At 39.1% G+C, this 132,191-nt stretch overlaps 2 protein-coding genes across 7 annotated transcripts; one reads left to right on the top strand and one right to left on the bottom strand.

The window, feature by feature from the left end:
- The first annotated feature begins 17,121 nt into the window (after positions 1-17,121).
- FOCAD (focadhesin) lies at positions 17,122-110,083 on the top strand. Of its 3 annotated transcripts, XM_062512830.1 has the most exons (44): positions 17,122-17,274; positions 21,183-21,271; positions 24,158-24,232; positions 26,152-26,306; positions 30,901-31,005; positions 36,594-36,695; positions 39,437-39,641; positions 41,791-41,997; positions 42,422-42,509; positions 43,166-43,368; positions 48,486-48,743; positions 56,535-56,639; positions 57,175-57,276; positions 59,103-59,233; positions 60,802-60,928; positions 66,072-66,206; positions 66,596-66,646; positions 68,257-68,340; positions 69,823-69,952; positions 72,643-72,831; positions 73,057-73,178; positions 80,664-80,756; positions 82,688-82,776; positions 84,857-84,898; positions 86,211-86,319; positions 86,818-86,934; positions 87,286-87,524; positions 88,950-89,039; positions 91,798-91,945; positions 93,810-93,929; positions 94,786-94,908; positions 95,757-95,834; positions 96,209-96,280; positions 96,437-96,539; positions 97,656-97,736; positions 98,821-98,949; positions 99,935-100,050; positions 101,282-101,542; positions 102,165-102,254; positions 103,903-104,080; positions 105,488-105,585; positions 106,493-106,744; positions 107,890-107,965; positions 109,334-110,083. In XM_062512830.1, the coding sequence occupies exons 2-44, from the start codon at positions 21,215-21,217 to the stop codon at positions 109,405-109,407; spliced, it is 5,409 nt and encodes a 1,802-aa protein (XP_062368814.1). In that variant the 5' UTR covers positions 17,122-17,274; positions 21,183-21,214; the 3' UTR covers positions 109,408-110,083. The 3 variants fall into 3 exon arrangements, 2 of the variants coding, with proteins under 2 accessions (XP_062368814.1, XP_062368815.1); XM_062512831.1 differs by lacking the exons at positions 56,535-56,639; positions 57,175-57,276; XR_009934140.1 differs by lacking the exons at positions 103,903-104,080; positions 107,890-107,965; positions 109,334-110,083 and having other exon boundaries at positions 106,493-106,541.
- Positions 110,084-113,953: 3,870 nt separating this feature from the next.
- On the bottom strand, positions 113,954-131,916 carry HACD4 (3-hydroxyacyl-CoA dehydratase 4). 4 transcript variants are annotated; one of them, XM_062513336.1, is made up of 7 exons: positions 131,841-131,916; positions 127,567-127,670; positions 126,546-126,673; positions 120,513-120,625; positions 118,016-118,122; positions 117,164-117,295; positions 113,954-116,439 (listed from the first exon to the last, which is right to left on the bottom strand). In XM_062513336.1, the coding sequence occupies exons 2-7, from the start codon at positions 127,661-127,663 to the stop codon at positions 116,357-116,359; spliced, it is 660 nt and encodes a 219-aa protein (XP_062369320.1). In that variant the 5' UTR covers positions 127,664-127,670; positions 131,841-131,916; the 3' UTR covers positions 113,954-116,356. The 4 variants fall into 4 exon arrangements, with proteins under 4 accessions (XP_062369320.1, XP_062369317.1, XP_062369318.1 ...); XM_062513333.1 differs by lacking the exons at positions 127,567-127,670; positions 131,841-131,916 and having other exon boundaries at positions 126,546-126,880; XM_062513334.1 differs by lacking the exons at positions 127,567-127,670; positions 131,841-131,916 and having other exon boundaries at positions 113,954-114,749; positions 126,546-126,880.
- Positions 131,917-132,191: the final 275 nt, after the last annotated feature.

Raw genomic sequence — 132,191 nt, 5'->3', positions numbered from 1 at the left:
GACTTGCACAGGGATGGCAGGTGATTATGGGCACACATGGCAGGAAATAACAAAGGGGATCCTTCAACACATGCTCGTAGCGCCAGCTACTATTTCTACCTGTAACGGGCTGAGAGTCTCCTAAAACACGGTTAGTACCTCAGATATTTTCCGGTCTCTTCCTTACTATGGGAGACAACGTGGGGATTCCTGCTACGGGATTATGCCACTGAGGAGATGAAGTGATTTACCGTGAGTGTCCAAATCACGGTGCTGACGTTCGTGAGATGACTACTTTCCAGGAGCTATAAAATTGCCCAAAAATCGCCGGTAGTAACTTTTGGCTCGTGGAAAACTCCTGCAGTCCGTTCGATAATTATATTTTTGACAATCTTCGCAATGGCAGTGATAGGGGCAGCGGACCTTTCCGACAGCAGCATTCCTCGCACAGACTAACACCCGTCCTGGCTCTTCCAGCCGCCTCCAAGAGATGGCGCGCCGAGCCCTCCAGCGAATGTCCTCATTTGACCTCTCCCGAAGACCACCATTACTCCCTTCTCTCTTTTCTTTTCGAGAAGGAGCGCACATTGTCCAAAGTTTAGCATAACTTAATAATTCCTTTGAAACCACTGAGCTGTATCTTCCTTTTCTCAAAGATGTCATAAGCCCTAATTGATAAAACCACTACCAAGAATTGAAAGGGATGAATACAATTTGTAAAAATTCCACAAGTTATAACATGACTGGAAATGTGTATGAAAATCCATGTATATGAATATCCATGTTTTAAAATTCTGATGTGCATATATGAAATTTCACATATCTTCTAATAACCGTGCATTAGGCAAGCCAGCAAATATAAGAACTCTTGCTGAGCCCATAAATGCACCAAAGTTGATTCTGGCAAGTTCAAAACTTAGTTCTTGACCGAGGACTATGCGTGTAAGCAAGGGCAGAGAGGCTGGACCACCACCGAGCTTAATGCAGTGTGCTTCCAGCTGTCAGGGTCCATCAGAACACAGCATCGTCTTTCTAGCTTGGGATACTACTGGAAGGAGTGGAGCTGGATCATCCTCTGGAGTCTTTCTGTACTGACTTGTTTCTTATGTATTTGGACAAAATTATTTGTCCTCTTGACTTAAAATGGGACCAAATCACTACAAGCTGTTTTCCTATAACACATACCACGATCACAGTGGAAATGTTTCTATTACCAAACTTCATTCATTCTAAGTGCTTTTTTAGCTACTTGACTAAGACCACTCAGTTGAGTAATCGTTACTCAGAAACATCTGCTGATTCAGGATGAAATTTGGAAAATAAAAGGATGTTATTTACTATTTGTCAGTTATAAGGCAATGTTGATTTTTAAACAACAGGGAAAAAAAACACAAATGCAGCATTTGTATTCAAGCTGAATGGGTTGAGATGCAATTACAGCTGTGATTTTAAAAAATCTAAAAATGTAATTAATTCCAAATATAATCTTTGGCTGATGGGAGTAGAATCAAAGAATGATCTCGAGTGGTTAAGTGACAAGCTGGTGCAACTATTGACTTCATTTTGGATTAACAGTTAAAACAAACATTCTTTGATCTCATTATAGCAGATGGATGTAATTATGTGCATATGAATGTGCAAAGACACTGGCTTAAAGAACTACAGAGTTATAAAGGTGAAGGCAATTTTCTACAAGTGCTATCCCGTACTGCTTAAACAAGGTTTACCAAGGAATAATTACTCGGCCGCTGGAAAATGAGACATTTATGTTCTTTGAGGTGTTAAACAACCAAATGTTCACGTAATCAACTCCTGCAATGCTAAAAATGCTCGCACTTTACGTGTGCTGAAATAATGGATACAACTGTAGGCTTCCTGGAAGGCACCAGTCCCTGTGTTCAGATGTCTTCAGTCATACCTGCATCAAGCTGTAACACATGTTGCATAGATCCCAGATCCCCAACTTCCATGGAACACGAGTCAACACTTCTGCTCAGTATACAGCTAATGGTGTATAGAGTGTAGATGTATTAGTGCAGCATTACATCTGACCTAACAGGAGCTGTATTTCATAGCTATAGTTGGTGATTCCACACACAACTGAAAGGAATTGCTGCCTTTCTGTATTGTTTTCTTACATAAGGCAGATATGTCTTACAATGCAAAAAAAGCTGTTTCACAGCTCATTTGGATACATTGAATTGTCTTCAATATTTCAAGCACAGCTGTTTTAAATTTCTATTTGAAGTTTAGATTTTGTGACCCAAGTCTGATTGACTCTTAAATAGGCCTTGTTTTCAAATATTACAAAAAAGCAATGAACTGAAAAAGCTAATATTGCTGGGTATAAATGAAACCACAGTTCCTTTTAAATGTATCCTCAGTCTGAATTTCTCTATATTTGAGATCTTTTATTATGCAGACAATATAAAAAAAAACATAGCATAAAAAAAATCATAGCAAATCTTGATCCAAGACAGATATTGATTACAATGGCCTGAACCAGAGCCAAAAGTTAAAATAAGCCTACAGCTGATCTTACATATACAACAAGGAATATGTCTAAGTTTCTTTCTAATGCCATTCTGGCTGCCAGGACTTAATGGCAGAATACTATGTCTGGATTGGCTTTCTTTGGTTAGCTACATAGGATGAACAAATGCCAAGCAGCCTGAACCCAAATGTGTGCTGGTTTTGAGGTTCTATTGGCTTTCCAATTTCTAATTGCAAATCAAAAGGAAAATTAGCCCTTTAGATGGAAATATATAAACCAATAGAAATGATCTGCAAGACCAAAGGCTGCATGATTTAGAATACAATATAAAACAGTTTGTAACCCACTACTGGCCACCTCAGAGGGGTGTAGCAATAACAACAGACGATAAATGCAAAAAGGAGTTTTGGCATTGCACAATATTACAGTATAAAACGTTTAAAATAATTTTTTAGTGGCCTCTAGGGACACATAAGGAAATTCATCAAGAGTGTAAAAGTCTTGTTGAAAGACCTACAAGGAAGTATTTAGGGGTTTATTTCCTCAGAATGGTGGCTACTTCTCCTGTTAGTCAAAGAAATGAAGTCAAACTCTGTACTCTGTTTACAGCTGTGTAATGACCAAGTTCAGAGAACTTGTTTTGGATTTCCCCAGCCATAGCTAGGACAGTCTGATCACACATGCAAGGGAGATATCAGGGAATAACTTCACTGAAAACAGTGTTCTCAGTTTCTGGCCTCACAGGAAATCAACCCTGATTGCTGAAATTAGCAATCAGTCAAGTATAAAGCAATTATGTGACCATCTTCACTTTGCATCTGGTTCTTGTGGTGACAGCAACCTCGATTCAAATGCAAGTCATGGCACCAAAAGCACTGTCATGGATTAACCCTGTCTGCCTGCCAGACACCCACCAAAGTCTCTCTCTCATTCTCCCCTGTGAATGGATGGGGACAGAAAATACAAAAAAGAAAATACAACAACAACAAAAAGAAAATTAAAAAAAGAAAAATAAAAGAAAAAAAGAAAATACAAAAAAGAAAATACAACAAAATACAACATGGATTGAGACAGGGATAGAGACTACTCATGAAATACCATCATGGGCAAAACAGACTTGAATTAGAGATATTAACTCAATTTATTACTAACAAAACCAGAGCAGGATAATTAGAAGCAAAATAAGACCCTAAAACACAACTTATCCACTCCTCCCTCCTTCGCAGCTCTATCTCCTTCCCCCTGGCAGCACATGGAGACAGGGAATGGGGGTTATGGTCTGTTCATCACATGTTGTTTCTCTCACTGCTCAGGAAGGGGAGTCCTTCCCCTGCTCCATGGGGTCCCTCCCATGGGAGACAGTTCTCCATGAACTTCTCCAATGTGAGTCCATCATGGGCAGCAGTCCTGCACCAACTGCTGCAATGTGGGTCACTCTTCCACAGGGTGCAGTCCTTCAAGGACAGGCTGCTCCAGCACGGGCCCCCATGGGATCACAAGTCCTACCAGGAAATCTGCTCTGGTGTGGGCTCCTTTCTCTCCAGGTCTGCAGGTCCCTGCCAGGAGCCTGCTCCAGCACAGGCCTCCCAGGGGTTACAGCCTCTGCCAGGCATCCACCTGCTCAGCTGTGGGTCTCCTCCACAGGCTTCAGGTGGATCTCTGCATCCCTGTGATCCTCCATGGGCTGCAGCTGCTTCACCATGGTCTGCACCACAGGCTACAGGGGCATCTCCTGTCCCTCCTTCTGCACTGACCTTGGAGTCTGCAGAGTTGTTCCTCTCACATGTTCTTACTTGGTTCTTCTCTGGTTGTGATTATATCTGCACAACAACTTCTATTTTCCTACTTAAATCTGTTATCGCAGAGATGTTACTCCCATTTCTAATTGGCCCCATCTTGGTCAGTGGCATGTCCATCTTGGAGCTGACTGGCTTTGGCTCTGCCAAACATGGAGGAAGCTTCCAGGAGCTTCTCACAAGAGTAATCCCTGTAGCCCCCACTACCAAAAACCTGGTAATGCAAACCCAATACACCATTATTAATTATGGACATTGACCATTATCCAATTTGGGAATTTATGCATAAGATGACTACCACATCTTGGTCATAGAATACTTATATTATTCTCTAGCTTCATTACAAGAGTATTAGAAAGGTACAAGACTACACTATCCTCACGCTTTCATTGTGAGAGCCATAAACCAGCCAAATTTTCTTTATTTCCAGTATAACTAGAGAATAAGTGAGAATCTTAAATGGCTTAACATTACCTTGGTGAAAAACTCCTGGTGAAAAACAGATTTTTAAATCAGTGATAAGTACTCATATAGCCACTAGGTCTTAACTGTCCTCATATTTAATGAATTCATGATTATGTCTTCACTGATCCAGAATGTAATTTTTTCCAACTTTATAGATGGAAAATTGAAATAAAGAGACTAACTAAATTATTTAACCAGGAAAAAACAGAAAAGGCATGAAGGTTGAAAGCAGTTAAACACAGTGAGAAGAAAATTTGGCCCTGAAAATAAAAATCGAAAAAGTTAAGAAATAGAAAAAAGCATGTGAGCAAAAGTAGTATTGGAGAACAGAGAAACTGAAATACACAGCTAGTTTAACAATCAGTAAGAAATTATTTTATAGATATGCGAAGTTTAAGGAATGTATTACATACATATTTTTAGAAGTCTGGCTTTAGGAGCTTGATACGCACATTTCAGAAATCTAAACAGAAATCATATGAATAAGAAATAGCAACTTTCACATATAACAAAGTTGTAAAGCACGATTGCTCAACATATGAGAGTCAGCCAGTAATCACAGCATAGTGATAAAGGTAGAAGTAGTTTTTTTATGAAGTCATAGAAGGGAACAAAACAGAATTAAGATGGGTTAACATGTTTTGCCAGTTGATGGAAGGGAAGCAGTGAATCTGCAGTTTGTATATTCTGACTTGCCATACAGGGTTGAGATGCCTTTCCATAAAAGCTATGTGTGGTCCACTGAATTAAATAGATTTTAGTAGTAACCAGGTGTAGTTCATTTAGACTTCTCCTAATGGTAGACACCACTCAATGAACAATGAATTTCATAATGTTGAGGGTTAGTTCTTTCTTTTTTTTCCCTCTGTGGAATTTTCCCCATTGTCATGCTAAGATACCTGTTGACTGGGCCCTGGTGACAAGGGGGAGGGGACGGGAGGGAAGAAGCAAGCCCAGCGAGATTCAAACAGCCAGAAGAGGAAGCGGAAGGCTGGGCCTCGGCCCATTTCCCCTGCGGAGTTCGGACGAGAAGGACGATCGCCGCCTGTGCCCCATCCCTGCGTCGGGAAACCACCATCGGACCCTGCCCGGCTGTCTTCTCGCTGTGAACTACCACCATCCAGCACTCTACTGATCACCGGGACCCACACCGTGAGCGGAGAGCTCTCTCCATCTCTCTCTCCCCCTGGGACAGCGCTGCCACCACCCCCAGCCCTCCTGCGGCTCTGCGGGACCCGCCCACCCCCAGCACCGGGAACTGCAGCTCAGGGAAAAGGTGCCTGCAGCCAAAAAACACTGGGACTGAGTTACTGTTCTGTTTGTGGGTAATTTCATAGCTGTTGTTGTTCTTGTTTGTCTTGTTAGATATACTAGTAAAGAACTGTTATTCCTACCCCCATATCTTTGCCTGAGAGCTCTCTTAATTCCAAAATTATAATAATCGGAAGAATCACATTTTCTTTCAGTCCAAGGGGAAGCTTCTGCTTTCCTTGGCAAACACCTGTCCTTCAAACCAGGACAGATTTTGGCGCCCAACGTGGGGCCCGAGGGCATTGAGAGAAAAGGGTGAAAAAGGAATAACAGTTCTTGAGTTACCTCAGCTTTGTGTTAGGTGGCATCATGTTGTCCAGCTTACCGTGGTTTGGGCTCCATGTGGCCACAGCTTTATCTCTCCCATTTGCAATCCCTTACTTGAACATGGGTCCTATAACTCAGGCTGCTGTAACTATTATCCAGTTCCTTTTGTGGGCTGATAACGTGAGAAATTCATGGATTTTTAACTTCCTCTGGAAGGTGGGCACATGGATTCGGAGCTATCACACTCTAACTGTATGTTTTTGGGGCTACTTTAATAATGGTACATACTGTGAGGATATTGCACCAGGGAAAATTTTGTCCCAACCCCTTAGACAGTTTTTTGGGTTTGCTCCACCAGCTTTTGAGGGGTTCAAATCTCTTCTAAGCAGTAATGATATCATACAGTGGCTGACATTGCTAATAGGCCTTGTAAACCTGTTCTATTTAACATTCCGAGATGAGGGGAGATTGACTTGGATGACAACCCTGATACGTCCCCCAAGGAATAGGGATCCTGCCCCAGAGCCTGGCTCTGCCCCAGAGCCTGGCTCTGCCCCAGAGACTAAGGACTCTGCCCCAGAGCCTGACCCTGCCCCAGAGACTAAGGATTCTCCCCCAGAGACTAAGGATTCTGTCCCAGAGCCTGACTCTGCCCCTGCCCCAGAGACTAAGGATTCTGCCCCAGAGGTTAAGGATGTTGCCCCTGAGCCTGATTCTGCCCCAGAGCTCACCTCAGAAAGGAACCATCCAGAGTGGGTGGGGTTTCTAGTGAAGGAGATGGGCCAAATGCTGAAGGAGTACCTTTCCCCAGCTCTTGAGAAACTCTCCCTCTGCCTTAAAGAGGGAGAACCTGATGGTGCAGCAGTGGAACCCACAGATGTTACATCTCTCCAGGCTCCAGCTGAACTGCAAGGGCACTCACAGCCAGCAGCAGTTGCCCCCGTGGAAACTAGAAAGTCTAAGGTGAAAACAAAGCACCTAGATAATAATGATCAGAAAGCAGGGCCCTCACAACCAGCAGGGGAGCCAGAGGTTGAGATCGTCACAGAGTCCCTGTCATACGAGAGTCTCCGTAATCTGCGTAAAGATGTTGTACGAAGGGGCTGTGAGGCTTTTACAACGTGGTTACTGCGGGTCTGGGACCTTATGGGTACAGGTGTGCAGCTGGATGGTACTGAGGCAAGGAATTTGGGACCCCTGACCCAGGACTCAGGTGTGGATCACATATTCGTAAGGGAATTCAGAGAGTTCAAGGAGGAGATAAGAGGGGTGAGGGAGGAGATGAGGAAGGTCAATGCAGCACCAGTGCGAGTCACAGATCCCAGAGTTAGAGCCCAACGTCCCCCAGCTAGGGAGAGAGGATACACCCCACGAGCTGACCTGTGGTTCTTTCTGCGTGACCATGGGGAAGACATGAGGAGGTGGGATCGGAAACCCACTTCTGCCCTGGCAGCGCGGGTGCGTCAACTCAGGGAGGGAAACACTAACCAAAGGAGCTCCACTAAAGTGAAGGTAGCCTCAACTTCCCATAACCAAGATGCAGGGTATTACAAAAGGAAGGATGATTTGTCAGATCCCCTTGAGGGAACCTCCAACATGTATGCCCAGGAAGGAAATAATAACCAGTGCTAGAGGGGCCCTGCCTCTAGCCAGGGAGAGGCACGGGAAAACCGGGTCTTTTGGACGGTGTGGATCCCATGGCCTGGCACATCAGAGCCACAAAAACATAGGGCATTAGTTGACACTGGTTCACAGGTCACCCTAATACCATCAGAACATGTGGGGGAGGAGCCTGTTTCTATTGCTGGGGTGACAGGGGGATCACAGGAATTGACTTTGCTGGAGGCTGAGGTGAGCCTGACTGGGAAAGAGTGGCAGAAGCATCCAATTGTGACTGGCCCAGAGGCACCGTGTATTCTAGGCATAGACTTCCTCAGGAATGGCTATTCCAAAGACCCAAAGGGACTCAGGTGGGCTTTTGGAATAGCTGCTGTAGAGGCGGAAAACATTAAGCAATTGAACACCTTGCTTGGACTGTCAGAGAACCCATCTGTAGTGGGACTCCTGAAGGTGAAGGAGCAGCAAGTGCCAATTGCCACCTCGACAGTGCACCACAGGCAGTACAGGACAAATCGAGATGCCGTGATCCCCATCCACAAGATGATCCGTGAGCTGGAGGGCCAAGGGGTGGTCAGCAAAACCCACTCACCCTTCACCAGCCCCATCTGGCCTGTGCGCAAGTCTGACGGAGAATGGAGATTGACTGTGGACTATGGTGCATTGAATGAAGTGACTCCACCGCTGAGCGCTGCCGTGCCGGACATGCTGGAACTCCAGTACGAGCTGGAGTCCAAGGCAGCAAAGTGGTACGCCACCATTGACATTGCCAATGCATTTTTCTCCATTCCTCTGGCAGCAGAGTGCAGGCCTCAGTTTGCTTTCACCTGGAGGGGCGTGCAGTACACCTGGAACCGACTGCCCCAGGGGTGGAAACACAGCCCCACCATCTGCCATGGACTGATCCAGGCTGCACTGGAAAAGGGTGAAGCTCCAGAACATCTGCAATACATTGATGACATCATTGTGTGGGGGAACACGGCAATGGAAGTATTTGAGAAAGGAGAGAAGATCATCCAGATTCTGCTGGGAGCCGGTTTTGCCATCAAGAGGAGCAAAGTCAAAGGTCCTGCCCGAGAGATCCAGTTCCTGGGAGTAAAGTGGCAAGACGGGCGGCGCCAAATCCCCACTGAGGTCATCAATAAGATCACCGCGATGTCTCCACCAACCAACAAGAAGGAAACACAAGCTTTCCTAGGTGCCATAGGCTTTTGGAGAATGCACATTCCTGAGTACAGCCAGATCATCAGCCCTCTCTACCTGGTCACCCGGAAGAAGAACGAATTCCACTGGGGCCCTGAGCAGCAGCAAGCCTTTGCCCAGATCAAGCAGGAGATCGCTCATGCTGTAGCCCTCGGCCCAGTCAGGACGGGACCAGAGGTGAAGAATGTGCTCTACTCTGCAGCCGGGAACAAGGGCTTGTCCTGGAGCCTTTGGCAGAAGGTACCTGGTGAGACCCGAGGCCGACCTCTGGGATTCTGGAGCCGAAGTTACAGAGGGTCTGAAGCCAACTACACCCCAACAGAGAAGGAGACCTTGGCTGCTTATGAAGGAGTTCAAGCTGCCTCAGAAGTGATTGGCACAGAAGCACAGCTCCTCCTGGCACCCCGACTACCAGTGCTGGGGTGGATGTTTAAAGGGAAGGTCCCCTCTACCCACCACGCCACCGATGCCACATGGAGCAAGTGGATTGCCCTCATCACACAGCGTGCCTGTATCAGAAACCCAAATCGCCCTGGGATTTTGGAAATAATTACAAACTGGCCAGAAGGTGAAAATTTTGGTCTTGCCGATGAAGAGGAGCAAGAACAAGTGACCCGGGCTGATGAAGCCCCGCCATACAACCAACTGCCAGCAGATGAAACTCGTTACGCTCTTTTCACTGACAGTTCCTGTCGCATCGTGGGGATGAACCGGAAGTGGAAAGCAGCCGTATGGAGCCCCACACGACAGGTTGCACAAGCTACTGAAGGAGAAGGTGGATCAAGTCAACTTGCTGAACTCAAAGCCGTTCAGCTGGCCCTGGACATTGCTGAAAGAGAGAAGTGGCCAAAGCTTTACCTTTACACTGATTCATGGATGGTAGCCAATGCTCTGTGGGGTTGGCTGGAAAGATGGATAAAGGCTAACTGGCAACGTAGGGGAAAACCAATCTGGGCTACTGATGAGTGGAAAGACATTGCCATTTGGGTAGGGAAGCTACCTGTAAAAGTCCGTCATGTAGATGTCCATGTTACCAGGAGTCGGGCTAATGAGGAGCACCAACACAATGAGCAAGTAGATCAGGCTGCAAGGATAGAGGTGTCACAGATAGACTTAGTCTGGCAACACAAGGGAGAATTGTTCCTGGCTCGATGGGCCCACGATGCCTCAGGTCACCAAGGCAGAGATGCTACCTATAAGTGGGCACGAGACCGAGGGGTGGATCTCACCATGGACAGTATTTCCCAGGTTATCCATGACTGTGAGACGTGTGCTGCCATCAAGCAAGCCAAGCGAGTGAAGCCCCTCTGGTATGGGGGGCGGTGGTCCAAATATAAGTATGGGGAGGCCTGGCAGATTGACTACATCACACTGCCTCAGACACGCCAAGGCAAGCGCTACGTGCTGACCATGGTGGAAGCCACCACTGGATGGTTGGAGACCTACCCTGTGCCTCATGCCACTGCCCGCAACACCCTCCTGGGCCTGGAAAAGCAAGTCCTTTGGAGACATGGTACCCCTGAGAGAATTGAGTCAAACAATGGGACTCATTTCAAGAACAGCCTCATAAACACCTGGGCCAGAGAACACGGCATCGAGTGGGTGTACCACATTCCTTATCACGCACCAGCGGCTGGGAAAGTGGAACGGTGCAATGGGCTGCTTAAAACCACCTTGAAGGCACTGGGTGGGGGGACTTTCAAAAACTGGGAGATTAATCTACCAAAGGCCACATGGTTAGTGAACACCCGAGGTTCCACTAATCGGGCAGGCCCTGCCCAGTCTGAGCCCTTGAGAACACCAGATGGGGACAAGGTTCCAGTGGTGCATATGAGAGGTATGCTAGGAAAAACTGTTTGGGTGAACCCTGCCTCCAGCAAAGACAATCCAATTCGGGGGGTGGTTTTTGCTCAAGGGCCAGGGTGTACCTGGTGGATCATGCAAAGGGATGGAAAGACCAGATGCATACCCCAAGGAGACCTTGTTTTAGGGTGAACTACCTACAATACTGTGCCTGTATCTGTAACTGTATGGATGTCTATAATTTGAAGATTTTAATTTGATTTGGCATGATGGTAGGGGAAAATTCGGGGTGGATAATGTTGAGGGTTAGTTCTTTCTTTTTTTTCCCTCTGTGGAATTTTCCCCATTGTCATGCTAAGATACCTGTTGCCTGGGCCCTGGTGACAAGGGGGAGGGGACGGGAGGGAAGAGGGGAACCCCGCGAGATTCAAACAGCCAGAAGAGGAAGCGGAAGGCTGGGCCTCGGCCCATTTCCCCTGCGGAGTTCGGACGAGAAGGACGATCGCCGCCTGTGCCCCATCCCTGCGTCGGGAAACCACCATCGGACCCTGCCCGGCTGTCTTCTCGCTGTGAACTACCACCATCCAGCACTCTACTGATCACCGGGACCCACACCGTGAGTGGAGAGCTCTCTCTCCATCTCTCTCTCCCCCTGGGACAGCGCTGCCACCACCCCCAGCCCTCCTGCGGCTCTGCGGGACCCGCCCGCCCCCAGCACCGGGAACTGCAGCTCAGGGAAAAGGTGCCTGCAGCCAAAAAACACTGGGACTGAGTTACTGTTCTGTTTGTGGGTAATTTCATAGCTGTTGTTGTTCTTGTTTGTCTTGTTAGATATACTACTAAAGAACTGTTATTCCTACCCCATATCTTTGCCTGAGAGATCTCTTAATTCCAAAATTATAATAATCGGAAGAATCACATTTTCTTTCAGTCCAAGGGGAAGCTTCTGCTTTCCTTGGCAAACACCTGTCCTTCAAACCAGGACACCTATAACAATGAATTTTCATTACCACGTGACATCAGTTCCAGACACTTCTACATATATGTACAATTTCCAATAAAACTTCCCAGTGCTCCAAAAGATACAAATGCAAAAAGCATGCTTTCTTGATTCATTGCAATTTCCACCTTTCAGTGTTCTGCTGCCTCACCCATTCTCCATTTATCTGTTCCTCAGACAGCATATTTTAAACTGACCAAAACTACACATTTTATCTGCTTCAGACTGCAAATACATACAAATATATGTATGTGTAGCAAATATATATAAACATAGAGCAACAACAATGGTTTCTCATCACATCATTTATCACTGTTCTGCCCTTGCATCCCAGGGGCAAGTAAATCCTTGAGAGACTAGGGTAAAAAGGTACAATGATTCTTAGGAAAATTAATGTCAGGAGTCTTGCAAGTCTTTCAGGGGAGTTGTAGAAAGTGATACATTCTCCCCTTAGGCTCATTTTCTCCAGGCTACACAACCCCAGCTCCCTCAAGTGCTCTTTGTATATTTTGTCCTCCACACCCTCCAGCAGTTTTGTTCCCCTTCTCTGGATAGATGCTCCAGCACAATGTCTGTTCTGTAGTGAAGGAGGGGCCCAAAACTGAACACAGGATTCAAGATGCAGCCTCACCAGTAAGGGGATGATCCCTTCCCTGATCTTGCTAAAGTCACTTGCAAAAACACACTGTGTAAATCTAAACAAATGAATTGTCTTGTTAATATCAATGACGACAATTCAAACAGTCATCTATTTTTAATCACTTCTGAGAAGTCTTCTTGTAGTTTTGTGACTTTAGCTAATATTCATTTAAAGTAAAAAAGTGGAGGCATAAAACAATCTAAATCACATCCTTAACTTCATTCCTTGAATCCTCCTTAGGTTTGCTGTGCTGCATCATGTAAGTGAAAGTAGAATGTAGTTTGTTATTTTGGAGACTAGTGAGGTTCAGCCTCTATTACTCGCCCTTGGCTATTCACAGTATATCTCGTTCATTGCTGCCCATGCACATAGGAAGATGAACCACCTATGAAATTAGATCTGGATTGTGCAAAGGAACATCAATTACATCTGCCCACAGTCTACTTGAAGTGTTCATCAACTGCTCACACTAGTCATGTTCGGCCCCACTGCATCTTTTCTAAGTTACATTATCCAGCACTAAAAGGAACCATTTGTACTTGTGTAACCATTGTGGCAATAAGGCTGGAGTTGTGTTTCAAAAATATTTCGCCTGTGTGTGGAACACAAATTTGTTACAGTGTATTCCAGAACAAAAGGATAACTTCTTCCTAATATTGTAGCTGCTGCTGCCACTGATTAAATAAAATCAGATCTAGTTGTACAGAATAGTAGGAAGCTGGTCTCTGGTGAGGCCCTTATTTCAGTGTTATCACACCGCTAGCTATTCATTTTCATTCATGCACATATAAATTGAAGGGCTTTGTAGGATCCATGAGCCTGAGAGTGAGAACTGATGCCAAAAATTCTTCTATCTCTTTAAAAACGCTCTGCCACTCAATACAATCAAAGGGAAACTGAAACAGTGCAACAGTGCTAGCAATTAGTCTTTACCAGAAATATACCTCAAACTTTCTACATTACCCTTCAGTAGAGAAGTGCTGTATAGGCAGTCAATAAACACCACAGGCCTTGCTTGCTCTAATACAAAGGCAGTTTTTGTCTATGAACTCCTACAGATAAAGTTCAATATGGCATTTCAAGCCTAATCTTGTGAGCTGCAGAGCTCTCCCTGGTGAGAGTTAAGCAATTTCCACTCTCATTCATCTCAAGATCCTGTGAGAATAAAAATCAAGGACTTTTTACTCATTTGTGACCTAACAGTGGATTTGCATTGAAGTCTGTGGAAGCATGGGTATAGTGATGGCTGCTCATAGCTGACAACTGTGTGGAGCAAAAGCAGCTGCATTTGAAAGTGGAATGCATTTTCAATAAGCCTTCTTAATTATAATGGCTAGAGACATAGCTGACTAGGCAGGCCCATTTGCTAAAACTGTATTTCATTATCAGGCTCAAGAGATTTAAAATAAATGTATTTCAATAGTGACAGGCTTTGGTGCTATTGATTTCTGCAATATATTCTTAACTGAAACATTCATTATTCCTCTGCTTCATGATTAAAGCTAGAGTTGCTTTCTGGTTTGGATAAAATTCCATGTAAGAAATGAGATATGCAGATTAGGACATTATCAGTGCTATTACTGTACGATTTTCATTTACATAGTAACCTTCACTGGGAGACCTCATAGCACATTATAAATGCTGTGAAGAGAACCTTTTGGCATTTCTTGGAGGGCATTACCATGAGCATAACCCTTCATGGGATTAAACTGTTCCATAATAAAACAACTTAGAATATTCTAGAAAAAGTGTAACTGGAGACAAGGACTACTGCCCAGTTTTTTCCTGGAAGACAATTCACAAGCCAGAGAACAAGACAGTTTTCACAGATTTGCTGACCTTTTCAAGAACTCTTGTCACACAAACTGGAGGGTGGTAATCCTATTCGGCAGCCCAATAAAAGTTAGCTGAATTCTATTTTTATTATTTTCTGTATTAAAGATAGGCCACATTAAGACCAGCAGTAAAATGTGTTGGAGACACCTCTCAGAGGTGTCAAATTTTTTTCAAAAGGGAAAACTGATTTTAAAATTTTGCAAGAGAAAGCATTTTTTACCATAATCTGTAGTTGATATGAACTGCTGTGAATCAAACCCACTTATGACTTTGACACTGATGCTACCTTCAGACCCCCCCCTCCCCCCCCCAACAAGTATTTCTCCTACTTTACTCCTACTTTAATGGAAGACCTTGAAAGTTGGGGACATCACTTCAGGCCACTACAGAAAAGATATATCTCGGTTTCACCGCCAGGTTCTATAAGCCTTGCAGGTTGAAAACAATCAAAAGCAGTATCTGTAAATTTTAGTATGCCCTTTAAGAGATATCTTCTGCTTTTTTCCTGCTTCTGTAATATCAGCGTAGAAAAATATGTTATTAAAACAGATTGAGACCATAGAAGAGTAAATGGTTCCACAGAGATGAGATGGGTTCCTTTCAAGAGCTCTTTGTGAGAGCATTTGTGTTATGTACACTCAGTGTAGTCATGCCTCAATGTCCTTAGATGACCTGCACGAAAATCAGGGCTTAGGAACAGTGCTAGCAATTACACACCACAGTCAAGTAATCCAGAGAATGGATGTGATATTCCTGATACTCTCACAACAACCATGAAACCTCTGGTGAGCTGCTTGTCAAAGCAAGATGCTTCACAGTCTCAACACGCTCAGAATGGTCTGCACCAAAATAAATTACTATGTGCTCCTTTAATCTCAAGAGATCTCATTGTAGTTTGCATCAAATTGAAAGTCATTTTAGCTAATGCTCATTTGGGCAGTTAGCAGACTTGGCACTGTACTCAGAACTAAGGCTCCCACGTCTAGGGCACAACATGGAGTTAACACACAGATGAAGCTTCTCTGGATTGCATACTATTGATACACTTCACCTGTCAGGCAAGCTCTGTGACCAGGCATTTATAAAAGGAAAAGTGCTGTATAGGCAGTCAATAAACGCCACAGGCCTTGCTTGCTCTAATACAAAGGCAGTTTTTGTCTATGAACTCCTACAGATAAAGTTCAATATGGCATTTCAAGCCTAATCTTGTGAGCTGCAGAGCTCTCCCTGGTGAGAGTTAAGCAATTTCCACTCTTATTCATCTCAGCAGCCTGTGAGGATAAAAATCAAGGACTTTTTTCTCATTTGTGACCTAACAGTGGATTTGCATTGAAGTCTGTAGAAGCTCTGCATCAGTAGAGTGATGGCCCTTCATAGATGACTACTAACCACAAAATGTCAACAAACCAACCTGTCAATAGTGAGATGGCCTTAGATGAAGCATAAAGCATGGAATGAGCAAAGTAGATTAAATACTGCCTTTGGATTCATGTTGTCACTTATGGTCACCTAGAGATGGACTGAAATACATCCTTGTGAAAGTTCCTACAGGTCCTGTTTCCTGTTCTTAGGATACTTCAGCAGCAGACAGACATAGGAGCCCATCTTGGCCAGAGTGCACTAAACCAAAAGCCGTGTCACATATAATTGCATGTGCTGCTAGAAAACAGCTGCTGGAGAGAAGTCATGGATAAAAGAAGCAATGTTCTCTGGGATCTGATTGATCTTCCCTTTGTATTGCACACATATAGGCAGTTCAAGAAAATACAGTGAGTCACTTCTGGGGTTTCAGTGCCTCTTGGAAGTGGCAGTGCATGTGTTTCCACCATTTGATGCAGGCAGTGGCAGGGCTCTTTGAATACTGTAAACTGCCTATGGCTTTAGCTGGTAAAACTAAAAACAATATATCCCTGATCTTTTGAAATGAAAAAACTGAAAAAATACTAGACAGATTTGTCTAGATTTACTTTTGTTCCTTGTTTGTCAGCATTCCACTAGTTACAGCTCAAACCAACCCAGACAAGATAACATTGGGAGAGAACATCCAAACAATTTTCAAACAAATTCCTTTCAAAATATTTCTGAATTTTTCCGAAGATATTTTCACTGAAAGCCATCCTTATGTTACACATGCCCCGCATAGGTTGTGTGTTGCTTTGATGTTAGGGAACAGAAGTGCTGTTTTGTATTAAACTAAGTCTTAATGGAGAATACAGCCTCTGTCCCAGATATGTGGTTACCAGTTAGTAGCGCAGCAGTTACCAAAATACATCAGAACTGGGCTTAAGCAAAGGCTTCTTCTGCCTTTGAGAGAGCTGCACCCTCGATGTTCTCAGGGCTGTTTTCCAACCCAGTTGATTCTATGATTATGCGGCAACATTCAGCAACCAGAGCATCATCTATTCTTCATGTCCAGGGTCTTCCTGACGTCCCCGCAGCTTGCTGATGACTGCCTGCCGAAGCACTGAGGAGGCTGGCGACACTCACCCCGCAGCGGTCGGGGCCCCTGCTCCCGGCGCACCGTTCACCGCCGAGCCCCCCCCCTCCGCCCTTCCCGCCGTGCCGGAGGCAGCACCGCCCTCCCCCCGCCCGGCCCCGCCGCGCCTGCGCCAGGCGCCGCGCATGCGCGGTGCGCGCGGCCGGTTCCGGGCGCAGCGGGAGGGAGGCGGTGCGGCCGAGCCTGAGGCGCAGCGAGCCCGGCCCAGTCCGGCCCGAACGAGGTGAGGGGCAGCGGGCCTGATCCGCGCTGTCAGGACGGCAGCGAAGTGAAGGCAGCTGCCTCAGGGGATGTTGTTTGTTTTACTTTTTTGTTTAAAGCCGGTCGCTCTGAGGCATTTGCGTATGTCGGACGCCAGCGGTGGAGGTGTGTACCTGTTTTCTCACTCGTGGCTTGGTAGGAACACCGCTTGGAATCGAGAGTCCTTAAAAAGGAGCCAAAGGCTCTGAGGCCACAGACGGGAAATGTGGTCTCACTGGTCCCCGCGATCATTTTCTGTTACGTAGCTTAACTTAGCTTGGCCGAGTTTCTTCTGAAGAAGTGGCCCAGACCCGGAGGTGTAGTGCGGTGACAGCCTTTCCCTGGTTCCCTCGAATTAGCAATGCTTGTCCTTCTTAGCATTAAGATGCTTTATTAGATTTGCATGGCAAAGATGTGGTAGCGGAAGGGTTGCAGGGGTGGCCTTTGTGAGAAGCTGCCAGAGTCTGGCAGAGCCAATGCCAGCCGGCTCCAAATGGACCGGCCACTGGCCAGGGCTAAGCCGTCAGTTACTGTGGCAGCACCTCGGGGACACGTTTAAGAAGGTGAAAAACCTACACAACAGCAGCCCAAGAAGAGAAGTGGGGACGCGGGCGAAACAGCCCTGCAGACACCGAGGTGCAGGAGTGAGAGGAGATGCTCCAGTTGCTGGAGCACAGTGCTCTGCAGCCTATGGTGAAGACTGTGATAAAGTAGCATATGTGTGTGTTGCAGCCCATGGAAATCCATGATAGAATGGGTATCCACCTGGAGAACCCCATGCTAGACTAGTTGGAGGCTGTGACTCCATGGAGAGGATCTCATGCTGGAGCAGGCTCCTGAAAGTGGGACCATGGAAACAGGAACCCACGCTGAAATAGGTTTTCTGACAAGACTTAGGACCCACACTTAAGCAGTTCTGTTCCTGAACAACTGTACCCCATAAAAGGGACCCATGCTGGAGCAGTGCATGAAGAACTGCAAACTGTGGTTGGGACCCCATGCTGGAGTGTGACTGAGACATCATTTCATGATCCTCTACTCCATTCAGGGGGAAGAGGAAGAGAATTTGGTAGTGAGTGAAGTTGACCCCAGAAGGAAAGGAAAAGCAGGGGGAATGTGTTTCTAGATTTTTAAAAATTATTATTTCTTCCTGTTCTGCTCTGATTTCACTGGTAAAAATACATTTCCTTGGTTTGAGTCAGTTTTCCCCACGACAGTAATTTCTGAGTGATCTCCCTGTCATTATGTCATAAGCCCTTAATCATATTTTTGCCCCTTTTCCAGTGGAGGGGCAGTGATGGATCAACTTTGTGGCCATCTTGCAGTAAGTCAAGCTCAAGGCTACACAGACGCTTATCGTTTACATTGTCTAAGTTGGGAGAATAAGACAAGGTCACTTTCTAATACCTTGTTTTTTCTTTCTTTATCTTGTGTGCCTGTGTGTGTGTGTGTGTTCAGTGTTTTTTTGGGGTGGATGTTTTTTTATGTGTGTGGTTAATGATGTATCATAGAATGTCCTGAAGTGTAAGGGATCTGCAGTCATAGAATCGTGGAAGTTGGAAAAGGCCTTCAAGATCATCAAGTCCAGCATTTAATTGAAAACCACTATGTCAGCTAAACAGTAGCCCAGAATGCCACATCCAGTAATTTTTTTAACACTTCCAGGGATGGTGATTCCACCACTTCCATCCTTGTGGGTTTTAGGACTTCACTGGATTTGGTAGAGAAGAAGATTCAGATCACTTTTGACGAGATGAGCTCTGGAAATATTTGTTATTAAACTGTCTGATTCTGTGATTCTTACGAGGAATAATACACATGGATATGGATTTACCAAGGGAAAATTATGCCTGACCCACATGATTGCCTTTAATAAATAATAATTTGATTTGCAGTCAAGTGGAGGGGTAGGTGTCATTTACCTCCTCTTGAACAAGGCTTTCAACACTGTCTCCAACCCTGTTCCTATGTCAAAGGTAGGATGTGTGCCTGCTGGCAGGGCTGTGCTCTGCATGGACTAGAGGAACAGGTGATGGGAACCTCAGGAATTTCAGCAATGACAAATGCCCTGGCTTGGCTCACCCCTTACAGGATGAGCTGGGGAGCAGTTCCATGGAGTGGCCGTAGACCCTGGCAGGCATTGCCCTGGGATGTGTGACAGAGGGTGAAATTAGGGTGAGATTTGTCCGGCTCCGCTCAGCACTCCTTAGCTCTCATATTGACATGTCCAGTTCTGGATCCTTGTGTAAGTAGAGATAGTGACCAAAATGACTGAATAGAGCAGACATCACTGAGATAATGGGGCTGGGGCCCTTGCCCTGTGAGGAGAGGCTGTGATTTCTAGGATGGTTCAGCAGGGCAGAGGGACAGCTGAACAGTGGTATCCAGTAGTAGCCCTGGCACTGATGGGAGGGGGATGAAACAAAACACAGGCAGGTGCTTCACAGGAGCTCATGGCCAAAAGAGCTAAAGACTAGTGATGGAGAGAAAGCTTTTTTTGATCAGAACAGTTTGGTAAAGTGGTGCCTTCCCTGATCTTGAGGGGTTTTCAAAGCCAAACTTGGGCAAAGTCTTGAGCAACCTGCTCTGATTACATGTCTGAACTTCCTTTGAACATGAGGTTGAACAAAAAAGCATCTTAGGTGTGTGCCAGTCTTGGTTATCCATGTATCTTGTAAACTTTACAGGCATTCCATATGCATACTCAGTTGCCTTTGCTAAGGGTGACTGTTGAAGATTGAGGAACTGTTTACATGTTATTTAAATTCATTTAATTGCACTGATATGGCTGTTGCATTGTAAGTATCCTGTAGATGTTTAGTTTAGATTGATACAAATTTGGGATTTATACAAGGGCAATGGACTTCCAGTCTGTCTGGAATAAGCTGATTTGTGCTTACATTTAAAGTATGTTCTGTGCTTGCAATGATCCTCTGTAGTAGTTTTTTCTTTTAATGTGGTTAAAAAAAATTACCTGATGAGAGATGCGATATAATTCCAGTGTGTTCATGTCAAAACAGCCCAGGAAGGAACCTTACCTCATTTTGCTGTTTGCTGGATAGAACTGAGGAGTCTTGGGTTTATATATACGAATAGGCTGGTACATCTATATCCACTGGAGTTATTAGTCATGTTCAACAGATCTAGGTGTCTAGAATTTGCTGTGGCGATCTTTTTCTTTTTTTTGGTAAAAATCAAGATTATCAGCTGTAGTTTGCTCTGTGTTGATTTAATGGACATCTGTTGTCCCAAAATACCATTACATCTATTCTAAAACTGTACAAACCCATACCAGCATCAGTGTTGGTGTTTTTTCTCCTGCACTTCCAGACATATAATCCACAAGTGTATGGGAATTATATCATTAATTGCAAGGAATTCGTGTTCACTGATCTATTAATGTAACTATTAATTTTGAGTTTTCCTGCTGCAAATGTTATTTTTTTGTGGCACATGCTGCATTGCTTGTATTGAGGCTTAATTCCATCTTTTTTCAAATCAGTGGCAAGACTGAATGCATCACACTGCTGGTATGTCTTGGAATTTGAGTATTTTGCATGTATGTATTTCCTCAGTGCTTATTGCAAAGGATTACGCTTAGGTTTTCAACAAGTACTTTTTGGTTTTTTAAGGAAGCCATTCCAAGTGACTGGAGGTGCGTTTGTAATAAACTGAAATATTTGAGAATTTGCAGTGGCCATCAGTTTCATTGATGTGTGTGCAACAAACAGATTTCTAATTTCTCTTTAACGTTGGTTTGTGTGTGCTTGTGAGTACCTGCATATTCCAACTTACAGAGAAGATTTTCACTTCAAATGTTCCAGCCCCTAACTACAATTACCATTTGCAGTCTCATAGGTTGGTCTCTTTTTTTCTTTCACATGAAATGATGGAAGAAAATGCTCTAAATGCTTGCATGTCTTGTTAAGTACAGTATAAACCAGTGGGATGGCGGGGGGCAGGGGTGAGAGGTGGCGTAGAAAATAGCATGCTCTTCTTCCTAGTCCTAAGCATATTTTTTGAATCTCTTGCAGAGTGAAATTTAGTGTCATATGAGAGAGCCAAAATGTTGGATGACATCAAGAAACGGTTTGAATTTCCTAATGCAGTTGTTCAGTCACAGGTAATTTTGTAAAAGCACTAAAACAAATCAAGTTGTCTGTGGCAGTGTTTGTTCCAACAGCTGCTACTTATCTGCCTATCTGTTTGTTTTGTGGAATTTTTTTTCAAAGTCAGAAAACCAGAGAAACAGAGTATTCCTATATCACAATCAAATCCTAATTGCCCTCTCTGTATAATCAAAACATAGGACATAATTGCTCATCACTGTAATGTCTCTTCAGGAAAATCAGAAACTTTCCATGACTGGAAGGCTGTAATGTGGCCAAGTGGTTTTTTGTGACTTTATAATCTCAAGAGAAGCCAGTAATTACCAGTAATACCAGTATGAAATACTACTTTGCAGTACTTCATAGAACTGCTCTGTTTGTTTCTCGGTGATGAGAACTGATGAACTACTGCCATCTTTTCTGTCCTCAAGGGATAACTGTATGCAGCTCAGCTCAGCCCCCTTTGTTTTCTGATCCGTGCACTGGCTTCTTGTCATTTGTGCCTGAAATTTTCATGTACGAAAAGCGTTTCTCATAGTATGTTTAATGGATAGGAAGAAGTGGTAATGATACTAATAATCTCTGGTTAAAACATGCACATTCTTTGCTTTTGGCCATTTCTCATTTCAGTATTAAAAATGTATCTCTCCATAAGTTCATTGCTAATTTCCCTGTTTTCTTCCTCATCCTGTTTTGAATCTAGGATTAAATATGTACCCATTTGTTTGGTTAAATAAGTTGATCAGAATGCTGTCTGTGCAATCTGGTGCCTCTCTTGCCTCTTCATTTCAGTCAGTTCGCCTTGGTTTAACAGTAATTAGTTTTGAAAGAGAGATGCACAAGTCCATTTGTCGTCAGCTTGGCATTTGGGAGAGAAAGTCATGTCCCTGAAAGCTGGAGTTCATCTAAGGTCTAGCAAAGTGTCTTGCACTGCAGATGAGTTTATATCATTATTGGCCTTGATGAGTAGGACTCAGCATCTCTGAAGCAGTTAATTTTCCTTAAGTGCAGAGTGTCCCATGGTACACTGTTGTATTGCTTAAATGTCTTAGCTCATTACTACAGCTGCACATCATTAAGGTCTACTAATGTGCTTTGGTTGAGTTTATCCTGTGCTTTGGCTGCTTTGATAGTTTCCACTTGTAATCTGTGATCCCTGGAAAGCATTCTGTGATCTTCAAACTATAACCAGGTCAGGATTCAACTTCATGAGAGTTGTCTTCTCTTTCTGCGACCAACCAAGATATCTGCTCTGCATAATGTGTAGTCTGTACATGATCAGAAATGTGAGGAACTTGAGCATAAAATTGTAGGTCTTAAAGTTTTGTGTCTTAATCAAGTTATAGAAATGCAGGAAGCTAATCTGCATTTTGACTTTTCTGTATAGCTGGATCATTGCAAAATCCAAGTTTCTCTTGATAAGCCCCTTTTCCTGTGTAACAGAAGTGTCTTACGGATGTAGGCATGAATTAATGTCAGAAGGTCCTTTTAAACAGGAAAAAGAAAAGATAATGTGGGCTTCCCTTGGTAAGTGTGCTGAAAGATCCCTCTGGGGAGCACGCTGTTGCTCTTACAATGGGTTAGGTGCAGATAGAGATAAATGGCTGACTTGATCCCAGTTTCTCCTTCTGTTTCCTCAGGAGTAAGATTTCCAAATAACCTTTCCTTTTAAGTAAAATGTGTTAAAGTACATATCCTTACCTGTGAAAAGCACAGTCCTTGTAGTCTAGGAGTGTTTAAGGTGCTGTCTTTCCAAGAAGTGTAAGCTCTTATTTCACTTTGTTGTGACAGGTTAGCAACTAGTACATAAATGAACCTCAAAGCATTGAAAATAGTCTGTTCCTGTCTTTTTATACACAAACTAAAATGAAATGCGAAATGAAATTTTTAGTCTTTGCTGGTCTAGTTTATTTTTTCCAGAAGTAATAATCTGTCATTAGCAGAGAAGAGTAGATGCAGCGGCTGTTCTGGGCAATTGGTGGTCTGAAACATTTTTGCAGTGTTAATATGAAAACATTTCTTTCTGTCTTTCACAAATTGGATGTTCTGTGTAACAGTATCAATGACTGTGAAACAAGACAAATTAGAGATTAGTCAGAAGTCAAAAGCCTGGGTTCAAACAACTTGAGGCCTTTGAATGTGTTTCAGTACAAGTTTAGATTTTGAAAGACAGCTTGAGGAAATCAGACTTCTGCTAAAATAGAATGAGTCTTCACCTCAAAAGAATAAACCTGGGCTGTTGTGGGGAACTGCAGCTTTTTGTTTTGAAGACCTGGACTATTTAAAACTTGTTAATGATTTCTGCCACGTTATAGCTTAATGAGGAATAATGTTAATGTCAAATGCCTTGTTTAAAGTAACTTAAATATTTCTTGAAGAAGCTGTGATAAGGGTATATGCAAATGCTTAAGGCAAAACATGTGATGCAAAAATTTGGGCAAGTTGCTTAGATGTGCTTCCTCTCTTGCTTCTGCTTTCCTATATAGTACAGGATTTAGTGATTTCTAGTGCTTTTAAGAACATGGAGATCTGTCAAGCAGTGAAGGTATAAAGTTTATCATAGTTGTTGCATTAAAATGTCTGCAATTCCTAAATTCCTATGTACTTGTACAAAGAGGCCTTATGTGGAGCCCTGTGAAGGTTTGTTTCTTCTGTGCCTCAGCATAACAGTACAAGTGAGTAGAACTACATTATGGAAATTTTTGACCCTAAAGCACATTTCAGCTTCAATATCTGTAAGCTTTGTGTTCAGTCATAATAAAATGGTCATATGCAATCTAATTTTAAAGACTTTTTAATGGAGAATTTAAAAATCATGCGTTTTTTATTTCTTCTTGTTTATTTTCATTTTATTTATTTTAATGCATCTGTGTGTGTTTTTTGTTTCTTTTTCACTTTAGGCAGTGGGCCATCTGATTGCTGCCATACTGAAAGAAAAAGTTTCTTCAAAGAAGATCAGGCAGGCTTCTGACCAGGTCTGTGGTATTTTTGTCATATTTGTCTCCTCTCTTATCCTTATGTGATTATTCTATGTGCTTTTTCTAGGTTTTCCCATTCTCCACTGTGTAATTTTAATACAATTCTGGAAGTTAAATAAGGTTGTTATTAATATGTATTTGGGCATACAGAAACAGTTAAACTCTGGCTTCAGAAGAGCAGTTTTCCTTAATCCTGAAGAATACTTATATCTAGCTATATTCAGTTTAAGAGAGTAATTTAGTTATATTAATGAGAGTGAAGTACAGCTCTTGAGTTGGAAATTGGTTTACACTGCTATAAAAATTTCAAGAAGTATAACATTTCACATACCTGCACACCCAGGAGGACTGCAGTCACCATTTAATGTGGACTGCTACCAACACCCTGACTGACAGGGTGTCAGGATGTGTTCTGACTTTGTCAGTGTTTTGTTTTTTTGTGTTACTGTATTTTTATTTTAATTTTCCTAATAAAGGACTGTTTTTCCTGTTCCCATATCTTTGCCTGAGAGATCCTTAATTTTGAAATTATAATACTTTGGAGGGACATGTTTTACATTTTCTATTTCAAGAGAGGCTTCTGCCTTCCTTAGCAGACATCTGTCTTTCAAACCAAGACAATGCATTGGTGTTATATTTCATATCAGCTAACTAGAGCTTGTTTTTCTTCAGGAGAGAGCAGGATGTAAAGGCATACTTTGCATTTTAAATGAGTCAAACTCACTTAATTGCATGTCTTGTTAACAGAGAGGTGTATGAAATGTTGGCAATTACAAGTGTCACAGCAAATGGGGGAGGTGTTAGGATTTGCTCCTCTGGTTTTTCTCCCTAGAAGCTGACAGAAACAAACAGAAATTGATCTGTGGATTTTATTCCACAGTCTGGGAATTTTACCCTGACAAACACAAGACCTGGAAATTGCTAAGTTTTGATGTGAGGGAGTACTGGAGGTGTGTAGTTTATCTAACAGAAACTCTTTCACAGTCCTGATCATAATCATGTTCCCAAGTTATGTTCTGTTTTGACCTACAAGCTGATATTTCCACCTTCATACTGCTTATATGAAGATACTAGACTGAAATACAGTAACACCTTCTAAAATGCTAGGAAGCAGAAGATCGTGCTGGTTAAAAGTTGCAGACTCCCTTTATATTCAAGAGCGTTTTGTAATGTTGGTTATTTTACAACCTTCCTTGTTCTCTGATTGGAAGTCACAAAGTCAGCAAACTAATCCGTGAATACTAATTTATTGTGGAAACTAGCTGCAGTTTTGATGGCTACTGCCAAATCTTCATGCTTCCTAGCAAATAGAAGTTCATGTGTTTAGTAAAGACGACTTAGCTTTGGGTAGCTCTTTGTACCCGTGTCTTTAGCTGTCTGTGCTACACCTTGGTGTAGACAGAGCTTTTCATGGTAGTTTCTGAGTTGTCTCCAATTGCATCCTTATTTTTTAAATCAGGAAACTGATGATAAGCTGCCTGTGTGTGCCCTATCCCTGGATGTGTTCAAGGTCAGATTGGATGGGGACCTGAGCAACCTGACAGTGAGCAGCATCTCTGCCCATGTCTCAGAGTTGGAACTAGATGGTCTTTAAAGTCACTTCCAACACAAACTGTTCCATGATTCTATCTGCATGGGCACAGCTGAAAAATTCATCAGCATTACCTTTTTGTCAGAGACAATAAGTGTTATGCCCTACCATGGGCCTAGACAGCAGAGGGCAAGAAAGTGGGAGCTGTCTCTGCAAAGACTTTTCTCAGGAATAGAATCTACCTCAGCTTGTGCTCTGTACCTTTTGTTCTTTCTTAAGGCTTCAGGAGAAGCAGTTGAGCTGTTTTTTATTTAAAAGTGTGTTTGAACAAAGATAAGTCATTGTGGGCCTTCTCATTACTTCCGGTCCATGCTTTTGCCTTCAGACCCCTGCTCTGAACCTGCTTTGGGAGAAGTGCTGCAGTGAGAATGTTGCCTTGCGAACAGCCTGCTGTGAGGGATTGGTGGCGCTTGTGGTGGAGAAACATGCTGAGCTTGACTACGTTCTTCATGGAGCTCTCAACCTAATTCCCTCAGCAAGGTAGTGTTTGTTTGCCTAATTTTTGTCAGCTGGTTGACAGTCATTGCTTTTCCCTTACAAATGTAGAAGAGGAGAAGTTTTGTGTGTTTTCAGATATACCATGGCATTTTGGACTGCTACTGCCCTGCCACTCTGCTGAAGGATGTTGCTTTCATCTTTGCTATGTGACAGTGTGGGTCTGCCATAACAATTCTTGGTGTATTCTATAGATGTAAACTGAAATTATTGTAGTTCAGGCTAGTGCTCTGAACTTTGAACTGTGGAACCTCGAAAGTTAATGAACGGCTTAATTTTGTTGCCTCATCATAGAATGGGAAAAAAAATGGCAGCAACTTCCATTGTGGAGAAGTATGTTGTGGTTTAACCCCAGGTGGCAGCCAAGCCTCACACAGCTTGCTCATTCACTCCCCACCAGTAGGATTAGGGAGAGGATAAAAGGTGGAAAATTTGTGGGTTGAAATTAGGAAAGGTTAAGATGGACAGTGAAAGCTGTGCACACAAGCAAATCAAAACACTGAATTAATTCTCTGCTTCCCACAGGCAGGCAGTTTTTCAGCCATGTCCAAGAGAGCAGGGCCCCATCACACCTAATGGTGACTTGGGAAAACAAGTGCCATCAATCCAAAAACCCCCTTTCCTTTCCCTCAGTTTTATATACTGAGCGTGATGTCGTATGTTCTGGAATGTCTCTTTGGTCATTTGGGATCATCCATCTTGGCTCCGTCTTCTCCCAACCTGCCAAGCACTGCCAACTTCCTCCCCAGTGTGACAACAGAAAGGGCCTTGGCTGTGTATAAGTCCTGCTAAGCAATAACAAAAACATCTCTGTATTATCAACCCTGTGTTCAGCACAAAAATAAAACACAGCCCCATACCAGCTGTTGTGAAGAGAATTAACCCTATCCCAGCCAAAACCAACACAGAGGGAAATTATTTCATCAGTCTGTCAAAAAACTGATTGTTCAAATGAAGTTACCATAAGAATATGTGTTGGGATTAGGAATGCTGCAGTTTGTTTCTTTGTCTGCTGAGGCAGAAATCACTTTAGTTTGAAGCTACTTCTTCCTACACAATTCTGAAAATTGAATGCTTACATCTTGTAGGAGTCATTTGACCTAGACTGCCTGTCCAACATACTGAGAAAATGCAGTGAGGGAAAGAGGCGTTGTGCATGATATTTAGAAACAGTAATGATGCATGACATTTAAAAACAGTAAAATGATGATTAGGGAGAAATTTCAATTCAAATTTACCAACCTTATTAAGTTCCCTTTTGACTGCTAAGTGGATTTTTGCAGCAAGCTGTGTAATGCTCTTGCTGGAGGCTTTTAGCCAGACTAGCTATTTAAACCCATGTATGTGATACATCATGCTGGTAAACTCAGCAGAGAGGTTGCAAGAATCATGCTATTCAAGACTTGTTCTTCATCCCTTCTCACCTTCACATGATCAGTTTTGCACTAAGGTTTCTCATGTGCACTCTGAGCCAAAGGTGAACTTAGGTCTGAGTAAACTAGTGAAATATTTTCACTAATAAACTAGTAAACTAGCTTAATATTTCTTTCTGACCTCATGATTTGCTTGTTTACAGCTAGGATCTTGCTGTGCTGATGCTAATTCTGTGCTGGGTTGGCTATAAATGACTACGGTTTCCTAGAACAGGTTTTGTAAATACATTTTTATAATATGGGTAATCTCTGCAAACCTCTGTCCTCCAAATGATGAAGTTTTGGGGCATTTTGGCGTTAAGGGAAGAGTCTACATAAGTATAATGAATAAGTAAAAGTACCTGTGCTATGATTTGAGAATCTTGAGTCCTGTGGCATAAGGTGGAGTAAAAATTTTATTAGCTGTGATGCCAGCATGATTTTTTGCCTTTTTTTTTTAATAATACCTTTTATGTATTCTCAGTATTCTTAGCATACATGGTTGAAATTCTTCAGTGTGGTATGTTAGGTTAAGTCCTAGTATTCTGCTAGGCCAGAAAACCAAACATGCTAAAGGCCTCACAGTTGGGGGCTGGAAAGCCTTAGGTCATCTTGAAAAACCAAGGCCCTTTCTAGAACATATTTTGTAAACTAGGCTCAAGCCCATCTGGGGGGAATACTTTAGATTAGGGAGATGTCATGCCAGTCGTTTACGTTCCTCATTGGGGAATCTTTGTCAAATATGATAATTTGTAAGGTCTATAAAATGGTATACACGATATACCATGTGTGCATTTCAGCATATTCCACCTTGACAAATTGTTGCACCTAAGGATCCTTATTAAATACTGAGGTAAAAATCCTTTTATCCCCCAAGCGTGTCTGGCTCATAATTCCAGGACCAGGGAAAAGGCAGCAGCTGTGGCTTGCAGACTAAGAAATTTGAATTTCCTGTTTAGCTGAGGGTTTGTTACAGTATCAACAGTTTATAACGTTATGAATATTAATGCAGCTTTGTACTTCAGAAAATAAAAAAAATTAAAATGGCATATTTAGGATTAAGTTAACCTTAAAAACAAATTCAGAGCTACATACTGTAAGGACTGTGATCTCCCCCATTTCTACACTATTTGAAAGTTTAGAAAATCTTTTTCATGTGTGAAACCAAAACAACTGATTGCTATAATAAGTGCTGGCAAATTACGTAGTAACCTTTTATGTATTTTTGGCTTCTTTCCCAGTGCCACCCCCTCCTCCCCCAAGCTGCTGCAATTCAAACCACATGAACTATGGATTGCAAAGCAGGGTTTATGTTGCCTAGCCACAGCAGTCTACGGTTTAAAATGTCTGTAGCCTCAGGAGCTCATTAAACTGACAATTTCAGATTGCCTCTTTTCAGTGCTAGTGCTTTTTTTTTACCTTGCCTTAGAATTGTAGTCTGCCGTCCATCATCCTGCTCCCTGCCAATTTTCGTGTGTGTGGCTTTGCAGTGCTTGGTACACAGTGTTGCTAAAACAAAAATTAGCAGCCAGTGGCAGCTAGCAGAAAGGCATTTGCTACCACTGAGCGCTTTCAATGGTGAATGGAGTTAGGTGTATGTTTTATTGGCAAAGACTACTCACATTGTATTCTTGCTTCTCTTTTGTTGCACTGGCTTTTGAAGGGGCTAAGTGCACCTGCTGGATTATATTTTGTCAGGTCTGTCAAATTATGCACACTAGAAAAGACATTTTGGCAGAGATTAAGATCTCGTGTTTATCTGAGTTAACTTGTGTGGTTCACAATACCTTCTCATTGTATATGTTATTGTACTGTAACTGGCTCTTAAATGTTTCCTTTGATGCCCTGCATGGAATATCATACTTATGTTTGTGTGTTAATACATATATAGGAAATGTGTTAACATATGTAGATACATATGTGTGTATTTTCACATGTTTTTAGGATTGATTTACAGCATTCTGTTAAGATGATGATAGGAAAACACTGCCTGTGTTGAGAAAAGAACAAGGATAAATAATCTACTGAAAAACCTGTGAAACAAATAATTATTGTAATCTTAAAGGAACTGTCAGAAGTATTTCAGTGTATATGCATGTTTTCAGAATGTTTTTATTACTGATCTTCCATGCCTGTAGGAGATAGGAAATGGAATGGAAATTTTTGCAATATGACATGCCTTTGTGTTGCTTGTGTTCAGGAGGTGAATGCAAAGCATAAAGCATCTCTTCTCTCTCCAGTTCCTGTTTGGGAATCAGGACCAGGAATACAGAATTTTCAGAACAGGAAAGACAGTTTTCTTTGATCAAGTGTTTTATGGTTTGTTTTTTTTCCTCCTAGCTGCAGTTACCCAATTGAACCTGGGAAATGCACTTGCAAATTCCCATTTCAGTGGCTTTTTCTAGCAGTGAAGAATCTAAGAGGTTGTTATATCTATCCCTCCCCTACATCCATTCAGAAGTCTCCTTCCTCCTCTGTGTTTTAGGTTGACTATATTGGGATTTAGAAGACTGCAGCACATCTACCTGTTAGTTGCTTTGCAGCAGAGTTCAGTCAAACCTCAATGTCTTCCTGTATTGTCAGATTTCAGTATTTTGAGAGTCAAGTGTCATTACAGCCAGTCATTTTAAGGATTACAAGCTGCCACAGTTCCACATTTCATAAGTGGCCTGTTTTTGAAAGAGAGAGGAATACAAGCATATTCTATCACTTTCGATCTGGGTCAATGCTTTCCATCACAGAAGACAGAATGTAGTGTTTTGCCTGCATCTGAGCTATGAAAGTAAGCATTTAATGGTGAGGAGATCCACTGTGGAACTCTCTAGATGTTCCCTGGCATGTCATACCACCTTATGGAAAAGTCTGTCTGCAGCTGGTGATAAGTTTCAAGTGCTACTTGCCTTGTATTCCCATTCTTGTAACATATGGCAGAAGCAACCTATTGAAAGTTTTAATTGATGCATTAATATTCTCTTTGGTGTTTTGCTCATTATGTGAAAAGGAAAACAAAGACACATAAATGCTTGCCCAGAACTGTGTGGGCATATGTAAGAGGTCTTTAAGTAGAACTCCAGGTCTCAAGTGTCAGTTTTGTGTTCCTTCTCTTATGTACAAATCAATTAACGTAGCTGCATACTTGACAGTAACTCAGTTCTTTTTGTCCACAGGAATGTACATGGTTTAGTAAAAACTGTTTGCAAGTTAATACAAATTCAAGCTATTCAGCTGGGAAAAGATGGAGATGAATCTGTTTGGAGTCTGTATGGAATCAGGTTAGTTTTGCATTCCTTTACTTAAAAACACTAAAAACTTTCTGTCTGATTTCCAGGAAAAAAAAAGAAAAGGAAATTAAGTTTATACTGAATTTTGATGTTACTCTTTTTTATGTGTTTTGCCTTGTTCACAATGTGCAGGTAATCAAATGCTGGCACAGGTTGCCCACAGAGGCTGTGGAATCTCCATCTTTGGAGATAACCTGATTGTATGTAATACTGGTAGCCTTTACTAGCTGACTGCTTGAGCGTGTGAGTTGGACTTGATGATTTGAGTAGGTTCTTTTCAACCTAAATGATGATCTGATTCTCTGGGCGTTTTTTTGTTTTGGTTTGGTTTTTTTTTTGTTTGTTTGTTTTTGTTTTGTTTTTTGTTGAAAGTTTTAAGGAGTTTTTTAATACAAGAATAAGATTGCCATCATAAGCTCAAAAGGAACAATGGCACTGAGCCTTTGGGAGTGGGGTAATGGGAAGCCAGACGGGGAGGAAAGAACTACTAGTACTTGTTCAAATACTGGATGATTTCTAATATTTCTTTTAATAAGTATTTTATTTTAAGGCTATCAATAGCTTCTTTCTCACTTGTTTTTCCTGCCTTATTCTTATTATAAAAGTGAAGTTTCTGAATGTCTTCGTTGTTAAGGTGATTGACATGTGAAAATAAAATACTTAAAGATGCATGTAGAGTTACTTATCTAAAGCTTGTCATGCAATAGCAGACTTTTGAAGAGGGCATCTAGTAGCTTCATCCACCTCTTGCAAAACCATGAGTCAGTACTGACACTAAAAGCCTCTATTGTATCTTTTCTGGAGAAAGGCTTGGTAGATGTCATGAATGCTTTTCAAGTTACTTTTTATGCAGTTAAGAGGTATCACTGTAAGAGGCTGTAGCTATAATGGTTTAAGGATATAAAATGCATTGTTTGAGAGACAGGGATCATGTCTTTAATTGAGCAAAATGAAATAGTGAAGAAAAGCTAAACAGGCTTTGAAGTGCTGGATGTGTTTGCATTCCTGAAATCCTGCATACATGTTTTTGTGGCTACATCAGTTCTCTGTACAAAATCCCTACTTGTATAGAGCAGTTTTAAATGAAAAGGCAGGTAGTGAACTCAGAATTCTTTTGGAACCTTTTTTAAAATCTTCTGGTAGAAGAAGCTAAGTTAAAGTAAAATAATTCTGGCTTTGCATGAAAAAGAGGGTGGTGGGATATGGCTGGAATAAAGAAATAGTTCTCTGCCCAATAGGGCAAAGGAAAGTCATTACACTTATTTTTCCAACTCACTAAAAGAGAAATTACTGATAACATACAATGAAGGTGAAATTTGGTAATTCAGAATGGTATAAAGTAAAGTAATAGAGAACTGAAAATAAGAAGCAGACTTTTATTTAGCCAATATGGGTTTTGTTTTCCCTTTTGGTTACAGTTAACTAATAAAGAGGAATGATTGCTTGGCATAGAGTCAGAGCCCTGAGATTTTGAAACCTGACTTCTTTTTAGGGTACAACCTATCTTTTCATTGTTATGCAACAAATTTTGTAGTTGTTCTGCATGAAATGCCATTAAAACTTGATTTTTTGTAAGAAATGGAAGAATGTATACAGTAGCTCACTAACAGTAATCTCCCATTACAGTGTTCATATATTATGCTGTCAACTGTGCAAAAGTATTCCATATGGAAATCATCAATGTGGAATCAAAATATAACAGTACATTCTCAAGTGGTTTGCTATTGTCACCAGTATTACAGGGTAATGAGTAAATGTGGTTTAGGCTGATGTTAATTCTGGACAATAGAATTAGTTTCATAATACAGCTTCTTGGGATTACATAATATCATGATAACTTCCTGAAAAGAAATGGAAGAAAATTAATGTCTTGCAGATTTGTATATATAATCATATAGTGTTTTTCTGGGATGAAGTTAGCTGCATCCAGAACAGTGTTGATAACACAGCAGTGTTTTGACCTCTGCTGAGCACTGCTATACCTCCAGCCCATTGCCATCCCTCAAAAGGCCAGTAAGGAAGGGGTGGTCAAGACTTTGGGAGGTGTCATACCCTGGGTAGCTTACCCAATCTAACGAAAGGGATATTTCATACTGTACAACACTGTGCTCAGGAGTAAAAGCTAAGAGGAGGGAGCCAGGAGTGGATTCATTATTAAGGTGTTTGTCTTCCAAAACACCTGCTATGCATTCTGAAGCCCTACTGCACAGAAAGCTTTTTTTGGATTTTTTTACTACACATTGCCTGCTGATGGAAAGTGAAAAATATATTCTTTTCTTTTCCTTGATTTCTTTTCTGGCCTTTGCTTTTCTTTAGTAAACTGCCTTTATCTTGACCCAGGAAGGGCTTCTGTTAGCATTCTCAGTGCAGGTGGTTTAAAATACACATGTGCAAAAAATTTGATATTATTTTTTTCTGGAAGCTATTAGCCTTTTTTTGATGAACTAGTATTTTATGATATTCTTAGTGATTCATTGTGCATGATTTTACTGTTTAAAAGTTATAGAGAGCTGCTACTTTTTTGAATTCAAGATTCAGAGCAGGTAGCAAAATGCTTTAAAAATGCATAATTAATGGAGTAAAATGCTGTTCCTGAAAGGACCAGCTTTCTGAAAGAATCAGGGTCACATCTGCATACACGGAAAGGTATGTTGACTGCAGACATTGTTTCCTCATAGAGAAAACAAAGTCTGTCACTGAATTTGTCATTGAAATCAGATTGGAGCTCACTTCTGTTCAGAGATGGAACAGAAAAGTTCAGATGACCTAAAAGTTAAAAATAATGTATGTTTTACTGTTACCCCTCACAAAGATTTATCTTTGTTTGCTTGGACATTTCCATATTGTGAGTGAGTAATGGCTATATTTGTGTGATGTGTGCATTTTGCTTTATCTTGAACCCACTAGCAGTAATTTGGGGTAGTGGTGCTGTAATGTCATTTAAAGATACTTGTTTTATAGTGCTGTTCCAGAAGTTCTTAAGATGGTGTTGACAATAAGTTGCATCTACACACTTCATTTTTCTTACTGCTAATAGCATTATCAAGTGGAACATTTTTGGTTTGCACTTTTTGGTGTTTCATTGTTAATCGCTGTTCATTGTGGAGTTTAGCTGACTTTTGTGTTACCCAGTTCAGTGCAGTTTTACTAGTTTCAGAACATACAGGAGCTGTAATAAAAGGTTTACCTTTTTTTTTTTTTTATATAGCAAACCATTTTAACTTGAAACTTGATGTGTCAGGTGCTGACTTTAGGAAGATTGCTCTGGCTTTGGTGTCATTGCAGCATTTAAATCATGACTGGAGACATATTCTCTTGATTAGGAAAGGTAGTTAATTTTTAAAATATGACAAAGTTATTGAAATAAGAAGCTTCTATAACCCTATATGTCTTTCCAAGGACTGTGTACTTTCAAGATTCTGGCATTGCATGTGGACAGTATTTCTAGCTTACTGCTTTTTAAGGATCCAGTCTTTGATATTGCTGGATTCAGGTGCTAGACAAGCAACCTTTTTTCCTCTTGCATGCTCTCACGTTTGGAAAGCTGCAGTGAAGCAATAATCTTAGCTTTTCTAGTCTTTGTGCACAGTTGTAAAGCACTCTAGTAAAATATTTACATAATCTAGGAAGGTGGACATATGAAGAATATTTATGTAAGTTGACAAATTTTTGAGATATGAATGTGAGAAGTGACAGGCTTCTAGCCCCAAATATGAGGGCCAGACCTGCAATATACATTGTTTGTGTTCTTAGTAGACAGCATGTTTTCTGAACATGTTTCAAGTAGTCCATAGTGTCAGTCAGATTTCTGAAAGAAATTTTGTTTTCAGATTATTTATTTGCCTGAAACGAAGAAAAATTTATATAGAATATTTATTTGTCTTAGGAAGAAAAATTTTTTGAAGAGTGGGGGGGAGCCAGTATAAAGAAACCACCCTGTGTTTTTAGTTGTGTTGTAACCACATAGCAAGGAAAATGAGCGTCATTAGGTATGTAAATACTCTGCAACCAGCTTTCATAATTTGGTGGGTTTTTCATTCAGCTGATGGCTATGTAATTCTTTGTTTATCTTCACAACCAGTAAGTTGCCCAGGACTCAAAAAATACTAACATTGAGAATGCAAAAAAAAAAAACAAACAAACAAACAAACAAAAAAAAAAACATAATGGGGAACAGGGGAACGCTTCTTTTAGTTTAAGGATATGTTTATTAGATGATGCTTTTTCATAAGTAGAGTCTTGCTAGGCATAGTGTAATTCTAAAGATTCCTGGTTATAGCAGGTAAATATTACCTCTTTAGCTTAGCAAAGAGAAGCATTAATGTACCATCACATTACACATTTCAAATTTGCTATGTAACAGGAAAAAATAGATTTTTATTCTTTTATGGTGTTCTTTCAGATCTCTTTTGCTTCACCTGGTGTCGGTTCAGTGCTGCTTAAGATAAAGCACATGTTGTATTGCAGTGTTGATGGATATGAGTGTGTCTCAGTGAATGTTGTCTTCTCTAATAAAAAAACTGTTGGAATTTCTGGCTTTTTGCTTCTCAGAAGTTTTTAGAACGAGGATAATAAGTGAAATACCATTGTGAATCCTTCCTAAAAGGCATATCTGGCTGTCTCTCATGTAGTGTCTGAAACTGAGGCAGTGTCTCTTGAGATACACTGTTTCATTATTGCGTCTGTTTGTTGTTTGGAGTGATAGCAAGTAAGGAAGCAGGAAGGGCCTTTGCAGAGGTTTCACAGAGATGTTTATTTTAGCCATGCGTGTGCACTGTCCATGGTTCAGAGAACAAAGCCCAAGAGGGGTTGAGAGGGTCCGGGTTAAGAAGCCTCAGAGACCAATTACCAGGGGACATGGGGGTGTCACAAAGGTGGGGTTAGGGCAAGGGCCAACAGGGAAACAGGGTGGGAGTGACTGAAAGGCTGACAGACAGGGAGAGGGCACCCTTAATTGGGAATGCCTTTCTGGGTCTCCACAATATACCACTTCAAGGGGTGGCTCTCAAATCATCTACTGCTATGTAAGTAAAACGCCCTGAAGGTCTCTCTGGTGTGCAGCACAGATTTGTTGGACCTGTGAGCTGGAAAGGTGGTTAACCAAACTGAAGGTGGTGGTTTGTAGCAGATTTATGCTGCCTTTTTCTATTTGCTTTTCTACTCATAGCATAGAGTGGTTTGAGTTGGAAGGGTCCCTAAAGATCACCTAGTTGCAGCACTCCAGTCCCCAGGCAGAGACCCTAGACCATATTGCTCAAAAGCTCTTACAGCCTGTCCTTGATCTGTAGAGATGGGACATCCAGAACTCCAGAAGTTACTCTAGTTGAATGACTTCAGTTTTGCTCCTGACAGAACAAGTTATGTACCTCAGGCTTTACTCCTTTCTTTCCTCCACCTGGAGGAAATTTTAAGCTTGTTTCAGAAGTTTTGAGACAATATCCTCTTTTGGCAGTGTAGCAATCTTAGCAAAGCTGGTAAAGGGAGTTGGTAAAAGGAGGATAAGCCAGCTATTGAAGATAATTGTTTTGCATATTTCCTTTCTGTGTTATAGATACAAATATGATTTCTTTGTCTTTCAGGAGCACTCCTCATCCATTAATCACTGTCCTTGAAAACAGACCTGATTGCTGGCCAGTTCTTCTACAGCAGATAACACTATTTTTCCATCAGTGTCCAGAGAGGTAAATGAATGAAAAGTTTTTAAAAGCCTAGCACATGTAGACAGCTGAATTTTATCACTGTTACTGTTTTGTTGAAGACAAACAAGTTGTAAGAATTCTGTCTTTTGTGAAAGATACTTGTAAAATTTAATTATACCATTTAATTATTTAAAATAATAATATAAATAATAATCATTAATTAACTACTGTTATAATCCATCAAAAATCAATTTCATAACTTTTTATCAGCTATGTAGATATATTTTGTATGGGTATAGAATAACTGGTGCAAAATTGATACCATATTTGCATTTTTTTTTTAATAAGCAATTTGGCTTATCAGCTTTGTCAAAATTTTGACTCCTTAGTCATAAAAGGTGAATGCAATACGGCTATAGCTCATCAATACAAAATGATGGGATGATGAAGGAAAAGTGAAGATGATTAAATCTCACAGAAAGGATGAGGTCTTGAAAAACAATGTATGGTTTCTGATAGAAAAAGACAGAAGATAATCAGGGGGACAGTGTTATTATAAAGCATCATTAAAAAGGCCAAATACCTAACAGCCAATAATCTCAGCCTTTTTTTCATGCTTACCACTAAGGATCTTGTCCAATAAAGCTTCAGTGTAAGATAATGAAGCTGGCATTCTCAAAGAGAGCTGTTTTCACTGATTTTATACGTATATGTATGCTTTTCAGATAAAAACATCTTTTTTCTCTTGTTTTCTGAATGACTAATAACAGAGTAGTAATGCAAAGAAATTGGCTTCTCTATTCTGTTGCTCTTTGTAAAGAAACTAATTAATCTCTTAAATTTCTAATGGGTTTAGATTAAACAATCTAACAGTAAGATATTCAAGCAAAAGTATGTTTTGCTCAATTTAATTGATCCGAGTATTTTTCAAATGCTGTTAATTCTTTCACTCAGCTGCTAAATCTGGGACTCACATTGAGTCCTCTCAGATGTATAAATGAGGAAGTGAACTGTGGATTTTTTGCTGGTGGCTTCTTTTGAATTAAAGCAGGAGTTTTTTCTTAGTGAAAAGGTAAATCTATGATGAACCTCATGGGGCTCATTTTTCAAGGTCTCTGTGGATAAAGTGCTAGACTGAGAATATGGAATCATAGAATAATTTAGGTTTGGAAATGCCCTTCAGAAGACGGAGTTCAGCTGTTAACCTGATGCTATCAAGTCCACCACTGAACAATGTCCCTAAGTGGGATGTAAATAAGTTATGTTGATGTAGACCTGTTACTGAATTCTTTCTACAGTTTTCATCAAGACTGGGTCTTGTTTAGAACTGAGTTTTGATTTCCTTTTGATGTGATTGCTGGTAGGAAGGCTCTGCAGAGAGATTTGGACAGGCTGGATCTATGGGCTGAGGCCAGTGGTATGAGGTTCAACAGGGTTCAACTTCAAATGCTGGGTCCTGCACTGTGGTCACAACAATTCCATGGAGTGCTACAGACTGAGGAAAGAGTGACTGGAAAACTGCACAAAGGAAAATGGCCTGAGGGTGCCATTTGACAGCAGCTGAATGTGAGCCAGCGTGCGCCCAGGTGTCCAAGATGGCCAGTGGCATGCATCCTGGTTTGGATCGGAAATAGTGTACGGGTGGAAGGTACAAGACTAGGAAAGTGCCTGTGTCCTTGGCACTGGTGAGACTGTGCCTCAAACCCTTTATCCAGTTCTGGGCCCTTCATGACAAGGACATGGAAGTGCTGGAGCAATTCCAGAGTAGGGTAGTGGAGCTGGCAAAGGATCTGGAGCACAAGTCTGATGAGGAGCAGCTGAGGGAGCTGGGAGCATTTGGCTCAGAGGAAAGGAAACTGAGGGGTGACTTCATCACTCTCTGCCTGAAAGGAGGCTGTTGCCAGGTGGGGGTCATCCTCTTCTCCCAAGTAACAAGTGACAGGATGAGAGTAAATAGGCTCAAGTTGCATCAAGGGAGGTTTAGATTGGCTATTAGGAAAAATTCCATCATGGGCTTGTCAAGCATTTTAACAGTCTGCTCAGGGAAGTGATGGAGTCACCATCCCTGGAAGTATTCAAAATGACCTGTAGATGTGGCATTTGAGGACATGGTTTAGCAGTGGGCATGGCAGTGCTGGTTGGACTTGAGTCTAAACAATTCTAAGATTCTGTATTTGTTACTGTATTGACCATCAGCTTTATTTGACTGTTTTAATAATGTCCAGGACAGCTTGTATTCCTAACATGGTCAAGCCAAAATATATGTTCTGTGATATTATTCTGCTGGGAAGCTGTGTTGGTTAAAGCCATTTCTGTTTCACATAATTGTATTAAGACCAGACCATCCTGCAAAAACTGATAAGTAAAGGATGGTTCCTTTTTACTGAAATTATGTTTAATGTGTTCTAAAAATATATTTCTGAGTAGTCTGGTCCAAATACTTCTTGAGAATGGCTCATTAGTCTGTGATGACATTCAGCAAGGAAAGTTACCTTCTTGAATTGATGAGGAGAAAAAGAATAAAATTACAAGTATTATAACCTGGAGGTCCATATTGAGTCTTTTAAAAATTGCACTTTAAAGTATGGTTACTGTATTGGGTCTCATGACAGTACTTAGTTGTGGTAAGTCCAAATTTTTTTGTGATATTTAATAATGTCCTTCTCATTACCTTTCTGTTAATTGGTCTTGCCAGTGTTGGCAGGTAATGTCACATTACTTGGGTTTCCTTGTTGTACTTTCAGTAGGAAGCATTAATGGCATGCTTACTTCTTGAACTGCAGGGCCGAGGGTTCATGTGTTGGCATAATGGCTTCATTTCTAAGATATCTGTATTGTGAACCATCCCAGTTACGGGAATATGCTGAACTGCGAATGGGTTTACTTAAGATCTTACTGCAGCCTCATGGGCAAAAGCACAAAGAAGCACCCTCCATGCTGGAATGTGAAATTCTTCAGCTTCTGTGTGTTTTGATTCCACACTTGCAGGTACAGTTGTTGCCCGACCCTACCTTTTACAAGCAGATATTATCAAAACAGCAATACTACTATTGCTATTGTCTTTCAAGTGTGCAAATACAGCATTTTTTCCATTTTCTGTAGATCTTATTTGTTGATAATATGTGCATCTAACAAATTCTTCTATCTGTGGTAGAAGATGAAACTTTATTTGTTCAAATCTGATACACCTGGTAAGATGAAAATTGAAATGCGTTTATCATAATTACTTCCATCTAGTTGCCTCAGTAAACATACAGTAAACTTAGAAAAACAGTCATGAGAAAAATTTGTTAAATTGCATGGTATTTGTTAAAAACATACAGTTTTGAACTTGAAATGGATAATATTAAATAAACTATATGAGAAACATTATCAAAGTACTTCTAGATATTCCTTTCTCACTCTTTTTACTGGAATGATTAGTGGATCTCAAGACAAAATTTAGTCCTTCTGGAGTATGCTGAAGGTTCTGAATGACTTTTTAAGTTGCACAGTGATACATGGTGGGGTCTAGGGATTTAATCTTGCAGTCCCCTTTGGTTACAGGCCTATGATGTTGATTAAACTAAAAAGCTGTGCTTTTCCTCATGCTTTACTGTGTTACCAGTTAAGCTTTTTTTGTATCTATCTTTTCCTTCTTCTTATAAGGACAACAGCTTCAGATGTATTCAGCCAAAAAAAGGTGCTTTGTCCTTATTGCTATGGAGAGAGGGTTCATTAATACAAATAATGCAAAGCTTAGTAGGCTTCTTATAAGGATATTTAGTAGCATCTTTATCCTATGGCATTTTACTAGAAAAGTCTTCTTTGTACACGCAGCTACTTTTCACGGTCTTTTGGAAAACATACAGCTTCTGTTATACATACATATTTATCTTGGTTATTCTAGTCACACAGATTTCTGATTTTGTCTCAATTTTACCCAAGCTTCAGTATAACATTGTGTCTTGAATGCATGAATGCTTCAGACTTGAAAACATTTGGCCATAAAAATAGCACTGAATAAATCTTATAAAATTAGTTATGAACCTTTCTTTCCTTCTTACTTGTTGGCACTTTTTTTTTTTAAACAAGAAATAATTTGCATGTTTTCAAATTTATATTAATACTTGAACTTTTTTTTTATTTTGCCTGAGATAGAACTTTCACAATAGAAGGTATTTCCTTCAAGAAGCCTGTTTGATGGACTGTTTTATAACCTGTCAATTCCTTCCTCTTCTTTCCCTGAACCTCAGGTTGTTCTTATCCTTTCATTTTATCATAGCTCAATTTAGTCCTCTGTGTAATATAAATTGCTGGAATGTTTCCCTGTCATTTTGTCTGACAGTGTCAACCAAGCTGTCAGAAGCCTAGCTCTTCACCTGTATATTTTTCTGCTGATCAGTTCAGAGACATGAGATTTCTGATTATAGGAGATTATTTATAGAATGAAAAAGGAATAAAAATCAGGGTGCTATGCTTGATGCTGGCTCCAGAGTTTGGATTGGAACAGTGTGTTTGTCTAGAAGAATTTTCAAGAACAGAAAACACTGTCATCCAACATGTGGGGACTTTGAGACAACCTGCTTCTTGAAACTTCTTTAGCTGGCTTTCAAATATGGAGACACTGCTTTTGGGAATCACACTTCAGCCTTTAGTTTTTCGGTAGTTAGATTGCATGGTGTTACAATTGAGTAACCCCACTGCCTTTCTCTTTTGAGACAAATGTTAAAATCTTGGTTATATTACAAAGGAAATAGTCTAGAGCCAGATGTTTCTGTTATAAGAATATTTACCTGCTTTATGAAATCCCCACACACTTCTTTGTGTTGTTGTGAGAACCCCTAAAGCTGAATTAATTGCTGTTGCTTTTGAGTAAAAAGGGATTTTTCTCATCAACTACCAAGAAATGTTTTAAGTCTTTCACATGTTTCTCATTTTACTTCAAAATATCAAATAGCAGTTCATAAGTTGTTCTTTTTAAGGGATAAGGGATTCCTGGCATTAGTTTATTAGTGTTTCTTCAAAGTTTTAGTACTACATGCAATAGAAACATAGCAGTACTAATAGAGCTAATTCTAAGTTCTGTGTAGATAGGGAAGGGCAACTAAATTGTCATGTATTTTGGCTTTGTTTTGTTTTAACCACTTCTCTGCAGCTTAAGGACTTACTGCAAGTTACAGAAGCCTTGTTCTTCCTGCAAGAGCTGTTCCTCAGCCTACTACGCTATCCTTTGTTTTGGAAAGTTCAGTTATCCCAGCTTAGCCTGCAACTGTTGTGTTTCTGTGAAGTGTGTTTAAATGTAACAGGAGAGTGCTCAACTTTGATCTCCCTAATAGAGGACAGCTTTGAGCTCCTAAAAGAGGTAAGAGTGTATCATAAAAATGTAAAATAGTTCTATTAAATTTAAAGATTGTCATGTTTAAGACAGTAGAGACACTTACATGTGACACACTTGCCTGCAGGTGACCAGGGTTGATGTCAAAAGTTTCTAATTTTTTTTTCCCTGTTTGAATACCATTCCAAAGGTAAAAACTTAATTAATCTCTTAGTATGGAAATTTGTTTAAAGCAAGTTACAACAGTTTGGACAAAATAACAAAATGTTCTAATTACTTAGTTAAAATACTGTTTCCACACAGTTATATTCTTCATTGCTCTGTCGCTGCATGTGCAGTCACTGTGATTCATGAAGCTAATCTTGCAAAGTTTTGGTAGTTTCCTATTTGTTCTGTTTAATGTCACTGAGAAACAAAGGAGACTTGGAACCTTTTTGTTTTTTCCTTGTAGGTATTTCCAGTGGACCAGTTTATAATTGGGCTAGCGCTTCTACTGCTGCAAACACCAGAAAGTCAGCAAAAGCCTGTCTTGAGTCTAGGTAAAGCTCTTCTTGTGAAAGAGAAATCCACACTATAAAAACTGTGTCTTTGTTTCTTCCTATCTATGAAATAAGCACAGCATTCCCCTGGAGCTGGATTGGGTGCTGAAATGGGGTTTCTTTATAATCAGAATTCCTCCTGAATTTTGACAGTAATGGCAGTAAAAAATTTTCCTGCTGCACTGACTTTTTCCATTGATGTTTCTGTATTTTAAGCTCCCTGCTGTCTTGGAGCTTATCAGTTTCATTTTTGAGCCAGTGGGATATTCTTAGCTGATGTTCATGCATCCTGAATTGTTTCTTTTTACAGGTATTGCAAACAGGCATGGTAATCATGGCAATGTTTAGCCATGCTTTTGACTTAGCAGTTTTAATTAGTGTAGTTATTCCAATTAAAAAAAAAATCTGTGCTGCATTAAATTTTTGTATTTTTTTCTGCCATCAGGTACTTTGCTATAAACAAGAGAAATGTGTGTATCTCTAAATGAAAAATGTCAAAAAAAATATTTTACCCTTTATATACACATACAGTAAATATGGGGACCTTTGCTCAAAAAGTGTTTCCTAGAAATGTGTGTGTCATGCTTAAAGGTACCAATGTTCATTCATTCCTTTTTTTCCTCTTTGACCTTTGTTTTTTCTCTTGTCTTAAATAGCCTACAAACTCCTTTCATGTTCAGAAACCCAGGACATTTCAACCACAGCCCTTACTTTGGTGATGCCTGTGCTACAGATCTTATCTTCTACAGCAGTTGGAGACTGCCTATCAGGGGATGTTTCTGAAACTACCAGGCAGCAGCTGGCTGTAAATCTTTTGGGAATATTAAAGGAGAAAGGTGTGAAGGATAAAGAGGAATCGGTAAAGTATTGTAGTTTCTTTCCTCTTTTGGGGGCAGGGAGGGGAAGAATTAAAAAAATTCTTCTGCATGAAGTCTATCTGCTTGGGAAAGACTCTGCATGTGTGAGCTTCCTTGTGCAATATATTCTACGGGAATGCTTGAAAATATGTATATTCTGTAAAACTAAAGCAGTGGTGAAGTGAAAGTTTATTTGTTTGCTGGATACCGGTTTTATTCAGCAAATGAGATTTCTTTTTTTACTTTAGGAGACCATATAGATTGAAGAATTCACCTGTATTATTAAGCAAGTGACAAGACTTAGAAATCAGTATTACATGTATTTATTCTGTTTCTTTCAGACTTGTTTATTCTCTGCACCTCTTTTTCCTTACTGCTATATGTGACTATTATGTACCATTCTTTCTACCTTGGCTGAAGAGAGTTACAGAGCACCTAAGAGTCAATTATCAAATTTTGGCTCATTAACCTGAATTTTTTTTATGTTCTGTTGGGGGTTTTTGGGTCTTAGTTATTTACTTATGTTCCACTTCTTTGCCATGTTTTCATTTATCCCCTCTGTTCCAAGAGCAGGTGACAGCAAATCTCTTTGATCAAGATGTGTCTGGTAGTGGGGTAGCTAAACTTCCTTACTTTACAGCCCTGTTTTGTGTAGAGAGGATATGATGTGGCAAGCTGGAACCAGATATAGTGCAATTTCTGAGTCCTGCCTTGTATCCTTGGCCTAGTATCCCCTATGTACTTCATCTTCTATTTCTCAAAATCTGAAAAGGCAAGCCCATTTGTGCTCCTAATAAAAAAACCCTTTTTTAAGTTCACGAAACCTTACACTGCATAGTCTGCTCTAGACAGTGGGATGGCAGTGGTTACAGCTCACTTCCTTCTAATGGGATTTTCTGGGTGCTGGCCTGTACAGAAGCCAATGGAGGTTTGTTTCAGTGGAACATCTCCAAAACGTGTCAGTCCTCTGTGCTCTGTGCCACTTACCCACCTTTTGTTTTTTGTTGTGTTTTAGAACCTATTTTAATTTCTTGTCATATGACTAATATGTTACTGTACAACAATATTACAGTGCATTGTTTTACACTGGCTTCCTGTATCAGGACTTGGTAGTACTAATTCTGCTATTGTCTTTGCTTCAGAAAAGCATGTGGGAGTTTTTCTGTTAAAGGCTTAAATAATTTTTGATGACTAACTTTTTCTGTTAGCCATGTTACAACTGAAAACAGTTATCTTGGCTGAGAATTCTCTAAGTCTCTTCACTTGTGTCTCGCTCATCCTTACAGAGTTCATAGCAAGTAGCTTGGCAGATCTTTGGTAATTCATGGTTCTCAATGCAAATGGGGAGACAGTAATTTTGCCTGATCGTTGTTTGGAATAATTATGCCAATAACCTCTGGTTCCCAACTAAAAGATTAAAAAATGTGGACTCTATTTAATGGTCCCATAGTTACAGTCAATTTGTGTTGTAGGACCGTATTAATGGTAATAACATCTTAATTGAATTATCCTTGGATTCCCTTCATACTGGGAATAGACAAGAAAAGAAGCAGTAAAATGAAAGCAAATACTACGTCCACAATGAAAAAGCTTTGAGCAAGCATATAGAAGAGCGAAAACAGTTAAGTTATGGTATATTTTCATAGAATCCCAGAATAGCCCAGGCTGCAAGATCATCTAGTCTAGCCTTTCATAGGAAAGGGAGCCTAGATGAGATTATCTAGTATCCTCTCCAATGATATGTTGAAAACATCCAGCGATGGGAACTGTATCATGTCCCTGGAGAGGCTGTTCCAGTGAATGATTGTTTTCACTATCAGAAATGTCTTTCTTGTAATGTCATCCCTGACCTCCTCCCAGGCATCTTGTTTTGCCCTTTGTATTCTCCATTGTGAAGGGAGTGCATCTGTTCTCTTAGTATCTGCCCTTTGAGTACTGGAAAATAATGACATCCCCCTTGAACCTTCATTTCTGCAGAGTGAAAAGACCTGACTCATGGCAGTCCTTTGGTCCTTCTTCAGTCTGTCCACATCTGTTTTGGAACTGTGGGGGCCAGAACTGGATACACAACTCCATGTGCAGTCTGACAAGCGCTGGTGGAGTGGGATGATCACATCTCTCTGTTAGCAGTGCCCCCATGGGTGCAGCTCAGGATCCACTTTGCCTCAGTAGCTGCAGCAGTGCACTGCTGACGTGGTGTCCAGGTGTTCTCTGCTGGGACCCCTGGGCTCCCCTTGTCAAGGCTGTTCCACAGCTCATGGGTCCGAGCCTGGCTGGGCTCATTGGTTTTGTGCTCCCAGGTGCAGGACTCTGCAATTCTCCTGGTTGAACTTTACACAGCTCTTGTGGCTCTGTCTTGCAGCCTGTTCATATCTGTAAAAGGTGGCTCTCCCTGCCAATGTGTCCCTCTCAATACCCAGTTTAGTGACAAAGCAAACGTGGTGAGGGTGCTTTTGGTCCCATCATCCGGATCATTCATGGAGATGTTACAACATGGAGCCCAGTACTGATCCCTGAGGGGGGGGGGGGGCATGATTGTGACAGGCCGCCAGCCTCAGTAAAACAAATTGATCAGGAGCAAAGAAGGTATTGAGAATCTGTATCTTGCCAGCATTATCAGTAACTTTTTCTGTGTCCTCTCTAGTAATGCACCTGTGTCTTCCCCAGGCTTCTGTTTAACTGCTTACGTATCTGATCAGCCATTTATTTTTTCAGTATCTCTGGCCAATTCCAGTTCCAGCTGAATCCTGACTTCCATGTGTGCAGCCCTGTAAACCCTAGCAAGGATTTGTATTCCCCAGTGGCCAGGTATTTGGCCGCCTTTCCATTGAGGGTGTGCTTCTTTTGCTTTTAACAGCACTCGAAAGTTAAATGTCCTTTAATAGAATATTTCTACCTTTCCTGCCATGATTTTGAAAGTTAGAATGGGGCTAGGCCTTCATGTAGGAAGGCTAGACCTTCAAATAGGCCTTTGCCATTGAGGAATTTTATATATGTATATATGTGTGTGTGTATATACACACCACCCCCATATATATATATATATATTTGTGTTGATAGACTGAAATGTTACACTTAACTTGCTTGATTAGAGTGCAGCAATAAAATAAAATTGTGATCATAGCCGCCCAATAAAGGGAGAAGGTAGTGAATACAATTACGTAGCAAAACCTTTTTGGGATGTAATGTGGAATGGGAAATACCAGTAGAATATTTTAGGCTCTACCAATTTTAGCAATTTTTCTTAGGCACTTAAAAACATGAAAACCAAAACAAATGACACCACCACGACCACAAACAAGAAAAACCCCACAAATAAACAACACCCTCCCAAAGAAAACCCCAAACAACAAAAAATCTTTCATAGTCTGATCTTGATTTCCAGACCTGTTACCTTCTACAGGCAGGCAACTACAGAGTGCATCTTATGGATCCTGAAACTCTTATTACACCTCTGTATGTCCTTGGATAAAGTTTAAATACCATTTTCCAATAAAAGGAAGTATCACAGCTGTATCCAGAAGAGATTTTTGGCTCCAAGTGATCTTGCTAGCCAGAGGAGATAGCACATTAGATTGCTGATTTTCCGCAAGCAGTAGTTGTAATGTGTAAGTAATTGGAATAAGCTAATTTTAAGTAATTTTTAAAAAGTAATCTAAAATACAAGGACATTCTGTCTTCCATTAGCCAAAATAAATTTACATGGAATCAAACAGTGTGATTAAAATTAAATTCTGCAATTTTAGTTAGAACAGCTTTTGCCACTCAGAGTCTTTTTTTTCCCCTGGCTCTTTAAAGCTGAGTGGGCCCTAGCCTTTTGGATTCTGAATTCCACTTTTGATGTTCATTTGGTGATCTCTTCTCAAATACTTTCTTCACCTTATCTTTATATAAATGTTCTTCCCCTGATTACTGCCTGCTAACTGCTGTCTTGATAATGTAAAGATATTGTGTAAGGAAGCAGATAATTAGTGGGAAAGAGATGTTATGTCTTGTATTAAACTCTCCTGTTTTAATGAAAAACTTTGAACTTTATTTTACAGGAGCTTTAAAATATATATACCCTTATATGAAAATGCATCTTAAAAGAATCCCTCATTTGTATTTTACAACTTTCATTCTGCTAAATGCTATCTTCCATGACTGCAACTGTTACCGAAAAGGCATAGTAGTATAGGATCCCTATATTCCTGGTTAATGCCTTGTGCTTAGCACATATGCAGGAAGTTAGTGTGGCCTTGTCTTAACTCCCTATGAGTGTGACTAATAAGTCATGTTCTGGCTAATGCTTCCTTATTTATTTGTGTTAGTGATTAATATGTACTAGCTGGTATCTTAGTTTTGAGAACAAGGGTTGTGTGTCAATCCAAAGAATGATAAGAAAAATACATAATGACTTGATGACATATTTGAGGTACTCTCATGGAAAAAAATGTCCATATCCAAAGACTATATCCAAACAAGTCCATGGAAATAGTTAGCATATATAGATGTTTCAGAAATATAACCCAATCTGTTAGGTTACTGAGCATGAATGCTTTGAGGAGAGCTCCCCATGCATCCAGGAATGCTGTTAAAGTAACGTTATCTTTCTAACCTAACAAACCGGATGGAGTTTACTTCCCTGTTTTCAGTGGCACAACTACCACAAATAGAACATTTTGTTCTGAGAAGCAAAGCATTTCTTAAACAAAAAATATGAAGTCAGGTTAATTAAACTATGGTATTAAGTACTATTAAGAGTTAAAACAGTTTTTTAAAAATAATGTAGGTGATAATTAAAATTCTGGGATTATCCTGTCATTGTAAGAAACATAAGTTTTTGATGTGCTCCAGAATTACAATGACCATTCTAGTGGACTAGTAACACTGCAGTTACCATCAAGAACAGAAATGATGGATGTCAAGTAAAATGGGAACTCCTGAGCAGGGAATATGAACCCATTGAAACGTCTGTAGTGGAAGAATTAATATAAAAGATTTTGAAAACATGTATCACAGTTTATTATTAATATTTATTGCATTGGGACCATAAAAAATGTTTTGGATGTTAACAATTGCTTTTTAATGGTATGTTATTTGTTTGATTGAGACTTTCATTTGTTTCACTTATTCTCAGGTGTCCTGCAAACTCCTTTCCCCCATAACCAGCTCTTACAGTTCATTGTATACAACCTGGAAGATCATGGAGCTCATGAAAGAGAAGTCTGCAGTGACTAAGTGGTTGTCTTCAGTGAAGTCACTGCTACCAGTTAGCACTCAAGTACCTGTCCATGTTTTTCTTTTGTTGGCTTATCTACTGATCCAAGAAAATGGAGACAGTCTTTGTGATGTACTGCAGGCTACAACAGAAATAGCCAAGGCTGATTGTTCTCAGGTAAGGATTTATTTTTAGTGGTTTGGGATTTTTTTCAGGAGTTGGGTTGGATTTTTGCAGCCCCTTTGAGAGGGGAAAGTTTGCCACACCTTCATGGTCCTAGGTCTGACAAGTGGCAAGGCTGCATTCCCACTAGGTACAGTATGGATCCCTCCAGCAGCAGTGCATAGATGGTCAGTGTGTTGAGAATGTGCCCTCTGGATCCCAGTCTCACCAGCTGTTGGCACCTGGACACTGCAGTAGCTGATGCAGACTGCCCTTCATTCTGCACAGACATGCACACACATATACTCTCAGCTTGCTCTCTTTTATGTGTCACTTAGAGCAAAATATGTATTATGTCTCTGTTTTGGAGTATTTTGTGGTTGTTTAGACTTAGGAAGGAGCCTGGCTTGCTTGTTGATAATATCCAGGAAGCATGAAAATATAACATAAGCCTGAAAAAGGGCTACTAAATAATTTCTTCTGGTGACCTTAGGAATTATTCTCTATGTTCTTTTATGGTTACTGGAAGACTGCCAAGTCCCTTGAGACATCTTTATTCTTGCTTCTTAGAAACACAGTCTTTGCATAGTCTTTGTCTCCTTTAGTACTAAATTCAAGCTAGAAGGATGCTTAATCTTACCTGTGTAATCTGGAAAGATGAAGGGGATTGTCTGGAAACAGCAATGTAATGCAGAAAGTATTTTACAGAAACAATCATAACTTATTTTTAAAATAGGCAGGAGAGAAGTGTTGATTCATCTTTAATTTATGCCATAAATACAGGCTTTATTTTCCTTGGAGTTTTTAAAATTGCTTTCTTCTCAAAGAGTTGGCCTGTTCTACAGCACAAGAGTTTAAAATGTTATAATTTTGGCTGTATTATTTAAGTACATGCTGGAAAACTGGTAGCATAAAAATCTTACCTCCAAGAAAAACAAAATCCTTTAAGAGGCAGAAAGGTTAGAAGTAAAAGGATTTTGCTGGAAAATAACACTTTTTACCTCCTACAAGCCATTTAGACCTCTTGTTGAGAGAAAGGGTGAGGAGCTAATTAATGAAAAGGGAAAGCATGTAAAATTTAGAAGTAGTGAAAACTGTGATATGACTATGACAATGTGATCCTAAGCCAGAAGTCAGAAATTAGTCTTCCAGATATATTTCCTCTTGCAACTGAGACAGGCTTCTGAGGGAAGACACAAAGCTTAAGAAAATTACAGATACTTTGTTGACCTACTTTTTTTTTTTTCCAAAGTAGCTACTAAAACTTCAGCTTCTCACTTAAGTAGAAAGCACCTGTGTTCAAAAGTCAGGAGGAAGCAAAATGAATTGCACTTCTGTGTAAAAACAAAGCTGAGCTACTTTAGAACCACCTGATAATCTCTTCATTAACTTTGTTTTTTGTTGAAAATATTTCTGTAAGTCAGCTTTCAAAACTATTATGAGTGGTACACCTCAACTATGAGTAGTTTGACATGCCACTATATAGTTTGTAACCAGGCATCCAGGTCTCAGTCCTTGCAAATTAATTATTCTCTAGGAAAAGGGTAGGTAAGACATGTGTCTGCCCTGTTGTGGGAATCCTTCTTGGACTTCTGATCCAAGCTGCTGCAAGTAAGACAGATTTTTGTGCCTTGCTAGCTGTGTGAAAATGACCAAGATAGCTCCAGATGCTCTGAGAGTGTCTTTTTGTTTTTGTGGACTCTCTCTAATCTGTTTTGTTGCATTGAGTCTTCGAGTTGGATGATGAATCAATGGCATATTACATGAAAAGGAAAGGAATAATGCTTTGTTTATTAGCTGTTTGATATACTTGTTCAAAATGTATTTTAACAGTCGTACAAGAAAAGCAATAACTTGCTGAAAAAATACCATTGAAATGATATGGTACCTGAGCAGAGATGCCTGAAGCCTGACTGTAGGGAATGACTGTTATGAATTTCATTGGATTAATCTAAAATAGCTCCAGTAACTTTAAATGAACAGGTTTAGAGACAAATCAAAGAGCAAGTCAGCAGAATTACAGAAGCTTTAAATGGATGCAGTGAGAGTTACTTAACCTGAAGCTGTTCGTGTTTAGCATTATGTGAGTGGGTTTTTCTGCTTTGTTTGTTCTTATTTTAAGCTAAAGGTTTTGTTCACCAATACAATAAGTAAGATTAATAGACATATCCTGTTGAGCTAACTATGGTGGTCAGACTACCTTAGAATTAAGAAATCATCTAAGCTCATGAAAAAGTCCTTCCTGGCACTGGGAAGCATAGCATGTGTCCAAAGGCAATAAGAAGATGAAGTTCAGACTTCATCATATTTTTTGTTTCTCTAGCAATCAGCAGAAGTCCACATGAATTAGAAACAATGGCCAAAATGCAGAACTCAACCTGATTTGATACTTTCTTACTGGCTCACATTTTTTCAGCTGATAAGGAGTGTAGATGGGGAGCTTTTACTTTCTAAAATTACTGTGGGCTTTAAAATACTTTTTTGCAAGAAGTGTATGTATGCAAAATATGTAATGTAATCAGGTATCTTTCTAGTAGTATCGCATAAAGCAATCAGTATAATTGGAAATATAGCAGATATTTTGCTGCGTAACATATGGAAATTTGGCATGGAAAAAATAATGTGCTTTATTGGGATGAAGTTTCTGTTCCTAGTCCTCAGTTAACTGCAACCAATGATACCATATTCTCCAGTTAGCGATATTTAATGCATTGCTATCTTTTAAATGATTAAATCTCAGTTCAAAAAGATTTTAATGCTTTGAAACTTGAACTTACTGTCTGGCTCATTTGAAGATGGCATCAGCTAGCATCTGTCTCTGACAAGTTATTTAGTTCTAAGTCTGCTTAATGGCTCCCCAGAGATTATTACATTTAGCACTGCACTCAAAGATTATCACATTGTTTCTTGTAGGTGCAGTGCTCTCTCTAAGGCAGAAGAATTACCTTAGACTTGTCTCATCTTTCTCTTGAAATAACAGTGCAGCAAGAGAAAGTGCTGAAGCTCCTAGATGGAGGATATAACTGATTACTTTAATAAACTCAGTCAGCAGTGTGATGGCATCTAACACTAACATTTTGATGGCAGAGTTGTACTTCAGGAATTGCTCTATTTGGTTCTGTGTTTTTTTTCAGTTCCACAGAAATAAGTGATGCTTTATAAAAGATGGTGGAAGTATCTGGTTGGAATGTAAATTAAGAAAGTGAAAAACTCATCACAACAAACTTGTTAAGACATTTTGAGTCTTCAGTTCCTTAGGGCATTTTCTGTAGGATGCAGTGGAAGGTGGTGTGCAGCACAGTAGTTAGAAGACTGTCCTGAAGAAGGAGGAAGTCAGAGGACAGATATGGAAAGAAGAAAACAAAAAGTGCCTGTTAAGCCCAATCTTAATTTTAGACTGTCACATCTATAGTAACTTGAATCTGTTGCTTTAGTGTTAGTGATACTTAAACACTCAGTTTAAAGCCAGATATTTGTAACAGGTGTATATATATTCTGAATTTTTTGTGTCTTTGAATCATGTCCAAATTAAAGTAAACTTGGCCTAGGAGTTTACAGCTACTACTTCAGCACTTAATGTTGCAGAAGTTAGGAGTCTAAAGGGCAAAATTAAGAAGTGTCTGCTTTGGAGCCACTCCAACAGAGTATATAGAAATGCTGAGATGTTGATGTGAAGGTCATAGCATAAAAATAATTGTGTGGTGGGTTTTTTTGCTGTTGGTTGTTTTTAAAGTGATATAGACAGTCACGAATTCTGCTGCTAGTGAAATTCTGTTACTTTGTTGTTCACAAAGGGACACAATGATTGTAGCTTTGGAATTGAATGGAAAAGCCACAGGTGATTCCTGTGTAAAATCTAGTTGAAGAGTTGTATTTCAAAACAAAACAGTCAGAAAGAGAGGTTGCTTTCATGTTTATTCCAGTTCTTCACAGAGTTCACTAACAGTAGCTCTCATTTTCACACTGAATGTTGTTTCTGTAAGGTGTCTGTTGTCTAAACTAATGGAGCACTTAAAAAATATCACTAGGTTTAAAAATGATTATCATAATAGATCTTGCAGACATTTTTCTGGTTATACTTTTTCTGTTTGTTTGTTTTTTTCCCTTACCCTGTCCATGAAAGAGGTTACAGAGTGTTTCTCTACATGTATCTCCTCTTTCCCACTGAGTAAAAGCCTTATTTTGATGCAAGATGATGGTTTTAGCTAAAGAATTTTGGAGTAGTGGTTCTGGACTTTCACTATGGAAAAAAGCCCAGAAGTTTTGTAAAGGCTGAGGAATGAAGAGTAATACATGGGTTGTTAGGCTTTCTGAAGTCAAATCTCTGCACAGGCTGCAGAGACACATTAAGGTCTTAATACAGTCTTTCTTATTGGATGAATTGTCTTGTGCAGAAATTGTTATTACACTCTGTGAAACCCCTGATGTACTGCAAGAAGAATTTGAATCATCAGTCTGAGGTGTCACTGGTGGATATAGCACAAGATCTATTACTGTTATTTGAGGATTATGATTCTATAGGGAGCACACATTCTTTATGGTATTTCAACTGCTTGAATGAACTATTTTAGTTGTAAATGATGCCTTCTGGGAAATTCATGTGAAGATGCAGTATTTTCTGTTCTTTGGGGTTTGGAAGTACATGAATACCCAAAAATGTAAAATACATTTTTATTCTTGTAGGAAACATGTTTAAGGATATGTTGAACAGAATTTAGCTCATTCAGATGGTGCCTGATGCTTTTTTTGTTTGATTCATTTTATAAACTTTAGTGAGTAGCTGTAGGGAAAGAATCATGTCATAGTCCAAGCTTGTGGACAGACGCTTCATGGCTGTATCTTATTCATTAGGTCCTTTTGAAAACCTAGCTTGTGTTTTCTAAAAAGAACTTCTCTTTTTTGAGAGAAATTTTATTTTATTGTGTTATAAAGAGAAACTTAGCTATATTTATGAACTTACCTGAAAAGCTTATTGCTTCATTTGTCTGAATTCTCCAGTGATTTTGTCTTGTTCATTGAAGCAAGAAATGCCAGAGTATTGTATGCTTTCAGAAGTCTTCTCATTTTACTGTCTTGCCTACTGGACAGCTAGGTTGATGGTTGATCTGCCAAAATTCAGCCCAGGAATGAACCTGTTGTTCTCCTTTAGCTTGTGCTTTTGAAGAAGAACAGTTGCCTTGTAGCTCAGAAAAAAGAAATCATGACACCAAATGGCAGAGGAATGCTTCACAGATATATTCATTAAATAATATAATTTTGTCTCACATGTTTAGTTTTATTTCAAAAGGGAGAATTGTTGAGAAATCACCGCATCATTTTTGTGATGCAAATTAGTTTTGAAACCAAACAACATGATATCAAAACCCTTCTTCAGATTCCTAATGACAGTCTTGACCAAACTTCTGCATTCTCTGGTACCATGTGGAATGCAGAAGGCATTCTGAAGCGAGCTCCCATTTTGAAGTTGATTCCTGCCTACTGGGAGCTAGTGAATTGATAAGTGAATATCAGCTTTGTGGGGCTGTTGCGCCCTTGATGAAGACGTAGCATACATTTAATATTGAAATTAATCTCAGCATTGTATGAGGGAGATGAAGAGAGGAGTGAGAAGCTTTGCTGTACCAGAACATTTTGGAGTTTTTCCTAATCTTACAATTGAAATATACAGAAATACTCAAAACAAACAGACTGTAAAGGATAATACTTTTAAATAAGTTTCTAACTGTCTTTACAGTGGCACATGCATAATATTCCCTGAGAATTTTGTAAATCAAACATAGTATCTGTTTACTAGATGTTAGTGTAAAATTAATTGTGTGACCTCCTTGAGGATTTTGTAACTTAACATGGTGTTGCAGGTTGCTGTGTTAGCAACCTACCCCAAAGATGTCCAATGCCCACTGCTTACTCATCTCCCTGCAGTTTACTTTGTATCATTCAAAGATTTAGGTAACAGTAAATCAGGTGATACATTTTTTCTTGACACTCAAGGTACAACAGGTGCCCAGAAATAAAACTGCTTTCCTCTGTTGGGTCTCCTATATTAAAGTGGACTTTTTGTCTACCTGTATTATTTGGTTTCTGTGCAACCTTACTGTTTTGATTTAACTAAAGTCCTGATTTAACCAAAACAGGTTGTAGCTTGAAGGATGTTGAGCCGTTGGCACTCAAGTCTTCTTTTGGATTCTCTTTAATCAGGAAGTTAATTTTAGTTTTCTTCCTGTATACTAATGTACATAATTTTCTCTCAGGCAATGCTGTTGTCTCTTTAGCATGGGTAAAGTGGGGAAATACAACTGACTAGCTTAAACAAATCATTGCAATTAGGGACTGGGAAAAAAAGGTCAGGCAGCAAATGAAATATCATGTTTTGAATGCAGGTTTCACTTTTCTATGTTTCAGTGTTAATACAGACATTAACATGTAATCTTCCTGCTGAATTTTAACTGGGACTAGAATTTACATTAATCAGTTCTGCCATGTGCTAGAGAAGTGGTATAACTTAATTCCCCCATGCCCTTTTCTGTTTTAAGGAATATCATGACAGCAGGGAACATCAGTGTTTTCAAAAGTGTTTTGTTGACAAATCATTGCCAACTAGGTACTGTGAAGAAACTTAGTTCTAACCTAGCCAAAATCAGGCCAGAACAGAAGGTGTAAAACTGCCAAACTTCTCTTAAATCCAAAAGTTTGAAAGAAAGGGGAGGGAGGCTGCTAGTGGGAAGATGCTTTCAGTTTGAACGTGAAAATCTATTCAAATTAATATTGCCCTAAATTCTCTGCCTCATTTATTGAGTGTGATTTGAAATATTTACATAAAGCTAGTCCTCTTTCTAGGCAGATCATAGGGTGATGACTGATTCTATAGAAGCTAGACAACTACCTTGAGAGATACAGAAAGAGGAAGACTAGTCAATTCCACAAAAGTCTGTAGTATTTTTGGTTTATAAAGGGGTTTGTTCTATTTCAGAATGTCAAATACTCTGGAAAATGGAAAAAAGTAATGCCTTATAGTTAATTCATTAGGTGGTAAATGCAGATTCCAGAACTTAGTTTAAGTTTGTGGAAGCAGCACCAGTTCACATTGCTGAACTGTAGAGACAGTGATAACTTACAGAACAAACCATATTTTTTTTGGTCTCTGATTTGGAACCAGAACAGAGCCAAGTATGCATAATACCAGAGCACTTGAATTATTAATTATTATTTTTCCTGTGGACTGAGACAGATCTATTTACAGTGAAAAATGTTATCATCTGCTTATATAAAAATGCATGTTGAAACAAATGTTGGAGCAGAATTTTCCATTTTTTTAACCAATATCTGTATAAACCACTCATATATGTATATATAAATCCCATATATAAATAGCAGATATATATTTGTGTGTCTCTGTGTATTTGTGTTTTAAGTAGTCAAAAAAAACCGGACATCACGGGTAGACTTAATTTAAGATTGGATCTAATCACACAGTGATAAGAAGGTGCAAAAGAAAAAACTGTAGCACTTGCTGGTGTGAAGATACTGAAAATATGATCCAAAAGGGAATGGAAAATGGAATATATAAGTCCCCTTTATTTTATTATAACTTCAGCAGCATCTCTCTGAAAGTTTTGTACCTTATGGTACAGAATGCAATAAATTATATTGTATTATGTGGTAAGTTTGTCATATATACAGGTAGAGAAAAGTAAATAAAATATATGATTCTCTAATATATTGGGACAAGTTGATTGTCCTTTCTAAGATGTCATGTTGCCAAATTCGGCAAATTCCAATTTATTTCCTGCATTTGTTCTATTTTAGGTCCCAAATTTGATCCCAGTTCTGATATTTAAATTGGGAAGACCTTTGGAGCCTGCACTTTACAGGGAGATATTGTATACATTGCCTACACTTGGTGTACATAAGGTCAGAATGAAAGATCTTTAGTAAAATGAAAACTGTACCAATAAAAGTTTTCTATTCTATTCTATTCTATTCTATTCTTACAATATCTATGGTAATTATATTACAAAATATAATATATTAAAGATATTCTTATATAATGTAATGTATAATTGTATTTCTAATTATATATTACATTATATATATTATATATTTATAAAAACTAATTAGAATGAGGAATATATAGCTTACTTAACTGATTTTTAAGCTTCTGCATTACTTTATAATATTTTGGATGGGATATGATATTTGTTTTAAAGTGAAATGTCCATTACACTTCACTGTCTACATTGTATGATCATTATATATATCATGAGAGGATGCTCTTGGACTTGTTATTTGCTGAAGTTTTTTGGAAAATTACTTCCAGTTTATTTCTGATACTGTAGTTGGATGGTTTTTCCTGGTCATCCTTGGTTGTAAAATAATGATCTGTAGATTACTCTTTGTCCTTGGACATATCAAATAGCAAAAACGCTTGGTTAAAAATCTCTTTCAGGTTTGTGTTGCTCAGATTCTACGTGCCATATACATGCTTGGGAACACACCTAAGCTCAGAGCAGTTGCCTCACGGTTGATGACATCATTATGGGAAAGACAGGTTAGAAACTTCTTGTAGTGTCACTATAATAAGTCCAGTTGACAAACTTGATTACTGCTAACCAAGGAAGTAAATAATAGTGGACCATTACTTCTACTAGTATGTCATTATCAGCACTATAAAGAAAATGGCGTTAATGGTGCCTATACTGATCTTTTAGTGGAATATTTCAATATTATGCCTGTCATAAACTTTCTTTTGATTTCATGACATCTCAAACTGTGATTAGAAAAAAAAAAGTTGTTTGGAGGATTTCTGCCTTTCATCATGTGCAGTATGAACAAGACCTTAGTGTTGTGGTTTATCCACAACAGCCAGCAACCGAGTACCCCACAGCCACTCACTCACACCCCCACCCACCAGTAAGATTGGGGAGAAAAATCAGAAGAGTGAAAGGAAGAAAACTGATGAGTTTAATAGGGAAAGCAAAAACTGTGCACACAAGCAAAAGAAAACAAGGAATTAGTTCACTGCTTTGCTTGGGCAGACAAGTGTTCAGCTATCTGCGGGAGACAGATCACGTGTAATGGTGGCTTGGGAAGACAAATGTCATCAGCCCAAATATCTCCCCTTCCTCCTTCTTCCCTCTACTTTATATCCTGTGCATGATATCATATGGTCTGGAATATTCCTGTGGTCAGTTTGGGTCACCCATCCTGTCTGTGCTTCCTCCCAGCCTTGCAAGCATCCCCATCTTCCTCACCTGTATGGAGTATGAAAAGCAGAAAAGGCCTTGGCTGTGTGTAAGTTCTGCTTAGCAGAAACAGAAATATCTCTGTGTTATCAACCCTGTGTTCAGCACAAATCCAAAACACAGCCCCATACCAGCCATTGTGGAGGGCATTAACTCTATCCCAGACAAAATCAGCACAAGTTATGTACAGTAATTTGCTTCTGATTTTTTTAAAGATATCTAGAGACCTGGTCTGCAAAAGCCAGTTCAATCACAATGTAGCATTAGAGCTGAATAATAAAAAAAAAACCAAAATATGGTATACAATACTAAAAATCAGAGTGGTATGTAGAAGTCCTATAGAAGTGATACCAATTGAAAATCTGGTCGCACTTTTAAAGGTGTGTCCTGGTTTGAAAAGACAGCTGTGCTAGGGAAGAGCAGGGCCTTCCCTTGAAATGGAGCAAATAAACCCCTCCCTCTGAATTATTATAATCTTGAAATTAAGGGGCTCTCAGGCAAAGATATGGGGGTAGGAATAGCAGTTCTTTACTAGTGTATCTAACAAGACAAACAAGAACAACAACAGCTATGAAATTAACACCAAACAGAGCAGTAGCTCAGTCCCAGTCCTTTTTGGCTGCCGGCACCCTCTCCCTGTGCTGCAGGTACCGCTGGTGCGCAGGGGCAGGTCCCGCACAGCTGCAGGAAGGATGGGGGTGGTGGCGGTGTCCCAGGTGGGGAAGGGATGGAGGAGAGACTTTTGGTTGAGGTGTCGGTCCCGGAGCTCAGCAGGGTGCTTGGAGACCCCAGGCTGAAGAGAAAAGGCAGCAGTGTGGGATCCAACATCAGAAAAGGTGGCTCCTGGTGTTGGGATGGTGGGGGCGGGGGTAGCAGCAGTGACCGTCTGACTCCAGCTGCACGAGGGGCCAGCAGATGCCTCCCCCTCCCTTTACTTGCTGCTGATCTCTGGTTTCATCCCCCCCTTCCCCGGTTCCCCCACTTCCCCTGTCACTAGCCATCCCTGCTAGGGCCTAGCCATCAGGCTTCTTAGCATGTCAATGGGGAAAATTCCATAGAGAGGAAAGGGAAACAAAACAAAAACAACCCCCAACAAGGTGTGATGATAATTTTAAAACAAAATCTTTTCTAGGATCGAATTTACCCAGAACTGCAGAAGTTCTTGGCAATGTCTGATATGCCCTCTGTGTCTGTTGACAAAGATGCTCAATGGGAAAAGCTGGTTGCTAAAGCTGCTTGTATAAGAGATGTATGTAGGCTGAGGTAAGTGCAAGTCTTATCCATCTTATGTCTTTGCAACGGAAAAGGGTTGTTTTCAGAAAAGCTGCATCATTATTTTTACTTAATCCATTCCTTTAATTGTAATTGGATTTTTAGTTGTGACACTGACTCAGCCATTGCTAATCTGAGCAGCTACTAAGTTTAGGATTTTCTATTATGACAGATAGAACACGCATATAAATGTTGTTAAAATTAAATTATCTCCATCCTGAAACAAAAGATGCATCCTATACTGGTCCCAGGAAAGAAACTTCAGGAATAACACTTCCAGATTAGAAAAAGTGGGAATTGAAACAATAGAAGAAAGAGCTAAGTGTCTCTCTTTTGGTCTATTCAAAGAAAGATTTTTTTTTTTTCCTGAAAACCATATTTTGTCACATGTACATTTTTGGTCTTTATTCGGATATAATACCACAGAACACTGTTGTGCAAGTCTAACTGGATAATACTTTGAACCTTTCTAGCTCTAACAATCTGTGAATATCAGTACTTGATAATAATTTACAGTTCCTGTAAAGAGTATGTTTAAATGCATTAGTATTTACTTCCTGGTTTTATATGCACTTTCTGCCTGTCACCTGCATTGAGTTCCAGCTTTCAGTTTCTTTTGTGAAGATCAGCTAGTAACAGCTGAGAAGATTCATGTATCTTTTAAGTATCAACTAAAAACAAGTTTCTAGAGGAAATACCTTTTCATTTACCTCTTCAACTTACTTCCATTTTGTCAGACAGTATTTGTCAAGAAACTTTTTAAAAGTGAAAAGCAAGACAGAAATCTCAATGTACCTGTAATACTCTTTTTGCCAGATAAGTGGTATAGCTGGAGTTCAGGTTCATTCTTCATGCATTTAGAAATAATTTGTGAGAATCTGTGGGCAAATACATTAGTCACAATTTACCATGCATATAAGTCACCTACCAGGTACCATTTACCAGAATCTCCTACAGAGATAGTATGAGGAACTGTTGAACACCTTGCCCACCACAACCCAATAAAATTCAATGGAGAGTTAAAAGACTGGAAAGGTAAAGCAGCCCATGCAGTCACTGAGGGAAGGACAAGGGGCATTGCAACAGAGAGAAAAAAAGGAAAATATATAGCAATCTGATGTAAGAGGGACAGAAAACATTTGGTGCCAGAATCTCCACCAATACACAGGAGGAACTGCTTGCAGGAGACTTCAACAAAGAATCATAAAATAGTGCATTTTTAATAGTTGGACTTTCCTTCTCAGTCCCTTCTTGAATGATGTAATCTTTAAGAGAATACAACATGCTTAGACAAAACCTTCTATAACTTAACCACTCTGTGATCTTTTATTTGGAATTTGATGCCTACTGATTTAATTTCTCATATCACTCAGCCTTTAGAGGACTCTGTCATATCCTCCTTGTAAGGTTTTTTTTTTTTGAGTGTGTGTGTGTGAACTCCCAATTCTAGGCAGTTTTAGTTGTCACTTAAATGCCTAGTAGATTTTTTGTGTGTAAATTATAACTTGTGTGCATGTGTGAATATTGCCTTCTATTTTCCTTTTTTTTTTTCCCTTTAGACCATACCAGCATGGAGCAGATATGTTGGCTGCAATTTCCCAGGTATTAAATGAATGCACAAAACCTGATCAAGCTTCACCTGCTGCCATAGTATTACAGGGTCTACGGGCACTTTGTGAGGCTGAGGTGAGATTAAATTGGCTTGTCTTTGTGTTTTGAGTTCTGCTTGTGGTTCATGACCTTTTTTCCCAGTTGGCTTTTTTTAAAGAGTACATTGAGTTCCTGCAGAATTTTTTTTTCTTCTAACAAATTTAATTCCTCTCTTCCAACATAAGTTAATAGTTCCTGGGAAATTGTACTGTGACCTTCTACCACAGCACATCAGCCCTTCAGTGCATGGGCTGAAATTTTGAATCAGCTTTGCAGTTTATTGCAATGACATCTTTTCATGCATCTTTCCTTGAGATTTGAAGAGGAAGTCTGTTTGGTACATAATTCTGATTGGCTGAAATGCACTTAAATAATGTAATTTTTGTATCTTCTTACTGGCCTGCCCTGCTGTGTCTAATTCATAGAGTTTACTAGATAGAGAGTGAAATCACTAGCAGCTGGGAGGCTTCACTTTTACTTACAGATGAAGAGGACAAGTAGCTTTGGGATAAGCTGCTCAGAGAGATTTTGCTGTGTCCTTCCCTGGAGATTTTCACATTCCTTCTGGATACAACCCTGAGCAACTGGATCTGTTCTCACTGTTACCCTGCTTTGAGCAGGAGGCTGGGCTGGAAATATCCTGAGGTCCCTTTGAACCCAAACAGTGATGCTATGGTTTCTCTAGGTTACGAGACAATGTTCTTTGTTTCCACATCCCAGACAGTGTTATGCTGGTGTTACGATGCAGGCACAGACATGCTGTGAATCTGCTACTGGCAAACTGTACTATACAGGCCATTGGAGTAGTGAACTAATTATACCCTGCCGGAATATTTGATTACCCATTTTCTGCCAAGCAGCAATTTTATGTTTATCCACTAATACACTTCCACTGCAGTGTTTACTGCAGTAAGGCCAGTCATTGCCCCATTATTTAAAATCACTTAGCAGTTCAAGAACAATATAGTGAATCACCCATAGATATCTATATTCAGTATAATTAAAAATCTTCTGACAATGGCTGCTAAGAAACAATTTGTTTAGTGTAATTTTTTGTTTGCCTTTGATGTGAAGTTTGGCTTGTTTTAAGGTCACGTAGATCCTTTGAATGTGGGTTTGGTGTTGAATTGGTGTTTTTCCAGGCTGGATTATGTTTAGACTTTGTCTTGCAAAGAAGTAGGAGTTACATATATGATAAATTTCACATTCTACTAAAATAAACTCATTTGAGAACACATGTATACTGTACCATTACTGAGGACTGGAAGGCTAAGACTACTCAAGATGGATGGAAGGAAGGAAGAAAGGAAGGAATGAAGGATGGACAGACAATTTTGTGGATGTTACCAATTTTTCATGATTCCTGGATTTTCCAAATTCAATTTGCCTTATTTCCCCAACTGCAGTGTAATGTTATGGGAGACCAAATCTACCACCTAGCTATTCTGAAAGGGAATTCTGTTGTGGTTTGGCAAGCTGGGTAACCATTCAGGTTAAGTAAATTTGGTCTGTCTCTTATTTATTGTTTAGACTGTAGTCTGCAGTGCAGAAAGGACATAATCATAGAGACTGGTTTTGTTTTGGTGTTTTCTCTCTCTGTCACTGAATTAAGGGAAAGGGATGTCTCCAGGCTTTTCCATGTGCAGCTGCTTAGAAGTAGGATTTTAGAGAGCACTGAACTTTCAATCAGCTTTTGAACCAGAATAATTAATAATGTTTTCATACGTATAGTGTTGACTCAGTTGATGATGGAACCCTATACACCATGTGGCTTTGTCAGGGTTGAGTTCTGAGAGTGTCAGAAGGGCTCCTTTGTTATAGTAATGTAATAACAAAATGTGTAACATTGATTTCTTTTTTGGTTGACTCTTGTGTAAGAGTAGTTATCCATTCTGCTGACTGCAGTAATTGTTTTGTATAAAGGTAGTGGCTTTATTCAAAGTACATCCTACATGAACACTGTTAGGAGTATAAACTTAGCTTTTGCAGGACTTGCAAGAAGGGCTAGCTGCTTCTTCCCCCCTCTTTTTTTCAACAGGTGTAACAAAAGGTCTTTAATGAACAATGAATAGTGACTTGCACATCAAAAATGGAAAAAAATCACAGAGTTCTTCCCAGATCACATTTCCTGCTTCTCAGCATGCAATTTGTTTTTCCCCCAGTGATTTCAACAGAAGCTAATGTACTTCATTTGAGGCTATCCTGGCATCTGATTGATTTAATGTATCAAGTACAGTATGCAAGCCAAGAAACATTCAAGGATAAAATTTCTAAGCATACGTTTAAATCCCCTTTCCATTGAAATGTTGTTATCTATTTTTCTCCTAAGTTAGATTTCTCACCCATTTAGGGCAGTAGGTCACCTGAAGCAAAAGTGCTTTGTCTCTCCTCAGCATCTTTAAAATTTAGCTTTTAGTTTTTTCCCATCTAGCAGCTGATGTTTTGTGCAGTGGCAAGCTTGCTATTTTAAAATAAATTTTGAAAATACAAGAAAACTTAAGTATAAACCAAGACTGTATTATACCAAAAGCACTGTGTGATTGTTAATGCCTCCAGATGACAATGACATGCTAATTTGAACAAATCAGAATGAAAAAATCCCACATAACAAAAAATGAAAACAGACTTACCATACATACTTTTACCAAAGTATGACATTCGCATGTCTAGATCTGCAAATACACATTTCCTGAATAGTACTTCTTTTGGTTTCATTGTTTTTTTTTTTTTTTTTTCGGTTAGACAGTAATTGGTATATCAGTGTTGTCAAGTTCTCTTATCTTGCTAGTTTTCTAGAGTGTTTTGCGTTTTCAGAGGACAGCTTTGTGGAGCTGAACAGTGTCTGTGAAATTGCAGGGCTTTTCCTTGGGGATTCATGACTAGCTGATAAATTATATCACAAGATATTTATCACATTTGCCTATTTTCTTTATTTACTGTGGGTTTTTGTGGTTTGTAACCAGTTTACCACTGTTTCCATCCCCCTATTCCATCAATTTACAGTATGTCATTTCGTAGGAGTTTTCTGTAGGACAGCTGTTAAGTTGCAAGTCTAGAAAATACTATCTGAGGAAGAATTGTACAGTCTTGAAGCTACATCTGAAATTTCTGTTGGGATGCTGGCTATTTTTGAAGGCCTTTTTTCATCTCTTATCTGAACGTGGAGAATGTGTGTGTTACACTAGGAAAGAATGAAATTAAACATGCTTTGCTAGCTAATGATTTGTTAGTCTTCCTAAATTACAGTATCAAATCCCATGAATGCACAACTTCTTTTCTCTACATATTACATATCTGCATGTTGTGTTTTTTGGACAACTAACTCCTTAAAAAGTCAACATTTCTAGATAGTCAAGGAAGAACTTCCAGTGCTAATAGAAATGTCCGTCTTTCCGAACACTGGGAGACCTTTTTTCTTACTCTTGCAGTCTGTTTTGAAAGAATGGAAAGAGAGGTGTCATTTTCCCTTGGAATGTTACCAGATGAGGTCTTTCTAGCCATCAGTAGTTGTTACCATAGAAACACACTCATGGGTTTGCTATTCCTGAAATTGATTCAACTCAGAATATATCTTTGGCTTTTTTAAACTATACCCTGAAATGTGATTTGCAGTCGCTGAAGTGACTGCTTAATTTGACCATTACCTGCATTCAGAGATACAAAGCATTCTGTTTTTTCAGTGCAGAATAATACTGAAACTACCTTTCTTAATGCCTTTGTGGAATATCTTCATAAACATACCTTTATTTGATTTCATTACATAAATCAGTCTGTATTGCTTAATGTCCTTGTTTTGTGTTGCTTTGTTGTAATTTCTTATGCCTGAAAGACATTTTCATGGCATTTGCTCAGATGTTTAAGTCTCGATTTGAAGTTTTTCACTTTAGAATGCTGAAAATCGTACTTTGCTTTGCCACAGCTATTTTAAAATTTTTGTCTAGACTTTGGTTCTAAGCATACATGGTTTGGGGTTGTTCTTGTGTTGTGGTTCTGTTGGGTGACTGGGTTAGGGTGAACAGAGTTATTGTTTCTTGGTTTTTTTTGGGTTTGTTTGTTGGGGTTTTTTGTTTGTTTATTTATTTGGTGGTTTTTATTTGGTTTTTTCCTGTTCTGTACTCTTTTTGTTGCAGTAGAGCCTGAAATCTTAAAGATAAGAAGTAACAACAGATAAATTATAGACAGAATTATTTTAGGTATGGTGGCAAAATTCTGAAGTACTAAGTGCTCCGCAGGTACCAACATTAAGGTTTGATGAAATAATCCATGGAAATTATTTAAATTTTCAGGAAAATACATGGCTCATTACCAAGAGAAAGCCTGGGCAACAGAAAACATGTAAAAACAAAAAGGAGGAAGTTTTAGTACCAATATTGCTGTCTAGTCAACAATCCTGAGAAACTTAACTACTACTTTTTATAACTTCTGATAATTGTTCAGCTGTACCACTGTACACTGTACCACTGACTGCACATCTTACAGACTTTTTCAGTGCCTGGAAATGCAAAATGTTGTACTGACTGCTTGTTGAACTGTCATACAGATCTTTGAAGGTGAAAAGAAGCTGGGTGACATCTGTTGTTTCCAGGAAGGAAGTTATGGAAGACCAGTTACATATCCTGTTATGCTCTAGTTATAGTGTAAATGTGTTCAGTATCAGGTATTAGTGTTTAATATTTATTGCAATTTGACAGTTTCCAACACTCTCTGTATTCCTGAACTTCTGTGTTTTGCATTTGTTCTGCAAATTTTTTTTGGCTTTTACTGTTTTTAAAGATTAAAGGCATTTTGTTTTGGAGGACTTACAGCAAAAATAGATTTCTTGGTGGCCTCCTCTGTTTTCATCCTATTGAATTCCCAGAGACATCTTGATTTTTAGCTAATTTGACCAAGTTAAGTATAGCACTAATGTGGTATGAAGATACATATACAGCTCTGTGTATTACTAACAGTGTGTTATTTATTCATACTGGTAGTTGCTTTCCCTGGTGAAGCATGGTGCAGTATTACTGTGTTATATCAGTTGATCTACAAGTGAATTTTTTACATGCTTGCATTTTTACTTTTTATGAACCATATATTAATTTCTGTTCTCAAGAAGGAAGAGCCAAGCGCTGGGAAGAAAAGTTTAGGTGAAGTTGGGATGGCTGTTAGTAATGATGCCCTCCCACTTTGCTTGCAGGTTGTTTGCATCCGTTCTACATGGAATGCTCTGTCACCAAAGCTGAGTTGTGATACAAGACCACTCATTTTAAAAGCACTGAATGAATTGTTTTCCCTGGTTCCCTCATTAACAGTGAATACAAATGAATTTGAGGTATGTACTTATGGCCTAAGACGAGCCTTTTCTTTTAGTATAACTTTGTATATAACTTTTACATAAACCTGCTTGATTTTGATAAAATTGCACCCACTGCCTAGTTCAGATTAGTCAAATGCACATTTCATACAGTTTCACTGTTTACACTTGGCATTAGTGAGGCCTGGGAGATAGATGGGAAATTCCTCTGTGAGGTTTATCCATGGTTTCCCTCTCACAGAATGTGAAGACATGTGAACGTGTCTGGAGTTCAACACTGCATCTGTTCTGCTTTCATAGCTCAATGTATGTTGATGAGGCAGTAAGTTGTTTCAGGTAGCTGCCTCTATTTCAACTGCTTCTTTGATCTAAGAAAACATAAATGCATATTTCCTTTGCTTTTGTAGAAATTCAAAGCTCAAGTTGTCAGCTTCCTTTGGAACAATACACAGAACAAGGTAAGTGATATAGTTGAAAACTTTAATTTCTGATGTCAGCAACAGGATATTAAGTTTTGTACTTTTCTGTCAAGATGGTGTCATTAATCTCATTTTCTAATAGCATTTTGTCCCTGTTACTTGACACTGTTTCTGAAGCAATGTACTGCACGTAAAGAAGGTTCTAATTTCTGCCATTTCCTCACCTCACCTGCCACGCCCTTGGGGGCAGTTTTGGGCACCGCAGTATAAGAAAGACATTAAACTACTAGAGAGCATCCAAAGAACAGCCACAAAGGTGGCAGATGGCCTTGAGGGGAAGGTGTGTATGAGGCGTGGCTGAGGTTCTCTTGGTCTGTTCAACCTGGAGAAGGGGAGACTGAGGGGAAACCTCATTGTAGTCTGCAACTTCTTCACAAGGGGAAGAGGAGGGGCAGACACTGATCTCTGCTCAGTCGTATCAGGAGAAGTTTATTAGGAAAAAAGGTTCTTCCCCCAGTGGGTGATTGGGCACTGGAACAGCTCCCCAGGGAAGTGGTCACAGCACAGCCTGACATAGTTCAGGAAGTGTTTGGGCAATGGTCTCAGGCACATGGTGTGACTCTTGGGGATGTCCTGTGCAGGGCCAGGAATTGGACCCAGTGATCTTTGTGGGTGCCTCCCAACTCAATATATTCTGTGAATCTGTGAAACTAGTTTGACTTCCTCTGGAAAATTTCAGCCTTAGCATTCTTGACAAAGACACTGTTATGACAGCTAACTCAGTTCATTTGTAGAGTTTTGTAATGCAGTGGGAATGTTGGACTGTCATCACTAGAGGGCTGGTGGAAGTAGTGTATTTAATTTAAGACTAAGACTTCCATCAGCCTATTTCAGTGAACTTTTTAGCCCCATGGTTAATCCCAGATGACAACTAAGTACCTAAGCTTGTTCACTCCCCTTCCTTGTGGTGGGATGGGGAGGAGAACTGGAAAAAGGCCCCATGGATTGAGACAAGAACAGGTTACTAAGTGAAATAAAGTAACTGTGTAATAATAATAACAACAAAAATAACAATAATAATAGTAAAAAAAGGGAATGAAACTCGATAACAGACAAGTGTTGCATAATACAATTGCTCACTGCCAAAGGATGCCCAGTCCATCCCTGAGCAGTAATGGGTATCCTCTGGCCAGCTTCCCTGAGTTTATATACTAGGCATAAAGTTCTATGATATGAAATATCCCTTTGGTCAGTTCAGGTCATCTGTCTTGGTCACGCTCCCTGCAACCATTTTGTGCACAGGAACACTGGTATAGGAAGTTGAAAAGTCTTCCATTTAGTGTAAGCACTTTTTAGCAGCAGCTAAAACATCAATATGTTATCTACATTATTCTCGTATCTTGGATATTTATACCTGAAGTAGAATGCTCAGAATGCATGTTATCAAGCCTAGATAATTGGTCTTGCTACTTTTCATTGTGTATATAAAAAAGTAAGCAGTTGAGAGTATGCCTCAGGAAAATATTGTTGAACTCTTTTTCAGCAGTCACTGATTATTTGATAAGCTCTTTGAGTTTGGAGTTTCCAGTAGGTAGCAATACTATATGCTGTGTTTGTGATTTTCTTCTTTTTTCGTGTTAATTTTCTAGGATGCCCTTGTTGCCATTTCAGCCTATAAATCACTCTCATCATTTGACTCTGAAGAACATACAATTCTTCATCTTCCTGAACAGGTAGCTATGTTATATGTTTGATAGTAAGCACATCTGACACTTCCATCTGACATGGGTTATATACTCTTGAAAGGGAAACCAGTCCTTGTGCCTTCTCTGACAGAAATTCAGGAGAGCCTTCTGAAGGAATACAAGCTCCTGCTGGTGACATGAGGTGATATCATGTGTGATTAGCAAGGCTAAGTCTTATGAGCAGGGAAAGGTACGAATGAAACATAAGGCTAAGCATTCAGAAGGTAGTTTTTCTTATTTTGTTATTAAATTAGTAGCTTTTTTTTTTTGGCAGCTGATTTGCATTTTATGCTCTTCTTTTAGTGCTTACTTTTGGGTCTTGTAACTAAGCAGCTCTTATGGTTGCTGTTTATTCCATTGCAGTCACACTCATGGATAGGGCTTCTTTTTTCTCAAGACAGGTATGTCAGTTTGAAAAACAGGTGAAATTTTTGGAATTAAGCTGGAAAGTTTTCCCGTGTTTTTGTTTTGAACTTTTACAGCATAACATTTTACTTTTTCATCAGTAAAGGCAGTCAGAAAGGAGTTGAGATACTTACTAGAAAGCTTTTTAAGTATGCAAAGGGCTGTTAAACTCTGAAACTTCTGATTAGATGACTCAGTAACCTAACAAAATGAAAGGGCACAAGGAGATGAGCATATGATTATCTATGTGACTTTTTTTAATATTGTATGAGAGACTAGGCAGTGCTCAGTAATCCACTGGTGCTTCATGGAATAATGAATCCTATGGCTTTATAGTAAAATTTTTATTTACTGCTTTATTATATGATAGGCTCCATTCATATGTTGTAACTGGCTGTTACGAAAAGGCTGGAATATGCAATTTTTAAAATTAAAAAATACACTTTATATAAATCCGTGAGAAGAGTTCAGCATAAACCTTACAAATGAAAAATGTGTTTTACATAGAAGACCACAGGATAGAATAAGGGAAATACATAAACTCTGCTGCAAGACTTTCGCAGTAGTACATAGTTCTGTATTACTGGTGCAGTTACTTTTTAGTCATATTACTGGTGCAGTACTTTACAGAAAGTGAGTAAATATGTTTTAATTGAAAGCAATGTAAATATGTTGCACTTTTTCAAATTCCAAAAACTAATATGTAAAAGTAGTGTCAGCAAAAATATTTTATTTATATTAAAATATCAGTATCAAACATTGTTAGACTGAAGAAGAATCAGGGTGAAAGTAAAGTTTTATGAATATTAGTTCAACTGCAAGCATCAAGATTAATTTTATTATTACAGATATGTATTTACACACCCTGTAATTTTTAGCAACCAGAGTTGTCTTTCAGTTAGGTAGACGAAAAACTTTTATTTGTTAAACTTCAAATTTATGAAATGGAGTAAAAATAATGAAATGGGGAACTTTTCATATTTAGTTGGTATTTTTGACACTTTTGACTGGTAATGTAGACTTGGGATTTTTGTGCTGACATTTAACATTTTTTTAATCTTTCAGGCACGACCTGTTGACTCATTGGAAGAGATAGACATGAATGAAGATGAAGAGGATCAGGAGGCAAATCTGTCTGTTCCGGGTTCTTCATATATCAAGCTGTTGTCTCTAACACCAGCTGCTGTTTTAGGAGGTATAGTATATCCAGTGTTTGAGGTCACTTTGCAAATATGGAATCACTGACTGTACAGACCTGTGGCTCTTTTAGAATGGAGTGTCATGTTAAAGTGCAACCTTCCTAGTCTTTCTTTAACAAATTATGGGAAAAAATGGGAAAAATAAAGCCCACATCCCATTTGTAGGAAGATGGTGTGACAGAGATCCTGATGATGGGAGAAATATGTTTATAATTAAAAATTATTTACCCATCCTAAAGGGAAAGCCAGTCCCTTATTATTTATATCAAGTACTCATTTCATCACAATGACTTCAGTAAGGAGGACTGAACAGATGTTTCTAAAGACAACTTTGTATTTTAGCCCAGGACAGATTGAAGTAAGATAAATTTTATATTTATTGTTTTGTAAACAGTATTGATGGTATGAAAATAATGCTGTACACAAAGTCTGCTTAATTGATTAAGATACCAGTGCTATGCTTAATGCATAATTGTTGTGATATTGATACTGAAGTATGCTTCAACAGATAGTCTCTGACACTTGTTCTCAAACCTGTGCAGTTGAATTACCTTCAGTATTTGAGGGTTTTGCCATTCGCTTCATTACTTTCAGAAATACCCGTTATCTTACAGTTACAAGATTTGAGATGTTGTGCCAGGACATAGACACTGTTACTTCATTTTTTGTAGAATATATGGGATCTTCATGTGTGATTGCAGGCTGTAAATATTGCCATGAGTTAATAGGTGGTGTTTTGTAGTATTTTCCCCCGAAGGGGGTTTCTAGAAGAATCCATTCATTGAACTCGGCATGCACATGCATCTGGAGTGTGTGCAGCCTAACCTAGAGAGTCCTAACTACTAAATCCTGGAAGCTTTGTGAGGGAAAATGACATAACCTAGTTCAATGAAAGAGAATGTTGTGTCTTGACAGAAAACTCAATCTGTGTAATGAATGCTGAGATAGCCAGCTTTCTAGGAGGATGGGAAATCAAAATGGAATTTAAAGTGAACAGACTGGATTCAGAGATGCAGGACCTAAAGACTGGTATCAAAATAGTTAAATCCAAACATGCACTGAGCAGTTTCTCCATCAGAGGTGTCTTCTAACATTGTTAGTTAACACAAAATCCAGAGCAGTTGAGCAAAAGCTTTAGTGACTGGCTGGACTTGAGAGTTGTTTTTGAGAGTGAATTGCTTCACCAGGAGAGGATGAAAATGGATTAATGAGGCAATGTCCAAGACAGGCCAAAAGCCACAGAGTCCCTGTTCTATGGGAGCTGAATCTGTGTCATCTCATTTGCTGGAATTCTAGTGGTGCATGTTATTGAGATTAGTAACATATAACTACTTATGTGGAGCATTGGAAGGTGGAGCTTCAGGTAGTATCTTGTCTCAAACTCTTTAAAACTGGTTTGTCACATCAGTTTTCATATTGTTTCTATGTATTGGGTTTCCAGGGTATCAGAAGGGGTTGACAGGCTTAGTTTTTAATTTTGATAGTTTTTCATTCTGTGTGCCTGAGACTTTTTTCAAACCTGGTAGTCAGAGAACTAAAAATAATTAATAAAAAAACCTAGAAGCTTGATATCGTTGTTGTTGTTGTTGTTAGTAATAGTGGTAATATCCTTACTGCAAAGGAGGTGATGATAATAATGATAGCAACAACAATAATAATTAAAAATATTGTTCATGTGGTGCTAGTCACCTTTGTTTACCCTCAGATTAATTTCAGTCATTGAAATACTGTATTTCTAGTATTTGTTGCGCATCTAGTTGTTTCACTAAATTTATCCAGATTTTGTAATTTGACTTAAATTTGTCATCTAGAGCCTTGGCTTGTCCCCTGCCTGAAGAATTGCTTCTGAATGGCTTATATTTATGTCTTTTGGCATAACCAGTGAATGCAGTAATATGACAGCAGTGATAAGGGGTCGCTACCAATGTGAATGTTTTCCAGCAGAGAAATAGCTCCCTCTTTCAGCAAATTTCTTCCATATTGTTCTAGCCATCCTAAATGAAAAAGTTTTTTATAAAAAGTCTAGAGCAGGTGGGTAGATAGAGTATTCATGTCAACAAACACCTACTCCAATAAAACTGAAGTGTTGAGGGTTGAAGGCAAAGATTTGGAGTCTGTCTGTATCACTGCAGAGAAAATTGCTGACTGCATTCTGTGGGTTTTGTTAGAAGGATATTTGGATTACAGGTGGAAGAAAAAAATCCCAAGATGCGGATGCCCTTCCTGACATGTTAGAAAAATGGGATTTAGACTCCGCTATGTGTCTTTCTGTCAACCTTGTGCTGTCATTGCTGTTATTTTTGTAGCAATCAGAGGAGGTGATCAACAACTCATGGAATAGTAAAGGCTGTATTTCTTTCCAACCTTTAATATACCTATGTCCGTTTTGAATAGAAAAACTTTATACTGGAACTTCCTCGCATTTCTGTTTCTAGAAAGTTCCCATGATTTTCAGCAATGTCTTTTCCAATTTCACAGACACTACGGCTCAAGGAAAAAAAAAAATCCCCTGATATAGATGTTCCTTCTTCCCATGCTACAACATCAGATTTAGACTGCTGCTCCACTATGAAGTAGAAAAGAAGTACTGGTGTCATTCTGGGCTTTGCAGGGTTAGTTTTGTCTCTCAGTCATCAGCTTCTCACATTCCCTTTCCTCTCACTTCTTTGCATTGCACTTCATCAAGCATTTGAAGAGTTTGCAACATCACTTGTGAAACAGGAGATGACCAACATGCCCCGTGCTGTGTATCATTCTGCCTTAAGAGGAGGGACCACACGCTCAGACCAGGGGAAAACAGTGGCTGGTGTTCCAAATTTTTTGCTGAAAATGTATGAGAGGAACAAGCAACCAGGCATGACACCCGGCCTTGCAGGTAAGCTGCCACTTTCTTGAAGTAGACAAGTATGCATGTTTTGATCCAAAGATTTATATGAATCTGAAGGTGAATGAACTTAAGAAACTGTTTTATGCCTCTTAAATATGCTTGCATACTCTTTTGAACTGTTAGCTTTATTAAGTTAACCTTACTTTGCTTTGGGTTCTCCTTTGAGTGGGTGTTGGCATTGAACTTTCTGTTCCCCTTCCCTCTGTCTTTCAGCTGGCATGTTGCTGTGTTTCGACCTCCCAGTCCACATGGGCAAGGACGGTAAGCCTATTAATCGATTTCTGGCCAGCAGGGGCCGCAATTTCCAGCAAATGTTGGTCGCCCTCATTCATGAGGTGAGTTCTTACGGACTCTACTTCACTTTTGGGAACTATTACACCTCCTTCCCTGCATTACTGTCTCTTTTGTTTATTCTCGTTGGGTGTTGGTATCAGCTAGTGATGGCATGTATGAATCAAAATTAACTGAAGTTGTTGTGAGGGACAGCTAGAATCACAGAATGATCAAGTCTGATCATTAGCCTACCACTGTGGTCACCCACCCTCGCTAACTTGAACTTAGAATGTAAATACTTTTTTTTAAAGTGCTCACTGCTGAAATGCCTCTTCTGAAAATCAGAACAGGTGCTCTTTGCCTTTTTCTGTCTTGCAGACTGCCATGCATATATGCCTGTCATGTGTAACCAGTTGTAGGTAAATAGCAGGCCTGAGCAATGATGGGGCTCAATGGGGAAACAATATCTACACCTGGCTAAGACTTGACTTTTTTTTTTTCTCAAACATTTCAGCTTCCTAACCTATTAGGCTTGTGCCACCAAAACCATGCAGTTACCTTGGTGTGATTTTAGAAATATGACATTAAATAAGCCCTCCCTTAATCAGTATGGAAAACAAAGGGTTTGTAATGAACATCTAAGTTAATCTTTGAAAATTCTGGACAACTGTAAATAAAAAAAAGGACAGTTCAACTGGGTCCAGGGAAATAAGTGTTCCTTTCCCAACTTTATGCTCGTGGGAGCAGCTTTTAACACAAGTGGAATTGTGTTAAACTTTTTTAAAGTTCTTAAAATAATTATATTAATACAGTAATTTTTGCATTTCTGTAGGAGCTGCTTACATGCATCTGAGGGGGTGATCTGGGTCCTGGGTGTTTTTCTGTGACTGTCACTCAGATGTGAGGCATATCTGCTGTGAAGTTCTATGATGCTACTAAAATCGCTGATATCAAACACTCAGTTATGAAATAAGTATGGCACAAGGTTTGAGTAGGAAGGTAGCGTGTGCAGAGTTTGGAAAGTTTTCTGTGTGCAAACTGAAATCTGGCACCAGAACACAGGTGTGTGCCATGGATAACGTATGGGGACTACATTCTGGTATGGTGGTGCACCCACATGGCTCCCTCTCAGCTTTGCTCTTAGGTCCTGCTTCAGTATGTTCACACTGTGTACTGGTCTGGTTAGCTCCCTCAGTCTTTCTGGGAGAAGCAAACCAGTTTCTTCTCTAACAAGCCTGTCTGCAGTATAGTTTGCCTGAAGTTTCCAGTCAAATGATGTAGATGTGTGCCATGTGATGTAGATGTGTAGTTGGCTGCTTCTGGCTAGTACAGCTCCATATCATCTCTCAAATGCTTTTGTACTAGCATACAGGTATAACTTTTGCTTTCAATGTAACATCTTAATAATTTTGGTCCTTCAGGACTGCAAAGACACAACAAATAATAATCATGTCTTGTGGCCACAGACACAGCACATGGATCCCAGTGGAAATCAGGCCAGGTGTACAAGGACAAAAGCCAGTCTGCATCAGTTGGACTAGAATATAGAAATCCATCCCTGGCTCTCTATCATGAAGTCAGTGTCAGTGAGATTATAAAGTACTTTATATGTCAAGTTCTTCTCTCAAACTAGAAAAATTTAGAAAACCCACCCTTGAACATGGATGTCAAGATATCTAACCAAGTATGCAAATTTAATAGATGTTTTCCATCTTGATATCTTTGCCAATAAAGAATGAAAGCAGAAACTGGAGATAATACCCCTCATTATTACACGACTGAAAATTAATACATGTTTTCTAACTGTTTGGAAGCTCCAGTGGAGAGCACCGGGGGAAGTCCACAGGGATATTTCATCTATCAGAGGAAAAGATTCAGATTAATGAGTTAGGAATGAAGCATGTGCTTCCACAGTATCCAGAAAGAAAAGCTCTATATGTAATTGCTTCATTCAGAGAGACTTGAGTTCTGTGACAGAAGTTCTGAAGAAAAACATGTTTAATTACATTATCATAGAAGGCATGTATGAAAGTTTTATATAAGTAAAAGTATACTGGGATGAAGATCAGTTCTAATCTTTGTTATAAACACTTGCCTGTTGCCCTGAAGCATCAAATTAAGTCCTGGTAAAAAAGAAAAAAATTGTGTGTACTAACAGTAATTATAAAATCCAGCAGCATATTGAAAATTGACTTTTCTTGTGTGAACAAGCTGCCTTCATAGAAATACAACCTGAAAATGGTTTGCTGGACAAAATATAGCAGTTTAATTGTGGTGAATGTGAAACTGTATCAAATTGGTGAATACATAGAATGACTGAAGACAAATATTTTGCCAAGTCTCTCAGTATTTTACCACGTTGAATGATTCAAGGTGTAAAACTAAAAAAAAAATCTGAATATGTTTATATTTTAAATGAAAACACAAAATATCTTCAGACAATGCCAGTTGCACCCTTTTAGCAAAAATCTACAATAACTATACAATTTTGGTTAAAAAATCAGTATTTCTGTTTCCAGTTTACACTGCTTTAAGAGTCAAAGTTTTTGTGGTTTTTTGCGTTTTTTCCCTTTGTACATAGAGACAGGGTGGTCAGCAAAGGTTGTTTGGGCTTTTGACTAGATGAGGAGCATGTCCCTGGACTCATCAAACTAAATTTCGTGCTTTAATGCTTGTTTCATCTTCAGTGTTCTTCTGGGGATCAGAGTGTCACAGTAAAGACAGGGAGGTGTAAGGCGAAGCTATAAAACTGTCAAATTGGTTGAAGTAAATTGGGTTGGTAGGATCTAGGCCCATCTTATTCTTACAGTCCTTTGGGAATTAATGTGTTCTTACAAAGTTATCACCTCACAGTTCAACATTTCACACTAAGCATATGTTTTAGGAGTTTAAATTATCAGAATGATCCCTTTTTGCTTCTGCTTTGACTCATTATTTTGGGAGGGGGAAGAAGTTGTAGGGGTTAATCCTTATAGTGACATTTTAAGTAAGGAGTGTTCTGTTAATAAGAAGTCTTAGAGTTGCCTTTGAAGCACTGAGGTCTGCGTAAAGCTCTGAATAAATTCTGAGGTCGATGTAAGCATCAAGAAAATGCAGTTAATTGGAGATAGCAGGTATCTATTTATTTTACCTCAGAAAATCTCCAGAAGTTGGCATCTTCTTAGGGCTATCTGTCACCACTATATTGGGCTAATAACATTTTTATGTCTTCAGTGGTTGGATCTATGCTCACCACTATAAAATATGAACCTACAGGTTGTATATCTGTCTGTATCTGTGTATGCATAGTTGCCATTATTGTACATAGATATTGGCAACTTGGGCAAGGTGAGGGGCATGAAAATACCTATTTCATTTTTATGAGATTCTTTATGTGTAAAACTGTGATGCCTGGTATTCTGCTACTAAAAAGAAAAGTTATATGACATTTGTATGCAGAGGAAAGTTTTTCCTCTTGTAAGCTGAAAAGTCTTTAAAACATGCAGATTGCAAATACCTGGGTTTAGCTGCCATTCAAATTGTACAGTAACAGCACCAAAAAGATAATTTACTATTCATCTTTATTGAGCCATACTTATTCTATCACATAGGTGTTATTCTAGCTGAGGAATTGGATGCATCTGTGATATCTGTCAGCAGAATCAGATTGAGATGCAGAAGGGTTTTTTTGGTGTTACTTGAATGGGTATTTCACAGGAAGAAGAGAAGAGGTTCAATAAACTGTGGTATGTTTAAAATGCTGGCTGTATTGCACTTTAGTGGCCACTGGTGAGCTGAAAGAGGAAGATCGTCATTCCCCTAGAAATGGGGATGTGCTCTTTGATTATTAAACAGAGCTTGTCACCCTCTCTCTGAGGGGACATGTAAGTTACTGTAGTCACAGTGGCCGGAGTATAGACCATGGGTTTTCTCCTTCCTATGGCTTCCTGGAGCACACTCTACATGAAGTCTCCAAATATTGCCTTGTGACTGTTTCAGGTTTTGCAAGCAATGCTTTGTAGAAATTCATAGGAATAATTTCTTATCAGATTCCCTTAATCTGTTGTGAAAACGATTGAGGATGAATAGTCATATATGTTCACATCATGTACCATGTATTTTGATGGTTCTATTCATGTGTGTTTTGGGTTAGAGTTGGTAGCCTTTCAGCTAGCTATCCATCTTTTTGTTCTTTAGTGTAGGTGAAAAGAGGACAATTCATCCTGCATGCAAGAAGCACAGAGGCAGACTGCTAGTGGCCAACCAGTGTGACAGATGGTGGCTTTGGCACTCTGAACTGGTGCAATTTGTAGGGTTTTTTAAAATGCAGAATGGTCTTGCCTTTGCATGTCTCTCAATATCCAAGTAGTTTCAATGTGTTGGAAATTGCACAAGTTGCTTTATCCTATTTATGAATCGTATTTGCAGGCACAATAGCAAAGTTGAGTTGCAGAGGTGAGTTATGTAATATTAAACACTTCCCTACAAGTAATAATCATGTTAGGCAATCTGTCTACTCATGGAAGAACTATTCCCTGCGTATTTTTTTAAAGTGTGTTCAGTTAGATGTGATGACATCCATCTTTGAAAAGTAAAGTGAAAAGCTCCCTCCATGCTCTTCTTTGCTGGTTTGGTTTTGATGTACTCAAGATACTCAAGAGTTTATTCAAACCTTGTATATGAAGTACCTTAAGATGGTAGTTGGATTTTCTGGTGCAGAATTCATTGTAGTGTTTTCTTCTGGGCCTGGATGGATGAAGTCCCAAATATGAACTAGTTTGTGCTGGTTTCTGCTACTGAATTTATTGACTGTATTTCATCCAGTGATAAAACAGTATTCAGAAATTAAGTTTCTAACAGACTTCTGTTTTTCTTGTCCTCAGTCCTGCTAAGGAAAAGAAGGACAATTTTTTCTCACAAAGAAATGTTAGGGGTTGGATTTGGAAGTATATGCATGCAAGTATGTTAAAAAGAGCCTCTAAGCAAAATTTAAAATTAAAGGAGAGGCCGTTTGATTATTTCCTTGAAACAGATATGTTATGCTAGCCTTATTTGTGAAATTAATGAGGTGGCACTCTGTATGTCCCATATGTGAGCAGGGCATTTAAATGCATGCCTAAGCTTTTCACTGACATAAAGATGTTGTCCCAAACGCATATATAGGAATAGTATCTCCTGTGGCTTGCCAGCATTACCTGTCTTGCACTTTGACCAACATGGTCTATGATTTTGTGTCTTTTCAGGGAATTACATTCTTCTTAAGCATCAGTTGACAGGCTCAGGTTACTAGCTCCAAGCTCATGCTATATCTTAGGGGCTTAGATACCAGGTTGCAGCTCTTCCTTAAAAGCTGCTTGGCTGCTTGGTCTGGCCAAGTGATGTTCCTAAGAAAAACCCCGCATCAGTGAGGCAGTGTTTCACAAGCACTTGTCCTTGGTTCTCAGTTCCCTTGAGCCTCTCATTCCCTGCACTTCCCCACCCAGCCAGTATTTTCTTACAGATAAATTTTGCACTTAAAAACAATCTGAACTTCAGTTGTCACCTTTGCCTGTGGTTGCTACCACACTTAGTGTAGTTGTTGTTACCCTTGATATCCAGCAATAGATGACAAGTTAAGGCTATTTGTTTCCTATACTGAAGTAGCATGTTGCAATACTGCTTACATAAAAATCTTCAGCACTATGTCCTGTCGTTTTTGGTTGTAGATGAATTTTGAGTGTTCTTTGTTATTTTAAGATGTTCAGTTTCCTCTTTCCTTTTTCATATTCCACATACATGCAAAATGTTTACTGCCATGAAGAAAGTTAATTAACAAAAAGCACCTCAGCAGTTCCAATGTCATCAAACACGTCCACAAATTTTAGGTGTTCCTGATAGACTACGTTGTCTAAATGTTTGAAACATCACAAGATACCTACGCTTTTTAACTAATTCCTGCATGAATACCTGCAGTATTTTACAGGCCTGCTTTTGTTGTCTTTCACAAGTGTGGATTACATGGTAAACTTAAAAAATCACTATGAGACTATTCTGAATTGTGGAATCATTTAGGTTGGAGAAGACCTCATTGGGGCCGGTCTTTGACTAGTCACCACCTTCTCAACTAGACCATAGCCTAAGTGCCACATCCAGACATTTCTTGAGCATCTTCAGGGATGGTGAATACACCATCTCCTTGTACAGTCCATTACAATGCTTTACAGGTCTTTACATTAAGAAATTTCTCCTGATGTCCAGCCTGAACCTTCCCAGGCACAGTTTGAACTATGTACTCTTGTCCTGTCCCTAACTGGAAGAAAGGGCCAATCCCCACCTGACTACACCCTCCTTTCAGGTGGTTGTAGAGAGCAATAAGGTCCCGACAATCCTCCTTTTCTCCAGGCTACACAGCCCCAGCTCCCTCAGTCAGTCCTTGCAGGACTTGTGCTCTAGATGCTTCACCAGCTCTGCTGTCCTTCTCTGGACACAGGCCAGCACCTCAGTCTCCTTCCTGAAGGAGGGGCCCAGAAATTAAGACAAGATACAAGGTATGGTCTCCCCAGTGCCAAGGATGCAGAGATGATCATTGCCTTGTTTGTGCTGACTGTGTTATTGCTGATCCAGGCCAGGATGCCATTGGCCTTCTTGGCCACCTGGGCATGTGCTGGCTCATGTTTAGCTGTCTGTTGACCAGCAGAAATCTAAATAGTCCAATGCACATGTCTAAAATAGTTTCAGAGTAGAGGCAGAGGTGAAGACTGGACTTGCTGCAGATTCCTCAGGAACCCAAGGCAAGCAATTCTAACTGAAACTTTGACTGCTCATAAACTTCTGGAGGAATTGATGAGCAGAGATGAGAAGGAGCTGTGAATATAATTCTAATTAAAAGGAAGGACTAGTGTTCATGAGTCATTATGAAGATGAAATTTCCCTTTTTTTACTACAGGTCATATCTGTATTGTCTGCAAAATGGAATATGTTAATCTTTTTTGGTTGACTTTTGGAATGCTTGTATTTGTATAGGTGTATTAGTACTTATTCACAGGTCTTTCAGGTTCACTGAAAGCAGTGGACATGGAGCTTTAGGACAGTCCTTTGTTTTGTTTTGTTTCTTTTTATAAAATCCAAATGAAGAAAGAATACTGACTGCTTTACGTAATAGAGGTGAGTAAGAAGGAAGACTCGGGAAAATAGTGATACAGGGGAAGGTCAGTTATTTATCTTGGTTAACAATTCTGCTTTTAGAAACATCTAAGATCTTCACAAACTATGAAGAAACATTTGCCAGTGCTACTAAGTCTTGTGCTTATTGCCTCATGCGATTTCACTGGCTCTCTGGGATCAATTATTTGTGCATTACCTGAAGCAACCACTTTAGACTGGACTGGGTAATGAAGTTGAAAGTAACTTGGTGTGGGTAAAATCAGAAAGGAGGATAAAGTATGTGATCATTTTAGTTTCCTACAGCCATGTGTAATGGCCTTTGGAAATGAGTGAATGTTTGTCTGTAAATTGTAGACTGGAGAACATGTATTCTGCATATGTTAGACTTAATGTAATGCTTCTAACCTTTCTGTTGTGTTGTACAGGTTAATATTCAGCCTTCTGAATGGCACCACTCCATACTGCTGCCGCAGACCTGGTTAGGATTTATGAGTCGAACCTACAGTGCAGTCCTGCAGGTAATTTTGAGATATATAATATTGAGGTCATAATGCTTATTCAAATGGTATGGATTTTAATTTTACAAGCAAGATGTACTGTAACTTTTACATACAAATTACAAAACAGTAAAGCTTGAGGTTTTTAATGATAACATTTATAAAAAAGAAATAAAACTGAGTCTTCAGCTCCTGACAGTGCAGTCTGGGATACTTTGTAGAAGTTCAGTTTCTATTTACAATTCATGAACATGCCGGTTTGTTCATATGTCAGCTTGCAGAATGTGTCAATTTTTAGAATTTTTAGAAGATGAAATTTCAGCTAGAGCTCTAACCTACTGCTTGGGTAGAAAGTTTGAAGTAGTGGTACTGCAAAGGAGACAGAAGGTATCAAGGAATGATTCATTAAAAAGAGCTTCCCCTTAATCAGCATGTAATCCTGCTGTAAGAGGCTCCTCTTTCAATTTTTTCAACCCTATCTAATGATTAGGAAATAGCTTAAATTCTCTCTTTCATTAGGTTTGCTGACCTGGTATCTAGACCAATGTAGTATAATTTGATTTTCAACGGTAAAATTATCTAAAAAAGGTTTAGCAAATAGCTTCCTTCTGGAATGGTCTCTTTGTGCTACTAGAAGGGCTTATTTGTTTTTATTTCCAGGCCACATCAGCTGTTTTCAACACAAGCAACTCAGATTACTGAATGAATTCTAGAAGCTTTGACTGCTCATTGCTTTGCGGTGCAGCAAAACATATGCTTCTCTCACATTTTCAAAACAATTTTTATCTTGACCATCATCAAAATGCGAGCTCCTAAACCAAGCCAGTCCCATTACAAAACAAGCAGCAGCTAGTCAGATTGCAGGTTTAAGTCTTGAGGGACATTGTCATTGGCATTTCATTAGTTTCCTATTTTGTTTCCCTTCCAAGGCAAGATTTCACAAGAAGCTTAGCATGTATACCAGATTTTTTCTAAAGGATCTGTAGGTTCTCTTGCCATTTTACAGGACAGTAGAGCCTGTGTTTGCTTCTTCTTGCTTAATCCTTATGCTTATGTAGTACATTTCATCGGAGGTGACCAAAGGAGACTACAGTATGAGTTGTCTGGATAGTACATAATTCAGTGTTTCTGAACTGCTGTACTGTCTTCTTTGTAGTCAGTGTGTTGTATGTACTCCTTTAATCTCTGTGGAGGGTCACTTTTCAGGAGTGAGACCTGGATTTTCAAGATTCACTGTGTTGTATTTTCATGTTGGTATGTACACCCAAACTACAAGCATTCAATACCAGAAAAATACAGCGTATGTGCCTGTATTTTTTCATTTAAGGCTTAATTAATAATCTGCTAAGGAGCAGTAATAGACAACCTAAACTTAAAAGTTAAGTTATAGTTCTCTCCGTTGGAGACAGAATTTAAACAAAGCTGCTTTAGATATTTTTAGATAACATATATATGTTATAACGTGTTAGAGAGCAGAATCTGTATCACCTCTTTAAATGCACAGAAGGAATGGTGTTGGAAATCACAGGGAGGTCAGAGTTATGTAAAGTAAAATAATGAGGAATTCTGCCTTAAGTAGAACATCAAGAAAGTGATGTTTTGCTGTTAGAATCCATTCTAGCTAGCAGGCTTCTAAAGCTCACTGCCTGCTTGTTGTAGCCCTTCCCAAGGGAACTTAGCCCTGCATGTACTGGATAGATGCCTCAGAATTAGTAGTAGTTTATGTCATCCGCAGTTTGTTTTTCTTACTGAGAACAAAAAATTGTGGATTCTTCTCCTTAATACATTGCACACTATAGTGGGATTGCATGTGCAAAGCAGCCAAGGTCATTTACGAACTAGCCGTTAGGTTAGGCTATATGTGTTACCTGAGTATTCTCTGAAGAAATTTTACAATCTAAATAAATCATATTATATAAGCTCAATTTCTGACTTCTTTTGTAATTCTGCAGGGAAGGCAGGCAGAGCTAGAGATGCAGTTAAAACATGGAAAAGAGGATCCTGAAGAAGTGCAGTACAAACAATTTACAGCCTGGCTATGGTAAGGAAGTGCCTGTGTGCTCCTGATCACTTGTAAATGACAAGTAAGGAGACAGAGAACAAGGTCTCAAAGCCTTTAATTCTGCAAGTGTAAAGACTGTATGAGCACTAATGAAAAAAAACAAATCCACAACAAAACAAGTAACCACCAGATACACTGACCATGATAGGAGAGGGGAGTGGAACGAAAGACTTGGGTAACTGTAAGGATTTTCATATACATGGGTTCACAGATACCTTCCCCTCTACAGAGCCTGAAAACTTTGTAGGGTGAGCAGCTGGAAAGAATGAAAGAATTCAGGGGTATTATAGGATGTTAAAGGAGAAGGATTATGCAAAGATAAAAATTTCCTTCTTGAGAGTTTAATGAGTTGTTTCACAGAAACAGAAAGAAATGCAAGTCATAATTTGATGTATGTCATGGGACTAAAGTTGGCATTATTGAGTGTAAGGATGTTGTTTAAAAGCAAATACTTGATGAACACCCTGATCCATATCCTCCACTAATTCTGTTTCAGTCAGGTGGCAAGTGTCTCAGTCTGTTAGGATTTAGCCGTGTATGTGCACGGCCAGGAGAAGAAGGTGGGAAGTAGGAGGCTTCACAAGAGAAAAAACTACTTCTCCATAGGCAGTATAAATATCTGTTTTTATGTTTGTTCATAAGTGTATTGGAAAGCCAAAATGCTTTTGTCTGTTTCAATCAAAAAAGTGTGTTACTAAGTCCCACTTGAGGAATTCAGAATTTGTGTCTGTTTTATTCCAGCTAATTCTGGCATAGAGGCTTGCATTGTAAGATCCGGAATGCCACAGTGTTGTAGAAAGGATCCTTTATTAATGACTGATCCCTTCCTTGTAGAAAGGATCCTTTATTAATGACTGATCCCTTCCTTGATAGGATATAAAAAGGCCTGTAGCAATGCTGCTTTTGTAGATTTCTCCTGAAAGAATTTCTGTTCTGTATTTCCTAAATGGTGATAAGGTAAGCAATGTCAAAAATGACCAGAATTCCCTTTATCAGGAAACAAATAAAAACAGTAAATTAACTGGAGCCCAGTAGTACCTTTAGTTTCTTTTCCAGTTCACAGTTATTTGCTTGGTTCCTCAGGGCCCTTACTTTAGCAGTCGTTAAGCATTTTTGCTGCTCACTGGAGTTAACCTAATTGTGGACAATGTGGTATGAACTTTAGTGTTAATCCTTTATTGGGTTAGTTTTGCAATTTTTTTGTGCAATTTTGCATTGGTATTTATCAATGTAAATGCTTCTAGAGTGGTGGCTTTGAAACTGTATGCAAAAGCAGTGTGATTATGAAGGAAAATCTGAGTAGGTTTCTTCAAAAGCTTGAGTGTAACTCAGTCTTATAACATACAGCCCTGTTTTAGGAGGCATGCATTTTCAGTCTAAAGTTGTCTTTTTCTGAAGAATGACATTCATGGTCATGCTAGAATGGTACGTTTTAGAATAGAGGATGTCTCTCTTCGTCCACGCCTTTCAGTGTAGGAGATTGATTGCATCTCTGCTTCAGTCTTGATATGAATGCAAAACTAAAAAACTGAAAACAAGTAGCCTGTCATAAATAAACTACAGTAATGTGCAAGAAATTGTAACCACTCCTATGGCTTTAATAAATCAATTCAGGTTTATATACCATGTCATAGTAGTAACCTGTAGTGGTTTCCAGAAATATAGGAAGTGTTGAATAAATTATAATGCTTGTCCTTTATAAAACATTCAGATTTCATTATGCTATAACATAGCACAACGATCTGGAAACTTACATGTTTGATGTGCTCAAAAAGCATATTTATGGCTATTGCATGAAACAGCGTTTTACAAAAAGTGGTATTAAGTCAAATAAGAGTCCTTTATAAAACACTGGGAGTGCACATGAGCATGAAGAAACTTGGAGTGGTGCATAGATTTCTTGCAGATTAAATGCTTGTAATTATTTTGTGCTAAATCTTCTGGTAGGCACATACAGTTGTTAACCTAGAAAAGACACATGTAAGACAGAAGAGGAATTTAGCTCAATTCATGCTATACTATAATGAATATGGTGTAAATTCTTTCTGTTTTCTTGCAGGGTCAGGGATATGTTGACTGATGTCATCAAAGGTGCTTCCAAGTAAGAACTGCTAAATTACTACAGATGATGGCTTTTTCCCATATTTTCAGTAAAGAATGGGACACTGCTCCTTTTCCTCTTAGATCTTGTTAAGATGATTTTTAACCTTTATTAAATCTAAAGCATCTGGGTTTCATGAATGTGTAGATTTAAAAGTTTCTCTCTGAGGTACATAGTGAAATGTAGCCTTTTAGAAGCTGATGATCAAATCAGTAAAGGTTCCATGCATAGATCAGGAAATTATTTAAGGCAGAAGATATGGAGAGACTTCAATGAACTTAACTAAGTACCGTGTTGTAATTCTTTGCAAATACCTCTTATCTGAGAGGAGATAGTTTCACTGTTCCAGATGATGACATTTCACTAAGACTCATGTTTCTTGTTTTAAAAAGCTAAATAGAAGTGTAGAAAATACTTTTACTGTGATAATGACATCTTTGGATCTGGAATAAATGCCAGATTGGCAGTGGAGGTATATTTTTACAGCAGCAGTCAAGGAAGCTTTTAGAAGTGGAAGACTGATGAAAAGAGTCTACTGGCCTCTAAGTGGTCTAATACAGTCATCTTGTTCAGCTGCTTTTCTAGAACAACATAAGAAAGTTCCATCAGGATTATATTGCAGTATGTTTTTCTGGTATGACTAGAAGATCAATGTACTTCCTTGTACAAAACTGAGTACAGCTATATTGTCCCTCCTTTTTGTCAGTGGCAGATTTTCTTTCTTGGTTTCCTTAAAAGGTTTGCATTGTTACAGAAGTTAGTACTCTGAATCCTATCATTTTCCATAACATCAGTGGTTTTTTAGTGTAGGGAAATAATTCAGAACCTTTTTTAAGCTGTTATTTCAATAATGGTTGCTCTGCTAAATCTTTTCTTGCTGTTGCAATGTAGTGACATCTGCCTCTGGCATTCTCCATTTGAAGATGTTTTTGTTTTGTCTTCTATGGAAATGCTACTAGCTAAGACCAACTGCTGCATTTCTGTAGTGCTACTTGCTCTGCAGGGTAGCAGTCTATTATAGTGGAAAAAAGCTGCTGTTTTTATACAACTTCATGTGTGCTAGCCCTTATATAAAAGATGGACAAGGAAAAAGAAAAAAGACTGAAACACTTCTCTCCTCCATTCTTTCTCTAATTCCTGAAGATGAAGTGTAAGAAATTTCTGCTGACCTAGAAGAGAACCCAATGAAGTTGCTAGGGGCAAAGGTCTTCCCTCCTGGAATACCTCTAGCGTAACTTTTCTGCTTTGAGATACATGTTTTGTTGCCAACATCTCTATGATATTTCTTAACTGTTTGCCTTTTCCTGTTCAGAGACAGCCCAGTGGTGAAAGGAAACTCTATTTTTGCTTTAACTGGCCTTGCAGTTGCTGTAGCCAAATATGAAAGCAGCCTTTCTTCAGACACTGAAGGGGTGCCTGAGGTGAGTGAATCTGGAAGACGGTCCCTTCTCTTAGTGGAATACAGAAAAGTAATATGACCAGGTGTTTGAAGGGGCTGGTAAGTGGATGTGAAGTATTTTAGATTTTCAAGTTCAAATTTCACCATATTCAGTGAATGCCATCTCTCAGATGCTATACAGAATAGGTAGAGTGCATACGTGCCATGTCATAAGAAGCATAATATCTAACTCATTTATTTGACCATTTCAACAGATGAGATAGAGGTCACTGTATGAATACTGAAAGCCAGCCAAACTCTTTTTTCATATTTTTTAGCTCCACTGAATAATACTTGATCACAAGTAATGTCTGGAGAGTCAGCATTGACAAGTAAATGATGTTACTTGCACTACATAGGAATGACAAAATAATCTCATTCATGATGAATCACAGCTGGAACATCAGCAGCTGAGCTGCTGTTTAGGTAGAACTTGATTTAAAAAACAATAATGATGACTGTTTCGGTTTGATTTTTATAGACTGAACCTGATTTTATTCCTATGAAACACTGGATTTCCATGGTCACAGAGACCCTCTTGAGTATTGTGAATAGCCGCTACCAACCTAAAGGTCAGGTCTTCCCATGGTTCTATCAGGTATGTGCTGTGGTACTAAAGGCAAGGCAGTGTATCTGTACTTCATACCTGGAGTTCTAATCATGAGTTTCCTGGTTCTGTTTGTATTGCAGTAGTTGGAATGGAGGAAAATAAAAACTTTTCTTGCTCTTCATTTTCTTTCATTGTGCTTTCTATTTATATTTGTGTTTGCTTAAAGTTTTTTGTCTTTATTATCCAAATGGTAAAAGCCACATGCAAGGAATGTCAGATTGCAATACATCTGTGCTGCTGTTTGCTCTATAGGTGTTTATTTTAAATTCCTCAAATGCTGAGTGTTATTGTCTGGAAAGGACTAAGAGAATAAAAATATTCTCTTTTGTGTTTTTCTAGAAATCCTATTCAGGTGAAAATACTGCTAGTATTATAGCTCGCTCCTGTGCAGCCACAGCTTTGTCTCTCCTGGTGCCAATTTTCACTGTATCGTGCAAGGAGAAGATTGAGGAGGTCCTGAGTATGCTGACTGACAGGTTACCTGGGAAACCAAATGCTGACGAGTCTCAAGCTGTTCAAATCCACATGGGTCTTGGTTTGGGGATGTTCATCTCACGTTTGTATGAAGAAAAAGTCAGGTGAGAACTACTGTATTTAATGTAGTTGCAAAAGTAACTTCCTTTTTCTGCATGTGGCCTTAAGCTCTGAGGAATTAAAGTCATAGGCAAATGATTCTTGAAGGGCTTTGTAATGTCTCTTAAAAGGTGGCTATTATTATCAGTCTTCCCCCACCCACTTTAACCCCCTCCAGTGCTATCCTGGCTGTTTTGATATTCTTTCAGGGCGAGTGACTAATTTTCATCATATCTTAAGGTACAAAGTGCAAAGCAGTCAGCTAGAAGAGTAACACATATGCTTTTGAATGGGACTAGTTATGCTGGAAGACAGTTATAAAATAATTCACAGTTCTCATTGGTTCATTTTTAAATGGCACTCTGGATATGTGGACACTTTGGATAGTGTTCAGTTATGTCATGTGAGTTACACATGTGAGGATGGAACTACAATGGAAGTGGTATAATGAACTGTCTTTAAAGTGTGCTATTACAGCTGTGCTGGCAGCACATAAGTGTTCTGAAGTTATTACAAAATGCCTCCTTTTGAGAAAGGTTGGCCTCAGTTGCAAATTTCTGGTGATTCCAGAGAAATTAAGAAGTAGGTTTGGCTTTATACTCCTCCAGTTTCCTGACTGTTTTGTCTTCCTGTATACCCATAAAAAAAGTTTAATTAGTACACAAGCATTGGTACTGATTTGATTGGCAGTTGTTAATTTGCTCAGTGAAGCTAATGTTTCCAAGGCATCTGCTTTTGTTAAAACTGAAGTATTGCTGAGTTCTAATCATCAGGCTTTGGTGTCTTGATGCCTTGCTGCCTTGCTGCCTCTGACTTAGCATGTAATTTGGGAATGGACTACTGCTGATTGTTTAGCCAGTGGGATAACTGAGCTACATACAAGCATTAAAAGACTCTTAAAGAGAATGAGTCACATCAGCCCAGTATTTTGGAGTATGTGAATCAATATTTTGGGGGTTTGTGTTTGTTTTATTTCTGTGGTGAGGAGTGTGAAGTGAATACATTTATCTAACCATTTCTTGTAGACTAGTTTTACTCTTTCATTGCCCTGCATGATTTGAAAGCTTAATCTTGCACATTCTTCAAAGCATTGTCTTGCAATAAATCAAAACTCGTAGGGATGTAGCTATAGCTTATATCAGATCATAGAGCTAGTTTCCACTAAAGATGTCCTGTTCATTATGAAAACGGAGTACATGTTTTAGAAAAGGGGAGTCTGTATGTTATCTTTGGAGTGAGATGTAAGCACTTATTTACCAGTAAGTTAGGCAATGAGGTGGAGAGAGGTTGACAGAGTAATAGTGTGAAATACCACAAATTTTCAGCTTATAAATAGTTACAGGTCATGTTTTTGAGATCATGTTTTATCAGGTATCTCCTCCCACTGTCAGGCATGTGATTTATTTTTTGTTTCTGTTTTGGTTTGGTAGTGATATACCTGGTCAACAGATGAACTTGGTTCTCATGAAATCCTTGGATGTGTTGGAGGACTGCTGCTTTGACACCAGTCTGGAGTATAAGTGAGTTTCCTTTATTACTGATGATAATTAATTTTGAACTCTACCTTTTTAATTCACACTTTCTTCCTTAATTTTACACAAAAAAGTATAAGACTACAATAAGGAGACAACCTGTTCTGAGTACTTCCATATAATCACCAGCCAGGCAGGCTGGAAAGGCCCTTTGGAGGGCTACCTGCTCCTTAAAACAGAGTCAGTCACAGACTTGGTCTACATTGCTTAAGTTTTTACAGTCAAGCTTTGAAACTCCTAAGACAATTGCCACGAGACAACTAACATAGCATGGCACCATATTTCTTCCACAGCAGTCATTTCTCTTTTAAATCAGGGAAGGAGCCACAGTGTCTTGAGCAGCTGTGTGAGTGCATAAGGTTTTCTTTGATTTTGAGCATTACTCTGCCCAGCTCTTCCCTGTTCAAAAGAAACAAAAATAATTCCCATTTGCTTTTACCTTCCTTTCTCCAGTGCATTTTCTGAAAAGCTCTGAGGAGTCACAGCTGTGCACCATTGGGTTGTGAACCTGTATAGCTCAATGAGGATTTCTTTTGCCTTTTGAGTGGCACAGGGTGAGACAGACAGTACATAGGGACTGTACCAGCTGCATCCCTTTGTGATGCCTATTGCTGCTGTTTTGTGCAGACTGTTAGCTGGTGATCAAAGCCTCAGAGAAGACCCAAGCCAGACGTCTCTGGCGGCAAGAGGTTGCCAGAAGACTATGAAACAATTGCAAGCAAGAGAGGGAAGATTGAAGAGGGGACTTTTTTTTTTTTTGTGCTGGCTATGGTTTTTAAAGGTTATGAGGAAATTGGTGTCTAGTATGAGTTCTTTCTGCCAGCCAAGAAGAAATGTAAAGCTGTAAATGTTCCAGAGTTGTCCAAATTTTGCATTTCTACACTTGTAAACTGCTGTTCCAAAGGAAGGTCTTTTCCAGCCTTTTCATCCAATGTGACACAGGCATGGTTAGCTGTGAGGCATGAGCTTTTTCACCAGTGTTTCACCCCTGCTAAGACGATGATTTTCACTAAAAACAGGCTGACAGTGTTTTGGGCATAGGTCTGCTGAGCAGTGCAGGTGTGGGACTGTGCAGTGCAGCAGTGCACTGTTTGGGCTCAGGCTGCTCTCAGTGGAAGGCAGAACTCCCTGCAGCCTGATGCTCTGGCTGTAAAAGACTTAAAATGTGCTGCAAATTCTGAGATACCATGTAGATGAAATATACCTAAATACTAATTGTATGTAGCTCACAAATAAGGTAGCCAACTGAGAGCAATTGTTAGTTACAAAAAGAGGAGCAGAGAAGGTGAAGTTTTATTCTTGCTTTAGTCTCCAGTTACATTTTAGGGTTTTTTTTAACAGTGATTAACATAAAATACTATAGCTCTAATGAGAAATTCCATTTTCTTTCTATGTAGTTTTGTCAATAAGCAGTAGTGTAAACTTGAATTTAGAGCTCTTGTATATAAGCCATGTCCTTGTTTTGTTGGCTATTCATGAATTCAGATATACCAGTTACTTAAAAAGGTTTGTTTGATCTTTGCTGGAAAAAATTGCTACTCCCAAGACACCCCTCCATGTATTTTAGCCATGGTCAAGCATTCTTAATCCCCAGTTACTTTAAAACATTATCATAAGAATATGACTGAAGTTACTCTCAGATGTTTCTTTTTTACCTAGCTGAGTAAAAGCAGCAGGTCTTGCTATTTTTAAGTTGGATAGGAGAAGCTTAGAAGAATGTGTAAGATCCTAACCATTTTCATTTGACTATTTGCTGCTTGCTACAAGCAGCGTCAGAGAGATGTACAAGTGGGAAGAAACAATCATCTACAGATCAGAGCTATTGTGGATGTGTGCCAGCAAGAGATCATCTTTAGAGCAATAAGTGTCTGCTATGGTTAGTATCTCATGATGGAAGCCAGAACTGTTTGGAAGTTTTCTGATAAAACTGATGACTTGGAACTTGTTATGGGAGCACACATGCAGAATTTAATAAAAAATCTCTAGTTCAGAATGGAATTTCTGATAAAATCTGAAAAAGAGGAGGAGACTGTGGAGATGTTTGTGTCAGCTGCCCTATTAAATTATGTCCTTTGAAACGATGTTGTTGTTGTTGCAATTTTAAGTATCCTTAGCATCAAACAGTTAGTTATGCTGGATATGTCTGCCCTGATAAAGCTGCTCCACTGTAGTTAGTACATACAGGTTAGAATGTACACCTGACCATTCCTGTTAAGAAACACAGGTGAATGCCTTAATCTCTACAGCCATCTTAGCGGCTCTATGGCTTAATCACTAATTTCATTACTTTTACAAATGTAACAGCTCTTGGAGGAGTCTGACAACAGCAGATGCTAATACACCCAGTGAACCTGCAATTAGTGTGTTTAACTGGGATTTCCTAGTTTATACTATCAGGACAAATCACACACTGAAATTCGGATCCATACTTCCTTCATACTAGTTTATGGAGCTTGATGTTTGAGCTACTGGCTCTTCAGAGGCAAAAGGATTAATGAGTCTGTATGTGTAGGGCTTATTTTTAAATATAAATTTTCTTCTTACGCTCTTCTTTCACTGGTGTTTCCTGAAAAAGATGGGTGAAATAAAAACCATTTGCAAAACTGACTGTGGTAATAAATTATCTATAGGGCCAGTTATCAGGCAAGGCTAGAGGTCTTTTTTCCCACAAACTTTCTTGGGGTTTAAAGGGAGTTCAGAGCAGCCAAAGCATACTTAATCCTTTCTCTTTTGTTTTCTCTTAAAGCACTGGATGTATTTTAGGAGTAGGACTTGTTCTTTCATTTATGAGTCACAGTAGCCAAACAGAATCACGAGTGCATGTTTCTGCTTTATTGCGAAAACTCTGCAAATACCTGGACAGCAGTGAGGACCAAAGCAGAGGAGTCCAGGAGGTATGATCTATTTTATCACAAATTTTAAATCCTCCTTTTATTTTGTTGCCTCTCTTTAATAACTGTAGTCTTTTTGCTGAAACTTTTTATCTGTGGTAGTGGAAGGCTAGACTTGTACTTTTTCTTTCACAACATATGGGTTTATGTCTTCTGGGAAAAAACATAATAACAATGATAATAATGGCAATAATAAGAATAGAATAATGTGTAATGCTGTACAGATATTAAGAAACTGCCTGAAAAGATAATAGACATGATCTTTTAAAGGTCTTCTTTAATTGCTTAACCCTAAATTAAATTGTTGAAAGTTAGATCATGGGTAACTAAGGATATGAGTCTCATATACAGTTGTTTCTTACTCATCTGATCTACTAAAAGCAGACAACAAGTTACTCTCAGAGAGAACTTAAATGCTAATGCTTCCTCCTTCAATATGCCCTCTATATACTTCTTTGAAATTTGGTGTCACCAGCTAATGTGAATGTTGTAGTTGTGCTGTGGCACTATTTACTATTCTCTTTATGTTTTGGACACTTAAACTGGGCCCTGCATTTCAGGGAGTTTTTTCCCAGGATATGTCCTGTAAGTTTTAACATGGTCCAAGTACTTAGCCTGTAATTCTGCTGAGGTAAAACTTGAGAATGAGAACTGATGAAATTCAAATAGCTTACTACAGAAAACAAAAATCAGAGCAAGCAGGTGTTCTGCATGATAAAGCAACTCTGTCTTTACATGATTTATGTAAGCCTGGAGCAGCTGAGCAGTTGAGTTGCATAATCCTCTGTTTTTCCTACAGGAGTTAATAGAGATTGATAGTATTACTCTTTTCCCCCTGTTGGTAGTGCTCTGAAAGCTCTTTATTAAACATCTTCTTCAACAGAGTTCTGTTTTTTGGCAGTACATAATGTGTTGGGGTTTAGCCTTTTGCAGTTTATGGTGCATGTATTAAAATTACTTTCAGCTATGAAATAATTTATCTGTCCCCAGACATCTTCAAGTGCATTATTGAAGTTAAACTGAGTTTAATTGAGCAACTTCTGAGATGAAAGGCAGCAGCTGTTTAACACCATGAGACAGTTTGGGATTAAAAGCAAAACCTACCTTTTGCAATTAAAATTTGGGATTAAAAGCAAAACCTACCTTTTGGAATTAAAATTTCTGTAGGGATTTGTACAAATGAGTAAAATTTGGGCAGCACTCTAGGATGAATGCTACTGTATGAGATGCACAAGAGACTCTATCAGAGCTGTAAATGACTTGGATATAACCTGGTACTTCAGAAGTAATTTTGGCCTGCTGCAGCAAGAGGTACAATCTGCACATTACTTGCTACAGGTCAAATTGATGTCACTCCTGCACAGTAGGTGGGTGCTCTTTGCTTCCCTCAGAGTCATGTGTTCTGCTGCTTAACTTTGGTGGAGAGGAGGTTAAACACTTGGCACACTTTCTGTATTGGTAATTCTGACTTCACTTCCTTAATCTCTGTGGTTAAGGCAAGAGAATAGAAAAGCAATGTCGCTGGTGAATCCTTCTGCAAGGACAGAAGGCTGGTGTTGAGGGCTGTGTGTGAAGGACAGCGCTGCATGCTCATTTCCTGGCCTGGTGGGCCTGCTTGTGGTCCTGATGGGAGCACAGCATGGTGAATATGCTTACTGACCTCTGTGAAATCAGAAGTATTTCCAAGCTTTAGTTGTGTTTAACATTATTAACATCAATGAAGAATCTTTCAGAGAGGGAATAAATACCTGAAAGTATAAACTGAAAATGTTTACGTCTTCTCTATCGTGCTGGCACATTGTTCAATGTAACTGTTGCTACAGTGAGCTTGATTAGATCCTAGATAATGGAATAAAATTTTTTCCAGGTACTTGCCTATTCTGTGGCCTGTTCCTGTGTCTCTGGTTTCAGTGTTGGAATCATAGAAGCAGCTGAGGCTGAGAAGGCTATGAGCAAGCTACAGAACTTAGCAGAGAATAATCAGCAGGTAATAGTTCTGTATTTGGGCTTTGCTTCAGTTCTCTTTGTCTCTTTATCTATTTAATATTGGATATTGCTTTACCTGAACTGTAATTCAGTACAATTATATTGATCTACTTTTATCATTAACTAATGCTGAAGGTATTTTGCATACCATGCAATTACTAAGACTACCATTTGATTCATTAATGTGATTACCAGATAGTGAAATAAAAGCAAGTTGTATGTGTTTGATTGCATTTAGAAGAGCAGTTGTTTTGTTCGATGCCTTTAGTCCCTGTATCCTGCCATTTTTTCTCTTTTTTATAGCATATTTTTATAAATTCTTTTTCTTGGTGGGAAAATACATCAACTGTATGGTTCTGAATTTTTGCTTTCCCTTAACCACCAGACTGTGCATCAAAACCACAGCTTCCTCAAGATGTGTGTTTCATCCCTAGTGTACTAGGGTGTCCCTCAAATTGCCAAAAATAATCTCAATGTTTTAGTGCAAGTTCTTTTCTGGTTAAAGTTTGCTAGGAAATGAAGGAGCCAGGGGGAAGCAACCATTTTTTAATCAAAGCCTGCTAGTATATTTCATTAATCAGCTGTTCAGAATGTTTACCTGAAAATAGGAAGTCAGAGCTAAGTACCTGTGCTAGAGCTTTTTGTCTTCATATCAGAAAATCAGCTCTAAAACAAAGGTTCTATGTGCCAAAGATTTAGTCTCAAAATCCCATGTCACATGAAGTAAGGAATCATCAGGTATTCTAGACAAGGACATTACATCTAATTGTTGGGAAATAATAAATATGTAAGTAATATTACAATAACAAATGTATTTTTGTAAAATTATTTTTTAATAAGTTCTTTTCACCTTACAGACCTACAGTTTTGCTTTGGCTTTAGGTGCGATAGTACATGGATTGTCAGCTTATGGTCATGGGAAAGCTGAAGACCTGAGTAACAGACTAATGCCAGCCTGGATAAAAATTGTGCTTGCAGAGGTAAATGAGTTTGAATGCATGTTCTGGGTTCTGTACTTGTTTTATTGTTTTGGGGTTTTTTGCATAAGTGGGAAGAGAGGAGATGGGGAAGGGGTGGTGTGCAGTTTAAAATAAACAGTAGGAACATAATTTTCCTTGCTTCTGCAGGAATGATGCTAAGAAAAGTTATGACTATCTGAATATGCTGTTTGATTGATATTTGGAAGCAAGAGTATAACTCTGGGCTGTTTTCTAAAGGAAAAAAAAAATCCCTGTTTCTTTTCTACTTGGATAATTTATGAGAAATGCTTATCTCAATGAGGTCTTAATTTGGACATTTTCACTAATTTGGAACATAGCCCAAGGAAATAGTCTAGGTTATTAAGTGAAAATGTCTTGTGAAATCAGGTGCTGCTTGTCAAAACTAGAAAAAAGAAGGGTGATTATAGTTCCTTAGTCATTATAATAATTTCAGTTTCTCTGGAAAAGTTAGGTATTTCAAATCAGGCTCTAAATTTACACATTAAGGTTGCAGCTGAAGTTAATTATCAATAACAAAACTGGTTTTGAGTTGCATTGCACTGGTACATTTTGAGGAATATAGACAGTGCTAGGGACAAAAGTGATTTGTCAATCCATGATGCTTTCAGATTTAGAGGAGTGAGGAGAAGCTCCATATAAAGCTTTGATTCATCAAGAAAGGGATTAGTATTGTCTATCATGCTGGAGTCTGATCTGAAAAGGCTGTCGGGATTAGAGGTGTACTAGTGATAGTAGTTAGAGTTTCTAAGTTGGAAGAAACAAGCATTTTGTCCTATAATAGCGTTTTGTCTTCACATTGACTCGCTGGTCCTGATTTACACTTCTAGGGTTCTCCAACAATGGAGCGTCTGGCTGCTGTCAGTGGGCTGGTTGCACTGGTGGGCTCTGAAGGAGGCATGATACAGGTGAGAATATGCAAGCAAATGTAACCTTAATCTCATGGAGAAATTTGACTAGAAGGCGATATGGGGTGCATCTTCCCCGTTCCTACAGCAATGGCTGTAAACAAGGACATCACAATTTTGCAATAATTCATGCTGGGTACGAAACAAGCAATATTGAATTGCTGCTTATAAAATGGGGCTTATTCAATTTTGCCATCATATGGCCCATATGCAATGCCACTGAATAAAATTTACAGCCATATAGCTTTCGCCTTTTCTCTCTCCCACTCCCCAGAGAAAGGCATGGGTGCAAATGTAATCTGTTTCCAGAATTTTTTCTCTGTTCTTTTTTTTACCTCTTAAAAATTAATCTTTTTTTCTTTTTTCTCTTGCAGCTGAAATCTGAGAGCATTCAATCCTCACAGTTTCAAAGTAAGCTGAATGAAGTGATCAGAACCCTTACACAGGTAATGGTTTCCTCCTTTGGATAATGCACTAGCATACCTTCACACCTTGCACAACCAAGCCAAGTCTGTTGGAAAGAAACTGTGTAAAGTTTGTGTCCAGCTTGAATAAGGCAGTGTAGGAAATTTTTTCTAACTAGTGGTTTATTGTCTCAACAGATAATTAGTTTCTCAGAGCAGATTGGTCTTCAGACAAATGCAGTGAGACTTCTGGGACGTCTTCACATGTCCTGTTTGTCTTCTACCCAGAACAGGGCATCTGGTATGATGCTTTATTACTGCTTCATAAAGAACATGTCAAAATAGCACATCACTATAAGGACAGTGAAAGACACATTAGATAATACAAGTTAGACATTGCAGCCCTTTGATATGTGATATAACAGCCTTTAAATCAGAGAGCTCATAGTCCTGTGTGCCTTAAGATTGGAACATGAAGCAGGAATCAGTGTGCTGAATAGGATCCTCCCACATCTGCTTTTAGTTGCAGTGTGAAAGTAAGGTACTAAATTGTTCTAGTGAAACTTGTATATTGCTTCTTTATTTTTTTATAGGATAAACTGTAAACAGGTGTCACAGATCCTATGGCATGTGTATTTGACATCTACTCTGTGCCTTTTAGAAGTGATTAATCTACTATTTTGTTTTAGCAGTTCCATTGTCTAAAAAAATCAATACTTAAAAGCTGGTCTATAACAAGACCAAGCTGACTTTTTTAAACTATTTTTCTAGAACAGGTATTCCATGGTTAGCTGAAATTAAAAAAAACTAGCATTCTGTGCCCTTTCAGGGAAGCTGATATATCACTAATTTCAAATATTGTTTCAATATCCATTGGTAAAATAAAGGCTGGATAATTAATCATTAATGAAATACCAGTAACAAGCACAAACTAATGAAGATGAAGCTGTTCACTTTGGTGTGAAGTAACTGGGAACCAAAAATAAAAAATGTAGATGAACATCACAGAGAAAAGTCTCTCAAAGTTTCTGCTTTTATGTATGCCTGCATGCATACATGCCTAAGATTAGATAGATATGGAATGTCTCTGCTGCATTAAACTTCCTAAAATTTTGAAGCGCTCCCTTTCAAAGCCAAACTTGCAGTGCCCAATATATTTTAAGGAAGTTCTTATCCCTGGCTTTTCAGTTGACCTGTGAATTTGTTTTTTCAGATCTGGCACTTCTCACCACCAGAAATGTTTAGCTTGCCTTAAAGGTGAAAAGGCCAATACATCTATCAATCCTGTGGTCTAAATACCTACAGAATGAGTTAGCTCAAGCATAGCTCAATTTGGCCTTTAAATTTACATGGGAGCAGAAGGTTATAATTTTTGCTGGTGATGTTTTAGAATATAACAGTCTTTTTACCTTCACAGTTCCTCCAGATTTTAGCTACTTACCTGTAAACAGCTTTATCAGAGCAGCCATTGACTTTGCCATTGAAAGTGGAAAGAAAGGTAAGGTTCAAACTACAGTATTTCTCTGGGAAATTTGATACAGCTATAAATGGTGACCTTAAACACTTGCTTTTATTTGCTAAGAGATCTTTTCTGAGTACAAATTTGAATTTCACTAATGCAAGATATTTAAAATAGAAATGTAATTACAGTCAGAAAGATAAGGTAATAATGTGTAGTTAGGACTTCAGTTTTCTCCACCTAATTTTTGACTTTTAAAATCCTTTTCCCTTCCCTCTCTGCTGGTGAGATGATGTTTCTTCCCAGTGAGAAGGAAAGTCACATCATTTTAAGTGTTAGCCTGTATGCTCAGTTAATATTCCGTCATCTGACCGACTTTTTGCTGTCCCTTATTTCAGTGATTTTTGGTTAAGATTCTCTGTAACAGAGTGGTATTGAACAGATTACTGCTGTGGCAGATGCAAAGAAGCCTGAAGAAAGTATGGTCTTACATGAGGAAGCCTGGTAAAAGAGAGATGTTTTGGAATAGTCTTAAGGAAGATAGAGAAGATTATTACATGCTATATACTACGAGTATGTACTACATTACTACATACTGTGTGGAGCTATGGGAGCTCACTGCTCTTCTATGAAGCAAGCTTTGCTTTAAATGGAGGTTAAAATGCCCATGTTTTGATTCCAGGAGGACTGTGTTAACTTATGTTGACATAATACAGTATCTAGCAAAGGTTAGCACCTATCTGACTGTTCTTTTGGCCTGCATTTGCAAGATGAGGAAAGAAAGCAGTGTCAGAAAACTTTGGTGTTCTCCCTGTAAGAAATGCAAAAATAATACCTTACTAGATGAGGAATATCTGTAATTAACTTGTAAATTGACTCAAGAACAAGGGATCAGAAAGTTTCTATTTATTAGTAGCAAAAAGCCATTTTTACAGGAGATTAAAACTGTAACTGTTCATTATAAATTAAATGGTTAATTCTCAGTTGCAAAAGGAAGTGATTAGTATTTTGTAACAGTTTTCATTACTACAGCTCGAACTACAGTGCAGTGTTCACATTTTTTTTGCTGAGCTTTTCATCCAAATACGTGTGTATAAAATTAAGACTGAATCTTCTATTCTAGGCCCTGAATCTGTCCCAGCTGAGCTGGTGAAAGTAGCACTGGCACCCATTGCATTAGTTGGAGAAAGCCATCAGTATCCACCTGTAAACTGGGCATCCATTCTTTCTCCTTTGATGAGGCTGGACTTTGGTAAGAGCAGTAGTTTTCTATTAAAACTTGTATTTGTCACAAGAGCTATTTACTAATGCAGCTTTCACAAACTTTGGAGCCCTCTTCAGGACTTGAAGTTAATGCAGTGGTTAGTTTTATTATGCTTTCAAAACTGACTTTTTAGTGTTTGCAAGTATATATTTGTCATCACCATGTGGACACTAACTGAAGAAAAACTGAAGAAGATCAGAGCTGAGAAGTTCCCTAAAACATTAGTGAAAGTGGCCTGAATATTTCATTTGAACTATTTGCATAAGAGCCTGTCATAAAACTTAACTAATTGCATCCTGTTTTCAGTACATGCTAAATGTGTGGTCTAATGCCCATGTCAGAGCCTGCATGCAATTTTTCCACATATTTGAACTGTTTGGTAGTTTATCTGGCTATTACTAGTTTGAAATACACTTTCTACTAAATTACACTGGGTGATAATTTTCAAAACAATGGAAACAATTTTCTGTATGGAGGTTTGCAGTTCTTATGAAGAGCTTAAACTTATTAAATATCTGGAGGTTTTTTTTATTCCTGCTTTTCACTTAGGAGTCTTAATTTTGTAAATCAGGGAATTTGAAGAGGAAACAGTACATGTGTTTTGTGGCTGGTTTTAGATTTCAGACAGCATTGCAGTCCAAGAATATTGACTCATTTTTCCTTCTGTGGATTAAATCTTAACTTTATTTGGCAAGGAGGGGCTTTTTTTTAATTTTTGCTTTTCTTAACATTCTTAACATTTTTGTTCCTGAGTGAATTGAAATAACTTGAACAAATGCTGATATTTCATGCTGAAAGTACATGAGTGGAAAGAGGAGTCTTCTAACATGTCTATGTTAAAAGCTTTAAGTAGGATTTTGGGAAAAATAAGTTGTAATGTAGTGCTCTAGTAGAACAATTATTTTATGATTTGAGAACAAATTTAAAGGGAAAATAATTTCTTTGTAACTTAGTTTGTTTTCTTGTGTTTTAGGTCATGAGGTAAAACATCTCTGCCTTGAACTGGCTGTGACGCAGGCCCAGTCATCTCAAAATGCAGCAATGCTTTTAGGGATGTGGGTGGCACCTCCCCTTGTCTACAGTCTCAGTGTACGTAAGTCAGAAAACTTGTGGGAGCTCAGCACCTCTTTCATATAAAATTCCTCAGTGACAATGTTTAGGCTGTCTCACCAGAAAAGGATTACTGGGTTCAGAATTCTTCAGAAATACCGTTTAGTGAGTATTTGTAGTGAGAGAAAGGTTAATTCTGGGGCCTTGAAATTCAAGGCAGACTTAAGACCTGCTACACTGATTTTACTTTACTGCTTAAGACCTTTTTACTCTCTCTCGTTTCATGGTGTAGTGCTGATAACCTGGAGACATCAATCATGGCATGTAGGGAGAAAAAGTATATTATTGTACCAGCTGATAGCCTTAAAAAAAAGGTCTACCCTAATCTGTCCAAAAGCTTACCTGCTTTTTCTAGCAAAGTCTCTTGATCTAACTAGTAAAAAAAGCTGTGCCTTGAAAACCTTGCCTTACTTTTGTACATACCCAACAGATTAACCTACAGTATATTCAGATTTGGTCTTATCCTTCACTGCTGTTCTTTTCTTCTGGAATTAAAGTGTGGATTCCATAGTACAATATGTAAAACTCCCTGAATCCCACAGAACACTTGCCTGCAAATTTCTGTCATCTTACACAAGTTCAGGAGCAGATTCGTGACAATTCTCAGAAAATTGTTTGTTTCTGTGAAGTCTTCAAGGAGTGTTTTTTGTTTTAATTCTTTAGTCAGATATGCAAACATTTGCTGTCAGTTCTAAGGAATGTAATTGGTAAGGTACCAAAAAAAGATTTTATTTCTGACTACCACTTTTCCAGTTGCACTGGGAATTTGAGGTCACAAAATAAGGTGAACCACAGAGTATGTAATCTCTGCATTTCATAGAGGTTATTCATCCTTCTCCACTAGCTAGCAGCATTAATGGTTCTGTGGTTATCATACTTCTGTCCTTGACTGCCTGGACATTCTGTATGCTTTGAGTAGAAATGCAGTGGGCACCATGTAATAAAATTGCTCTGTCTGTATGGACATGTGATGTCTAGGGTTCATTGAAGGTAAGTTCTTCAGTTTTTAATGAAAACCGAATATCGACATGTTTGAACTGTTTTTAATTCAAAAATTCATCAAAAAAGGGAAGAAGAAAAGAATGGATAAATATTTTTTAATATTTTATAAGCTTTTATAAGGCCACTCCTCTTATAATTTTATCCAACAATAGTTCAAGGTCAGTGAACAGCTAGATTTTGAAACTGAGCAAAAATTTTTCCTTTCCAGATGAAAACTCAGAAATACCTGTTCATGTCCCTGTCCCTGTGGATGCAACATGTTGCAGAAGACAAACTACAGTCTTTTACCAAAGTGCTTCTGATACAACAATTTGAAATGAGGAATCACAGAAAAAGCCCAGAAGCTTGCCAGTGTGTTCTACAGGGGCTCCTCCAGGCAATGAAACTTCCCAATCCTGCCCAGTTTTGCTGGAGCATTTTGTGTCAGGCTGTGGAGAAAATATATGAGCTTCTTCCAAATGAGGTTCAGGTAAGGAGTATGTATGAGATGTGTGAACTAACTAACTATAGTTAGGTGGTTTTTTTAATGATTGGAAGTCACATCTTTTCACACTGATGGATCAGATTCAAGACATGAATTAGATGTACAATTTTTAATGATAATAGTTGAAATAGCAGCATAATTTCAATGTAAGTTACTTTTGGTTATTTTCAAATGTGACATTGTGAAACCAGTCTAATGTGCACTCCTCCCTCAAACGATTCAGTAAGGGAAAAATACAGTATTAGTACTGAAATAAATGTTACTGAAAGAGAAGAAGTGAACAGTGAGAAGGCTTTTTCCCACAGAAAATTCAGCTTCTCACAGTGATTTAAAGAAACTATTTAGCTACAGAAGATACATCCAAAGAATGGCACTTTGCCATTAAAATAAAATAAACTCTTTGAAAGTATTCAAATACCATTATTCTTGTAGATTGATGTACATTGAATTCCCCAGCAAATAAAGAATTTCTAAAATAGATTAAGTTAAGTGAAGCTAGAGGATAGATTAATTATTCATCATTAACAAGTTTCTAAACTCATCAATTTTGATAATGAAGAAAGCCAGAAACAGGCATTTAGGCATGCATTTATTTTTCTGCTTACAGAGAGGTGAACTGGAGATGTATATCGATGTAGCAAGATGTATTTCGGAAATGGCCGATTCAGAGATCAATCGCATTGTCCAGATCTCCAAGGTAACTGTGTTTTAATTCTGCTTTTATCACCAGATCATGTGAAACAAGCCACCTTGTCATTTTTGTTGTCACCAGACTATTTTAGTTCATTGGGAGCATTTAATTGTTTTATCTGACATGTAGGTAAGAGTGTCCTGGATCTAATCTGCAGGAAGTAGAGATACGTGAGAAGAATTCATATCCCAAACTTTCTCAAAGTAACTGAAATACTCATGATTACACCTGGGAGGTTTGAACCAGAGAGTCTTAACTAACTTGGTCAGGTAGGGGTTGGCCTCTTCTCTCAGGCAACCAGTCCCAGACAGGATGAGAAGACACAGTCTTAACCTGTGCCAGGATAGGTTTAGGCTGGACATTAGGAAGCATTTTTTCACAGAAAACATGATTAGACCTTAGCATGAGAATGTCACACCAGGGAGATGGTGGGGACATTGTTGCTGGAGGTATTTAAGGAAAGACTGGATGTGGCAGTCAGTGCCAGATCCAGTTGACATCCAACATACCATATGTTGGACTTGATAATCTCATATGTCTTTTCCAACCTAACTGATTCTGTGATTCTGGGAATTACTTCTATTAGCAGAACAGGAATGGTATTGTGCTGGTTTTGAACATTAATCCTATCAAAACATGGGGGCAGGGTCTGTTTCTGTTGCAGGCGTGACAGGGGAATCACAGAATTTTACTTCGGTGGAAGCTGATGTGAGCCTGACTAGAAATGAGTAAATATAATTCTAGTGGATGCATTGGCAATTTGGCCAGCACTAAACCCATCACAGATACGAACCAGAGTGGTGTTATATCTTCTAAATCTCAGACCAATGATGCAAACAGCAGATTGCAGTCCTCTGGTTAATACACGCACCTGCTTGAAATTGGACTGTAAATGCATCCTGGTGACTAGCTGTCCTTGAACTGGTGGATCTGTGCTTCTGTTAAAAATGTGAAATAATTGACTGAAAAACCTTTCATTCTTGGCTTCATGTTCTATATTTACATTCACTCAGAATGTTTCCTGGTGGACAAGATGACTGAGGATGATAATGGAATAAAAAAGCTTTCATCTTGTAGTTCACCAGTGGAATCAATTAGCAGTGGAATTCTTAGCAGCTGAAATGCTAAGGAAATGTCCTGCGTGGAAGAACTTGATGCTTTCAGATCAAGATTTAAAAACAAGCATATGTGACGTAAAGCCCCCTGTTCTGTTTGCTGTCCGATTCTCTAGAGCATTAAGCATTCAAATAGGTTTTGGAAGCTGAACTGTCATTTCCTTATATTGTTCAGTTTTTTTTTTTCACATTGGAAACATCATTTAAGAAAACCTTTTTGTCACTACAGTATATCTGTCTTGCAAGAAGATTTAAGTGTCCAGAACTATTAAGCTGGTTCATTCCATTTGGAAGGGGAATGTAAAATTTAAAGCAGTATGAAAACAAGCTGTACTGAGTTACATTTTGCTGGACTGTTTCAAACAGTGTAAAGTTCAAGTAATATGTACAGTCTTCTGTTTAATAATGTGTCTTGAGGAGAATGGAAACTACTAGTTATTCAAAGAGTTTCTTATATTTTTATAAAGAGGAATTCAAAATTTACTGTTCCCACAAGAAATGTATCTTTCAATGTAACATGTTTTTTATTGCATTTGCAGAACAATATAGAGAAGGCCACGTTCATGAAAGTGTATTTAGTTTCTCAAGGGAGATTGCCTCTGACAAACTTGAGTGCCATGCTTGATATTGTGGCAGGATATCAACAGAAAGAAAATATTTTATGGATGTTCTTGCATAGTTTCTATCATGCTCGTATTGTGAGGCATGAAAATACAGGTAAGATTAGGCTTAAGGAAAAATCAACAATTAACAGGTAAATTAGCAGTTAACAGGTATTTATGAATCTACACTGATTCTTTTAAAATAATTTTGAGATGGTTTCATCAAAGTGTTTCCAAATTTTTCCATATTAGAAACTGCTGTCTTCAGAAATCTTGTACTATTCAAATACTTGAATAAAACTTTGCTTTTATGTTTTCCTCCAGTTACTTCTTTTTCTGTGGTCCAGCTATAAGTCATTTGTCTCATCAGTGTAGTTTACAGACCAGAGTCTTAACTAGATCTGTGTCTCCCACTCTTTTTAGGGTAGTGTTACAGATGTACATAGTATATCAGAGACCTCTTAATAGTGCAACTCTGCTAACCTTCTGACCTAAAATCTGATTTACTGGTATGTGACACAGAAGGTGGGGGGATGTTCCCATGAGACTGGCTGAACTAGGGAGATAACTTACTTTCCTGAACTCTTTGCACTGATTTAACACAGGAAATAAATTTCCCTTTCTGCCTCTTCAAAACTATACCAGATAGTCATCTGGTGGGTTAATGATTTGGGATGGCTCAGCTGTGGGTCTGAAAAGCATAAGGGCTGATGCAAGAGAAGTAGGAGAATCACACAGGAAGATAAAGAAGGAAGAAACAAGAACAGAAAGACACAAGAATGAGGTCTCATTTTCATGGCAGAAAGGTTTTTGTCTGCCTGTGTTCACTGAACAACTTCAAAGCATTATATTGCCAGATGCCTTAGTTGCCAGCTGTGTTTGAAGAACTTCAAAGAGTAGTGAGCTTTAATTGAATGAAGTGAGGATTCTTCGGGTAAAAGAGCAGAGAGCATGAAAGGGGGCACTTGTAAAGATTATGTGGACATAATAACGTATGATGTAATTTGGTCTTGGTGGTGAGCATGGTTATTAGTTTATAGGAGATAGAACAGATTATGGATAGCAGAACCTGAACCAATAAAATGTCTTCCATCCTTGAGATAAATTGAGGGCTGATTTTATTTGCATGCCTTGACTGTATTTTACTGACCCTCTCAACACTGAAGGACCTTTTTCACAGTACTTTGTACATTGAATGAGGCTTTAGGATTCTGTAGCAGCCATATCATTGATTCATGGATCATGCAGATTGCTATTATGTCAAATAATTCTCACTCAGACTTACTTTTTCTGTGTGTTCAGTGTGTTGCCTGCACTACAAGCAGAGTTTCTGTACTATTTAAGGGCCTGTATGTTTTCTGTCAGTGGCGGAATTAATCAAATGTGATAGTGGTGTTGATGATCTGTGTACTTCTACAGTTGGTACTTTCTTGCTATGGTGATTTTCTTGTGCTTGCTTTTTAATGAAAAGCAGTGCATTCTAGTGTTTGGCATGAGTAAGTGTTCCTATTCTTTTTTCTAGGAGTTCTGAAAAGAATGGACTGGCTGTTAGACCTGATGGGCTACATCAGAAATGTAGCATACAAATCAATACCCTTACAAAATGTTGATCTGAAAGAGGTAATGCTATGAAAATTATTTGGAGCAAGAAGGGGGTTCTACTATAGTCTAAATTTTTCCTCAGTAATAAGTATTATTCCCCATGCTTCTGTATTTTAGAAGATTGATCTTACCACCACAGAGAAAATAGTCACAATTTTTGTGAATTAATGTGTATTTAAAACTCTTACTTTAAAATAACCTTTACATTTAAGTTATGATAGAACCTAAAGGCAACTAAAGGAAATAATTACTTCAAATTTACTGAATTTAGAACAATTGAAGGAAAATATTGAATTCACTAGTAGAACTAGGCAGGTCAGAATTGTGTAGCTTCTTGTTCTGGGAGGGCTTGGAGAGTTTTAGAGAAATAATATTCAGCTGTTTAAGTCTGCTGTTTGAGACATAAAATAAGCTTCTACTTACATGAGGAAGGCATTCATTACATTGCTGCAATATTTCTCAACCATTTATAGCACCACAAGGATGACCATCTCTGATTTCCCTCAGCAGTCAGGCTGCTGTGAAAAAGTTATTTCACCATTTTAAGTGAATTGTGGATCAGCTTTAATCTAAAAGATGATTTTAGAAGAGTGTGATTTTTACTTTTCTTTCTGTAGACAATTTATTTTAGTTTGAATTTAGAAAGAAGCTTATGCTCTTCAAAGCATATAAGGATATTAAGAACATTTTAGTTCTTGCATTTTGAATTTTACCTGAATTTTTAGATTACTGTTTTTAAGAGCAAATCACCATCTGGGTTTTGGTCTTGGGTTTTTAGTTGGTTTCTTTTTTAGAGTGTTTGTTTGTATGTTTGTTTGTTTGTTTGTTTGTTTGTTTGTTTGTTTGTTTTGGTGGGGTTGTAATTTTTTTTCTCCTTCTGCATTATTAATTTAATAACATGTGGTTTTGCCTTTTTCCTGTTTAGTGCATCGATTTCCTCATGTGGCTGTTTGCAGCTTCTGTGTTGGCCTGGGCTGATCATGGTGCACCGTTACTGCTTGGCCTCACTGCTGACTGGTCATTGTGGAAACACCGGATGGTATCACCAGAATTACCTGAGGAACACATTGGCAAGCACCCCACTGACAAGTTTGCTGTGCAAGAGGCTCTCACTCTCCTTCCAAGTAGCCTTTCCCTTTTGCTGGCTAAAGAACCATGGAAAGAACAAACACAGAAGGTACAATTGCATGTAGTGGTAAGCACTTTACATGAGAAAACGCCACATTTTTAGTAGTCACCTTGGATCGTAGATAGAGCAGTTATTTCCTCTACATTTTATTGCATCTCAATTGTGATCTCACTTGATTTTTAATCAGATAAGAAAGTAGTTTCTCAAGTAATATTTGAGAGTTGCAAAAATAATATAAAATTCCAAAGCTGGGTATCAAACTCTTAAGGAAATAAGGGAGAAGAGAGTTGGGAGCTGCTGGTAGCAAGTCATTGTTTTAAACGCTGAAAGAAGGATCTTCTGCAGTTGGACACACCACACTGTAAATTCAGAGTAATCAAAAAATTTTCTGTGAAGTTTGCAGTGTGTATCATTTATTTTGAAGTATGAGTTGAAAGTAAATGTGGAAAATTGTGCCTAATTTGGTAAACCTAATGTGCAATGCATGCAGTTGCTGTATGTGGAAGTACTGTACTCATCTGTAGATTAATAGTTAGCTGTTTTGTGTAAACTGGAATCTGTTGAGGACTGGTTTCTCTGAGTATGCTTGTGTGCTGAAAGTTACCACTGAAGTCAGAATTCAGAATGTGGGAGGAATGCAGGGGTGAGCTGTTAGTATGCAAGAGCCTAATTAGGTTTTAGGGAAGAATGTGAGGCCTTGCCCTGAAAATCATCCTTTTGAGTTTAAATACCATATTGTCATCCAGGCACCCTGCACTGCCAATAAAAAAATAACAAAAAATGAGAGAGGTCAAAAGAGGAACAAAGGCAATGAGAGTTCTGAAGGATTTGCAGTAAAACATTTGGACACAAGACTGATAAGAAAGAATTATATAAATAGGTTAAAGGTATGAACAGACAAGATGGAGGGAAGCTATTTAGTGTGCCTTTTTCTTACAAAGAATTATTGCTGAGATAATGAGAAGGAACAAAGGGAGTTTCAGATTCAGCTATGGGAAGAATTGCATTGACAGGGACATGTACTCCAGGGTGTTTTGTTTACTTTGGACAGAAGCTTCATTGGCCTCTCTCTCTGATTAGGTAACTGAATTTAGCAGAAATCAAATGTCTGTCAAACTGAAAATAATTGTTATGTTCTGATACAGAGGCTCTTTTAATTCAGACTTTTTTTTTTTATATATTTCAATCTTCAGTTTCTTGACTGGCTGATCAATATGATGGAATGTCCTAAGGAAGCATTATCAAAATCTTCCATGGACCTGCTAAAAGGTAATATATTTTTAATTGGGTCCTTATTTTTCCGTAACTGTCAGTACAAATCAAAATGCAGTTGTTATAAGGAGTGAGATTTTGTCTTTGAGGTAATTGTCACAGGTAAGCTGACATTCTTGTATGTAACACCTTACATTTGCTGTCTCATCTGCTTATGCTTATGATGTAGCACTTGGGGTCCAAAGGACCTAGAGGTACCTCTAGTGCATCAGGTCATTTAATTGATAGATCTGTCTGTTGTTTTTGAAGTTACCCTTAAATTAAGATGCAACATACTACTGGGAAATGCTCCAGTACTGGAATACAAATCACATAACTTAGGTGGAAGTAAAAACTGCACTGTGTGGAAGGGATAGGAGGTGAACTAGGGCAGCCTAGTAGAAGAGTCTGAGAAAAAAGGAAAGAGAAATGAGGGTTGCTGAAAAGATATAGGAAAAGAAAGATGGAAAGTAGACAATATGTTGAATTGTGGTGGGAGCTGTAGCCCTAGCATGCATCCCGTTGCTTACTTACATATGCAGGGTCTTATCAAGTCATTTTAAGAGGACAGTACAAATATTCTCAAGTGAAGTAAGTGCATTTGTGCTTCTTTCCATGAACATAATGCACTTCCTTTGGACCATCTGATTTGTTGGACGTAAACAAGGCTTCTTGAAATCCAGTTTTAAGTTATTTGCATTTTTAGGATAATTACCCTTGTTTTGATGTCTGCAGTCTTTAGTCACTCTTTGGTAAATTCCTAAATGTCTGCTAATCTGCACCAGAAGCAATGCTAAAAGCTGTTGGAGAACCTCCTGTGTATATCAAAATGTTCTGATATTCATCATATATTCTCAGTATGCCCTCAGAGATAAATCACTGTTCCCCTTGAGCTTTCCATTGTTTTTTTCCTTTTAATACTAGAACATGAAACTTCTATCTGAATAACTAGACTGTGACTAGGTTGGTTACTGGATTTTGTCTAAAAGCATGATCCTTTCAAATTGAATTAAAGAATCATTGAGTTGCATTTCCAATCAGTGAATTGCACAGAGGACTTAAGACTTTGTGCTTCTGTTGTTCCCAGTGCCTCCTAAATCCTGGCTTGCATTATTGCTCGTTGAATTTGAACTTTCTGCAATGTTGTTTGATCTGTGTGACTAAGGTGATAGACTAATTAGAAGATGGTGTGATATGATTTCAGTAGGAGACATGCCACAAAGCAGAGGAAGGACCTAGCACATCACCACAAGTGAAAGAATAATGAAGAGTCAGTAAAAGGAGAACTAAAACTATACCTGTGTTAGTAAAATTACTAGGAAGAATACTCTCACATCTTTTCCTTTGGACTGCACAACTTAATGTAATTTGTCCCTGTCTTCACAGTTACACTTCTGGCCTTGAGGTCTCTTGCAGAGTTCAAGAAGAAAGCAGTATGGACTAAAGCTTATGGGTGGTAGCTGCACACTGTACCTTATCCAATGAAGAAATCAGTCCATACTTCAAAGATGTTTCCTATCACAAGATTTTTAATTGAGTTTGGGTTTTTTCCCTTCTGTTTCATCATAAAAATTCCTATGAAAAACAATATTTTGTGTTTAACCAATATGTTGCTGTTTTGCAAATGTACTGAATCTAAATGAGAAACATACATTCAGTTTCAATTGAGTCAGTTACATCTGGGAACCTCAAAAGCTGGAGTGGAATATTCCTTTAATTCGTGGAAGCTTTGAAGGAATGGCTGAAAATAAAACAAACTTGTAAAATTTGTTTGGATATAGCGTATTTACTAAAGTGTGTTTTAATGTAACAGACTTAGAATGAGCATTTTGTTTTTTAACTGATAATCCTTCCTTTAGCAATAGCATAATATCCTTGTCCAGTAGCAACAACACATGATGACTGTATAGTGTGAGCAGGGTTTCTGAAAAGGGGTGGTATGCATGTCAATTTTGCAATGGCTTTATAAAGCCATTGAAATGAGTCAGTGATCCTGATGGCTGTTGTATCTGCATCTCCAGGACAGCTGCAATTTTCTTCCCTCTTGTAACTGTTCTTGTCTCCTTTATGCTTCTTTGCACATAAGGTGAGTTCTTCTCTGCCTCTAGAGAAAAGGGCAATATAGCAATGCTTTTCCACATTTATCATCTTAAGTATATTAGCCCCTGCTATATTCCTTATTTATTATTTTACTTTCTGAAGGAATAGAGAATTTTTCACTTTACTGTCTTGCCAAGACAGATATTAAAAACGCTTTTATATTTAGCAATCCTCCTTGCTGAAGTAGACAAAAATTAACTGAATATAATTGGGCACTGTTCCCTAGTGTCTTTCAAAACAGTACTACTAAGAGCATTGTTGCTTTTTTATCAGGTTGAAGGAAATTATATTTCCTGTATCTAGAATGCACACCCATTGGAGGAATTGCCTTATTTTCAGGACTGATAACATTTCCTCTGTCAAAGAAATTCTCCTCTGACTTCTTGGTCACTTGGTCTGTTCGCTCTGGAGGAGACAGGGGACAGACCTCATCACTATTTACAAATTCCTCATGAGGTAAAGAGGAAGGGCAGGCACTGATCTCTTCTCTGTGGTGACCAGTGACAGGACATGAGGGAACGGCCTGACATTGCGTCAGGGGAGGTTTAGGTTGGATATTAGAAAAAAGTTCTTCACCCAGAGGGTGGTTGGGCACTAGAACAGCTCCCCAGGGAAGTGGTCACAGCCTGAGAGAGTTCAAGAAGCATTGAAATAATGCTTTCAGGCACATGGTGTGATTCTTGGGTTGTCCTGTACAGGTCCAGGAGCTGGACTTTGATGATCCTTATGGCCCCCTTCCAACTCAGAATGATCTATGATTCCATGACTCTAGGATTTTCTCATCCAATAAGGGTACCGTGTGAAGGCTAAGCATTTCTTCACTGATTGGGTGCATGGAGTATTAATGCAGTACTTGTTTGCCTTTCCAAAATATTGGATAATTAGTGGTAGTTTCCTGCTGCATATGCAACTCTATACTGAGAAAACTATCTAAAGATGAATGTGCAGAACGACTCTCTGAAAGTCCTTGTCAGCAAGTCTGCATCTCAGTTCATGACATTTCCATTTGTGTGTACTTCTAAGTAATCTCTAACAAAGCCAAATATGTCACATTTTAATGGCTCCATCTCTAATATACTGTTTCAGACTAATTTATACCTTTAATCATGTCAGTTTGCATGTTTATTAGCATTTTAATTCAGAGTAATTTTTGTCTTTTTTAAAGGGAATTGCTGTATAATGCCTACTTTCTGTGTATGTTTGCTTTGAGGAGCAATATATAAACATCTGAATTAAAATAATTCATACTGATGTGTAGTAGAATATGTAAGCCAAGGAATGGCATAGCATGGCCTGAGGGTTGCAATGCTTACAGAGCTGCAGAGAGCACTGAGAGTCTAGGATAGTATCTGCAATGTTTGAACACCAATGCACACGATACAAGAAATAAACAGGATGAACTGGGAGCATTTGCCAGCTCACAAAGCTGTGATATCATTGGGATTAGTAAGACTTTGTAGAATGAGTCCCATGACTGGAGTGTTGGCATGCAAGGCTATAGGCTGTTCAGGAGGGATAGGCAAGGCAAAGAAATGCATTGGAAGGCACGGTTTTCACTGTTCATTCTTTGCAGTTAGGGATAATTTGGTTGAAAGCCTCTGAGTGAGAATTAGGGAGATGAAAAACAAAGCAGATGCCATTGTAGATGTCTACTGCTGTTCATTCAGCTAAATGCTAGCACTTTTTTAATCTATAGGCAATGAGGAGAAATCTCTGGAGCAGTAGCCCTGGTTTTTATGGAGAATTTCCAGGACATCAACTGGAAATACCAGACAAGAAGTCTGGCAAATTCCAGAAGTATGTTGAAGATAATTTCTTGTCACAAGTATTCATTGAGAAAACTAGGAAAGATGTCCCCCCTCCTCCCCATCCCCAACTTGCTGTTTGTGAATAGAGGAGAATATGGGATTTTTAGGTGGCTGTTTTGGCCACAGTAATGAGTTTAAATGATGAGTTTAATTTTTTTTTTTTTTTTGTTTTGGCTGAACCTGGAACTTGTCTTGGAACTCACGAAGAGAAGAAATTGTATGATCCTTGTAAGAGAGGTCAGCCTCAAAGGATGATTATGGAGCTGTGGTTCACATGTGTAGATATTGTCCCATACAGCATGTGTCTGAACAAGCTGTTCAGTAGTGAGATGAGTGGGTCCACAGTGCACTGGCTTAAGAACTGGCAGAAGGGCAGAGCTCAAAGGGTTGTAGTGCATGGGACTGACAGTCATCCACAGTATTCCTCAGGATTCAAAACGAGGGCCAGTTCAGTTTAATGTATTTATCCGTGATCAGGAGGCAGGACTTGAATGCACCATTAGTATGTTTGCTGATAATACTAAATTTGAAAGTTGCTGTTAACTCTTGAGAGACAAGAGATCATGCAGAAAGATGTGGATAGATGGGCATTTGGCTATGATTAATGGCATGAAATTTAACAAAGTAAAATGGAATCTGCATCTGGTACAGAGTAGTGTCTGATACTAGTCTAAATAGGTAGAGGGGTGTCTGGAGAGCAGCCCTGCTTGAAGAGATCTGGGACTACTGGTATCTCAAGATACAAACATTTAAATTAATAGAATTGCAGAATTATTGGAGTGGGAAGGAACTTCTGGAGGGCAATACACGTCTCCTCATTGGCTCCTCCACCACTTGCATTAAGAAATTGTATTCCAGTGTCTGCAGGAGCTTCCTGGACTGTGTGCTGAGCCACGCTGTGCCTCCAACAAATGTCAGGGTTGTTGAATTCTCAGAGGAGAACCAGAGCTGTGATCTCAAGGCTACTTCCAGTTGCCCATAGAAAGCCTCATCAACTTCCTTATCCGAGTCAGGTGGCCTGTAGTAAACACCCACAATAGTGTCACCCATTTTAGCCTGTTCCTTAATTTTTACCCGTAAGCTCTCAGCTCCTTGTCTATCCCTGGGCAGAGCTTGCTGCTCTCTCATGTAAAGACCAGCTCCATCACCTCACCTCACTGACCTGTCCTTTCTAAACTGTACACAGGAATCCACAACAACGTTCCAGTGGTAAGCTATCCCACCATGCCTCTGAAATTGAAGTGAGATCATGGCTCTGTGACCACACATAGATTTCCAGTTCTTGTTTATTCCCTGTGCATTTGTGGACAGGCACTTCAGGGAGCTTCAGTCGAGCATCCAGGTTCCCTAGGAATGGTCTAAGAGGATTCCCCATAGCCATACACACCCCTGATGTGGTTAGCCCTAGGACTCTCATCTTGAGGCAGCCAAGTTTGCCCTGGTTGGCATGGCCCACTCCCCGGGAGGAAGCAATGGCATGAGCATTGCCACTCTGGACCCCAGCCAAGTGATTCAGTTTAAAGCCCATCTCAACAAATTGGCCAGTCTGCTGACAGAGCTTCTCTTGCCCTTTTTATCCAGTTGGATCCCATCCTTTCTAAACAGGCTATAATCATTGAAGTACAACTCAGTGTCATAAAAGTCATTGTCTTAAGCATCTTTTTGCCTGCCCAGGTCTGAGCTTTTCCAGGGACTTAGGCACTGGAGCTGAAGTTACAGTGGCCTTTTGTGGTCACACATGGAGGGCTGACTGCAGTCTCCCAACTGCCTGCTCCAAGTTACCTCTGTACCAGAGGGAGGTGGAGAAGTCTTCTGTCATGAGCTTGATGTCTTTTTCATGCAGTTTATGTCTAGGGGTTCTCTCAATAGTGAATTTTAAAGAATCCTTTTCCTATTCCATCCTTCTGCCCAGCTGTAAGGCTCAAGACATAACATTTTTTTAACATAAAACAATAAACATGGCTTAATCTGTGATAGGTTTGACCTCAGCTGGCTTCCAGATGTCTGTGCAGCCCCATCTCCTCAACAGGACAGGGAGAAAATATGATGAGAAAGTTGATAGGTCAAGATAAAGACAGAGTGATCATTTACTATTCACTGTCACAAAAACAGATTCAACTTGTGGAAGAAAAATTTATTGCCAATTAAAAATAGAGTAGGATGGAAAGAAAAAAGGCAAAACTAAAATTACCTTCTCCCACACCTCCCTTCTTCCTAGGCTCACTTTACTCCTTCATTCCTGCATTTTCGACCTCCTCCTTCCCCAAGCAGTACAAGGTGGGTGTGGGGGTTGCATTTAGGTAATAAACCTTGATCTCTGCTGGTTGTTTGTCTTCACATTGTTGCTCTGCTCCAGCATGGGGTCCCTCCCATGGGATACAGTCCTGAATGATTTCTTCTCACAAGCTGCAGCTCTTCAAGCACTGCTCTAGCATAGGTCCTTTCCATGGGGTACAGTCCATCAGGAAAAAGCTGCCTCAGTGTGGCCCCTAATGGGCCACAGTTCCTGCTTTGCTTGTGTGGGCTCTCCATGGGCTGCAGCTTCCCTCAGGGCACAGCCACCTGCTCCAGTCTGGAGTCTTCCACTGGCTGTCATGTGGATATCTTGTCTGGTGTGTTTCTCCATGGGTTGCAGGATAACCTAATCCACCATGGTCTTCTTCATGGCATGCAGGGGAATCTGCTGCAGTACCTAGAGTAGCTCTTCCTCTCCTTCTCCATTGACCTTGGTGTCTACAGAGCTGTTTCTCTTCCATTTTTCTTACTTTTCTTTCCTGCAGCTGCTGCACCTTTTTTTGAGTTTTCAGAGAAGATGCCATGCCATCATCTTTGCTGTTTGGCTCAGCAGTGTCCTGCAGTGACTCAGTTTTGGAACTGGCTGGAACCAACTGTGTCTGGCATGTTGGATTGAATTTTCAAGGAAAAAATGTTCATGACTCAACTTTAGCAAGTTATATAGTGGTATAATGTGGACTTACTCTGGCTGTCCTCAAAACTGTCATCTTATTCAGTGGCTCTGTATGTTTCTTCACAGTGTTCACAGTTGAATCAGTTTGAGTCAGACAGAAACCCAAAGTGCAAGCACTCCTGTTTCTCTACTCAGTTCTAAATTTCTGTCTGCAGTGGTTTTAAAAAAAATGAAGCAGGGTTGACACTATATTATTCTATGCATGATCTTGTTGCATATGGTCTGCAAATACTCAGTGGTCAAAATAGTCTGCACACGTTGTCTGCCACATGTATTAAATAAAAATTAGAGCCTGTCATAACAAATTAATTTAGCTTCAGTGTTTCCTTATATAACCTCTTAGGCTGCACCATTTGAAAAGTCATACAGGCAAAAGCCTCTTCATTATTGTAACAGTGTTTAGTTTCCCTTTAAATATTACCTTCTCTCCTACTCCTATTATCTAGGCTCCCTTCCCACAGTTTTCAGTCAGCTAAAGGAAAAAAAGAAAGTCTTACTTTTCTCCCCCACACGCTTGAATTGAAATGTAATGGTAATCAATACAGGTGAAACATCTAAAAAGCTCCTGCCAGCCTCTAAGGAATTACTTGGCTATTTTTGCCTGTAAAATCCACTGGGTTGCTGTGTATATTCCTCACTCCCAACCTTTGAAAAGCCTATGATCTAGTTGTATTTTCACAGATTATCCTAGAGAAGTATGAGGAGCAATATAATTGAGTAAAATGCCTAGAATTTTACACATGGCTTTTGATAGTCATTCAGTTCCCTTTTAGGAACAGCATATTTGACCTGACTACATCTCACTTCTTTTTCAAGTATCTGTCTACTGTTCAGCATAGAAGAATATCATTGTGGGGGAAGAGAGTGACATGCCAAACACATGATTGTAAGTGTTTATTTCTGACCCTTAAACATTCCCTTGAATATGTAGTAGATGAGTACCTTAACACTTGCCTTTCTGATTTAGCTGCCTTGTCTGGAACCTTCTTTGATAACTGAAGGATGGGGCCTGAATGTGAAGGATCCTTAGTCAGTGCCTGGGTTAATCAGTGTGTTGGTCTCTAGGTTGCAAAGGGTCTGACTTCTGCTCCTTGATAAATTTCAATTCCAGCTAATTTAACATTTATATGTGAGGTACATATATGTTCGCCTAGTATAAAGTAATCTTACAGGTAAATGATATTGTGGACACAGAATATGTGTAGCTAATGAAATAAGAATTAACACTGCAGTAAGGGTGTAGCTATGAGTTGCAGCACTTTTCAACTTTTTCAGAATTCTATAACATATGTTAGAAAAAAATAATTTTAAAAACTCTGGCCACTTGAAGTCAAAACATTCACATTTTTTCAAAACCTGCTCTTTTTTTTGAGGTGCACTCAAGAGATCTGCCTTTTCTGAAAATTCTACACAGCCAGATAACATTCATACAAAGGAGTTTTGCATTGAGAAATCTTCGTCCAGTTTGTTTTTAACTATGATGTACAGCAATCCCCTAGTAATATATTTTGTCCCTCCAAACAAAATATTAATTTAGTTTCTTTTATTTTTGATGTTGCCTGTCCCTAGGTGTGCTGTTCTCTCAGAGAAGAGGTTCCAGATGATAAAGCACATACCTGAATCAAAACACAAAACAATGTAAAAACAAAGGAGTAGAATTCAAACTGCCTTCAGTTAATTTAGAAGGAACTGTAAGCGCCTTCATCTGGCAACCTTGCACAGTTCCTTCCATATACTTAGAAACAGAACACTACATCATAAAGATGAGATCCTTCAAATTCACTTTAAAGCCAATGACCAATCAAAGACTTCTGTGTAATGCAGCTAAATTCCATTGAAACTTTTCCAAAGTATTTTGATGAGAAGGAGAAGGGATCTGTTTACATGCAGGTTTTGGAGTGGTCTCGTTTTTTTCATCCCTTTAAATAATCACGCTGTAAATGTCCTAATTTAGATACCACATGTCATGCCAGCTAGGAGCTGTGAGTAAGGAAGAGTTACACAGAACCAGAGTATGATCAAATAGGATTTTTTTTAAAAAAAGCAAACAAAAAAGCAAATTTCACTGAGTAGCTGTAAGGCAAGTATCACTGAAAAAACTTTTATAGGTTTTTGTTTTTTTGCACTATACACATGGGGTTTCTTTCAAATTTAACTATTTGTATTTGAAAGATACTGGAAATTAAAACAGGTAGTGATGCACTTTCCTGCAGTGGTCTGCAGGAGATGTAGCAGAGAGAGTTAGAGTTTGTGAAAGGCCCAGTACAGATTTGATTTTTTGTTTGCCATAGGCATCCCAGTTGTGTTTAGACCCAGCTTTCTGGAACATGAGATACTTACCTGCAAAGAGCACTAGCAGGTACATTTTCAGAACATAGGGGAAGTAGATTGAGAAGGTGAATGGAAATGGTAGCTTGATGGAGTATGTGCCAAAGGATTCAAAATAAGGCAGTGATACACAAATTGCAAATCCTGTAAAAACATGGTAAATCCTTAGTCTAAAGGAAGAAGATCATCAAAAAGCTTAATGAACAAGTCAGTTACCTTTTATATTTTATGTATCTATACACATATATATATATATATATATATATATGCATTCATGCACATATGCATGTTTTCTCCTTGAGTTCAGTTCTGTAGGTTTGGGGTGCTAATTCCTCTATATACTATAATTAATAAATATATCCTATTCTATAACAAGTTCTGTCAGAAACAAGTGCTTTCAGTGTGTTCTCAGTGGGCAGAGTTCTTGGTGTAAGTATGGCAACCTGCTAAGTATGGCCTGAGCCAGTAAGGTCAGCCTCAGCAGGGGAGAAGCTTTGGAACTTGGTGTCTAGTATACTCAGTCTGGAAGGGAGAAATACATTAATATTTTATGAGGGTATCTTTCTGCTTTACTTAGACAAAAAGAATATTTTCCCATATTTTTAAAAACAAAACCAAAACCAAACCAACAAAAAAACCCCAAAACCTACCAGACACACAAGCCCCAAACCCCAGATAGTTCCTATTAAAAAAAATAACAGATACAGAGGTGACATATAGGTTAATATGAAGGTACATGAACATTTAGGACAGCTTTGGCAACACATCAGGAACTATGATAAACACTAATGGCAATTGAAGTGATCACATTTTACTGAAGAGTATTAAGGATGCAAGTGGTTCGCACCCTTCCCACCTCCTTACCTTTAGCCAGAACTGAAAGTGGATAAACTGGGATGGGTAGTGAGAAGTTGAGCCATGTTAGTGGTAGGTAGTATATGCCCATCCTTGCCAACATGTTGTAAGTGTGCCTGCAATAAGAGGAAAGCAGATGAGCTCTGAGGAAATTATGATGTCTTTAGAATAAAGATAGACTATTGGAAGATTCACAGGAATTGCAGAAGAGCTTGAAGCTGTCTCAGTAAATTTTGGAGCCAGCAACAGTTTTCATTCAGACTCCAATGCCTGAAAGTAGATGGTCATTTTTTTCAGAAGAGTTATGTGTGGTGCTACCCTAGAGCAGGCAGACAGCAATAAAGCCCTCCAGACAGAAAGCTTTATCAGAAATTATTTCATACTGGTCCATTGAAAACGGATTTCAGATGAAGGTGTCATAACTGAGAGGGGCAGGCAGAATATCACGGTTGCTTGGGACTGAGACAATCCTGATTTGTGACTGTTGAGGCAGCTGAATCACTGATGGAGAAGGTTAAACAAAAAGGCAATTGCATGTACATAACATCTGCCTCTCTCCTGGACCTCATGCATGTGCTGCTGCTCAGCTGTGGATTATTTCCTGGATGGACTTCAGTAGGGGTAGTAGGTCAAAAAAAGGCAGTTGCTCTCCAGTGTATTGCAGCATTTTATTTTTACTGTGGCTGTTACTGTTGCTCATTGAGAGAACAGAATGCTTAGTACTTCAGTCTCCAAAGGTGATCTGATCTTGTTTTGATCTTAAAGTGGTACAGCAGCTCTCCAAACACTGGAGAAACAATCTGATTGTATTTTTGGTCAGCTGAAAGACTTTTTGCACTGTGGGCTTGCTGGAGATGTGTAAATCTATTACCCAAGACTTTCTTACAGATGAAACTAGTGTTAAACACTCTTCCTGTATTCCCTTCTTACTGATCAATTTGATTAATTTTGCATCATATCTGGACTGTAGAAGAGTGTGGTAGACTGAAAATGGATGATTGACTCTGAAGATTTCCCTCTGCAACCTCAGGGTTGTCTCTATTTTTTATTATTGCTTTTAAGGCTGAATTCCAACCCAAGGAAACAGCTACTCCCTATCTATACAATTCCATGGGATGTTACAGTATAAGCAGGAAAGATCAGAACTTGCTCTCAGTATATGACTAGCCATGATGTGTAATAAATAGTCCCTAGAGAAATTTATGTCCCTGAAAGTTTATATGGAAAAGCTTGTAATACTTCAAGAGTAGTTGGTAAGGGGTAGGAGAGATCTCTGTACTTTTAGACATGAGTACTTCTTTGATATACTAGGACATGGCACAGATGCTGTAAAATAAATTAGGTAAGAATTCTAAATTTGTATGAGTTGTACTATAGTTTATTTGAATTGGTCATTTGCTGCTATAGACCACAGTAGCTTTCCTGTTAAACAACTGCTGTTACTGCTGTGGTGCTTAACTTGGTTCTTTAGCAAGCACAGAATACAATGATGCATTAATGGTACTATTATGCACTGACAGGAACTTCCAGCCAATATTGTTTATACTTCTGGCATTTCTCCAGCTGCACTGGACCCTTTAATTTCAGATTAGTTTCTATTGTTTTAGTTTTACAAACTTCAAAAAGAAATGAGATTGAACTATAACCAAAATAATTAATACAAATAGCAGCCTATTAAAATGTATTTCAAAATCCTCTGAAGCTGACTTAAAATCTTTATCAATTCTCTCTGGCACTTTCCTGTTCCAGATCTCTTTTATAACATATTTCCTTTGCTGCCTAAAACCATCTTCTGCAGCCAGTCCCCTAAGCAATATATTTAAATTGCAGAAAGCCATTTTAGCAGAAAAAAAGTTTTGCTGCAATACATAGGTTGCTGTGAGAGCCATCTTATTAAAATGTTTATTAATTCTGTGTGTACGTGCTCTAAGTCTAAAAAGTGAGGTGCACAGAGGCTTATATTACATATGAGACAACAATATTTATTGTTCTTGTGATGTGATATATGCCCTGCTACACCAAAACTCTCAGGCTCCTGCAGCAGGAGCTCTTGGCTTTTTGGAAAGCACAATGCAATTAACCCAGAATAGTCTTTCTGCCTATGACAGAAGTTCTATTGGTGCTGCCTTAATGTTCTGTAAAAAAATAAAATAAAAAAGCAACAGGATGTTAATGGTAACCAGGATGGTTTCAGGAATTGCTGTTCTCCAGAAGGTAGTTGTGATTGCCCTCTGAATTTTTGTTAAAAACATCAAGGCCGTTGAACTACAAATGTTAATGCAGTTTGCTAATGCATATCTCTGTCTTACATTTGTAAATTACTCTGCCTCTTAACCATGTGGATTTTTGTAAAAATCATTAGGTAACTTTAAAAGTTCGATTTAAAAATGGATAATATGATTTGCCAATCTGAAACAATTAAATGAGCCTGCTGCACAATGGAGATGGAGTTCTGCTGACAAGAATAACCCATTTTCCCCTTGTGGTTTTGATGCTGACTCCTTACCTGATCACATCTAATAAATTCCAAAGGAAAAATAAAACACAGACGACATATTTCCCTTGAACTTCTTCCTGACTGTTGATCACAACAAATAAAACAATTATTCTCTCAGTGATCTGAAAAAAAAAAAAAGAAAACTTTTAATTCAGGTAGCACCTTGTGTAACTGTTTTGGCAAAATAGGAGGCCTCAAATGGATCCAATTTTCTTTACACAAAATCAGCAGTGAACATTTTGTTTCATGGCCTACTTTTGCTCAAGGTCCTTCAGCAAAAAGAAGTGGACACTGCTGGCTGTAGCATCAATGACCTGTTACAGTCCGTGTGGAAGTTGGCTTGCTAGCTGGGTTGACTTGTGTTTGTAGCCAAGGATAGCACCACTGTGAATGAGCCCAGGGAGGTTGTGGAAGCAAGGACTACTCCTGCTCCATGTGACTACCTGGAGGGCCGGTAGGGATAAGCTTCCTTGCTTGTAGGCTGTGTGGGAGGCAGTACAGAGGTAGGGTCTTATGGCAAGGGTGGGTCTTATGCCAGAAAGTACTAATCTTGCACTCCCATATCTGTTTTTCCTATCTTGGAAATCTGTGTCCCAAGGAATCTCTTTCATGTAAGATTTGCAGAAAGAAGGAGGAAAAGTATAATTCCTTATCTTTCTTTCCATCTTATTCTTGATTACGGGAAGTGGGTTTAAGCTTGTCACTTATGTGAATGATTGCCGTAGTGTTTATGTCCTAACATTTTTCTAGTGGTTGAACTTTATCCAACCCACAAATGAAAAGATAAAGTGGATTAAGCAGGCAGTGTGTCCAGCTTAAAATAAATACTTTGGCAATATTAAATCTCAAGAAATTAACAAGTGTGTCTTTTTGCAGTTTTCCTGACAACTTTTCTAACAGTATTCATGCCCTGCCCTGTAAAGTAAATGTATCACTACTGGCAAGAGTTGTCAAGCTGTCCCAGAACAGTAACACTTCACTCTGATACATTCTATTAGAAGGTGCTGAAGTAGAAAACATGCACCTTAGCAGTTAGTATTAATTGATATAGCTTCATTAGGTTGGGTTTTTCTACCCAATTCCATGTCTTCCCTAAGATACATTAGTTGTAATGATTTCACAAGCTGAGATATCAAGTCAGTTAAAAGTTACAAAATGAAAGTGGGTTACCTAGGTTGTTTCTATAAGCACTTTTATTATTTGGTTTCCCCAGACTCCCTACCTTAAACAAAGTAGGAATTTTGCCTCTCAGCAAGTTTGTGTGGTAGTTTTGCTACATAATATTTACAGGTTTGTGCATGGACCTTTCTGGCCACAAGCTCTCTTGTTTTTTTACAGACCACATCTGACAGATGAAGCAGCCTTCACTATTCAGCAAAATTACGTCAGAGCAATTTTTCATACAGAAAGAAAGCATGTCTATCCCCCAGGGATCTGGTTCCTCATCTTGGAAAGCACTGAGGGGCCAGAACAGCTAAAAACAGTCTTCCTGCTTCTCACCCTCCTATGACCATCATCTTGTGGTGCTGATCCCATAGGTCCCTAACTGAGGAACTGATTTTTAAAAAGGTCAGATGTTGGCAGACTTCTGTACAGATGGGTCAGGAAACAGAAAACGAGGACTAATATGTCATGTGTTTATACACTGATGCTGAGGAACATGGCAAGAATATGGGGGAACTGGAAGTATTGATGCAGATCTGAAACCAAATAGAACAGAGATGCAAGAAACAGGGCAGGGAAACCATCACAAGAAGAAAATCAAAACAAAGGCAAAAGCCATGTGAGCACTGGGTGGGACTGTGTGCCAGAGAGAAGAGGTGAAGTAGAATCTGACTTTAAACTGTTAGATAAAAAGTGGTAAAACGTGCAGCATTAGTAGTGTGGGCATTTTGTTACTGACCCTAAAATCAGACTTGAGATGTGGAGAGGAAGTTCTGCAACATTGTTTATACAAGAGCTGTTTCACAGAATTGCCACAGATAGTTATCCTAGAGACCAAGAGCTTCATCATTATAGTGAAAAGATGGACATGTTCTTAGATGTCAAAGCTGAAAGATTTTCCAATTGGTCATTCACTTTTCAAAAAGTGTCTGGGTGGAAATCTGCTAGAAAACAGCATAAATGATCAGGGTCTAATCACCTTTCAGTAAGAAAAAGGATAAGCAGTAGGAAGCTAGTTACCATTTCAAACCCCAGTTTGAAACTCCAGTTTCAAATGGATGTGTGCTGGCCAATGAGACAGAATGGCTATGGAGGCACACAATTCAGCCTTATAATCTGGAAATGGAAGAAGCTGTGAATTTTCTTCTCTCCCCAGGACACAAGCAGAAATATGAGGTATTGAGAACCACCTACATGGGACTCAGCAGATTTCCTCCATCAGAGATTCATACTGGGGAAGGGGAGCAATGGAGGCACACAGCATTATTAATTACACATGATGGAACTCAACAACCTTAAGTTAAAAAGTTAAGTAAAAAAAATCCTGCAAGAGCAGGAAATGGGACATGGCACAAACTGGTCACTTTGAGGTATTTTGTTCCTGTTAGACTCATCTGGCAAGCAATGGGCTGCACAAAATAGCCACCAGACACTGAAACTGGAAGGACATAGCCTTGGTCTGGAGCACATCTGTGGGGCAGGACACAGAGCTGGCTGCTCAGGACAATTGTGATATTCCCATGAGGACAGACAGTGGCATGATACCTCTTTTTCCACATAAATCAGGAAGTTGCCTGCCTGCTTTCCTTTCCTAACACTCCTAGCTTTAGGTAATCCACACAAATCAGTGGTAAATGCAGGGGTTAGTCAAAGGCTGGGGACATTTCCTGCAAATGAAGAGGTAGGATACTTCTCGGAGAAAAGTATGTTGATACTGTGTTGATATATGTACACACATATCTGTTTGCAAATATACATGCAGTCATGTACATTATAAATTCACGCACATATACACACAGATAAAATGCATGTGCTGTTGCTCAGTTGTAGATCATTTCCTGTACCGATGATCTGTCCTTGCATGAATGAAGATGTGATATTCTCTGTAGTTACTCTCTTGCTTAAAACAAAACAAAACACACACACACACAAAACAAAACAAAAAAAACAACCAAACAAAAAAACCCAACAAAAAAAGCAACCACAAAACTACAAGTCCTATGTTTTCACATTCATAAAAAGGAAGTATATGCTAGGATATCACAAAGCATAAATATAATGTTTTCAGTCTTCAGTCTTTAAAAATCAAACTGGAATTACCTTTCTTTTCTGACACTGGTCTCTCAAAGGATGCAGCAAGTTCTGTAAGAGTGATACAGATTTCTGCAAGGCAGACTGAGTTTTTTAATCAAGTAAATGAAATAGAGCAAATTTGGCTAGAGAAAATAGCACATTCACTTCCAGTTTGTAATGATCATGACTGTGCAATTTCTTACTTGGTACCTGAAATGCTTACATAGTTCTTCAATTAGTGCATATTAACAAAAAAAAAAACAACAAAAGAAAGTGAGAAAAGTGCCACTAAATATTTAAAGTTAAAAAATAATGTTTTTATCACAAAACCACAGTACGTGGCTTTTGGTTTGCACAGGATGAAGAACTGCTCTTTGTTTCACAAAAACACCAGTCTTTTCTTAGACCTTTCCTCTCTCCTTGCTATGATGCAAGTTCTGTCAGCCTTTACTCCCTAGCCAGACTAACACATTTTGTTACCTTCTATTTTGGTGACAACGACATGTGACATGTTCTCCTGTCCTCCTTCAATTACTTAAGGTGTAAATGATCTGAGAGACATCCCTGTGCACCAGCTTTGTGAGCATCTCCTGCCTCATCTTACCCCAGCACATCCATCACACAGGACTCATCTTTCTTTCATGGTGTGACTTGGCCTTGACCTACCTTGCTCTTGTCAGATCCTGGTGGGCTGAGACTTTCTCCCTCAATGAGTTTTTCCAGAAGACTCCTCTCAGTTTGTTTTTCCACTGTCTGTATCATGTATCCCAAAATGTTTCTTTTAAATGCTATTAAACCACAACAAATGCAATACTAGGCAGAAATCTTTCACTCAAGGATTCATCTACATCTTGTATTTGCCGTTATGCCTACAGAATAACCTGCCACCACGGGGCCCTTTCACAGCTTGTTTATTTAATGTTAATTTATACCTCCACCCATGTGCTTTCCTGACATTGCCTGAGCCAGCTGTTCTCTCATCCCAGTGATCACCCCAAGTGAACTTCACTGTGGATGTTCATGTATATGCCTGTTAATGAGGGATACATACAGGACCATGTTTTAAGGTCATAGTCGGAATAGATGATGGGAGCACAGAACTAGGCATCCACTATCAAATTCTTGCACCTTTATCAGAGCCCTGACTGTGCAGCAGTCAGGCTGCGGCAAGGTAAATCTCTCTTAACTAACTTTTCTTCCTAGTTCATTGTGGAAAATATACCTTTTTTTTCTTCCTAAGAGGCAGTGAAGAAAGTGTGACAAGGCATGTGGGAGTTGTGTTGGCACACAGCTGCTTAACCTACACTCTCAGCAAAAGCAGGTAACCCATGGGACAGCAGAGTCTCCACCAGAGAGCTTATACATCTTGTTTGGACAGCATGAGACTGCTGCTAACATCAGGGGAAGAGACTTGTTCACAATGAGAGTGCAGCTGGGGAAAATACCAAGTGAGGATCCAAAACTATATTTGGTGTGAGGTGAAACCTGACAGTCACAGTGCCATATGGTTCCCTGAGCCATCTCTCCATGCTGCCCAACAGAACACTGAACAAACTGCACTGCCCAGGAAAGGTCACAGTTTTCTTGCTCTGAATATCCATTTCGTACTAATGTAATTTGTGGCAACAGAGAACAGTGTTTGTGCAGGCTTCCCTGATGTCTGCTTTGTGTAAGTCTGGCTAGGAAAGAAACAGACTATGTCAGGGCTGGGGAATGTGTAAACTCTGCCAGGACAAGGCTTGCTTTAATGACCAAGAGCAGGCTGCTCTTCTTTCCAAGACGTGAGATTTGTTACAGGTCGTACTAGAAAGGAGTCTTCTTTCTCCCCTAGATTAGCATCAAAGCATGTGGATTTAGGCAGGGAAAAGCAGTTATTTGCATTTTGATGAATTTACTACCATACTTAGGAAGCAGTGTAAAGAACAGAGATCTGTATTAGTCAATTAGTTAATTAGTTATTTAGGCAATTAGTTAGTAGAGATTTGAAAAGAAGAACATCTTTACCCATTAATATCTCACTTGACAAAAACGGGCTATCCAGAAAACTAAAAACATAACTAACTATTCTTGGTGTTCTGACTGCTGAGAGAATTATGAGTTTCACCATTATTCAAATACTAAGGATTGAAAAGGTTTGAAGAAAAATTAATCATTTTGCTTTTTCCAGTGCATTAAGAAAAAATAACAAAACCTGAGATTAACACCCAAAAGGGAAAAAAAATAGTGTGGCAAGGAAAACGTCAGAGTATCATCTTACTTTCTGCTACAGCATGTGATATTTTGGCTGGTTTTCTGCCTACAGCTGAACATAAGTTACTATGGGAAAAGACCAGCCTGGTTAAACAGAGAACTTACTGGAAGCAAGGGGAAAAGAAGAGAGTGCCTCACCTCTGGAAGGAGGGGATGATAACTTGGGGGCACTACAGGGATGCTGGGAGGTTATATAAGGAGAAACATAAAAGGGCCAAGCCTCCCTGGAGTTTAATTTGATCACTGCAATTGGTCATTGACCCATTTCTGCTGATGGCCACTCATCTGGACATTTTCTGGGTCTGTGCTGGGGAACAAGCATGGGTTACTCACTACTCAGTTTTACTCAAAAAGAAAACAAGTTGACAAGACAGTTCTTTCTCAACCAGCCCAGTTCTGAGGAAGCAATTCCTGCAGTTAGCAAACTACCAGCACACCAGGCTGCCTGAGGAAGGGTGCAGGTGCAGCATTCAGTGTATTTCAGCCTGGGCTTGCCCCAGGGGCAGCTATGGCTGATGTGTATCAATCATGAGAGAGTCTTGAGAACGAACTTACCTGCAAAAACCTGGGGAGGAGACGGCTTTTGTCAATGCCGATGAGGATGTGTAGGATCTCCAATACAGATAACAACTGGCAAAGGCGCATTACAAATCCTATGGAGTGAAACGTGTCAGCCACTGACTCTACAGGCAAAATTAAGAGGAAGATTAGAGGATGGCTGTACAGTAAAAGTCTGGAGCAAGTACTGGGTTTGCTTTTACTGTCATCACTTGAGATGAATAAAGGAATAAAGTTCATGCACTACCAAACTTCTGGGTAGCAGAAGAAAAGCTTCAGGGAGTGGAGGAGGCAGTCCCCTCTGTGTGTGTGGCTCTGACACAGAGACAGGAAGCTGAGAAAAGAATTGAATTCCCTATACTTAATGCATGAGCAAATGCTGTGCAGGATATTTTGCTTTAGAGATACTGCTTTAGGGTATTTCTAAATAGGAGAAAATGTTGAGGAAATATATGAGGAATTTCTAAACACTAGATGCTGAGTTCCTGCACTGCCAAAAACAAGTAGTCCAGAAATCAAACATTTTTTATGCATCCAACTACCCACCATTATAAGTAATTTTAAATTTCCAGTCACTAGTTTTCTATTTTTGTGTCTTAACCCCAGGCAACAGAAAGATAAATATATTGTAATGTTTTTGGAGATAGAGAGTCGTGCAATAATCACAGAGATATTCTCTCCTGGTGGCTTCAGTAAGATTAATATTTGCCATAACGACTGAACCTAGTCACATTTAGGTTTATAGCTAATCCAAATGTTACTAGCATGCCACTGATTAATAAAGTTCATTAGAAAGACAAGAGCTTCATTCCCAGAGTGACAAGGGTAGAAGACAGGCACAAGTAATTTGTTCAACCTTTTATGGTTGCACAAAATGGAGTGTCATTCTGGTTGAATTACAGTCCCTGGCATTGGATGTACAGATGTTCAGAATCTTAACTTCATCTCTAATTTGATATTTCTGTGTGTCTGTCACTGCCATTTAAAATGTTCAAGAAAAGTAGAGAAGGGACCTTACCTTTTCCAAATGTCATGAACCTGATGATCATATTTGTAAATATCCAAGAATGTCCACAGAATTGCATTAAGTCATACAAAACCAGGTACATGTTCATGGTAAAGCTGTGGAAAGTGAAAATAATAAACTATATGACTTACAACAACACTGTAAGAAATTGCACCCTCTTTGGACATGTTAATAAATCAGAGGAAAAGAGCTGAAACTGAGAGCAGCCCTACCAAGAAGGGCTTGGGGGTGCTGGTGGAGGAGAAGGCAGACATGACCCAGCCATGCACTGGCAGCTCAGAAAGCCAAGTGTGCCCTGGGCTGCATCCAAAGCACTGTGGGCAGCAGGGGAGGGAGGGATTCTGCCCCTCTGCTCTGCTCTGCTCTGCTCTGCTCTGCTCTGCTCTGCTCTGCTCTGCTCTGCTCTGCTCTGGTGAGACCCCACCTGCAGTGCTGCATCCAGCTTCGGGGTCCCAGCACAGGAAAGACATGGATCTTCTGGAGACAGTCCAGAGCAGGGTCAACAAGATTATTAGAGGGATGGAGCAGCTCTCCTGTGAGGAAAGGCTGAGGGAAATGGGGGTGTTCAGCCTAGAGAAGAGAAGGTTTCAGGATGACCTGATTGTGGATTTCCAGTACCTGAAGCAAACTTAAAAAGGTAGAGACTCTTTACAAGAGTGTGTAGTGTCAGGACAAGGGAGAATGACTTTAGACTGAAAGGGGGCAGGGTAAGATCAGATACTAAGGAAAGAATCTGGACTGTTAGGGTGGTGAGGGACAGGTGCAGTTTCCCAAGAGAAGTTGTGGATGCCCTGTCCCTGGAATGTTCAAGGCCACAAGAAGGATGGCATTCTGAGCAACATGTACTAGTGGAAGATGTCCCTGCTCATGGCAGGGGTGTTGGAACTATATGAAGCTGAATGGAACATAACAATTCCTAATGTCCCTTCCAACCTAAATCATTCATTGATTTTGTGAAACATAAACAGATCAGTGAAAAACTGTTTGTGTCTCTCAGAGGTCCCAGAATAGAACTCTGTCTAATGGTTTAAAGGCTCCCTTTGTTGCTATATTTAGGATATCCCAGAAAAATTTTCAGAGTTCCCACTAATCATTAGGGTGATATGTGTCCATAAAGTGAAATCTGTGCTTCCAGAGGAAGAAGTATCTAAACAAAGACACTCCATTAACTTCTGGATTCAGGTTGCATTTAATAAACAAAATCTCCTGTGGGAGAAGACTGTCTTTTGCAGCATTCTAACCTAATTTTCATGGACAGTCTGACTTTTTGCAAAACTTCATAAGCTGTGGATATACCTAATTACCCATAAATGTATTTTCTTCTGGTCTATTCTGAAAAGAGAGGATTACCTGCTCTCCATCTCTAAGACTATCTTTTAGGATAGCTTGTTAATTTTGTACTAGAATTTATCTCCTGTGTTGGACCTATTAATTTCCTGCCCTAGTAAGTAATATTCTCTTCAAGTCATGCTTTGATCCTGTGTGTTCTTGTGGTATGTCTCTGCCAAAAAAACTTCATTTCATTTATATCTGTACATTAACAAATGGAATAAGTCTCTCTGTTCAAAAATATCTAAATTTGATAAATGCTTGTACTTCATTCCTAGCATTGGACTGTAAGTAACAATACAGAGTTATTTAAGTTGATCTAGATAAACTGATCTTCTGAATTTTTATTGTAAGTAAATCCCAGGGAGGTCATAAAAAGTGCCTGTCTTCCTCTCTTCCAGTTATGCAGGATGGTGGTTATTGACATCATCACTTCTCTTAAGTACAAAAATATTTGTGGGAATAAAATATTTCCCAAAAGACATCATTATCACTTGATACTGTAAAAATAAGACATATAAACACCGAAAGAAGAAATCTATTCCATATACACCTTCCTTTTGGGAAAATTAGGATACAACTGAATTGAACTAAAGTCCAGTGAGATCAATTAATATTTAAGCCAAATTCCATCTGTTTATTACTGAATGACCCTTTGTTCCCTCTTGTGCTAAGAAGTTGGAAAACTATATTGTAAAAAGACAAAAAATTAAGAACCTTGTTCTGTGTTAAGAAAGTCTTATTACTGGATGGATAGGAATTACTGTGTGGAAGTTCCAGGAGCAAACATGAAAATCTTGAGGCTTTCCAGTCAGCAGCTCCACCACTCTCTTTGGTCTGATACTGCTGTGTAGGCTTCACACTGGATGCAAGCTGAGCATATGGTTTCTCTCTTCTGAAGTTTAGTTTGGTACATCTGTCTGTCATCTCAGAGCCTGTCTTTCAGCGATTTGGTTGTATTTACCAACTCTTCCTTGCATTGGCTGGCTGGAGAACTGTTGCTTTTGCAGTTCTTAAGGCACTTAATCTTGACCAAACAGGGAGTAACATTTGTAAATGCAGCCTCACATTAGTGTTTTGGCAGTGTGGCAGCTGTTGCACATTAAAACACACCATTTTAAAAATATACTAGTGACTGCTGAAATGTGTACAGACTGCTGACATTAATGGAGGGCCCCATATTCCCCAAGGAGTATAGAGATGTGGTGCTGGGCAGTGTGCCGGTATTACATAGAGGACAGATCCTGGCCCTAGAGCTGTGAGCAGCACAGTTCCCTCCCTTGCTGGAGCTCTCCACTCTGAAGAAACAGCCCTAATCTGAGAATGCATCACGCTTTTTCAGTCTACTTTGTTAACCCCCACACAAAAGGTACCTAAGAGCAAACAAAAGCTTTTCAGAGAAGTGAAGAAATCTGAAGAGACTGAAAGGTGATATCAGAGTGATAAAAGGAAGCTGAAATGCAACTTTTCACCAATGTCCTCCTCATCCAAAGGCTGACCTCTTTATCTGTAGAAACAGAAGTGGGCTGAAGAAAACCTATTTCCTGTCCCAACAGCTCTGTGTCAACAGACACAGATTGCAGGCATCTGCTTTTATGTGAAATGTGAAGGGCAGAAGAAATGGTCTTTATTTAGATCCTCTGTTCCCATCAGTTCACAGCAGGCATGACTCCACATTTCACTCCCAGAACCTACTTCTGCAGCACAGTTGCAGACAAAATACAGACTATCCATCAGGTAGTGGTTCAGACCCTGAGCCTGCCTCAGACTTTCTGGCTAGTCTTCCAAATTTTGCCACCCTGGTGCCTGACCTGCTGCCACATCTTTCCCTTTGTGATTTGCTTTAAGGCGTCCAAGTTTCTTTCATTTGAAGACACTGTGCAGGGCAGGATGTGTCACAGCACATTTCAGTACTCTGTCTGCATTGATGAGATAACAGGAGAAGGAAACTAACATAGGTCTTGCAGGAGATAGACCCAGAAGGCTGCACTTGCTATCTGCTGTTTTAATTGTCAGTTTCACCTTGTTTACTGTGGCTGATTTTATGCTAAATAAATATACATTGAAATGCTAGGGATGCATATGTAATATCAACCCTGCTTAGCAGAAAACTTATCTGCTTTCTCTGTGGGCTCAAAACCCAGAAAACTAGATAAAATGTATGAAATGTGAGAATTAGCAAATGCAGCAAAGATTTTATCATTTTAGTTGCAAAGCCTTGTGTATTTCCTTGGGCAGAAATTTCACAAAGTGTAACCTGTTGCATTTTATTATTTTTATCACAAAGGTCTTAAGTGAGTCCCTGTGGTAACTATCATTCAAGGCAAGCATGGAGGTAGGTGCCGTCAGTGTCTGAGGGATGGTCAGGACCATGCTCCCCATGAGCTAAGGTGACAGCACAGCAGAGGCACGCAGATCAGGTCAGCTCTTGCCCCATCTGTGTGTCCCTAGCAGGGTGACAGGACGAAGGCCGCACTCAGGGTGCTCTCAGGGTTGTCCCACGCGGTGGGTCCCACCCAGGCTGTGTGCTCAGGGCACTTCCCTGCCCCCCTGGACTCCTGTGCTCGCCGCCTTTCTGCGTGCCCGTGCTGGCTGACCACACATGAGGAACCAGCCCTCATGCTGAAACCAGACAGCAATGCTCCTTTTACTCTTTTTTTTTTTCTCCTTTATTCCTTATCAGACAAGATCTGCTAAAAAATTCCCTCTGCTGACATGATTTCCTTTTCTAAGTCACATTAAGTCGTGTCGGTCTGAACTTCTGTGTCATCCCCTTCCCACCCATGACAAGCTGCAAGCTCTGTAGTTCAGGAAGAAGAGAGCTGCTGCATACAGCTACTGTACTTTTCTCCCATAGGCACATCCCACCCAATGTGTTTTTCCCTTTCTTTTTTGTATTTGAGCGGTCTGTGTCACCTGCACTCAAGAAGTATTACCTGTTGCAGGGGTCAGATTGCTGCTGTCGCTCCTGAGCTTTCTCTTTTTTCCTCTCTGCAGCTGCAACAGCTGTTTGTTAGGAGATCACCCCTCCTCTTTCCTCTTACCCCACCCCACAACGTCACTGTATGTAGCACTAAGCAGGAACAGCGCTGCACTTCCTGAGAAAGAAGTTTTTAAACCCAAATATCTCTACTACATTTGCCATGACCCTCAGTCAGCCCAGCCTGGGACAGCCTACCCCACCCTACCCTACCCTACCCTACCCTACCCTACCCTACCCTACCCTACCCTACCCTACCCTACCCTACCCTACCCTACCCTACCCTACCCTACCCTACCCTAATCTG

The sequence above is a fragment of the Cinclus cinclus genome, chromosome Z, assembly GCF_963662255.1.
Source record: "Cinclus cinclus chromosome Z, bCinCin1.1, whole genome shotgun sequence".
NCBI lineage: Eukaryota > Metazoa > Chordata > Aves > Passeriformes > Cinclidae > Cinclus > Cinclus cinclus.
The sequence above is the reverse complement of the archived record's forward strand: the minus strand, read 5'-3'. Positions and strand labels throughout refer to the sequence as shown.

What these genes read in the sequence shown, in the direction of transcription:
- FOCAD (XM_062512830.1), top strand. Translation starts at nt 21,215, where the DNA reads ATGTTGGATGACATCAAGAAACGGTTTGAATTTCCTAATGCAGTTGTT. An exon ending in TTCCATCAGTGTCCAGAGAG is followed by an intron (nt 36,696 to 39,436) that starts GTAAATGAATGA and finishes CTTGAACTGCAG; the next exon opens with GGCCGAGGGTTCATGTGTTG. An exon ending in TTCCATGGACCTGCTAAAAG is followed by an intron (nt 107,966 to 109,333) that starts GTAATATATTTT and finishes CTGTCTTCACAG; the next exon opens with TTACACTTCTGGCCTTGAGG.
- HACD4 (XM_062513333.1), bottom strand. Translation starts at nt 126,788, where the DNA reads ATGAACTTTATTCCTTTATTCATCTCAAGTGATGACAGTAAAAGCAAA. An exon ending in AATTTATTAGATGTGATCAG is followed by an intron (nt 118,123 to 120,512) that starts GTAAGGAGTCAG and finishes CTCTTATTGCAG; the next exon opens with GCACACTTACAACATGTTGG. An exon ending in CCTGCTAGTGCTCTTTGCAG is followed by an intron (nt 116,440 to 117,163) that starts GTAAGTATCTCA and finishes GTTTTGATTCAG; the next exon opens with GTATGTGCTTTATCATCTGG.